The sequence below is a fragment of the Coregonus clupeaformis genome, chromosome 33, assembly GCF_020615455.1.
Source record: "Coregonus clupeaformis isolate EN_2021a chromosome 33, ASM2061545v1, whole genome shotgun sequence".
Lineage (NCBI taxonomy): Eukaryota > Metazoa > Chordata > Actinopteri > Salmoniformes > Salmonidae > Coregonus > Coregonus clupeaformis.
Genome location: NC_059224.1, coordinates 30,833,142 through 30,957,560, shown reverse-complemented (window position 1 = coordinate 30,957,560; position 124,419 = coordinate 30,833,142). Strand labels below are relative to the sequence as shown.

The following is a 124,419-nucleotide window of genomic DNA, read 5'->3' as shown; positions in this document are numbered from 1 at the left end:
CTGACGGCAACAAAGACTGTTTGTTTATCGCTTATGTACGTTTTGACATGACAAACTCCCCGTGTGAGGATCTACTTTTTTTGTAAATATGTCAGAGACAGAGCCACAGCTGAAGAGCTATTCAAAATGCTGGACTGCTTCCTGACTGAGAATGGGCTAAAGTGGGAGAACTGCATTGGTGTTTGCAGTGATGGTGCACAGACCATGGCAGGGATGAGAAAAGGACTTTGGGCACTCATCAAGAAGGCCTCACCTAATGCTGAGTGGACACACTGTGTTATACACAGAGAAGCACTGGCATCAAGGCACCTTTCCTCTGAATTAAGTGAGGTTATGACTGACATTGTAGGTGTAGTCAATTTTATAAAGACCAGACCACTAAAAACAAGAGTCTTCTCTGCTATCTGTGAGGAGATGGGAGCTGAACATCAAGCTGTGCTGTTTCACAGTGAAGCAAGGTGGCTGTCACGAGGAAAAGTCTTGTCCCGAGTTTTTGAGCTCAGAGAGCAGATAAGAATGTTTTCGGAGCAGGAGCACAAGTATGATCTCGCAGAAAAATGTAGTGATGAGAACTTCCTGGCAAAACTGGCCTACCTCAGTGACATATTTGGAAAGCTAAATGAACTAAATCTACAGCTTCAAGGGAAAGATAAACACCTCCCTCAGGTCACAGACAAGATCAGCTCTTTCACTCGAAAGCTTGCAATGTGGGGCAGGCGACTTGATGAAGGAAATACTGATTGATTTGAGAACCTGCATGAATTTGTTGACACTACTGACTATGATGCTACCTCAGTGATTCCATATATTAAAGAGCATATTTCATCACTGATGGGATTCTTTAAAAGTACTTCCCTGAAAACAGTTCCCAATATGACTGGGAGAGAGATCCTTTCAATGCACCAGCTCCAATTGGTTTCAGCTCTGCAGAGGAGGACCAGTTTATTGATATGACGTCTGACTCCACATTGAGACTGAGGTTCACATCACAGACTGAGTGAATTCTGGCTGAGTGTAGAGAGGCAGTATCCACTCTTAGGGCAGAGGGCCATGGGCATTCTTCTTCCTTTTGAAACATCTTATCTTTGTGAGACTGGCTTCTCTGCTGTTGCTGCACTGAAGACCAAGTACAGGTCCCAGCTAAACATTGAGCAGGAGCTGAGAGTTGCAGTATCATGCTTCAAACCCCGTTTCGAAAAGCTGTGCACTGCAAAACGTGCTCATTGTAGCCATTAATCCTGACTTCCTCATTAAGTATTTTCTGTTACAGGCTAAAAAACAATGTTAATAAAGTTATTCTTTGTTGTAAGTTGATCTATATTTCTTTCTTTATTCTTTTTTTGTTTTCTTTAATGTTAATAAGGATACAATGTTATGCAGAGGTGTACTTATAACAATTTTATAGACAAATGATACTATTTACAGTCCCGGTGGAAAGTTGGGGGGCGCGAAATGTTTACTTCTTCCTAGGGGGGGGCGTAACAGAAAATAATTGAGAAGCACTGAGCTAAACTGAGCGAGCTCAACTGTGAATGGTCCTGGTGCACCAAAAAAAAAGTGTCAAGGGATGCCAGCTTGGATTTGGCATCACTCCTATCAAATCGTATTGAGAGCATAAATCATTGACTGAAAAACTTGAATTGTTGCATCTTGTGTTGTTTTCCTCTGGTGGCTAATATAGTTGTCACTGTATTAAACTAAGCAGAGGTGATTTGAAGATGTTGAAGTTGAAAGCATCCTGTCGGGCTGTATCACCGCCTGGTATGGCAACTGAACTGCCCGCAACCGCAGGGCTCTCCAGAGGGTGGTGCGGTCTGCCGAACGCATTACCGGGGCAAACTACCTGCCCTCCAAGACACCTACAGCACCCGATGTCACAGGAAGGCAAAACGATCATCAAGGACATCAACCACCCGAGCCACTGCCTGTTCACCCCGCTATCATCCAGAAGGCGAGGTCAGTACAGGTGCATCAAAGCTGGGACCGAGAGAATGAAAAACAGCTTCTATCTCAAGGCCATCAGACTGTTAAATAGCCACCACTAGCACATTAGAGGCTGCTGCTGCCTATTGAAATCACTGGCCACTTTAAGAAATGGAACACTAGTCATTTTAATAATGTTTACAGATCTTGCACTACTCATCTCATATGTATATACTGTATTCTATAATATTCTACTGTATCTTAGTCCATGCCGCTCTGTCATTGCTTGTCCATATTTGTATTCTTAAATTCCATTCCTTACTAGATTTGTGTGTATTGGGTATTTGTTGTGAAATTGTTAGATATTACTTGTTAGATATTACTGCACTGTCGGAGCTAGAAGCACAAGCATTTCACTACACCCTCAATAACATCTGCTAAACATGTGTATGTGACAAATAAAATGTGATTTGATTTGATTTGAAATGGTGCTGGAATAGTGGAGGCAGCTGCTATTTTCTTTTGGACTTGCGGTAACTATCTGTGGTTCTAAATCACTAGTTGTTTAGTGGTCCGAAAATGTCGGAAACATTAACTTGCTTGACCATGCTTTAGGTCATGTAACTGTCTTATTGTACATGCAATATGCTTTGTGGATTTCACTGGACAGAGGTTGCCCAGTGATTTTACCCAAGCACCGCTACTGGTTACAGCACGTGTTACCTTGTGCTAATAGCTATCAAGCATGCTCCTAACACCTGTATCTGAAGAAGGCCGCTAGAAACGTGTTGTAGGGTGAATTCAGAAAGAGTGGGACGTCATATAAGCTGGGATAGCTTCATCCTGACACATTTATTTATTGGTCTGAAAGGAGAAAATCAAAACTATTGTTGTTAAACCACATTATCAAAATCAAATAACTTAATTGGCGTGACAATGCCATGGAACCGCAAATCATTTTCTTCTTCTTTGAGATTGGGTTGGCAGATCGCATCCAACTTTTAAGGTGCACCCACCGCCACCTACTGTACTGGAGTGTGAGGCCAGTCATGGCCTACCTCACTAAATTATCTTTATTAGTCCTGTTCCTCTAAGAAAGTGAAATAGAGCCCTAGACACCACTTCCCTCCCCCTCACTACACCACCCAAGCCCCGTCCAGCCTCTAACCCTTTCACACAATCTCTCCCTATCTACGTAATACAGTACACAAAATATCAATACATGCTCCACCGTTTCCTCCACTAAACACTCATCACACAGAACTGTTTCATGTCTGCCTATCATCCACAAAGTGACATTCAAACCTGTGTACCCAAACCGTAGTCTACTCCACACAACTTCCTCTCTCCTACATCCTACGCACTCTTAGCCACCACATCAGCCTTCTCATTACCCTCCACACCCGTATGGGTGGGAACCCAACAAATGCTTACCACCACTCCCATCCTCCCAAGCCATTTGCCACACATAAGCCCTGCCATTATTCACTTTGAACTGGACTGTGTGTTTACAGGCAGTAGCAACAGCGTGACTTTAGATCATTAGAACGCATCGCCAAAAGCCACAAAATAGACCTGAATGGATTTCTGCAAATATGTAAATACCACAGGAGTCCTCTTACATTTGGGAACTTCACCGTCTTATTGCTCAAACAACCATGAAAAGGTAGTCTCTCTCCCTCAGTTGCCTATGCACATCAACAACAAGATCAACTACTAATGCTAGCCAGAGCGAGGAGTTGAGCTAAAATCTAACGAGGGAACACTAGATAAACCCTCAAACTTTTACAACTAATTGGCCGTCAAAATTGCACTGATAAACGATGGGGAATAGTAGCCTGGTCGTCCTGCAGCTTGCCTGCCAATGCATGCTTGTCCCAACCCACGTTTTGACAACTGAATGGGAACTTGCCTGCCTGCCAAATACATTTGACAACTAAGAGATATGCTAACTGTGTATAACAGTCGTTTAATTTCAGCATAGCTAGCTAACCTGCTGCATCTCTAGCTGTAGCCACTGAAAAACGATATGTCAGTGACTCACCCACTCCTCCAATAACATGACATTCTCACAGCAGCTAGCTAATGTTAAGTTGCGTCAATTCAAATCTGGTATAGGAACAAAAAGAGGTCAATACACGTCTTCTAAGATAGACTAGTATTTTAATTAATGCAAACACTTGAATGGTAAATATGATGTTCGTATATATGGGCCCACTGAAAAACCACGCAGGGCAGTCAGAGAACTGAGCCATTGTGTCAGTGTTGGTGTGGGTGCGTGGAGAGGAGTCAGACGCAGGACGCATAAGCTAAGTCGAACAGGACTTTTTACTAGATGCACAACCAGTACAAAATAAAGTGCCTCTAACGAGGAGGCAAAAATGACAACGCAACACAGTGCGTAATACTAACAATGCCTGAGTACTGCACAGGATACCACCAACAGACAGGAACTAAAATAACACACAAATAACGAACACAACCACAGGAAACTTATAAGGCACATAATCAAGACCAAACGGACACAGGTGTAACAGACAGACCAAACCAAACGAACATCGAAACATTCAACGGTGGCAGCTAGTACTCCGGGGACGACGAACGCCGAAGTCAAAAATACAACAGAAAATATATATACAGTGTGTGCAAATGTAGAAAGTTATGGAGGTAAGGCAATAAATAGGCCATAGTGCAAAATAATTACAATTTAGTATTAACACTGGAATGATAGATGTGCAAGAGATGATGTGCAAATAGAGATACTGGGGTGCAAATGAGCAAAATAAATAACAATATGGGGATGAGGTAGTTGGGAGGGCTAATTTCAGATGGGCTGTGTACAGGTGCAGTGATCGGTAAGGTGCTCTGACAACTGATGCTTAAAGTTAGTGAGGGAGATAAGAGTCTCCAGCTTCAGAGATTTTTGCAGTTCGTTCCAGTCATTGGCAGCAGAGAACTGGAAGGAATGGCGGCCAAAGGAGGTGTTGGCTTTGGGGATGACCAGTGAGATATACCTGCTGGAGCGCATACTACGGGTGGGTGTTGCTATGGTGACCAATGAGCTAAGATAAGGCAGGGATTTACCTAGCAGTGATTTATAGATGACCTGGAGCCAGTGGGTTTGGCGACGAATATGGAGTGAGGACCAGCCAACAAGAGCGTACAGGTCACAGTGGTGGGTAGTACAGTGAGGGGGAAAAAGTATTTGATCCCCTGCTGATTTTGTACGTTTGCCCACTGACAAAGACATGATCAGTCTATAATTTTAATGGTAGGTTTATTTGAACAGTGAGGGACAGAATAACAACAAAAAAATCCAGAAAAACGCAAGTCAAAAATGTTATAAATTGATTTGCATTTTAATGAGGGAAATAAGTATTTGACCCCTCTGCAAAACATGACTTAGTACTTGGTGGCAAAACCCTTGTTGGGAATCAGAGATCAGACGTTTCTTGTAGTTGGCCACCAGGTTTGCACACATCTCAGGAGGGATTTTGTCCCACTCCCGTCCATCGTCCCTTTGATGCGGTGAAGTTGTCCTGTCCCCTTAGCAGAAAAACACCCCCAAAGCATAATGTTTCCACCTCCATGTTTGACGGTGGGGATGGTGTTCTTGGGGTCATAGGCAGCATTCCTCCTCCTCCAAACACGGCGAGTTGAGTTGATGCCAAAGATCTCGATTTTGGTCTCATCTGACCACAACACTTTCACCCAGTTCTCCTCTGAATCATTCAGATGTTCATTGGCAAACTTCAGACGGGCCTGTATATGTGCTTTCCTACAGGGGGGATCTTGCGGGCGCTGCAGGATTTCAGTCCTTCACGCGTAGTGTGTTACCAATTGTTTTATTGTGACTATGGTCCCAGCTGCCTTGAGATCATTGACAAGATCCTCTCGTGTAGTTCTGGGCTGATTCCTCACCGTTCTCATGATCATTGCAACTCCACGAGGTAAGATCTTGCATGGAGCCCCAGGCCGAGGGAGATTGACAGTTATTTTGTGTTTCTTCCATTTGCGAATAATCGCACCAACTGTCGTCACCTTCTCACCAAGTTGGTTGGCGATGGTCTTATAGCCCATTCCATCCTTGTGTAGGTCTACAATCTTGTCCCTGACATCCTTGGAGAGCTCTTTGGTCTTGGCCATAGTGGAGAGTTTGGAATCTGATTGATTGATTGCTTCTGTGGACAGGTGTCTTTTATACAGGTAACAAACTGAGATTAGGAGCACTCCCTTTAAGAGTGTGCTCCTAATCTCAGCTCGTTACCTGTATAAAAGACACCTGGGAGCCAGAAATCTTTCTGATTGAGAGGGGGTCAAATACTTATTTCCTCATTAAAATGCAAATCAATTTATAACATTTTGACATGCGTTTTTTCTGGATTTTTTTGTTGTTATTCTGTCTCTCACTGTTCAAATAAACCTACCATTAAAATTATAGACTGATAATTTATTTGTCAGTGGGCAAACGTACAAAATCAGCAGGGGATCAAATACTTTTTTCCCTCACTGTACAGTGGGGGAAAAAGTATTTAGTCAGCCACCAATTGTGCAAGTTCTCCCACTTAAAAAGATGAGAGAGGCCTGTAATTTTCATCATAGGTACACGTCAACTATGACAGACAAATTGAGAAAAAAAATCCTGAAAATCACATTGTAGGATTTTTCATGAATTTATTTGCAAATTATGGTGGAAAATAAGTATTTGGTCACCTACAAACAAGCACGATTTCTGGCTCTCACAGACCTGTAACTTCTTCTTTAAGAGGCTCCTCTGTCCTCCACTCGTTACCTGTATTAATGGCACCTGTTTGAACTTGTTATCAGTATAAAAGACACCTGTCCACAACCTCAAACAGTCACACTCCAAACTCCACTATGGCCAAGACCAAAGAGCTGTCAAAGGACACCAGAAACAAAATTGTAGACCTGCTGGGAAGACTGAATCTGCAATAGGTAAGCAGCTTGGTTTGAAGAAATCAACTGTGGGAGCAATTATTAGGAAATGGAAGACATACAAGACCACTGATAATCTCCCTCGATCTGGGGCTCCACGCAAGATCTCACCCCGTGGGGTCAAAATGATCACAAGAACGGTGAGCAAAAATCCCAGAACCACACGGGGGGACCTAGTGAATGACCTGCAGAGAGCTGGGACCAAAGTAACAAAGCCTACCATCAGTAACACACTACGCCGCCAGGGATTCAAATCCTGCAGTGCCAGACGTGTCCCCCTGCTTAAGCCAGTACATGTCCAGGCCCGTCTGAAGTTTGCTAGAGTGCATTTGGATGATCCAGAAGAGGATTGGGAGAATGTCATATGGTCAGATGAAACCAAAATATAACTTTTTGGTAAAAACTCAATTAGTCGTTTTTGGAGGACAAAGAATGCTGAGTTGCAACCAAAGAACACCATACCTACTGTGAAGCATGGGGGTGGAAACATCATGCTTTGGGGCTGTTTTTCTGCAAAGGGACCAGGACGACTGATCTGTGTAAAGGAAAGAATGAATGGGGCCATGTATCGTGAGATTTTGAGTGAAAACCTCCTTCCATCAGCAAGGGCATTGAAGATGAAACGTGGCTGGGTCTTTCAGCATGACAATGATCCCAAACACACCGCCCGGGCAACGAAGGAGTGGCTTCGTAAGAAGCATTTCAAGGTCCTGGAGTGGCCTAGCCAGTCTCCAGATCTCAACCCCATAGAACATCTTTGGAGGGAGTTGAAAGTCCGTGTTGCCCAGCGACAGCCCCAAAACATCACTGCTCTAGAGGAGATCTGCATGGAGGAATGGGCCAAAATACCAGCAACAGTGTGTGAAAACCTTGTGAAGACTTACAGAAAACGTTTGACCTGTGTCATTGCCAACAAAGGGTATATAACAAAGTATTGAGAAACTTTTGTTATTGACCAAATACTTATTTTTTTTAAAAATAAATTCATTAAAAATCCTACAATGTGATTTTCTGGAGAAAAAAAAATCTAATTTTGGCTGTCATAGTTGACGTGTACCTATGATGAAAATTACAGGCCTCTCTCATCTTTTTAAGTGGGAGAACTTGCACAATTGGTGGCTGACTAAATACTTTTTTCCCCCACTGTATATGGGGCTTTGGTGACAAAATGGATGGCACTGTGATAGACTACATCCAATTTGCTGAGTAGAGTGTTGGAGGCTATTTTGTAAATGACATCGCCGAAGTCAAGGATCGGTAGGATAGTCAGTTTAACGAGAGCGTGTTTGGCAGCATGAGTGAAGGAGGCTTTGTTTTGTGAAATAGGAAGCCGATTCTAGATTTAACTTTGGATTGGAGATGCTTAAAGTGAGTCTGGAAGGATAGTTTACAGTCTGACCAGACACCTAGGTATTTGTAGTTGTCCACATACTCTAGGTCAGACCCGCCGAGAGTAGTGATTCTAGTCGGGTGGGCGGGTGCCAGCAGCGTTCGATTGAAGAGCATGCATTTAGTTTTACTAGTGTTTAAGAGCAGTTGGAGGCTACGGAAGGAGTGTTGTATGGCATTGAAGCTCGTTTGGAGGTTTGTTAACACAGTGTCCAATTAAGGGCCAGATTTATACAAAATGGTGTCGTCTCCGTAGAGGTGGATCTGAGAGGCACCAGCAGCAAGAGCGACATCATTGATATACACAGAGAAAAGAGTCGGCCCGAGAATTGAACCCTGTGTCACCCCCATAGAGACTGCCATAGGTCCAGACAACAGGCCCTCCGATTTGACACATTGAACTCTATCTGAGAAGTAGTTGGTGAACCAGGCGAGGCAGTCATTTGAGAAACCAAGGCTATTTAGTCTGCCAATAAGAATGCAGTGGTTGACAGAGTCGAAAGCCTTGGCCAGGTCGATGAAGACGGCTGCACAGTACTGTCTATTATCGATCGCGGTTATAATATCGTTTAGGACCTTGAGCATGGCTGAGGAGCACCCATGACCAGCTCGGAAACCGGATTGCATAGCAGAGAAGGTACGGTGGGATTCGAAATGGTCGGTGATCTGTTTGTTAACTTGGCTTTCAAAAACTTTCGAAAGGCAGGGCAGGATGGATAAAAGGTCTGTAACAGTTTGGATCTAGAGTGTCAACCACTTTGAAGAGGGGGATGACCGCGGCAGCTTTCCAATCTCTGGGGATCTCAGACGTTACGAAATAGAGGTTGAACTGGCTAGTAATACGGGTTGCGACAATTTCGGCTGCTAATTTTAGAAAGAAAGGGTCCAGATTGTCTAGCCCAGATGATTTGTAGGGGTCCAGATTTTGCAGCTCTTTCAGAACATCAGCTGTCTGAATTTGTGTGAAGGAGAAGCGGGGGGAGTTGCAGCGGAGGGTGCAGAGCTGGTGGCCGGGGTAGTGGTAGCTAGGTGGAAAGCATGGCCAGCCGTAGAAAATGCTTGTTGAAATTCTCGATTATTGTAGATTTATCGGTGGTGATAGTGTTTCCTAGCCTCAGTGCAGTGGGCAGCTGGGAGGAGGTGCTCTTATTCTCCATGGACTTTACAATGTCCCAAAACTTTTTGGAGTTAGTGCTACAGGATGCAAATTTCTGTTTGAAAAAGCTAGCCTTTGCTTTCCTAACTGCTTGTGTATATTGGTTCCTAACTTCCCTGAAAAGTTGCATATCGCGGGGGCTATTCGATGCTAATGCAGTACGCCACAGGATGTTTTTGTGCTGGTCAAGGGCAGTCAAGTCTGAGGAGAACCAGGGGCTATATCTGTTCTTAGTTCTGAATTTTTTGAATGGGGCATGCTTAATTAAGATTGGATGAAAAGCACTTTGAAAGAACAACCAGGCATCCTCTACTGACGGAATGAGATCGATATCCATCCAGGATACCTGGGCCAGGTCAATTAGGAAAGTCTGCTCGCTAAAGTGTTTTAGGGAGCGTTTGACAGCGGACCCGTTACGGACGCAGGCAATAAGGCAGTGATCGCTGAGATCCTGGTTGAAGACAGCGGAGGTGTATTTAGATGGTAAGTTAGTCAGGATGATATCTATGAGGGTGCCCATGTTTACGGATTTAGGGTTGTACCTGGTAGGTTCCTTGATAATTTGTGTGAGATTGAGGGCATCTAGTTTGGATTGTAGGATGGCCGGGGTGTTAAGCATATCCTAGTTTAGGTCACCAAGCAGTACGGAACTCTGAGGATAGATGGGGGCAATCAATTCACATATGGTGTCCAGGGCACAGCTGGGGGCTGAGGGGGGTCTGTAGCAAGCGGCAACAGTGAGAGACTTATTTCTGGAAAGGTGGATTTTTAGAAGTAGGTGCTCAAACTGTTTGGGCACAGACCTGGATAGTATGATAGAGCTCTGCAGGCTATCTCTACAGTAGATTGCAACTCCACCCCCTTTGGCAGTTCTATCTAGATGGAAAATGTTGTAGTTGGGGATGGACATTTCTGAATTTTTGGTGGCCTTCCTAAACCAGGATTCAGACACTGCTAGAACATCAGGATTGGCGGAGTGTGCTAACGCAGTGAATAACTCAAACTTAGGAAGGAGGCTTCTGATGTTAACATTCAAAAAGCCAAGGCTTTTACGGTTACAGAAGTCAACAAATGATAGCGCCTGGGGAGTAGGAGTGATACTGGGGGCTGCAGGGCCTGGGATAACCTCTACATCACCAGAGGAACAGAGGAGGACTAGAATAAGGATACGGCTAAAGGCTTTAAGAACTGGTCTTCTAGTGCGTTGGGTACAAAGAATAAAAGGGGCAGATTTCCGGGCATTGTAGAATAGATTCAGGGCATTATGTACAGACAAGGATATGGAAGGATATGAGTACAGTGGAGGTAAACCTAAGCGTTGGGTAACAATGAAAGAGCTAGCATCACTGGAGGCACCGATTGAGCTGGTCTCCGTGTGTATGGGGGTGGAACAAAGGAGCTATTTGAGGCAGTTTGAGAGGGACTTGGGGCTCTACAGTGAAATTGTATAATAAGAACTAACTGGAACAGCAATAGGCAAGGCATATTGACATGGGAGAGAGGCATAAAGCAATCACAGGTGTTATTTGAGAGAGCTAAGACAACAACTGGTAATGGCGATGAAAGTTTGGGCTGAGGCTAAACAGATCAAACAGGACAGGGTACCATGTAAAGGAACAGTCCAGCAGGCATCAGCTGTGCAGCTGAGTGATCATAAGGTCCAGTGAACAGCAATGTGAGTCCGAGAGCAGGTCGAATTGGTGCTACAGCACAGGCGATCAGGAAGAACGGCTGTTGAATTGCGTGTGCTAGCGGGCCGGGGCTAGCAGATGGATCTTCGTGGTCGTCGCAACGGGAAGCCTGTTGAAACCACAGACGATTACGTCGGCAGACCAGTCGTGATGGATCAGCGGGGCTCCGTGTCGACACTAGGAGTACCGTCCGGTTGACAGAGAGGTAGATAGCCGGGAGATGGGCCTGACTCGAGGCTAGCTCAAGGCTGATTAGCCAACCACAACATCCATTCGGTTGCAGCTAGCTAGTTGCGATGATCCGGTGTTAAAGGTCCAGTGATTCCGGCAGAGAATCCGATATGTTCTGGGTCGATAACGCACTGTGCAGACTGGCCGATAATAGTCCAGGCTAGAGCTGGCTGGTAGGTAGTGCAGGCCACGGACAATGGTGAAAAAACCGCTAACGGTGGCTAATAGCAAGTAGCTAGTTAGCTGGCTACTCCCGTCCGGTAGACAGAGAGGTAGATAGCCGGGATATGGGCCTGGCTCGAGGCTAGCTCAAGGCTAACTGGTGCTTGCTTCGGGGGCAGTGGTGATTAGCCAACAGCAACATCCATTCGGTTGCGGCTAGCTGGTTGCGATCCGGTGTTAAGGTCCAGTGATTCAGTTATTCCGTCAGAAAATCTGATGTTCTGGGTGAAAACCGCTAACGGTGGCTAATAGCAAGTAGCTAGTTAGCTGGCTAGCTAGTTTCAACTGGAGATTCTAGATAAAAGGTAAGTAAATAATAGAATCCGTTCCACATTGAGTGAGGTGGGTTGCAGGAAAGTATATTTAGTACAAGGATGAAAATAGGGAAATATATACAACAAAAGACAAAAAGAAGAAAAACAGGCTATTTACATGGACACACAACAGAGTACACAACCGCACTGCTACGCCATCTTGGATAAGATGGCCAATCAGGCCTTTATGGTAGAGTAGCCAGACGGGAGCCACTCCTCAGTAAAAGGCACAAGACAGCCCACTTGGAGTTTGTCAAATGGCACCTAAAGGACTCTCAGACCATGAGAAACAAGATTCTCTGGTCTGATGAAACCAAGATTGAACTCTTTGGCCTGAATGCCAAGCATCACGTCTGGAGGAAACCTGGCACCATCCCTACGGTGAAGCATGGTGGTGGCAGCATCATGTTGTGGGGATGTTTTTCAGCGGCAGGGACTGGGAAACTAGTCAGGATCAAGGGAAAGATGAACGGAGCAAAGTACATAGAGATCCTTGATGAAAACCTGCTCCAGAGCGCTCAGGACCTCAGACTGGGGCAAAGGTTCACCTTCCAACAGGACAACAACCCGAAGCGCACAGCCAAGACAACACAGGAGTGGCTTCGGGACAAGTCTCTGAAGGTCCTTGAGAGGCCCAGCCAGAGCCCGCACTTGAACCCGATCGAACATCTCTGGAGAGACCTGAAAATAGCTGTGCAGCGACGCTCCCCATCCAACCTGACAGAGCTTCAGAGGATCTGCAAAGAATGGGAGAAACTCCCCAAATACAGGTGTGCCAAGCTTGTAGCGTCAAACCCAGGAAGACTAAGTACTGAGTAAAGGGTCTGAATACGTACTGTATGTAAATGCAATATTTCAGTTCTTTATTTTTAATACATTTGCTAACATTTCTAAAAACATATTTTCGTTTTGTCATTATGGGGTACTGTGTGTAGATTGACGAGGAGATGTTATTTTAGAATAAGGCTGTAACGTAACAAAGTGGAAAAAGTAAAGGGGTCTGAATACTTTCCGAATGCACTGTATCCAACATATTAGCCCAACACATTTATAGATTTCTGAAATCCTCAGATGTTTCCTAATCACACAACATTGAATTGTCATTGGAATAAAATTAGGACTATAAGAATCAGGGGCACAACTTTGTTTTTTTAATCCAGTCTGATAAACACACCAAACAGCCTACCCAACCGCTCGGAGGCGTCTGCATGGTCCTAAATCACACTGTTTCCTCATCTTGTATCACATTCCAATTATAAAACTGTGGGGGGACAAAATGCAATTTCAGAATGTGCCACCCCAGAATGTGCCACCCCCAGAATGATGATTTCAGAAATGTATCATGTGTTGGGCTAATATGTCGAAAGAGGTTTCAGCAGATGGAAATGCAAAAAGTTTCCCACCCTAACTGAAAAATACTGTCGGCTGCAACTGTGATAAAGCCTGTTAAAACAGTGTACTGTAAGTGTATATTTTCCGTTTGTGAAATTATTTTGCCGTGATATGAAATTAAAGGGCTTTATGTTTCTAGAACGGTATAGCAACTAAGAATCAATTCACGTTTAGATGGAGTAGTGTTTGGCTGTTTTTGCTGCCAGAGCCAGTCTACCTCTGAAAATAACATGTAAGGTCCTTATAGGTCCATATAAGGCTCTACTACACTCCTTAAAGCTAGAATCCAAAATTAAAACAACTGTTTTCTTTACCTGTAGGCTGTACAGTTTAGCTAGACTTCAAATTTACTATGCCAAAATGGATAATTAGTCTAGTTAACAGTAGGCTATAAATCACTTCTAGGCAATTTAAATCTTTGGTAGCTTTTCGCATACATGTTGTCACTATGCCCTGGTGTCGTGCATGTGTGGACCCTATCAGAAAAGCCCCCCTCTTCGAATACTGATGCACATTTATTTGATATACTACGGTACACCCTGACCGGAAGCCTCGGGCACAAACATTTTGTGCACACTGCACATTCTGCGCACCTCCACCCTATATCGCTATTGCGGTTGATAAGGAATGTCAAACAATGAATAAACAATTCGTAGACTTGATTTACTAAATGTGTACGATAGTGCCTGGTTATTGGAGACATTCTGTGAAGCATCCCCTTGTAACAGCAACCCTCGTGTTGCCGTAGAAACAAATATATTGGAGGCTGCAGACTCGACATTGACAGATGCAGTGTGCATGCTTGTGTAGCCAACAGTGCAACATCCTTGGTTTCTATTGTTTCTAGCACCCTCGTTAAAATGAGCGAATATTTTTCCCTTTCAGATTGTGATGTCATTGGTTTTGATTTGGACCACACTCTCTGTCGCTACCATTTGAAGGAGACCTCTAGGGTGAGTTTATTTGTAGCTCAGGAGCTACAAAACGTTGCGGGCTGTTGTGATTTCTGACAATATGATACTGTTACAGCCGGCTGGCTAGCTACTAAGTATATTTTAACGCTTGCATGCAACATAATCCATCCTTTCCAGCTGGCAGTGCAAAGTCAGTCGTTCATGGCTCGCTGCATTTTATCAATAGCTAATACTCACAATGTATGATGGAACGAATGGAATAGAATACAACAAACGACATTGTTGTAATGCAACATCTAGCTACCTACCTAACAACACTGTATAGTATGCCGCTATACTGCATGCATAAATTAGATTTATAAGCAATATGCTTGCAACAACAAATTAGCCAGCATGCTCTGGTGAGTCACAGCTGAGTCTGTGTGACATCTGACTGTCAGCCGCAGAAACCCAATGGCATCCTCTCTGTCAGGAACACATAAATTACATTGAAGCCGTGACTTTATAAATAGGTTTACAATGCATGCCAGCTCCATCACAGTAGTTGTCAATACAGCACAGTATGTATTTATGTATTGTACAGACATAAAGGTTCAGTGTCACTGAATGTTCACCCCAGCTGTGGATAGAATATATTTTTGTGCTTCTTTGCAGTTGATCTATGAGAGCTTTACCAGGTATCTGGTAGAGCATAAAGACTATGACAAGGACCTTCTTATATTGACCCCTGCTTCCTGGGATTTCTGGTGAGTCATAAGCAGCAGCAGCAGCAGAATGACTGAAGAAAATAAATACTTTTTCTATAAGCTGTAATCATTAATGACTGTGGTGTGCCATTGTAAATTCAGTCTACCTGCATGCATCACTCCACTACTGTGAATGACTACCCCATTTTTCAGGTTAGATAAAGGGCACTTTTTGAAAACGAAAGGCATTGGATGAATGCATGGTGCTCTGGTGAATATCGCTTACAGATTCGTATTGTTATTGCTTAGCATAGGACATTGATCAACACGCTTGTTCTTTGCCAATGACCACTATGAAATGTGTATTCTGTATGTCCAGTTTCAAAGGCTTAGTGGTAGACCTTGAGGATGGAAACTTGGTTAAATTGGCTGAAGATGGAACTGTTTTACGGTAGGGTTACAGTAAATGATACAGTTAAATGCATGCTCAGATATTGGGTTCCTTTTATATTTATATAGGAAAATGCCTGTTTTGAAGTGTATCAATGTACAATATTTGGGCATGCCTTTTTGTTACTTATTTTTCCACCCAAAATGAATAAAAACCCTGATTTTAAACCTGTTTGTTTTGATCAGAGCAACCCATGGGACCAATAACCTCAGCACAGAAGAGCTCATTAAACATTACGGTTCTAAAAGGGAATGGAAGCACTTTGATAGCCTTAATACCTCATTTACGAAATCTAGTAAGTCTGTCATCTTGAATCTCTGTGTCCCATCCAAACGTTGCGAAAGCTGTTTTTTTTTCTTTCTTTCTTTTTGTAAGGCAGTTTATTTTTCATGATAATACAATCTTCTGAAAAAAATCTAATTTTATTTCCAAAGTAAAGAGTGATGATTGATTGGATTGTTTCTTACAATACATATATTCTGTTTTATTCTCCTCAGCAAAGTACTATTTTTATGACAACTATTTTGATCTACCTGGGGCTCTTCTCTGTGGAAGGGTTGTGGATATGTTGCGTAAGGTAAAATATACATATTTTTAAGTGAATTATGATTATGAATAGATAATATGTTTACATGCTTTTTACAAAAAATGTATCTGCTTTCAAGAACATTATTTTGTTTTTGTCAACAGCGTGGGAATGAGGTGAATTCAGACTTTTGGAAAGACATTGTTGCTGCCATTGACCACAATTACAACACATCTGCGTTTAAAGGTATGCTTATTACTTATTTTACAATCAATCACTTTCGGTTGTTGAAACAGTGCACCATATCGGAATCGCTCATTTAATTGGCCATATCAGTGGGCTGAAATAGTCAAAATCAAAACAATATTTTCAGTTTTGTACTGTAGACGGACACTCAACAACAAAAAAAGACAAAAGCATCAGTTTCAGAAATAACTTTATTCTTTACTTTGATCAGTAAGTTGAACATAGCATAATGCATCCTCAGGCATATAGTTGTTGTTGACATAATACTTTTTTTATGACTGTTTTTCATCCTGTGTGTTGCAATATCACACTGCTGGTTTGTTAAAGGTGTTGCGAACTGACTTAAAACATTGCTTAAAAAACAAGCATGATTTCCTTTGCATGTATATTACAAGACATGTATTAAAGACTTTGAAAACAAAAAAAATCTGCTGTAAATGTTACAGGCAGTCAAAGAGCACCATTTTGCGTATTATTCAAACTGTTTTGTATTCCTTGATCATTGTTTGCTGAATACTTGTGCATATACTGGGAAAGGGAATAGTGATAACAAACAATTGAATTCCAAAATTATATTCTTCCTCTCGTTTAATTTAAATGCCTCCATGAACTGAATGCCCTTCTTAATAGAATACTTGAGAGAATTGCTGCTCTTGCCTTTTCAGCCTTTTCAAAGACAAATTAACTTGTAGAATATTACATCAATCTTTTATTCTACAATGACAACTCAATCTCAATGGAAGTTGTGAATTGAACTATTTCTTTAAGTAGTTTCTTTAAGGTTTCAAGATTTTATTAGTGATTGTATCACGTTGAGGCAATCAGGAACCCAGAGAAAGAGCAGTGAACATTGTCGGCAGCAAAGACACCATTGGTCTCCTCATCAGGGACCTGAATGTAGACTTGGTCATGGGCATTCAGCATAAGGACAGTGCTGCCAGACAACTGATCCAAGAAGCCCTTGTTGTACTCATCGTATGAGAACATGATTGGCTCACCATTTTTGTACAGTGCCACCAATGCATTAGCACCATTAACATGCATATGGTAGGAGAAGTAATATAGACCTGGTACCTGGCAGGAGAAGATGCCAGTCTGGGGGTCATAGTGCTGCTCCCCATTGTAAATTATCTGGTTGAATGGAACGGGTGAACCCGCAGATGGGTAAGCCATAGTCAAAACAGCGCTGAAGGCAGACATAGGGGCCTTCATCATCTCATGATGAGGCATCATAATCTCATGGGACTTGATGGGCATGCTCTTCTCGTGATGGTAAACCATCTCACCAGGGGGACCAGGTGGGCCAGGAGGTCCCATAGCACCTGGGTTACCATCATGACCTCTGGAACCAGGAGCTCCAGGTGGACCCATAGGACCAGAAATTCCCTTGGCCGTCTGGCCAGCTGGGCCAGGTGCGCCGGGAAGACCTGCGTGACCCTTAAGACCTGGTTGACCTGTTGGACCTGAAGGCCCCACTGGTCCTCTTGGCCCTGAGACGCCGTTTTCGCCTGGTTTCCCTGGACCTCCAGGTGTGCCTGGGTGTCCCTTTGCTCCTGCAAGCCCATTTGAACCTGGCTGACCAGGAGCGCCAGTATGGCCCTGAGCTCCCTTGTTACCCTGATGTCCTGTAGCGCCTGTTGCTCCAGGAGGGCCTGCTGCCCCGGGGATACCTGACTTCCCTGCGTAACCCTGATGTCCCTGATCCCCCTTGGTTCCCTTTGCCCCTGGAGCTCCCACCATGCCAACCTCTCCTTTAGGTCCCTGTCCACCTGGTTCTCCCTGGAATCCTCTAGCACCCTGTGGCCCAGCTGGACCCATAAGGCCAGTAGCACCTGTTGCCCCAGTGTAACCTGTTGGCCCTGGCTCTCCTTTCTGACCAGTGGTTCCTGATGTACCTGGTGATCCTCTGTCACCTGGCATGCCATTAGCTCCTGGTTTACCAACTCCTGGTATGCCAGGTGCACCTGGTTGTCCAGCATGTCCCTGGGGACCTTTAGATCCCATATTTCCAGGCATACCTGGACTGCCATTCTCACCTGGCTTTCCTGGTGCTCCTACCCCAGGGTTTCCATTGTGGCCCTTTGGCCCTGGCTGACCCATAGCTCCTGGAGCTCCATCCCTACCTGGAGTACCTGACTTCCCAGGCTCCCCAGGGTATCCAGGGGCACCAGACTTACCAACTCCGGGTTGCCCTGGCATACCAGATGGTCCCATTGGGCCCACTTGACCGTTTGCACCTGGTGCCCCAGGAATACCAACTCCCCTCTCTCCCTTTTGTCCTGGCAGACCAGGGATACCTGGATGTCCTTTAAGTCCGGGCTCACCCCTTGGCCCCATGCCTCCGGGCAGACCGTGTGGGCCAGGTTTGCCAGCAGAAGAGTGTCCAGCAGGTCCTGGGCTTCCAGGGGAACCAGGTGATCCTCTTGGACCCATGGCTCCAGGTGCGCCAGTATGGCCCTTCTCACCGGGCATTCCATTACTACCTGGTTTCCCAGGACCACCTGGATTGCCAGGCTTGCCAGCTGTGGAGTAGCCAGCGGGTCCGGGGGGCCCGGGTGGGCCCTGTTGTCCAGGATGTCCCATGCCGCTCTTGCCGGGAGGCCCAGGGGGGCCCATTGGTCCTGGCTCACCAGGGGATCCTGGAATACCTGGCTCCCCTGCAACAGCTGTGGAAATGGATAAGTGTAATTACCTAAGATGCAGGTAACAACTACAGTAAACTGTAATTGGTTTAGATTTAGGATATCATTTTTTCATCTCATTAAGTTTGTCAGAGTTTTGTTTTTCCAGAGTAGGTTATTAGATTTCAGTCAAGGTGAATTTAGCCAGTCCATTATCTGCTATCAAAGTATTCATGTAGTCCTGTTTTATTCTTAGTGCATCTGAAACATTTGTCTATTTCATTTTAAATTTAATGGAAAGATATATTTATGTATTCTCAGTGATGCCCCAAATGGATCTTAGATGTTTTGAAAAGCTGATGACTCTGATATCTGTGCCCTATTTGTATGGGTATTTATGAACAACTCTGCCATGCACCAGTTGTTACACCAATTGATCCAGTCATGTTTGTTGTGTCCTATTGAGTCCTGTTGCAAACATATAGCGTCGGGGGGTTTCCCTGACCTGACTAAACTACCATCTCTCAGATGTCCATCCTGTGCAAAATAGGATTCATAAAGCAAAGCATGAAATTAGATTATCCTGATTTTCAGTTGGAATATTTAGTCATTTTGCCTCTGCCTGTCTTTGCTCCATATTTTTATTGACATTGTTTTGTCACATCCATTTATTTCTCTCTTAGACCACTTGCATGTCAATTGGTTCCTTGATCCTTGAATAACCTCTGCTTTGGTATTCCACTCAAACACCACAATGTGATTTAAACAACAGAGGTGATGTAGGCTCTGTGATCATGGAGGGAGGTTGTGGGAACTGACTGCTTTTCCCAGGGTCATTTTGACAGCACCAGTGGGGTCATTGTACAGTGCTCAGCATGTTGAGACTACATTAGACTACTGTAGCCATTTATTTTAGTTTAATTTGGCCACACTATGTTGAACCCTTTTATTTTCACAAGTTGTCTGTAGTGCATGTTTATGGTTAGTGGTCCTCCAGTTGTTGATGTATGTGCGTCACCTTGAACCCTTTATTCCTCTTAATGTGGCCTTTGTGAGGCAGTAGAGAGTAGGTCATATGACGGAAAAATACACGTCATATTGGGATATGATAGTTGTTGAAATGTGTGGCACCTGGCCTAGGTCCTGAAATGCTGAAGGGATATTTTTATCCCTGTGTCTTTGAGAGGTTAGCCCACAATACTTGACACCTTTACCTATACCAATAACTTTCCTGAAGCCATATTGTTTGTTGCATATTATGTCAAAATTGCATATTATGCCTAACATTTTGAATAACCATTAGTATAATAGTTCAGATATCAGAATTCAGTCCATAGTGGTCAGTATTTGCCTTATACTGTAGCTTGCCTGCATCTCTGAGAAGTTATGACACCCCCACCCCCCCACCCCCCCCTTTTGACTGACGTTAATAAAGGGAACTGAGTTTCCTGTTAGATATAAAACTTCAAGGCACTAGCAGTTATTAACAGTTTTTATTAATTAATTGTATTATTAAAAGTGATTTTATAATTTACTGGCAAGGCCGTTGCTCCTCAAGTAATGTGTGGTGTGGTATTGCCATGGTGTAAGGTACTGATACAGAAGTCAATAGGAAACATTTTTCTACAGTGACTGAAGTGGATTTGATGCATGATTTGAAGAAAAGCACTTTTCCTGCTTTGGAATAGCACTTTGATAACAAAATGGCCAGACAGGGCTGTAATTTGAAAGCCACTGAGGAGTAGGTTTGAAACCCCAGGAAAGCAGAATGTGCCAAAACTGGACAGTTCAGCAGCCAAGTCAAACCTCAGAAACTGGAAGGTGATAATACTGTGGCATAGCCAGCTGTTCAACCTTGACTTGTCTAGTTAGGCCTAGATCCTATGTCTATTGCCAGCCTCAAACCATACATAGTTCTATATGTAGGCTATGCCATGGCTCTCACATTATACATCCTGAGGGTGTATATCAGACTTACTATTTTATTTATTTAAGTTTATTTGCATTTTTGTCTACTCTACTTTGGGGTGTTTGTTTTGAGAAGTGTCTGGGACAATTTAAGCACTACAAAGTGGTTTGATTGGGTGTGCCCAATGCAACGTGGTAACATCTGTTTTGGAGATTTTTCCAAAATCTAAGCTTTCATTGTTGACTTGTGGAAAAGTTTTGTATTTATGTCAGAGGACACCGGCCATAAAAAAATGCATCGAAACATCTTAAACAAAGCTACTGAGTGCCGTAGTCTGGTTGAGCGACAACACTCATCTCTGGACCATATTCTTGACAGAATGGTCCCATCTCTGCCATTTTGTCAAGCCCCACTGTCTTACCCTCTATACTTTCCCCGCTGTCTTCTGAGCTTTCTCCTAAAGATAGGATAGTAGGATATTTAGTAGGATATTTAGTAGGATATTTCAATTTTTCAAGAGTGACATGGAATCTTGAAAGCAGTGTTATGTGGAAGCTAGCAACATTTAACTGGTGCATTGGTGCTCTTTTTATGAGGTGTACATAAGTGATAATTGCCCCTGGCTCTCACTTCTACAGAACCTCTGTGGTCTGACTGTCAGCATTGTTGCAGGAGAATGGTTATTATCTTAACTACTGTAATCATATTTTTATTATCCACTTTCTGTTGATGAATGACTGTGTCCTGTCTTGGGAGCTGTGGAAGGATGCATGGGCCCACGGTTTCCTATTGCTTAACAACTATGGTCAGGTGAAAACCCTCAACAAATTTGACTGAGACATTGCCTCAGGTTGCATCAATAAGTCAGTTTAAGTTACTTGTTCCCCTGTAAAGGATAATGTGCTATCAATCCTGTTTCATAAGATAAGTATGTCGAGATTTAATACTCTACATTTGTGAGTGTTCTAGTAGCAATTAACTTCCGCAGTAATGACAGTTTAAATGTAAATTGATGCTGTATATTCTGCAATTTTACATTGATTAATTAGCTGAAGTAACTTTTTATTTTGATATGTTTATTTGTTCATATCCCAAAAACGTATTTTTACCATGCTGTGCTTAGTTCCATTTGTTAAAGCTATATGGAGTTCAAAACAGCCATGTTTCTTCCAGTTTGACATTTGGGGTCTGCTTGCACCCAGTATTTTCCTTTTGGCACTGACAGCTATTAGATGGCCAAGAAAAACTCCCGACCCTAATGACAAACCCCCAGTACAGTCTAGAATTGGAATGAATGAAACCTTCCATAAACCTTCCAAGAGAATGTACCATAAAGCTGATACAGAATTATCTTCAGAACATTAACATGCTGATAGACATGAATATATTGAGACTTACTTTGGACATGGCTCTTAGCAGGATAATGCTGCTGCTTGGCTACTTTCTGTACATGGTAGTGTCTCTCTGGTGTTGCCACGGCCAAGGCCACCAGGAGGAGGAGAACGCTTGTCACTCTGAGGTCCATCTTGTGAAGCTAAACCTGCATGAAAGAAATGTAGAACAAAATGTTGAAATGTGAATGGTCTTCAACATACAGAGACACTACATTGGCGTCTACTGTATTTCTCTTACAGTAGATTTGCTATTGCCACTACAGCAGGACCTGCAACAACAAACTAACATTTCTGTGTCAGAATGACAAGAAACAAGCACAGTAAGGAACATTACGGACCCCAAATCTTTAGACAGACTTCCAGAGCTACCTCAGATTCAGACTCCCATGTATGGGTCATCCCTTTCATCGCCAAGTGAACCATCTCATCACAATGATAGTTAAGACACATGCTATGAGGACAACTTGAGGCCAGATGACACCAGTACCTACTGCCCCAACCTGTTCCTCAACCATGCCCCAAACTGCCTCCCCCAAGACCCCAACTGCCTCCCCAATGGCCCCCTGCGCACTATATACCTCACAGCACCAGGCACAGAGGGCCACACTCACATACACCCAGAGAGCAGACTAGAGAGTGTGGGCAGGGTACACCTACCAGCAGGCTTAGGCTCCAAAAGATCAGTGGGGGTCGGGAGGCTGCTGTCCCGGCACGGTGCTGTATAGTCCTTAGTCTGGCTGCTGCTACCCAGGCCACTGGGCTCGGGGTATTTATACCAAATCTGTCTCCAGCATCACCCAGAATCTACCTAGTATAAAAGCACCGCCCTGTTGTGATGTCAGCTTTAATGAGGGGTGCCATATCCTCAGAGAGAGAAGGCATGTCACTTCAGGATAATAATCCTCTCATAGCATTTAAAATAACCCACAGCTCCTCCCTCACCCATCCATCCTCAATGGAGCGGGACAGAAAGAGATTTAATTCAGTTAAAGATAAATTGTTATATTTTTGTCTCTGAACTCTTTGACATTTGTGGGTATATGTGGTTGTATGTTCAAGTCGTAATAATGCACAGAGCTATATGGGTATTTACTTTGATTATTTGATGTCTTTGACATCTTAATTGCTGTGTTTTTAGATTAATTAGAAAAACAACATAAGTGTTCCCTTCTTCTACCCAGTTATACATATTTTCGACTGCTCAAATACAGGTGCTGGGGAACATTCATTGTCTCCAAAATATTTTTTTTGACAGAGTGAGCATTTTACTCTGGAAAATTAAAGACTGTCTGTACTTGTGCTTTTTCCTCCTGTCACCCCATGCGGTCCCTCTCTGTAAAAGTAAATAACACGGTGGATGGCCCAGACCATTGAGTCCTTATGGAGGGAACTTCCAGGCAACAGTGAAGTTTCAGCCTTGTACACTTGTCAGTACGCAAACAAATATGTTGCTCTCTTAACAGGATTTTTATGTCAGATTGTGTATGAATTGTGGTAGCAAAATCAATACAGTATATCAGCTTAATGGACTCTGGTAAACATTAGTTACATGTATTCACCGGAGAGCTAAATTGTTTCAACTGTATGTGGTGTAGAGTGCACACAGCGGTACTGTGCCTCCACTGAGCCACAATGCAAGATGGGTACACCAGAGGGCAGAGTTTAGTTTCTGTCCTCAGACCTCTGGTGGTCTGGTTTTCTCAAAGGTCCACCATTGTCTCCTCCTTCAAATTATTTAATGAAAGTCTACCCTGCACATTTGTCACATTTTGCTGCCTTAAAATGTAATCTTAAAATGTATCTACACAACCTGCTCCACATTTTCAAAGTGAAAGAAAAAGTATAGAACATTTTTCACATTAAAAAAATTAAAAGTAAATGCAGATGTCTTGTATTTTCAAGTAATGTGGTGGCAGCATCATGTTATGGGCATGCTTATCACGGGCAGGGAATGGAGAGTTTGCCAGAATCAAAATAAATATGAAAGGACCAACACCCAGGTAAAAAGTTATAGGAGACCCTCTCTCAGTCTTCTGAAAACCTAACCCTGGGATAGAGTTTTATTTTTCAGTGGGACAATTACACAAATGTTAATGCCAAAGACACACCAGAATGGCTTTCCAAGAGGTGTTGAGTGTTCCTGAGTGGTATAGTCTCAGTCCTGATTTAAATCTGTTAGAAATTCAGAGACAAGTTTTTGATATTGCTGTCCATCAATGATTCTTAACCAAATTTACTGAGCTTGAGCAATTTTGACAAAAACAATGGATATGTTGCCGCAATAGTTGTGCAGAGTTATTCAAAATAATTCACAGCTGTAATCACTGCCAAAGGTGCTTCCACCAAGTATTAACTCTGGGGTGTGAAGACATACGCAATCAATAAGTTTTTTATTTTATTTTTATTTAGAAAATGCTTTATACTATTTCTTTCTCTTTGAAAATGTGGAGCAGGTTATGTAGATCTGTAGGAAAAAAATCTAATGTAATCCCTTTTTAGATTTAATTTTAAGGTGACAATGTGAGAACAGCGCAAAGGGCTTGTTGACTTTTACTAGGCACTGTATCTACTCTTATCTATTTTTATGTGGAGTACCTAGCAACTGTGCTTTGTGACGTCACCACGGGCTAGTAGGAAATGCCTACTCCCAAAATAATTACATTGTTATTACATACAATGTCAAGATAGCCTTAGATTTTGTATACAGAAGCTGTGCCTCAAATTGCTCCTTTTGTATATTTTGTTTCTGTCGATCTCCTTATCTGCAGTATTGATCTATGTTCTTCTTTGAGTGGTTTTGCACCTGTTAATCCTTGCCAGCTCAAGACTGAAATGGGCTCGAGGATGTGTTTTAGGTTTCTAAAAATCTAAATAGTGTGTGCTTTTTTTCGACATATCATTTCCAACTTTAATTTTTACAGGCCGCAGAAGAAAGCCAATCGAGCCACCGGGCATCCTTGGTAAACCCCTTTAGTTAAATGACAGAGTTGAAAGAGGTGGAGTCAACACTTAAAAATGTTGCAGGCTCCAGTCCCTCCATCACACTTTCCCCATGAAAGCAGTGTGGACCGCACAGTGGCAACGTGTTTATTTTGTATTTTGGGTCCACGATTTTTTGGTGTGTCAGGATTCATTCCTCCCTATCTAAAAGCATACTGTGTAATTTAATGCAAATGATTGCCTAGACTAGAGGCACCTGAATAGAAGTGTACTGGAAATACCTTGTGGAGAATGAAAGGAGAAGGACTAGGTCTTACAGATAGTTTTTGTGCATGAGGATAGAAGATAAACACCTTCAGGATCACTCTATTGTACTAGTCATCAGTTTTGCATTGTGACACTGGGGCCTGTTGCGAAATGCATAAGCATTGGCCTTTTTACAATAATCATTGGTCACATCATATACATCGCCTCGTAGAACACTGTTACTGATTACTGCCGAGGTGTGGTGGTCTCTCAGGTGCTTATAGCTGCCGAAGCATCACCCAGGTGGGTGCTACACTTTCGGTGGTGGATGTTCCAGCCTACCTACCTACAGAGGAGGAGTAGCCGTGAACTTCAGAGAAAGAGGTGCCTGATGAAAAGTTCCAGGCCTGGCTGCCTGTTTAACTGATGTTTCTCCCTCCCTGGCTTTACCATCGACGCCACCTCCACTCAAGCCAGTTACTCCTTTACTGAACTGCATCATCATCTGGCTGTGGAAGACCATCTCCCATGAACTGCCAGCTCCCTGAATCGTTTTTATAATTCTATTTTTTAGAAGCGACTTTGACATTCTGTATGAAAAGCGCTATATCAAATAAATCTATTATTATTATGATAGCACACCTGAACCACTTAATGATGTGGTGGCATTCCGAGTCAATGAAAGCCTCTGGATCTCCATTTGTTGCGTAGTGCTGAGGTTGAAACTGTAGAAGAATATGCAGCTTCTCTCTCCAGACGTGACTAATTCCCTTTCATTAGTTTTAATTACTATGATAATGACTGGAATTCTCACACAACATAGAAAATGGGGCCAACCGTTTACCCCATTATCTTAGTATGTGATACAGGCATACTGTAGATCAAATCTGCACTCTGCTATTATTTCTTTCACATTAGTAAGCACTAGGCAGATGTCTTAAATCTAGGCTAATTGATAGCTGAATCTTTTTCTATTCGTTTGAAATGGTCTTTTGCATTCATGTTTTATGTCTGGTGTGCAAAATACCTACTGCTTTTTGTAGTCTATTTATTCTCATGGGTAATGTTGGTAGACTGGTGGCTGGGACTACAAATAAAGTTAAGGCATTTAAAATCCTATGATGGGCAGTTCAGACAAAACCCAATGATTTAAAGCATTGTGTGTTAGATTTATGAAATGTATGATTTTGCTAAATTGCCATACAAATGTTGTCATCATAATTGCCATCATAATTGTCATAAAATCATCATTAATTTTCCCTGGGCTTGTCTTTGCTGCCCAGGTTCTTTGAATCATTGATGTTGGGGTTGCTTCAGTTTCAGAGTGCTGGGGAAGGCACAGTCTGGGTGAGACAGATACATTTAGTCTCTGTTAAGAATCTCTCTCCTCTGTTTGTTCCCAGTGATTTGAGGATGCCACGCTGCCTGAGAGAAAGAAGGAAATAATTGCAGGTTGATGATATGACTAAGCTAGCTAGAGGAGTGGAAAGTGGGAGTCTAAAGATGGCATGTTTTAGCTGGGAAGTGGCTGGGATACAGATTTAACATTTTAATAAACCCAATATGCCACTAAGAGGCGGTTGCAGCTTTATGAATGGAAGGATGATGTTGGCCCTCCAGGCTGAGTGTGGGTGCAATTATAGAGACCCGAAAGACAAACGTCTCGAAATCACGGTCAGAAGCAGAACCGACCAACCTGAGGAGGCTGAGGTTGTTTCAAAATAGGAACCCGAAACCCAAAATGCATCCCTCCTGACTTTTTTGTAGTCATTTTAAGACGTAAGTATTTAAATAGAGAAATTACTGAAAAGCTGGTGATCTGAGAAAGAGGGGGAAATGTAGGCCAAAAGTGTTCAATGTTTTATTTTTCTTGCTGAAGCCTGAGAATGTTTCAAATCAGATTTGGTTCCAATTTTAGGCTCTCATTGAGGACCAGGTAATGGGTGGGGATTGTTAGAAGTCAATTATATTCATAGAGGCAGGACACAACACAGAAGCAGAGCCTTAATGACTAGTGCCTTTAAGTTTAACTATGCCTTCCAGAGCCCTTTAAGTGGAACAAACAGCTCACATGGATGCTTGAGCCAATCCCATGGCTTTTGGCTGGTGTTGAAACACCATCACTGTTGCTCAATCTTCTTCAAAATATGTTTTAACTCTGATCAAGACAAAGTAAGATGGAACATGTTGTCCAAAGCGCAACATTTTTGAGTCTGACTGAATTTTGTAATTTGCAGAATATTTTCTACTATGGATCTAAAAGTATGCTGACCATGAAGTCTGCCTCTTGGATTGAAATCGGCAGACTATATATCTTTGTTTGACTCTGAACTAAGCTAAACTTTGTATTGTATGAAGTGCATTTATCTTAGGTTGATGTCTATTGCCAGCTTATCAGATTTAGCTGTTTTTGTAGGATTATTATAGTTATTTTATAGTGAGATGTGACATGCCATTAAAAAGAGTAACTGGGGAAAGCTGGTATCCTATTTGGTTGGCTTGAGTTCCTGAAGAGGCCAAGGCTGCCATGTGTGCACTGACTGCGCGTCTAATTTACATTATGTTAAACCTTTGATTAATGGTCACAATAAAGCTGGAGGAATCTGCTTATATGGTTATATGCCTATATGGTTATATTCACCAAAAGCATATACTCTTACAGTCCTTTGAAAGACTGGGATGTTTCCCATGTTTTTTTTTCCCATTATCCCTCACTCTCTGCTTCCCATGCACTTCTGGGTTGTTAATCAGATAGCTCCTGTCTAGTTCGGCATGTCCACCCAGCCCCAGAGTCCAGCCGCTGAGCCTGGGGGCTTACAGGGCTATGCCCTAGGCTGGGCTGGCCTGTCTTGACTGTCTGGAGGTGGCTACCATCATGAACAGCCATGGTCCTTTTTTTGTCTTTGCTTCACTGGAAGGAGCTCCTGTGTTTACCAAATTACGAAGCTCTCCAAAATAATCATGGTCGGATGAAAACACAGAATAAGCCATGCAAGCACTATGGAAAATCCAAGCCATTGCATGTTGGTAAACAACCCATAGCTATATTTTAGGGCTATCTTAGTATGCTGTGTTTTCACTTTGGTCTTTAGACAAGGATATGGTTGAAAACCTGCACTGCAGAGTGCCAAACCACCACTGGCATTCAAGTGTGAAAAACCCACACTGATGCAGTAGGTTCACTTTTTAAGTTACCTACCACCCTTACATGGATATAATGCCAATCTTCATACCTACAGTATGTTTTACACAGTGCCATTACACTTGAATCCCAATGTCTGCACACATAATTTGTTAATGGTGCTTCTGAAGCTGTGGCCGATCATCCTTGGTGGCCTGTAGCACTAAAACTTCTGGATATCCCCTTTCTGGGTCAGGTCTGTTTTTGTTTTTCTTGGTTAGATCTTTATTTTAGGTGTGTGGGTTTGGAAGAATCCCTGAACACCACTCTCAGTACGTTGGGAAGAATGTTTGGTTTTAAGTTTAAGAGGTAGGCTAGCTACTTATTTTTTTCAACAGAAATCCTGAATAACACTTTTCTCTTGAATACCATGGAAAAGCTCACTTTCCTTTTTTATTGGAATTTAAATGAAATTTCTCTTATTAGACTGGCTAAAAAAGTACTAGATTGTCTGGAAAACAGTTTTTCTCTTATATTTTTAGTACTCGTGTTAGAACAATTTAAATGTCTGGATCTTTGTAGTTCAACATCATATTTGTTCCCACATTTTATACAATTGTTGTTGGCCATGTACACTGAGTGTACAAAACATTAAGAACACTTTCCTAATATTGACTTGTGCAACCCCCCCCCACATTGAGCATGAAAAACCCAGCAGCGTTGCAGTTCTTGACACACTCAAACCTACTATAATACACCGTTCAAAGGCACTTACATCTTTTGCCTTGCCCATTCACCCTCTGAATGGCACACACATTGTCCATGTCTCAATTGTCTCAAGGCTTAAAAATAATTATTTAACCTGTCTCCTACCCTTCATCTACACTGATTTGAAGTAGATTTAACAAGTGACATCAATAAGGGATCATAGCTTTCACCTGTATTCACCTGATCAGTCTATGTCATGGAAAGAGCAAGTGTTCATAATGTTTTGTACACTGTGTATAATTCAACAAATTAAACTGTAGTGTATATATACATACAGTGGGGTCCAAAATTATTGACACCCTTGATAAAGATGAGCAAAAATTACTGTATGCGTGTAACTATCATCAGCTTAGCTCTTTCGAAATCCATACATTAAAGCCTGTTGAAACATGTTGTTGTTTAGGTGTGTTTGAGAAGAGAAAGAGTGGGAGGAGAATTACACGTACTTTCTGGCATGGAGCAGGAAGTACAGAACATTTAAAGATAGTGTTGGGTTCTCCTCTCTTCCCAAAATGGGTGCTTCATGTGTCCAATAGGCTTTGTGTGGAATCAAGCTTTTTCCCATTTTCTCCATGTCTTTGGCCTCCTGCAGTCGCACTGAACTCAAAAGCACTTTCAAAGCACTTTCCTACCAGGAAAGAAATTATAACATATAACCTGTTTGAAAGGTATTTTGTCTCTGTGATCATTTTGTTTCAAATGCAGACCTGCCAACCTGCACGCATTTTGCATACCATGCACACAATTTGAGGTCAAAGTACGCTGGTACGAAAAACTACCTGAAAATATGCAAAAACAGGCTTCTAGTTGGCACATTGTGGTTTTTGACTGAACCGTCTGAAGTTGAAGCTGAGCCAATCAGACGACTTGGAGAGGAGAAAAAATCTCTAGCTCTCCACTCTGGCCCACCCCCCGTAGTTCAAGCATCTCTCCACTTTGTCGGTTGCTCACACGGTTGACACGTGTGAGGAAATTTGCCAAATATATTTTCCAAAACTGTATGTGTTAGTCAAGCACATTACAACTACTATTTTGTAGTTAGCTCCTTAGCTAAGGCGTCATTATGATGAAGGTAGTTAGCTACAGCGTTTAGTCAACTAAGCGAGAACACTTTCTAGTTAGCTACTAAAGAGTAGCCAATTACCAAGTACCCATAAATCTATAGCCTACCATTCCTATTGAGGCAGTCTTCTGCTAACATCATTATTAGGCTAAAAAAGGTGCATTTGCTGTGATTTGAGCAGTGTGGGTGTCGCACGCGAGCCTTCGTGGGGTCCGCGGGGCGGGTCTGCAAATGGCATCATGCACCAGACACTACTAGTGATGTGGCAGTCTGACAAAAGGAATGACGTGGAGTCCCAGATTGTTTAGATAAGCTACAGTAAGTGGCAGTGTTTAAAAACTTTCACTCCGCTGAGGTGAATGTCATGAAGTCAACTTCCCACACTTCAAAAGGCTCAAGTTGTTACTCCACAAATCATAAACCAATAGTTGGTGAGGCGAAGGGAGCATGTGAGATATGAGTCAGGTTTAACTGCGTCGGGCTCTATAACTGTACTATAATGACCACTGGTGAGGGCTCGTTAAGCATGTCCCCCACTTAATCACTATGAAGACATCAAAGTCAGGTTCGCTCAGTAGCAGTATTTTTGACTTAGCAAAGTGATGAATAGAACCCTCAATTTTCTTGATGTTTCCAGCAATTAAGTCAGAATTGATTAAATATAGCCTGCCATCATCAGCAAAAATGGTTGTACTAAGACTGCTTATTTTGAAGTATTTTGGTGCCAAGGAAAAAGTGACTTTTTGCTTTAGGGTCATGATTTGCTGATTTGGTAAATAACAGAGCTTACATTTGCTTTTCAAGATACTGGTGATGACAATGAGGAATGGGCACTAAATGAGAGAATGAAAATGGTCATCAAACAACTGTACTTGTCATCCAATAAAAGTGTATTAGCCTAGTCCACATGTTGTTAAAAGTGGATTAAAGCTGCAAAGATGTTTGTTACTGGCAAAAACAACTATACTTGTATTTTACTGCACATTGGGGACAACAGCACATGCAGCCTACTCCACCACTTTGCCTGAGTTTTACTGAGTGACTGGGAGGAGCACACATGAGAATATACATGTTTAATTGTGCCAGTACACTGGGGTATGGCAACACTGAAATGTGCTTGGTTGCCCTGGCAATCCTGCAGATCTAAATAAGAACTAGTTTGTCAGCTAATGCTTGTCAAAGGTAGTATTTAAAGGCAGAAAATATCAAACTGCTCTCATCAAATTAACCATGTCCTTGACCACTCATTGCCCTCAGTGTGTTCCATATATAGATTTGCCAAACTTGTTTTTCTACCCTTAGTTTGACCATTCTTTATTGTTCATATTTCTTGGGTCAGTTTCCCAGGCACAGATTAAGCCTACGGCAGGACTAAAAAGCATTCTCAATGGAGATTATCCATATTGTTTTAGTCCTTGTCTAGGCTTAATCTGTGTCTGTGAAACCGCCCCTATACTCTGTTCCTTTACAAAAAATGTATAGCACCCTTCAAATGTAATAAACATCAGAGCAGAACTGCACCAAAGTATTTCTGAGCTGTGACCCATCTAAAGCGTTTTAGATTTTTTAAAAATATACTTATTCAACCAAACTAATGTTATAGGTCACAAGAAAAGTCTTTAGCCATGGCCCATAGGTGCAATCTGTCAAGATTCAAACTGCTCTGGCCAACGGGGTAGAACAAATAAAGTTTATGGCATAGACTTGGCATATACAAAAGCTGAAGAACTTATGCACATCCAGGTACTTTTTTTTTGCAGATGCTGGAGTTATAGGTGAATTCCTGAAAAATAAAAAAGGAAAACACTGCACACTGCTGTTCATGTTCCAAGGTGAGTTTATTGTTACAACATTTTTACCCTTAGGTCTTCATGGATGCCTGGTGAAGACCTAAGGGTCAAACGTTGTAACAATAAAATCACCTGGGAGCATGAACAGCAGTGTGCAGTGTTTTCCTTTTTTATTTTTCATAGACTTGGCATATGCCTTCAAATTCAATCGAATTAAAGTTTTCCTCACTACAGTACACCGCAGCCGTGATGAGTGAGCCACGTCGTTTACCAACCTTTATCTCCTGAAATTGTATTTATTTTCTGAGTAACCACATGGTCTAACATAAGGGCCCCAACTGAGTGAAAGGACACTTGCTACCGAAGGGTATATTTTTCTCACCTCAGCTTATCTAAAGCTGTCTGTGTGGCTCCAAGTCATCACTGTCTACTTGGGGTCCTCAAGTGGATTTTTGAAATGCTTGGTGGTCATCCATATTTCATCCCTCTGTATCCATTGGGACTCTGGACTAAAAGTGGTAATGGATCTGGTTGGGACTGCTCTTGTTCAGGACAGTCACCAGACTTTGGTGTACTGACAAACTTTACTTTGGTGTAATTGTGAAATTTGAATGAGCAAAATTATTTATTTTTCTTCTGTGACCTTTGGTTTTAATATTTTAAGCACGCATGGGCAATGGTTTAATCTTGCAACCTACTTGTCATGAATTGGGCATGTACATGCAGCACATGTTGACATAGCAACTGTATCCATGTTTTTACAGCTTTGTAAAGCTACATGTTAAACTTGGTACCATGAAGTCATCCATGTCGTCACACACGTTATGTCCCAAATGATACGACAGTGGAAAACTAGGCAGAAAGGTAATTTGGCTGTCTGTGTTTACATTTACAGTGCACCCATAACCACTGTGAAATGAGTGGGCTATTGCTAATTTGCAGAAATATGAAAGGAGTGAATCATTGAGGCATTGTACCATAGTAGAAGATCCCAGGCTCTCTGGTCTTTTATTTCTAGCAGTCATTGTGGCCTGACTGCTACAGTACTCTCTGAGTGCTCAGTGTTGTATCCACTATCCTTAACTCTTGGTTTATTTCAGTGGTATGGCCATAGTTATCACAATTTTCTGATTTTATGTTTTTAAGGTTACAGGGGTAAGGTTGTCTTTGAAATGGGGCAGAAGCTTTTTTCAGGGTTGTGTCCATATACAGGAAGGGCACAATTTACCTCAGCTTGTCTCTGAGGAGTGTGTATCTCTAGGAGATACAGCCTCTTTTACCAATTAACATAAAAACTCCATATTGTTAACTTTCAGGTTTTGGTTTTTGAATATTTTAATCTATTGTATGGTTTAATTAATATTTTTGTTTGATAATGGCTAGTAGGGTAGGGTGCAAGTATGGTGACCAGTGTCGCGTAATAAATGTACGTCTGTTTTCATACGACTTCTGGTAAGGCATCATTCTTCAAAGGGTGGGAATGTACACTGTTATGTCTGACACTCCAAATTATGTCCTAGTTTTGTTTGTTCTTTGATCTGTGTTAGATTAGTTAGATAAGACAAACTTCTGTTTTGCATGCAACAATAACAGCAGAAGTACAGGTGTAGGATCTTAATTTGACCTATGTTGTCACAGCAAAAGAATCCTGCAGCAACAGGATTTGAACGTTTAGTCCATAATGTTGCTTGATCAGTGGTTAGGCTTAGTATTTTATTAGGATCCCCATTAGCTGTTGCCAAGGCAGCAGCTACTCTTCCTGGGGTCCTATTAGCTGGCCAAAAGTAAGCTACATGAAAGTGCAATACTGTTAATGTAACTGTGTGTTAGTGTTGATTTTCAGTGAATTTATGTAAATCACGAAGCTCATCTGCATTTGCAGGAAATTTCTCAGCAACAAAAGATTGATGAAATTAAGATCCTACATCTGTACAAAACCAAAGACCAGAAAGTAATTGTAGACTTAGGCAGCCATACTTCTAACATCTTGGCAGATTTGTTTCCTGAGGGTGGGAGGGTTGCACGTTTATTTGATCAGAAACATTAGTTCACCATGTTTATATTCATCAAGAGTCAATGTTTCACTGACATGCAACCATTATGTGGCCTCTTTAGGGGTGTTAAATGTCAGTGTTGTCATTCAGCACTATTTTAATAATAATAATATGCCATTTAGCAGACGCTTTTATCCAAAGCGACTTACAGTCATGTGAAAAGTATTCAGACCCCTTCACTTTTTCTACATTTTGTTACGTTACAGCCTTATTCTAAAATGGATTAAAATATTTTACAAATCCTCATCAATCTACACACAATACCCCATAATGACAAAGCAAAAACGGAAATGTCACATTTACATAAGTATTCAGACCCTTTACTTGAAGGCAGCGAAGCACCTTTGACAGTGATTACAGCCTTGAGTCTTCTTGGGTACGATGATACAAGCTTGGCACACCTGTATTTGGGGAGTTTCCTGCATTCTTCTCTGCAGATCCTCTCAAGCTCTGTCAGGTTGGATGGGGAGCATCGCTGCACAGCTATTTTCAGGTCTCTCCAGAGATGTCCAGGCTCTGGCTGGGCTACTCAAGGACATTCAGAGACTTGTCCCGAAGCTACTCCTGCGTTGTCTTGGCTGTGTGCTTAGGGTCATTGTCCTGTGGAAAGGTGAACCTTCGCCCCAGTCTGAGGTCCTGAGCGCTCTGATGCTGCCACCACCATGCTTCACCGTAGGGATTGTACCAGGTTTCTTCCAAACGTGACACTTGGCATTCAGGCCAAAGAGTTCAGTCTTGGTTTCATCAGACCAGAGAATCTTGTTTCTCATGGTCTGAGAGGCCTTTAGGTGCCTTTGGCAAACTCCAAGTGGGCTGTCATGTGCTTTTTACTGAGGAGTGGCTTCCGTCTGGCCACTCTACCATAAAGGCCTGATTGGTGGAGTGCTGCAGAGATGGTTGGCCTTCTGGAAGGTTCTCCCATCTCCACAGAGGAACTCTGGAGCTCTGTCAGAGTGACCATCGGGTTCTTGGTCACCTCCCTGACCAAGGCCCTTCTCCCCCGATTGCTCAGTTTGGCCGGGCGGCCAGCTCTAGGAAGAGCCTTGGTGGTTCTAAACTTCTTCCATTTAAGAATGATGGAGGCAACTGTGTTCTTGGGAACCTTCAATGCTGCAGAATTTTTTGGTACCCTTCCCCAGATCTGTGCCTCGACACAATCGTGTCTCAGAGCTCAACGGACAATTCCTTCGACCTCATGGCTTGGTTTTTGCTTTGACATGCACTGTCAACTGTGGGACCTTATATAGACAGATGTGTGCCTTTCCAAATCATGTCCAATCAATTGAATTTACCACAGGTGGACTCCAATCAAGTTGTATAAACATCTCAAGGATGATCAATGGAAACAGGATGCACCTGAGCTCAATTCCGAGTCTCATAGCAAAGGGTCTGAATACTTATGTAAATAAGATATTTCTGTTTTTTATTTTTAATAAATTTGCTAAAATGTCTAAAAACGTATTTTCATTTTGTCAGAATGGGGTATTGTGTGTAGATTGATGAGGGAAATGTTTATTTAATCAATTTTAGAATGAGGCTGTAACATAACACATTTTGGAAAAAGGGAAGGGGTCTGAATGCTTTCCGAATGCACTGTATATTTGGTTGTTTTCGCTGCATAATATTTAGAAGTTGTCCCTTTTCAGGTTTAGAAAAAGTGACTTCTAAATGCTAACTCCCATTCGTATAAGCTGGTAGCATAGCTAGCATACAGAAATTGGTGGTGGTAGTCAGTCTTTTTTAACTGTAATGCAGTTGATTAGTGATAATGATCAAGCATTATACTCCAATATTTACCTCAACATAGTGTGAAATTCACATATAAAGAATAGCCTAAATGTATGCTAATTTTGCTGGTGGGGCAATAAGGGATCTTTCCCCCATGGCCTTTTCCGCCACGCGTTTCCATGGCAATTTCATTGTTTTGGTCAAGGTCGATTGACCTCTTTACCACATTTATGGAATGTATTTTCTGTCATGTCAGTTGAATCAACAAATCACAGCACATATTTTAGCATATATTTTACTTCCTGCTTTGCACCTATAGGTATACTCGCAATGGCCGCCAATCCACCCATTATGCCAAAATTGACTTGAATGGAGACACCCGTTCTATTCATTCTATTTCTATGGCAGCACATACAGTCAGGAACAGAGGAGAGGAGAAAATGTGCAGTTTTTTTTTGCTACGGTGACCACGATCATTTGGCTAGCCAATTACCGTCATCCAAAATTCAATGAACGTCAGAGCCCTACACATGAATCCCACTTACGGTGTCTCTACCACTACCTATAAATAACTAGCTGTCTCTTTTGGGGCTAGAGACATGCCCAGTGGCAGATCTGAAAGCATTGTTTATGGAGATTGTACCTTTAGACAGGGGGGATCGTTAATCTCTATAAGTGGCATAAGCCTCTGTCATTAAAACACAACCTGGCTGGACTTGCTGCTTGCTGGGACTTTTCACTTTCTGTTTCAGTCCTTTTTCCTCCTTTTTACCCCCTCCATGACTCAGCAGTTTTGTGATCAGTGGCTTCCACCTGGGAGGAGCACTTAAAGGAAAATCCTACCCAAAAACTATCTTTTGGTATTTGTTTCATTAGTCCATTGTTGATATAGTCCCAAAATGTTTTGCATGTCAGCAATCAAGGTTTAAAGATATATCTTTCAAAATACAGAAATATAGCAAAGATGGTGCATTTTGCGTCATATGATGCTGTGTTTTTGCATCATATGATGCAAAATGCATCATACCGGCTGTATTTTATGAAAAATGTATGCACTCACTAACTGTAAGTCGCTCTGGATAAGAGCGTCTGCTAAATGACTAAAATGTAAATGTATTTCTGTATTTTAAAAGTTATATATCTTGAAAAATTGATTGCTAACATGCAAAACATTTTAGGACTATATCCGAGGCCTAAAATTAACACCCGCCAATGGCCCAATGTGGGAAGATTTAGGTCTAATGGCCCAATGTGGGAAGATTTAGGTCTAATTTACTTGAAAGGAAAGTCTACTGAAGTGAAACTTTGTCCTTGTGTTTCTTGCCGATGTACTTTTTTTTTCACAAGGTAGGTTGTTTTTCAATGTTTGAGTTTCAACTGTTAGGGAAGAGAAGACAACGTGGCTACTAGTCAGACACAATCTCACAGGCACGAACATGACTCAAGTCACAAAGGGGCAGGTGAATATTTTAGTTAAAAGACACGGGTCACAAAAAATGAAATTAAACAATATATCACATTACTTCTTACTAGTAATACATTTTTTGGGTTTTAGAAACATTACCAGCCGTTTTTTGTGTTTTGTTGGGGTAATTGTATTGTTTTGTTGGGGTAATATTTGATACTGAGTGGCTGGTCGATTTTTAGATCTACCTGCCACATTGGCGGGTGGACCAAAGGGTTAATTATAAACTATATCAACAATGGACAAACAATTTTTATAAAAGTTTTTGTGTGGAATTTCCTTTAAAATACCACTTGTCAACTGAAAGATTATGCCCACAACTTACCCATGATGTTGCACAACGATTTAAGTCAATAAGTCATCGTTTTAGTCAAAGTATGATACAGTGCGTTCGGAAAGTATTCAGACCCCTTCCCTTTTTCCACATTTTATTATTCTAAAATTGATTAAATTATTTTTTTCCCTCATCATTCTACACACGATACCTCAAAATGACAAAGCGAAAACAGGTTTTTCTAAGTTTTTGCAACTGTAAAAATAAGAAACAAACACCTTATTTACAACTATTCAGACCCTTTGCTATGTGACTCGAAATTGAGCTCAGGTGCATCCTGTTTCCATCATCCTTGAGATGTTTCTACAACTTGATTGGAGTCCACCTGTGGTATATTCAATTGATTGGACATGATTTGGAAAGGCACACACCTGTCTATATATGGTCCCACAGTTGACAGTGCTTGTCAGAGCAAAAACCAAGCCATGAGGTCGAAGGAATTGTCCGTAGAGCTCCGAGACAGCATTGTGTCGAGGCACAGATCTGGGGAAGGGTACCAAAAAATGTCTGCAGCATTGAAGGTCTTCAAGAACACAGTGGCTTCCATCTTTCTTAAATGGAAGACGTTTGGAACCACCAAGACTCTTCCTAGAGCTGGCTGCCCAGCCAAACTGAGCAATCAGGGGAGAAGGGCCTTGGTCAGGGAAGTGACCAAGAACCCGATGGTCACTCTGACAGAGCTCCAGAGTTCCTCTGTGGAGATTGGACAACCTTCCAGAAGGACAACCATCTCTGCAGCACTCTACCAATCAGGCCTTTATGGTAGAGTGGCCAGACGGAAGCCACTCCTCAGTAAAAGGCAAATGACAGCCCGCTTGGAGTTTGCCAAAAGGTACCTAAAGGACTCGGACCATGAGAAACAAGATTATCTGGTCTGATGAAACCAATATTGAACTCTTTGGCCTGAATGCCAGCATCACATCTGGAGGAAACCTGGCACCATGTTTTTCAGCGGCAGGGACTGGGAGACTAGTTAGGATCGAGGGAAAGAAGAACGGAGCAAAATACAGAGAGATCCTTGATGAAAACCTGCTCCAGAGCGCTCAGGACCTCAGACTTGGGCGAAGTTTCACCTTCCAATAGGACAACGACCCTACGCACACAGCCAAGACAATGCAGGAGTGGCTTCGGGACAAGTCTCTGAATGTCCTTGAGTGGCCCAGCCAGACCCCTGACTTGAACCCGATCGAACATCTCTGGAGAGACCTGAAAATAGCTGTGCAGCGACGCTCCCCATCCAACCTGACAGAGCTTGAGAGGATCTGCAGAGAAGAATGGGAGAAACTCCCCAAACACAGGTGTGCCAAGCTTGTAGTGTCATACCCAAGAAGACTCGAGGCTGTAATCGCTGTCAAAGGTGCTTCAACAAAGTAATGAGTAATGGGTCTGAATACTTATGTAAATGTGATATTTCTGTTTTTTATTTGTAATACATTTGCAAAATTTTAAAAACCTGTTTTTGCTTTGTCATTATGGGGTATTGTGTGTAGATTGATGAGGGGGGAAAAACAATGTAATCAATTTTAGAATAAGGCTGTAACGTAACGAGGGGTCTGAATACTTTCTGAATGCGCTGTATATTTGGGCTTGATGTGGGAAATCTGAAGTGGGACATTTGTGTAAATCCATGTCAATGCCATGTGTTTCCTCATGAGATGACATGCAAATACTTTTCAGACTACTTTTCATTTCAGAGCTGGGTTTTATTTGAATGATGACACCCACCAGCGTGGCATTGTTTGTTAATTAGAAACCGCTGCAAAGTTCTTCCTCTTTGCAACTTAGCTGTGCCAAACAGCTGGGCGTCCACTTGGCCGACCTGAGCCATGGAGCAAATTTAAAATAGAGGGTGCAAACTTATGTTGGATAATAAGAACATTTTCATTTATCTTTTAGCTAGTAAAATACAGTGGGGAAAAAAAGTATTTAGTCAACCAACAATTGTGCAAGTTCTCCCACTTAAAAAGATGAGAGAGGCCTATAATTTTCATCATAGGTACACGTCAACTATGACAGATAAATTGAGGAAAAAAATTCCAGAAAATCACATTGTAGGATTTTTAATGAATTTATTTGCAAATTATGGTGGTAAATAAGTATTTGGTCACCTACAAACAAGCAAGATGTCTGGCTCTCACAGACCTGTAACTTCTTCTTTAAGAGGCTCCTCTGTCCTCCACTCGTTACCTGTATTAATGGCACCTGTTTGAACTTATCAGTATAAAAGACACCTGTCCACAACCTCAAACAGTCACACTCCAAACTCCACTATGGCCAAGACCAAAGAGCTGTCAAAGGACACCAGAAACAAAATTGTAGACCTGCACCAGGCTGGGAAGACTGAATCTGCAATAGGTAAGCAGCTTGGTTTGAAGAAATCAACTGTGGGAGCAATTATTAGGAAATGGAAGACATACAAGACCACTGATAATCTCCCTCGATCTGGGGCTCCACGCAAGATCTCACCCTGTGGGGTCAAAATGATCACAAGTTCGGTGAGCAAAAATCCCAGAACCACACGGGGGGACCTAGTGAATGACCTGCAAAGAGCTGGGACCAAAGTAACAAAGCCTACCATCAGTAACACACTACGCCGCCAGGGACTCAAATCCTGCAGTGCCAGATGTGTCCCCCTGCTTAAGCCAGTACATGTCCAGGCCCATCTGAAGTTTGCTAGAGTGCATTTGGATGATCCAGAAGAGGATTGGGAGAATGTCATATGGTCAGATGAAACCAAAATATAACTTTTTGGTAAAAACTCAACTAGTCGTTTTTGGAGGACAAAGAATGCTGAGTTGCAACCAAAGAACACCATACCTACTGTGAAGCATGGGGGTGGAAACATCATGCTTTGGGGCTGTTTTTCTGCAAAGGGACCAGAATGACTGATCCGTGTAAAGGAAAGAATGAATGGGGCCATGTATCGTGAGATTTTGAGTGAAAACCTCCTTCCATCAGCAAGGGCATTGAAGATGAAATGTTGCTGGGTCTTTCAGCATGACATGGATCCCAAACACACCGCCCGGGCAACGAAGGAGTGGCTTCGTAAGAAGCATTTCAAGGTCCTGGTGTGGCCTAGCCAGTCTCCAGATCTCAACCCCATAGAAAAGCTTTGGAGGGAGTTGAAAGTCTGTGTTTCCCAGCGACAGCCCCAAAACATCACTGCTCTAGAGGAGATCTGCATGGAGGAATGGGCCAAAATACCAGCAACAGTGTGTGAAAACCTTGTGAAGACTTACAGAAAACATTTGACCTGTGTCATTGCCAACAAAGGGTATATAACAAAGTATTGAGAAACTTTTGTTATTGACCAAATACTTATTTTCCACCATAATTTGCAAATAAATTCATAAAAAATCCTACAATGTGATTTTCTGGATTATTTATTCTCATTTTGTCTGTCATAGGTGACGTGTACCTATGATGAAAATTACAGGCCTCTCTCATCTTTTTAAGTGGGAGAACTTGCACAATTGGTGGCTGACTAAATACTTTTTTTCCCCACTGTATGAATTTTTTTAAAATGGTATAATAGCGTGATATGATTGCATTTTGCAACCCCGCTCCCTCTGTTGCCCCAAGATGAATGGTTTTGACCACTAACATTTTGCTCTACTACACGCTTCACTGCTTGGAATGGTGCAGCTAGAAACCACAAGTGTCTGTGTTATAGTGAAAGGCACCCGTGAAAGAAAGTTCAAGGAACTTGTTTATCTATTTTGTTGTGCTTTTGTTACATTTGTATTGGTGTTTCAGGTCCAACGTGCTCAGGGTGTTGCTACATGTAATTTGTGGCGTGCATCATGAGCAAAGTCAATGTAGCCTATCATTTTACTTCCCCTGTGAGAACCATGAGCACGGGCTGACTTGGCTTTGCTGTACCGTAGCCGAAGCCTGCTAGCAGCCTACCTACCAAAGGTTGCGTGTCTATTACAATGTAGAAAAATGCATGTCTCTAAACCTTGCAATAGTTATCCATATTTCCGGAGCTTCATCTTTTATGGACATTTTTGGAAAATGCCAAAACACGATAACAAAAGATGGCAAAGTCAAAGATACTGGTTTCCATCTGTGGCAAAGTTTTCCCTAAATGCTTATGACAAATTCAGCTCCAGAACCAGCCATAGCCTAGCCAGCTGGCTAATCTTTTGAATATGGTGTGGTAAAAAAATAAATAAAATGCAACAGCAGCTAACATTAGCTACTGTAGCTAGATAAGGTTAGCAAGGTTAGCATGCCAGCTAGATACACTTTCAGCTGTCAGTGCCCTATTTGTTGATGTTTCTCCACTCCATGTGGAAATCACCTCGACATTCCATCCCACCCCCAATTTGTGAATATGTATAAGTAGCCTGAGTCATTCTTCGGAGGTGGAACCTAAACAAGCATTTCCGCTCTAGAACAGGAATTACGTTGAAATAGGGGCGGCATTGCCCTCTTGTGAGGTCCTTTAGCGTAACAGACACGTGCATCTCATTGGCATTCGACTGTGGTGCCTGAAATGGACATCTTGTAATCGGAGTCTTCCCACTAGATAATATTAGAGGGCTAGTGTTAGGCATGGGTATTAGGGTTATCTTTTGCAATACTAGGCCATGCCATGATACTTGCAGCAAATAATGCAGGTTTTTCACCCTGATGTGTATGGGGAGTTTAAGATGAGATGAGGCTTCACTTCACTGAAGATCAGATCCTGAAATACAGCTCCACCCAACTCTTATTTTTCTAAGATGTCCATGCTAAATATAGTCTAGGTTTTATATAATGACAGATTGCAATGTCCACACATTTGCCTTTGGGGGAGAGTGACTATGCAACTGGCATCAGTTTCCCCAAGCTAACTGCACATTGGTGTCCCAAAACCACTGTCCATTCATCTGAATTGCCATCCATTTTTCTTTGTGTATGACTTTTCTGTCTCTTTTTTTTTTTTAATACACTGAACAAAAGATATTTTACAGAGTTACAGTTCATATACAGTGAGGGAAAAAAGTATTTGATCCCCTGCTGATTTTGTACGTTTGCCCACTTACAAAGACATGATCAGTCTATAATTTTAATGGTAGGTTTATTTGAACAGTGAGAGACAGAATAAATTAAAAAATCCAGAAAAACGCATGTCAAAAATGTTATAAATTGATTTGCATTTTAATGAGGGAAATAAGTATTTGACCCCTCTGCAAAACATGACTTAGTACTTGGTGGCAATACCGTTGTTGGCAATCACAGAGGTCAGACGTTTCTTGTAGTTGGCCACCAGGTTTGCACACATCTCAGGAGGGATTTTGTCCCACTCCTCTTTGCAGATCTTCTCCAAGTCATTAAGGTTTCGAGCCTGACGTTTGACAACTCGAATAAATTGGATGACCTAAGATTACGGTTATCCTACCAACGGGACATTAAAAACTGTAATATCTTATGTTTCACCGAGTCGTGGCTGAACGACGACATGGATAACATACAGCTAGCGGGCTATACGCTACATCGGCAGGATAGAACGGCTGACTCCGGTAAGACAAGGGGTGGCGGTCTGTGTATATTTGTAAACAACAGCTGGTGCACAAAATCAAATACTAAGGAAGTCTCGAGGTTTTGCTCGCCTGAGGTAGAGTATCTTATGATAAGCTTTAGACCACACTATTTACCAAGAGAGTTTTCATCTATATTTTTCATAGCTGTCTATTTACCACCACAAACCAATGCTGGCATTAAGATTGCACTGAATGAGCTGTATAAGGCCATAAGTCAACAGGAAAACGCTCATCCAGAGGCAGCGCTCCTAGTGGCCGGGGACTTTAATGCAGGGAAACTGTTAAATGTGCAACCAGAGGAAAAAAAACTCTAGACCACCTTTACTCCACACACAGAGACGCATACAAAGCTCTCCCTCGCCCTCCATTTGGCAAATCTGACCATAACTCTATCCTCCTGATTCCTGTTTATAAGCAAAAACTAAAGCAGGAAGCACCAGTGACTCGATTAATAAAAAAGTGGTCAGATGACGCAGATGCTAAGCTACAGGACTGTTTTGCTAGCACAGACTGGAACATGTTCCGGGATTCTTCAGATAGCATTGAGGAGTACACCACATCAGTCACTGGCTTCATCAATAAGTGCATCGATGATGTCGTCCCCACAGTGACCATACGTACATACCCCAACCAGAAGCCATGGATTACAGGAAACATCCGCACTGAGCTAAAGGGTAGAGCTGCTGTTTTCAAGGAGCTTATAAGAAATCCCGCTATGCCCTCCGACGAACCATCAAATAGGCAAAGAGACAATAAAGGACTAAGATTGAATCGTACTACACTGGCTCTGATGCTCGTCGGATGTGGCAGGGCTTGAAAACTATTACAGACTACAAAGGGAAGCACAGCCGCGAGCTTCCCAGTGACACAAGCCTACCAGACGAGCTAAACCACTTCTCACTTCGAGGCAAGCAACACTGAAGCATGCATGAGAGCACCAGCTGTTCCGGATGACTATGTGATCACGCTTTCCATAGCTGATGTGAGTAAGACTTTTAAGCAGGTCAACATTCACAAGGCCGCAGGGCCAGATGGATTACCAGGACGTGTACTCCGAGCATGTGCTGACCAACTGGCAAGTGTCTTCACTGACATTTTCAACATGTCCCTGACTGAGTCTGCAATACCAACATGTTTCAAGCAGACCACCGTAGTCCCTGTGCCCAAGGATACTAAGATAACCTGCCTAAATGACTACCGACCCGTAGCACTGACGTCTGTAGCCATGAAGTGCTTTGAAAGGCTGGTCATGGCTCACATCAACACCATTATCCCAGAAACCCTAGACCCACTCCAATTTGCATACCGCCCCAACAGATCCACAGATAATGCAATCTCTATTGCTCTCCACACTGCCCTTTCCCACCTGGACAAGAGGAACACCTACGTGAGAATGCTATTCATTGACTACAGCTCAGCATTCAACACCAAAGTGCCCTCAAAGCTCATCACTAAGCTAAGGATCCTGGGACTAAACACCTCCCTCTGCAACTGGATCCTGGACTTCCTGACGGGCCGCCCCCAGGTGGTAAGGGTAGGTAACAACACATCTGCCACACTGATCCTCAACACGGGGGCCCCTCAGGAGTGCGTGCTCAGTCTCCTCCTGTACTCCCTGTTCACCCATGACTGCATGGCCAGGCACGACTCCAACACCATCATTAAAGGTTTGCCGACGACACAACAGTGGTAGGCCTGATCACCGACAACGATGAGACAGCCTAAAGGGAGGAGGTCAGAGACCTGGCCGTGTGGTGCCAGGATAACAACCTCTCCCTCAATGTGACCAAGACAAAGGAGATGATTGTGGACTACAGGATAAAAAAGAGGACTGAGCACGCCCCCATTCTCATCGACGGGGCTGTAGTGGAACAGGTTGAGAGCTTCAAGTTCCTTGGTGTCCACATCACCAACAAACTATCATGGTCCACTTTGTCGTGAAGAGGGCACGACAAAGTCTATTCCCCCTCAGGAGACTGAAAAGATTCGGCATGGGTCCTCAGATCCTCAAAAAATTATACAGCTGCACCATCGAGAGCATCCTGACTGGTTGCATCACCGCCTGGTATGGAAACTGCTTGGCCTCTGACCGCAAGGCACTACAGAGGGTAGTGCGTACGGCCCAGTACATCACTGGGGCCAAGCTTCCTGCCATCCAGGACCTCTATACCAGGCGGTGTCAGAGGAAGGCCCTCAAAATTGTCAAAGACTCCAGCCACCCTAGTCATAGACTGTTCTCTCTGCTACCGCACGGCAAGCGGTACCGGAGTGCCAAGTCTAGGTCCAAAGACTTCTCAACAGCTTCTACCCCCAAGCCATAAGACTCCTGAACAGCTAATCATGGCTACCCGGACTATTTGCACTGCCCCCCCACCCCATCTTTTTACGCTGCTGCTACTCTGTTAATTATTTATGCATAGTCACTTTAACTCTACCCACATGTACATATTACTTCAACTACCTCAACTAGCCGGTGCCCCCGCACATTGACTCTGCACCGGTACCCCCCTGTATATATAGCCTCCCTGCTGTTATTTTATTTTACTTCTGCTCTTTTTTTCTCAACACTTTTTTGTTGTTGTTTTATTTTACTTTTTTATTAAAAATAAATGCACTGTTGGTTAAGGGCTGTAAGTAAGCATTTCACTGTAATGTCTGCTCCTGTTGTATTCGGCGCATGTGGCCAATAAAATTTGATTTGATTTGAGTTATGAGGCCAGTTGGACGTACTGCCAAATTCTCTAAAATGACGTTGGAGGTGGCTTATGGTAGAGAAATGAATATTCAATTATCTGGCAACAGCTCTGGTGGACATTCCTGAAGTCTGCATGCCAATTGCACGCTCCCTCAAAACTTTAGACATCTGTGGCATTGTGTTGTGTGACAAAATTGCACATTTGAGTGGCCTTTTATTGTCCCCAGTGCAAGGTGCACCTGTGTAATGATCATGCTGTTTAATCATCTTCTTGATATGCCACACCTGTCAGGTGGATGGATTATCTTGGCAAAGGATAAATGCTCACTAACAGGGATGTTTATTTTAGCTCATGAAACATGGGACCAACACTTTACATGTTGCGTTTTATATATATTTTTCAGTATATACATTGGGGAGAACAAGTATTTGATACACTGCCGATTTTGCAGGTTTTCCTACTTACAAAGCATGTAGAGGTCTGTTATTTTTATCATAGGTACACTTCAACTGTGAGAGACGGAATCTAAAACAAAAATCCAGAAAATCACATTGTATGATTTTTAAGTAATTAATTTGCATTTTATTGTATGACATAAGTATTTGATCACCTACCAACCAGTAAGAATTCCGTCTCTCACAGACCTGTTAGTTTTTCTTGAAGAAGCCCTCCTGTTCTCCACTCATTACCTGTGTTAATTGCACCTGTTTGAACTCGTTACCTGTATAAAAGACACCTGTCCACACACTCAATCAAACAGACTCCAACCTCTCCACAATGGCCAAGACCAGAGAGCTGTGTAAGGACATCAGGGATAAAATTGTAGACCTGCACAAGGCTGGGATGGGCTACAGGACAATAGGCAAGCAGCTTGGTGAGAAGGCAACAACTGTTGGCGCAATTATTAGAAAATGGAAGAAGTTCAAGATGACGGTCAATCACCCTCGGTCTGGGGCTCCATGCAAGATCTCACCTCGTGGGGCATCAATGATCATGAGGAAGGTGAGGGATCAGCCCAGAACTACACGGCAGGACCTGGTCAATGACCTGAAGAGAGCTGGGACCTCAGTCTCAAAGAAAACCATTAGTAACACACTACGCCGTCATGGATTAAAATCCTGCAGTGCACACAAGGTCCCCCTGCTCAAGCCAGCGCATGTCCAGGCCCGTCTGAAGTTTGCCAATGACCATCTGGATGATCCAGAGGAGGAATGGGGGAAGGTCATGTGGTCTGATGAGACAAAAATATAGCTTTTTGGTCTAAACTCCACTCGCCGTGTTTGGACGAAGAAGAAGGATGAGTACAACCCCAAGAACACCATCCCAACCGTGAAGCATGGAGGTGGAAACATCATTCTTTGGGGATGCTTTTCTGCAAAGGGGACAGGACGACTGCACCGTATTGAGGGGAGGATGGATGGGGCCATGTATCGCGAGATCTTGGCCAACAACCTCCTTCCCTCAGTAAGAGCATTGAAGATGGGTCGTGGCTGGGTCTTCCAGCATGACAACGACCCGAAACACACAGCCAGGGCAACTAAGGAGTGGCTCCGTAAGAAGCATCTCAAGGTCCTGGAGTGGCCTAGCCAGTCTCCAGACCTGAACCCAATAGAACATCTTTGGAGGGAGCTGAAAGTCCGTATTGCCCAGCGACAGCCCCGAAACCTGAAGGATCTGGAGTGGGCCAAAAGGTCTGTATGGAGGAGTGGGCCAAAATCCCTGCTGCAGTGTGTGCAAACCTGGTCAAGACCCACAGGAAACGTATGATCTCTGTAATTGCAAACAAAGGTTTCTGTACCAAATATTAAGTTCTGCTTTTCTGATGTATCAAATACTTATGTCATGCAATAAAATGCAAATTAATTAGTTAAAAATCATACAATGTGATTTTCTGGATTTTTGTTTTAGATTCCATCTCTCACATTTGAAGTGTACCTATGATAAAAATTAGAGACCTCTACATGCTTTGTAAGTAGGAAAACCTGCAAAATCGGCAGTGTATCAAATACTTGTTCTCCCCCACTGTATCAATATATCATCACGAGAGACTTGGTGAGCTGGGGTCCTTTTGAAAGGCGCTTTTCATCCCTAGCGACACAGTTCACTGGGGATTTTATCTCTGTGGCAGGACTGGCCTTCATAATATCTGTGGTATCAGGTGCCAGGGTGGCTTAATCACATGCAAATCACCGCCTAGTATCATCTTTTTAAACTCAGACACTAAAGGATACTGGCAACTGATGACAGACGGCACCCAATCCTGAAGACACGGATATATGTTGAACCGTCTTACAAAATGTTTGTGTCCATTCGCTACAGTAGACTCAGTAGGAAAAACTCATCAAATAAGAGTCTGACTTAGGCTTTCTTGAACCATGCCATTATTGTTACCATGGGTCACAAATTAAGATTCTCCTTGTCTTTTCGCTGGCCTCAAAGAGATAGAGAAATGCGTCATAGGGGACACGATGCAGCAATTTGTGGTCAGTCTTCTAAAAATGGCCAATGCTCTGCCGCTGGTGGCAGTTGCAGCAAAAAATATCCCCATTTTAGCCTAGATTATAGCTTTCCTCTAAATTATTTATACATGGTCATATAGTTGTCATCTATTAACTTCAATTAGGACTACATAAATGCACAGAGTGTATCTTCGTTTTGATAACCTATATCTTCCCTGTTGATTCAGTAGATGATAAGGAAAATGCTTGTGTGAATCGAGCTCTTTCCCCTTCACTTGTGGTGCAGCTGTTTGTGAGTTGCTGAGCATTGCCCTAATTTGCACTGTAACTGTTGATTTGTTCATTCTGTCGTCAGTCTTTGATGTGTGTGAGAGAGAGAGAGCTGGTCTGTTGGACGTGGTACTGGCCTCGCAGATGCTGGGCAGTGCTCCAGTCAGCCCCCCCTCTTATTGTTACTGTGCCCAGCCCCAGGCTTCAGAAGGATGGGAGGGAGCGTTCCCCACATATTCATTTTTAAAGCCACGTAAACACACACACAGATAGATAGATCAAAGGGTTCTCTTCTCTATGCGCCACCATACCACTATGCCCCTAAAGTACTTATTGGGCTGACTGTTTGAAGAGACCTGATGCATCAAGCAAGACAAATGAATAAGGATATGAATTCTCCTTCACAATTCCAACCAGAGATGAAGGGGGGAAGGCTATTCAAGTTGTGAGTGTTTAGAAGGCATCAGTGGATCCATATCTGAGCTGTAAACGTGTGATGCATTGAATACAGTAGGAACAGTGCATAGCCTACATAGCCTGAGTGTTTGACCTCTGTCCCAAATGGCAACCTATGCCCTATATATTGCACTACTTTTGACTAGAGACATATGGGCCCTGGTCAAAAGTAGTGCCTTACATAGGAAATAGGGTCTTATTTGGGACGTAACCTGGGTGTCTAACTGTAGCAGGGTGACATTCCAGAGGGAGAGTAGGGTCCTGCGTCCTGCAGGGTCCCCCCAGCAGATGTTGTCAGGTAGGCCAGGCAGCCACTTTACGCTGGCCAGGCCGGCCTGTTCTGTTTACTTGGAGATGAAATGGAGTGTGAGAAAAACACTGGAGGAAACGACAGGGCTGGAGATCACAGCCAGATGTTTGTGAAATGATCCGAACACCCTTTTTTCATAATTTCATAAAACTACTGGAATTTAACAGGGAGGAAATAACATTAATCCGTTTGGCCCAGTGTTGATATCATTTGTGTAATCTTTCATAGGACACATTTTAATGCGACACTGAGGAGTTGGTTGTGAGAGTGATTTGTGCTGTTCTGTGTCTGTTTGTTTTGTCATCCAATGCTGCCCTCTGCTGTTAGAATGTTAGATTTAGCTTTACAAAACTTTTAACATTATAAATAAAGCTTCCACTAAAAATCAAATCAAATTGTATTTGTCACATGCGCCGAATACAACAGGTGTAGACCTTACAGTGAAATGCCTACTTACAAGCCCTTAACCAACAATGCAGTTTTAAGAAAAATAAGTGTTAAGTAAAAAACAAATAATTAAAGAGCAGCAGTAAAATAACAGTAGCGAGGCTATATACAGGGGGTACCGGTACAGAGTCCATGTGCGGGGGCACAGGTTAGTCGAGGTAATTGATGTAATATGTACATGTAGGTAGAGGTAAAGTGACTATGCATAGATAATAAACAGAGAGTAGCAACAGCATTAAAAAGAGGGGGTGGGTGGGGGAAGGGGGACAATGGAAATAGTCCGGGTAGACATTTGATTAGCTGTTCAGGAATCTTATGGCTTGGGGGTAGAAGCTGTTAAGAAGCCTTTTGGACCTAGACTTGGCGCTCCGGTACCGCTTGCCGTGCGGTAGCAGAGAGAACAGTCTATGACTAGGGTGGCTGAAGTCTTTTACAATTTTTAGGGCCTTCCTCTGACACCGCCTGGTATAGAGATCCTGGATGGCAGGAAGCTTGGCCCCAGTGATGTACTGGGCCGTACCCACTGTAGTGCCTTAAGGTCGGAGGCCGAGCACTTGCCATACCAGGCAGTGATGTAGAACTTTTTGAGGATCTGAGGACCCATGCCAAATGTTTTCAGACTCCTGAGGGGGAATAGGCTTTGTCGTGCCCTCTTCACGACTGTCTTGGTGTGTTTGGACCATGATAGTTTGTTGGTGATGTGGACACTCAACCTGCTCCACTACAGCGCCGTCGATGAGAATGGGGGCGTACTCGGTCCTCCTTTTCTTGTAGTCCACAATAATCCCCTTTGTCTTGATCACGTTGAGGGAGAGGTTGTTATCCTGGCACCACACGGCCAGGTCTCGGACCTCCTCCCTAAAGGCTGTCTCATCGTTGTCGGTGATCAGGCCTACCACTGTTGTGTCGTCGGAAAACTTGATGATGGTGTTGGAGTCGTGCCTGGCCATGCAGTCATGGGTGAACAGGGAGTACAGGAGGGGACTGAGCATGCACCCCTGAGGGGCCCCCGTGTTGAGGATCAGCGCGGCAGAGGTGTTGTTACCTACCCTTACCACCTGGGGGTGGTCCGTCAGGAAGTCCAGGATCCAGTTGCAGAGGGAGGTGTTTAGTCCAAGGGTCCTTAATTTAGTGATGAGCTTTGAGGGCACTATGGTGTTGAACGCTGAGCTGTAGTCAATGAATAGCATTCTCACGTAGGTGTTCCTCTTGTCCAGATGGGAAAGGGCGGTGTGGAGTGCAATAGAGATGGAGTGCAATAGTGGAGTGCAATGTGGATCTGTTGGGGCGGTATGCAAATAGTGGGTCTAGGGTTTCTGGGATAATGGTATTGACGTAAGTGCATCAACACCATGTTGGTATTACAGACTCAGGCAGGGACATGTTGAAAATGTCAGTGAAGACACTTGCCAGTTGGTCAGCACATGCTCAGAGTACACGTCCTGGTAATTCGTCTGGCCCTGCGGCCTTGTGAATGTTGACCTGCTTAAAAGTCTTACTCACATCGGCTATGGAGAGCGTGATCACATAGTCATCCGGAACAGCTGGTGCTCTTATGCATGCTTCAGTGTTGCTTGCTTCGAAGCGAGCATAGAAGTGATTTAGCTCGTCTGGTAGCCTAGTGTCACTGGGCAGTTCGCGGCTGTGCTTCCCTTTGTAGTCTGTAATAGTTTTCAAGCCCTGCCACATCCGACGAGCGTCAGAGCCGGTGTAGTACGATTCAATCTTAGTCCTGTATTGACTCTTTGCTTCTTTGATGGTTCGTCGGAGGGCATAGCGGGATTTCTTATAAGCTTCCGGGTTAGAGTCCCGCTCCTTGAAAGTGGGAGCTCTACCCTTTAGCTCAGTGCGGATGTTGCCTGTAATCCATGGCTTCTGGTTGGGGTATGTATGTACGGTCACTGTGGGGACGACGTCATCGATGCACTTATTGATGAAGCTAGTGACTGATGTGGTGTACTCCTCAATGCTATCTGAAGAATCCCGGAACATATTCCAGTCTGTGTTAGCGAAACAGTCCTGTAGCTTAGCATCTGCGTCATCTGACCGCTTTTTTATTGACCGAGTCACTGGTGCTTCTTGCTTTAGTTTTTGCTTATAAGCAGGAATCAGGAGGATAGAGTTATGGTCAGATTTTCCAAATGGAGGGCGAGGGAGAGCTTTGTATGCGTATCTGTGTGTTGAGTAAAGGTGGTCTACAGTTTTTGTTCCCTCTGGTTGCACATTTAACATGCTGGTAGAAATGAGGTAGAACGGATTTAAGTTTCCATGCATTAAAGTCCCCGGCCACTAGGAGCGCTGCCCTGTTTGCTTATGGCCTTATATAGTTCATTGAGTGCAATCTTAATGCCAGCATCGGTTTGTGGTGGTATATAGACAGCTATGAAAAATATAGAAGAAAACTCTCTTGGTAAATAGTGTGGTCTACTGCTTATCATGACATACTCTACCTCAGGCGAGCAAACCCTTGAGACTTCCTTCGTATTAGATTTTGTGCACCAGCTGTTGTTTACAAATATACACAGACCGCCACCCCTTGTCTTACCGGAGTCAGACGTTCTATCCTGCCGATGTAGCGTATAGCCCGCTAGCTGTATGTTATCCATGTCGTCGTTCAGCCATGACTCGGTGAAACATAAGATATTACAGTTTTTAATGTCCCGTTGGTAGGATAACCTTAGTCTTAGGTCATCCAATTTGTTTTCAAATGATTGAACGTTGGCTAATAGGATTGATGGAAGAGGCAGTTTACATTTTCATACTGGCCCCCCGTGGGATTCGAACCCACAGCCCTGGCGTTGCAAGCGCCATGCTCTACCAACTGAGCTACACGAGGCCCCCTTTGTCATGCGAATTACGGGGATTTGGGCCTTGTCGGGAGTCTGTAGAATATCCTTCGTGTCCGACTCGTTGAAGAAAAATCTTCGTCCAATACGAGGTGAGTAATCGCTGTCCTGATATCCAGAAGCTATTTTTGGTCATAAGAGACGGTGGCAGAAACATTATGTATAGAATAAATTACAAATAACGCGAAAAAACACACATAATAGTACAATTGGTTAGAGGACTGTAAAATGGCAGCCATCTTCTCCGGCGCCATCTCATTTTGCAAGGCACTGTAGGGTTTCTGGGATAATGGTGTTGATGTGAGCCATGACCAGCCTTTCAAAGCACTTCATGGCTACAGACGTGAGTGCTACGGGTCTGTAGTCATTTAGGCAGGTTACCTTAGTGTTCTTGGGCACAGGGTGGTCTGCTTGAAACATGTTGGTATTATACAAATCTGTTGTATATTTGTTTTCCTTTTTATTTGATTTTTGATACTTTGGCTTTACTAAAGATATGCTTTTCTGTGCAATGCATGCTTTGTCATATCTGAAACATTCAGAGTGTCTGATCTCGGGTATCAATCTCCACCTATATCGGAGGACTTGTACATTAGTAGGGTTAGTCTTGTTCTTGGTTAATGCAATGTTGCTTTTGTACCACATGATGGCAGCATGCTCAAATCTTTCACAGCCTGGAAGTCCTGTTTGTTTTGTGGAAAGGAGGGTCATTTTCAGTGCAGAGTGGAGCTTGACTAAATGTTTATTTTCTTTACGGCATGTGGGAGCTGTAACAGGGAAACCAACACTGGTGACCGATAGCACTGTGATACAGTATTGGTGATCCCACTAGGATTTAATACATGTAGGCCTGCCCTTTAGCGTTTCACCCGTATATGCATGTTGCATATGGAAACACAACTCCAACATAGTACGTGGATGTGAGACTGTTTTTTTTTGGGCATTTCACCTCCTACACATTGACATTGCATATGGCTAGGTACAGATCTAGGATCAGCTTCCCCTCCCCCTCATCCTAACCTTAACCATAGCGGGGAAAATGCAAAACTGACCCAAGATCAGCGTTCAGGGGCAACTTCACCCTACTCCCACGCTATGCGTGATGCTCCTCTCATCTCCTCTCCTCTCTGTGCCAGGATAAACTCCTGGCCTGCCCTAGCCTGATGAATACACGCCACTCATCTGCACCCAGGATGTTTCCCTAAGCCTTCTTTTCTCCTGCTCGTGAAAAAAAGCAGCGCCACTTCTCACATATTGGGCGCGTTCTTCCGCTCCACGGCAAATTCAACTCTATGTCCTGTTTTAATAAGCTTGCGAATGTGTCAATGTTCATTTTCAATTTGGCCTTTGTCTCCTGTGAATACGACAAGTCTATCAAATGCATTCCTGTTAGGGTACTTCTATGCAATATGTTCCATGGTTTCCTCTTCTCAGGAAAAAGTAGTAGAAAAGCATGTGTTGCCGTGCTGTATCAAATTACTTTTTCATATTATAACGTATTCATTGCTTTTGTTGCAAGTGGGATGTTTTGACTGAGATCAGAGCAGTGTACCATATTTAGCTCTGGCCTAATATCTTGGAAGCAGCAGGGGGTCTTTGAAGAGCAAGTTGCCCGTACCGCTGTCTCTCAGTGGGGGTGGGACGTGACCCACACATTCCCCTAACCTCCTGCTGCTTCCTGTGACATGGCTCAGGGAGTGGGCGTCCCAGACAGTCCTAGTACCTTTTACTAATCAGTTTCCCCTGTCCCCTGTCCATTCTGTGTTTCATTCTACATGAGCTAGTCCTTTCCTTCATTCCAATCAGACCAGTCAGTGTCAGTGTCTCAGGACAGTGTCTCATTATCCTGGGAAGACTTATTCTAAAGTGGACTGAATTGTTTTTTTCCCTCATCAATCTACACACAATACCCCATAATGACAAAGCATTATGCAAATGTATTAAAAATAAAAAAACTGAAATATAACATTTACATAAGTATTCAGACCCTTTAGTCAGTACTTTGTTGAAGCACCTTTGACAGCGATTACTGCCTTGAGTCTTCTTGGTATGAAGCTACAAGCTTGGCACACCTGTATTTGGGGAGTTTCCTGCATTCTTCTCTGCAGATCCTCTCCAGCTCTGTCAGGTTGAATGGGGAGCGTCGCTACACAGCTATTTTCAGGTCTTTCCAGAGATGTTCGAACAGGTTCAAGTCCGGGGTGGCTGGGCCACTCAAGGACATTCAGAGACTTGTCCCGAAGCCACTTCTGCATTGTCTTGGCTGTGTGCTTAGGGTCGTTGTCATGTTGGAAGGTGATCCTTCACCCCAGTCTGAGGTCCTGAGCGCTCTGGAGCAGGTTTTCATCAAGGGTCTTTCTGTACTTTGCTCTGTTCATCTTTCCCTCGAACCTGACTAGTCTCCCAGTCCCTGCCGCTGAAAAACATCCCCACAGCATGATGCTGCCACCACCATGCCTCACCGTTGGAATGGTGCCAGGTTTCCTCCAGATATGATGCTTGGCATTCAGGCCAAAGAGTTCAATCTTGGTTTCATCAGACCAGAGAATCTTGTTTCTCATGGTCTGAGAGTCCTTTTAGGTACCTTTTGGCAAACTCCAAGCAGGCTGTCATGTGCCTTTTACCTAGGAGTGGCTTCCGTCTGGCCACTACGATAATGGCCTGATTGGTGGCGTGCTGCAGAGATGGTTGTCCTTCTGGAAGGTTCTCCCATCTCCACAGAGGAACTCTGGAGCTCTGTCAGAGTGACCATCGGGTTCTTGATCACCTCCCTGACCAAGGCCCTTCTCCCCCAATTGCTCAGTTTGGCTGGGCAGCCATCTCCAGTCTTGGTGGTACCAAACTTCTTCCATTTAAGAATGATGGAGGCCACTGTGTTCTTGGGGAACTTCAATGCTGCATAAATTGTTTGGTACCCTTCCCCAGATCTGTGCCTCGACACAATCCTGTCTCGGAGCTCTAAGGACAATTCCTTCGACCTCATGGCTTGGTTTTTGCTCTGACATGCACTGTCAGCTGTGGGACCTTATATAGACAGGTATGTGCCTTTCCAAATCATGTCCAATCAATTGAATTTACCACAGTTGGACTCCAATCAAGTTGAAGAAACATCTCAAGAATTATGAATGGAAACAGGATGCACCTGAGCTCAATTTCGAGTCTCATAGCAAAGGGTCTGAATACTTATGGAAATAAGGTATTGTTACGTTCCCCAGTTTCTATGTTGTGATTTGTGTATTTTCGTGTAGGTATTTCAGGAAATGGGTTCCTGAAATTCCCCAACAAGCAGCTGATTGATTTGAAAAACATTGATGATTGGAGAGCTGACACCGCGCCCTCGTCAGGACGCAGCTGTCTCCAATTTACCAACTCCTCCTGAAGCTATATAAACCCCAGTTGCTCAGAAAAGGAGGAAAAAGGGGAACCAGAATTGCTGAGAGTTACAGCATGTTGGTTGTATGCTAAGAGTTTGGTATGTACTGTGTTGTTGTTGCTCTGAGAACCAATTGTAATGTTTTGTGTTAGTTTGTGGCTCAGAGTTTCTTTAATGTCCTGAGTTAGTTTTTTTCTCAGGTTTTGTTGTGAACCAGTTTGTGCTATTTTTGTTTCATTTGTTCCCAAGGGGGGAAGGGGAAGGCACCTAGGGAGTGCTTAGGCAAGAGGCCCGCGGGCATACATTACCTGTAGAAGTTGACTGTCTATGCACACTAGGAAAGACCTGGGCGGACCATGGCTTGTATTTTGGTTAGTGCACCAGGTGGTGCTAGTTAAGTAAGTAGTGGGTAGGCAGGTAAGGTAGGAGAGGGGGCTTTGATATTTACTTTCTTTGCTTTGGTTCCGTCCAGCCCCTTTTCCCCAAACTTACCATGCGAAGGAATAAATACCCTGTTAACGGTATTCTCTGCCTTTTGTCATCCTTACTCACACCTACAGTCCCATACCTCTTTCACACCACGGAGAGTTGAGTTGTAGCAGGGTGTTGCGTTCCCTCTTCCGAGAGGCGTGCGTAACAGGTATTATTGTTTTTCATTTTTTGCAAAAAATTCAAAAAATCTGTTTTCACTTTTTCATTATGGGGTATTGTGTGTAGATTGATGAGGGGGGGAAAATATTTTATCAATTGTAGAATAAGGCTGTAACGTAACAAAATGTGGAAAAAGTCAAAATAAAAATAATGAAAAACCCTTGACCAGTAGTGTATCTCAATCATTATTTGAATATGTTGGTAACCCGTTGTATAAACGTGATAATGCCCTCGAAGCCGGTGTTTGGAGGATATATTGGCACGGTTTGCCGGCCCAAGACCCATGCCATATATCCTCCAAACACCGGCTTCTCTGGCATTATCGCTTAAATAATGCCCGCTCTAGAATGCCCTTCAATCCAATCAGAAAGGAGTATTAAACAATGCCATGGTATAAGTGAAGTGAAGTCATTGCATGTGCATCTGCAGTATGGTTAGGTAAGGGTTTTTTGTTTGCCTGTCCCTCAGAGGATGCAGGATGGTACTTCCCCAGTGTAAAGAGGGACCCTGGCCGTTACCTGCAGCCCTGCTCAGAGTCCGTCAAGACCTGGCTGAGGAGCATGAAGAGTGCTGGGAAGGTCCTCCTGCTGATCACCAGCTCCCACAGCGACTATTGCAGGCTCATCTGTGACCACATCCTGGGGTGAGTTAGTAGAGGGAATCGGTCTGGAGACCAGACCAGAGACCACACACTGCACTGACTGTACCCAGCCAGGTCCTAGGGCCGAGGCCAAGACGCAGCCTGCCTGCCTTTACCACCACATACCAACACTGTTTCCCAAATGGCACACTAGTCCCAATATAGTGCACTACTTTTTGATCAGGGCTTATAGGGCTTTGGTCAAAAGTAGTGTACTATTTTGGGACAGGGTGCCATTTGGTATACACCCCATAAAACACACCTCACTGGGGCCAGGCACTAGCCAAACTGGTTGAGCCTCAGTATGCAAGATGGGAGAGGAAACCAGTCGGGGCTAAAGTCCAGACTTATTTAATGGTTTTATGATGAGCCCCGACTGGTTTCAGCCCTACTGGCTCTTCTCCCCAAACCCACATTACGTACAGCACCCACATGCCACTATCCCTCATTCCTTCAGTCACCCCCGGTTTTACATGGCTGTCTTGGGTTACAATCACCATCTCACACCCTGGCCAGCTAGCCTGCTGACCAGCACACCTTCTTACCACTGTGCACTGTCAGTTCTCATTCCCACCCAGCCCAGCAGAAATACAACAGCATATTAAACTAGTGAGCCTTCCTATAACTGAGCCTGACCATATGCAGTGGTGATGTTTGTCCTAGCTGGCTCTCCATAGACTCATTATTACTAGCCAGCTGTGGGCTGACCTAGACCAGAGGACTAGACTGTCAGTATCACTGGTGCCTCTCTCTCTCTGCAGTGTACACTATGTGGTCTAGGGTTATTATTCTAGCTTAAACCCTCTTACACACTCGGTCAGGAGGCAAGAGGACGACTCGCGGAAAGCAGACTGGTGCTGTGGCTGAATAGAATGCCTTAGTGAAGTGTCTCTGCCCATTATCTAAACAGACAGCTAACAGACACACTCCCACGTCACCAGTATTACTTCACAGTGGAGAACTTGATCATGAGTATTAATCCATCCGAGGCCATAGCCTAGCTAAAGTAACATTTGATGCCCATCTGGTAAGTAACCAACCACACTAATGATCTATTCTTCTACTCCTCTCTGCTAGTATAGCTGACTGTTATGGAGAGTTAGACTCAGGGGAGAGAGGGATGGTGGGGCTGAAAGTCAACCGTTTGTTCTGGATGTCTGCTAGGTCTCCAGGGACCTATATGGCCCAGACTTTCCCCACAGCCATTTCCTGTCAAACAGCCTGGCCTGGCTTGGCCCAGTCTCTGTTGTTCCTCTCCCCCCGGCTCTCCTCCACTGTTTCACTGGCCGCCCCCTTCCCTCTCTGCGACCTTTAACCCTGCAACATGTGTCACCTCCCAAGGAGCCGCCACGTCAGGTGGGAGCCCAAAAGTGTGTGTGCAATATAGTGTATTCAGAGCAGCAGTTTACAAGGCCCGAGGATGCCTGATTTATGTCGTGATAACTGAGGCGAGGAAATCGCGCAGGCTGCGTCTTGTCCGTGTGGTAGCACAGGGATAAGCTTTGCTTTGTTCTGCTGTACGGGCTGGCCTGCATGTAATCCTCCTGTGTGTTGTTGTCTACAGTAGCTGTTGTGGTAGGACAATTTCTGGCTTCACAGTCAACAGACTCAGACTTGTGACTCTTGCTCCTCCAACCCTGGGCAAGCTCTCTTTTTCCAGTATGGAGTCTATGGACTACATTTGAAGTCGGAGGTTTACATACACTTAGGTTGGAGTCATTCAAACTCGTTTTTCAACCACTCCACAAATTTCTTGTTAACAAACTATAGTTTTGTCAAGTCGGTTAGGACATCTACTTTGTGCATGACACAAGTAATTCTTCCAACAATTGTTTACAGACAGATTATTCACTGTATCACATTTCCAGTGGGTCAGAAGTTTACATACATTAAGTTGACTGTGCCTTTAAACAGCTTTGAACATTCCAAAAAATGATGTCATGGCTTTAGAAGCTTCTGATAGGCTAATTGACAACATTTGAGTCAACTGGAGGATGTATTTCAAGGCCTACCTTCAAACTCAGTGCCTCTTGGCTTGACATCATGGGAAAATCAAAAGAAAACAGCCTAGACCTCAGAAAGAAATGGTAGACCTCCACAAGTCTGTTTCATTATTGGGAGCAATTTCCAAACGCCTGAAGGTACCACGTTCATCTGTACAAACAATAGTAGGCAAGTATAAACACAATGGGACCACGCAGCCGTCATACCGCTCAGGAAGGAGATGCATTCTGTCTCCTAGAGATGAATGTACTTTGGTGCGAAAAGTGCAAATCAATCTCATAACAACAGCAAAGGACCTTGTGAATATGCTGGAGGAAACAGGTACAAAAGTATCCATATCCACAGTAAAACGAGTCCTATATCGACATAACCTGAAAGGTGGCTCAGCAAAGAAGAAGCCACTGCTCCAAAACCGCCATAAAAAAGCAAGACTACGGTTTGCAACTGCACATAGAGACAAAGATCTTACTTTTTGGAGAAATGTCCTCTGGTCTGATGAAACAAAAATAGAACTGTTTGGCCATAATGACCATCGTTATGTTTGGAGGAAAAAGGGGGCTGCTTGCAAGCCGAAGAACACCATCCCAACCGTGAAGCACGGGGGTGGCAGAATCATGCTGTGGGGGTGCTTTGCTGCAGGAGGGACTGGTGCACTTAACAAAATAGATGGCATCATGAGGAAGGAAAATGATGTGGATATATTGAAGCAACATCTCAAGACATCAGTCAGGAAGTTAAAGCTTGGTCGCAAATGGGTCTTCCAAATGGACAATGACCCCAAGCATACTTCCAAAGTTGTGGCAAAATGGCTTAAGGACAACAAAGTCAAGGTATTGGAGTGGCCATCACAAAGCCCTGACCTCAATCCTATAGAACATTTGTGGGCAGAACTGAAAAAGCGTGTGCGAGCAAGGAGGCCTACGAACCTGACTCAGTTACACCAGCTCTGTCAGGAGGAATGGGCCAAAATTCACCCAACTTATTGTGGGAAGCTTGTGGAAGGCTACCCGAAACGTTTGACCCAAGTTACCAAATACTAATTGAGTGTATGTAAACTTCTGACCCACTGGGAATGTGATGAAAGAAATAAAAGCTGAAATAAATCATTCTCTCTACTATTTTTCTGACATTTCACATTCTTAAAATAAAGTGGTGATCCTAACTGACCTAAGACAGCAAATTATTACTAGGATTAAATGTCAGGAATTGTGACATTTTAATGTATTTGGCTAATATGTAAACTTCCGACTTCAACTGTATATGCATTTTAACACCTCTCTAATGCATAGGCACTCCCCAGTGAAGAATGCCCTCTCACCTGATCTGACTTCTGTTTCTGTCAGGAAGAACAACTCGTTTCGCCTGCTCTCTTAAAAGCCCACGCTTCTCTCAGGAGAGCCAGAGCCCAGAGGCTTAGCTGTCTGGCTCCTGTAGCCCTGCAGGCTGTGGGCCAGGGACAGAGAGCTGTCAGAAGTCTCACAACAAGACCAGGGCTGCCAGTCAGGCCCCTACCAACCCGGACCCATGGTCTGAACCTTGGCAAGACGGAGCTGCTCTTCCTCCCGGGGAAGGACTGCCCGTTCCATGATCTCGCCATCACGGTTGACAACTCCGTTGTGTCCTCCTCCCAGAGTGCGAAGAGCCTTGGCGTGACCCTGGACAACACCCTGTCGTTCTCCGCTAACATCAAGGCGGTGACCCGATCCTGCAGGTTCATGCTCTACAACATTCGGAGAGTACGACCCTGCCTTACACAGGAAGCGGCACAGGTCCTAATCCAGGCACTTGTCATCTCCCGTCTGGATTACTGCAACTCGCTGTTGGCTGGGCTCCCTGCCTGTGCCATTAAACCCCTACAACTCATCCAGAATGCCGCAGCCCGTCTGGTGTTCAACCTTCCCAAGTTCTCTCACGTCACCCCGCTCCTTCGCACACTCCACTGGCTTCCAGTTGAAGCTCGCATCTGTTACAAGACCATGGTGCTTGCCTATGGAGCTGTGAGGGGAACGGCACCTCCGTACCTTCAGGCTCTGATCAGTCCCTACACCCAAACGAGGGCATTGCGTTCATCCACCTCTGGCCTGCTGGCTCCCCTTCCTCTGCGGAAGCATAGTTCCTGCTCAGCCCAGTCAAAACTGTTCGCTGCTCTGGCACCCCAATGGTGGAACAAGCTCCCTCACGACGCCAGGACAGCGGAGTCACTCACCACCTTCCGGAGACATTTGAAACCCCACCTCTTTAAGGAATACCTGGGATAGGATAAAGTAATCCTTCTACCTCCCCCCCCACCCCCCTAAAAAAAATATATATATATATATATACAGTGAGGGAAAAAAGTATTTGATCCCCTGCTGATTTTGCACGTTTGCCCACTGACAAAGACATGATCAGTCTATAATTTTAATGGTAGGTTTATTTGAACAGTGAGAGACAGAATAACAACAAAAAAATCCAGAAAAACGCATGTCAGAAATGTTATGAATTGATTTGCATTTTAATGAGGGAAATACGTTTTTGACCCCTCTGCAAAACATGACTTAGTACTTGGTGGCAAAACCCTTGTTGGCAATCACAGAGGTCAGACGTTTCTTGTAGTTGGCCACCAGGTTTGCACACATCTCAGGAGGGATTTTGTCCCACTCCTCTTTGCAGATCTTCTCCAAGTCATTAAGGTTTTGAGGCTGACGTTTGGCAACTCGAACCTTCAGCTCCCTCCACAGATTTTCTATGGGATTAAGGTCTGGAGACTGGCTAGGCCACTCCAGGATCTTAATGTGCTTCTTCTTGAGCCACTCCTTTGTTGCCTTGGCTGTGTGTTTTGGGTCATTGTCATGCTGGAATACCCATCCACGACCCATTTCCAATGCCCTGACAGAGGGAAGGAGGTTTTCACCCAAGATTTGACGGTAAATGGCCCCGTCCATCGTCCCTTTGATGCGGTGAAGTTGTCCTGTCCCCTTAGCAGAAAATCACCCCCAAAGCATAATTTTTCCACCTCCATGTTTGACGGTGAGGATGGTGTTCTTGGGGTCATAGGCAGCATTCCTCCTCCTCCAAACACGGCGAGTTGAGTTGATGCCAAAGACCTCGATTTTGGTCTCATCTGACCACAACACTTTCACCCAGTTATCCTCTGAGTCATTCAGATGTTCATTGGCAAACTTCAGACAGGCATGTATATGCGCTTTCTTGAGCAGGGGGACCTTGCGGGCGCTGCAGGATTTCAGTCCTTCACGGCGTAGTGTGTTACCAATTGTTTTCTTGGTGACTATGGTCCCAGCTGCCTTGAGATCATTGACAAGATCCTCCCGTGTAGTTCTGGGCTGATTCCTCACCGTTCTCATAATCATTGCAACTCCACGAGGTGAGATCTTGCATGGAGCCCCAGGCAGAGGGAGATTGACAGTTATTTTGTGTTTCTTCCATTTGCAAATAATCGCACCAACTGTTGTCACCTTCTCACCAAGCTGCTTGGCGATGGTCTTGTAGCCCATTCCAGCCTTGTGTAGGTCTACAATCTTGTCCTTGACATCCTTGGAGAGCTCTTTGGTCTTGGCCATGGTGGAGAGTTTGGAATCTGATTGATTGATTGCTTCTGTGGACAGGTGTCTTTTATACAGGTAACAAGCTGAGATTAGGAGCACACGCTCCTAATCTCAGCTCGTTACCTGTATAAAAGACACCTGGGAGCCAGAAATCTTTCTGATTGAGAGGGGGTCAAATACTTATTTCCCTCATTAAAATGCAAATCAATTTATAACATTTTTGACATGCGTTTTTCTGGATTTTTTTGTTGTTATTCTGTCTCTCACTGTTCAAATAAACCTACCATTAAAATTATAGACTGATCATTTCTTTGTCAGTGGGCAAACGTACAAAATCAGCAGGGGATCAAATACTTTTTTCCCTCACTGTATTTATAAAAAATAATTGTAAAGTGGTTATCCCACTGGCTATAGGGTGAATGCACCAATTTGTAAGTCGCTCTGGATAAGAGCGTCTGCTAAATGACGTAAATGTAAATGTAATGTAAATGTCTTCTCCAGGAGTATCTAGGTGACTCCTTGGCATGGCCAGCCGTTGGATACAGCAAGATGAAACCATAAGTCTACAACTTCATTTATATGTTTGCTCTGACTGATATTTTTAGACTTACCTGCTATGCTTTTTGCTCGCTAGAAAGGGATGTAGCTATAATGTTATGCTATGCCCGGAATATGTTTGACTAGCTCCTAAGGCTGTATAACTTGGATGTGTATCTCTGAGACTGATGAGGTCCTGCATGTCTAAGGCCTAGCTTTAGAATGTTGAGTTTTATATCAAATAGGCAGTGCTCTGAATGATCCTGGGCCTTGCCTCAGCTCAAGGTTGCTATCTGCCCATGTACGGCTGCAGTGAGAGGTCTCTCTCAAAGTGTAACCCCAGTCAGCCCTAGCCAGGCCAGGGAACAGCAAACACCAGTCCACCCACCCACATGGCTCTGCTCTGGAGAGGAGGTCCAGGTAAAGGAGACAGGATGCAACCCTGGTCTGAATGTTTGCTAGCTAGTTCTTGGAGCTGGACGCTGATGCTAACCTAGTGTTAATAATCGCCATGAGTGTATGTGTTTGTCTTTTTTGGTCTGTTGTGAGTTTATTTCTCTCTGGAAAATGTTTATATTGTTCCCTAACATTTCCCTCCATACCCTTTTCATAAATGCACTGTTTCTGGTTTGTTTATGTTTTTCATCAACTCCCTAATGTTTAGTTCAAGCAATGTTTTTTTCTTTTCTTGTGCTAAACAAATCCAGTTGGTTGGCATCCAAACTTTGACCTCACACTAAGCCTGTATTTGTTTGTAATAATCAGATGGATTGTTTCTCATTGGCTATTGCAGGAAGGACTGGGAGGAGCTGTTTGACATCATCATCACCAACGCCTTGAAGCCTGGGTTCTTCTCCCTGGTGCCCCAACAGAGGCCCTTCAGGACCCTGGGTGAGTTTCTGCCTGCCTCCCTATCTGTATGTCTGCCTGTCCACACAGGATCCCACTTCCCAGTCAACCATCAGTACCCTATGTACAGTACACTCCACACCAACACTAAGCACTGTGGAACAGCCCTCTGCCTTCATCAAAAAGAGCATTGTAGGGCTGTAGGTTTTACACCCCAGTGGGATCTCATGATGGTGATTACTGAAACGTATTGTGGGGGGCATGTCTCAGGCTGGACACATTGGCAGTCAGGATTGATAGTCTCCATTGAGTGATGTTAACACACCATAATCCCATTAACCAACAGTCAGGAGATAAAGCTGCTTTTGAGTGTTCAGCGATAAAATACTAGTTATTCCGACTAGCATGGAGTTGAGTCTTCAGACGTTTAAAGATAATTAGGAGAATGAAACTAGGGTATTTGGTGCAGTTTCCTTTTTTTAGGATGATGTACTGAGAAAATCAGAATACTTGTGGAGTTGGCTTCCAGAAAAAAAAATCCATGCATCTAATAATCTCTCAAAACCCAAGCTTCAAATCTCTACTGAAACCAGTAGGATAAACTAGCATCAAGACAGGTGGTGACCATCACACTGCATATCCTTGCAGACCTAGTGGGGTTTTAAACTACAGATGTAGGATCTTAATTTGAGCCAGTTTGCTACAGCAGGAAAATAATCCTGCAGCGACAGAAAATGTTAATTATTTTGTGAATTATAATTAATGGACATTTTTGTAGGGGAAAATCAAGTCTAAAATGTCAATATGGAAATTACAAACGTCAGAAGCCTTTTTAAACCTCAAAATACACTACAAGTTTTAAATGTACTGCATTGCAGAAAAGTGATCCTGCAACAGGGTGATCAAATTAAGATCCGACATCTGTATGTTCATATTAGCTGTCAGTATTTCTAATATGATCTGTGATCCACACATGGTCCGAGTTTTCCTGCTCAGGCAGCTGGTATTTAATCCCGGTCGGTTCCTGAAGGTGTGCACCGGCTCTGGAATGCTCCCCCATCTGGACTGTGTTCCTGCCAGGAATAACACTGGAGGGATGCGTTATGTGTGAAACACAATGACCTACCCGCTCAAATATTCACTCCTCCTCCAGCCCTCGCCACGTTGGCAGATATAGCCTCAGTCAGTAGCTGCTTCTATTCCATACTGGAGGAATATTGGATTGTAGAGATATTGTTCTCCGGGATATAGCATCACTGTCGTGCACGACTTATGTGCCTATATTGTAATGTTCTAAGTGTTGCTATAGCGATGCTGTTAAGTTGATCAGATAAAGCTGAGTTGACAAGGTCAGTCTAAGTTCAGGAGGATAAGGCTAGTTTACTATCAGAAGGGCGTTATCTTGTCAGCATATACAGTGGGGTCCAAAATTATTGACACCCTTGATAAAGATGAGAAAAAAGGACTGTATAAAATAAATAATTCAAATACTGAGCTTGATTGTATGCTCCAAAAAACGAGGAAACTATATTATTTTATACTAATGCAATTTCCCAGAGAAATATATATTTTGTTTAACAAGTAATATTTTTTTATCTCAAAAAGGTAGGGGTCAAAATGATTGACCTTTTAATACAGTACCTCACCTTGCGAAGATAACGGCACTGAGACTTTTTCTAAAATGTTTTATGAGATGGAGAACACATTGGAAGGGATCTTGAATCATTCCTCCATACATAATCCTTCCAGATCCTTGATATTTTTTGTCTGCGCTTATGGACTGCGCTCTTCAATTCAAACCACAGGTTTTCAATGGGTTTCAAATTCGGAGACTGAGATGGCCATTGCAAAATGTTGATTTTGTGGCCAATTAACAATTTATTTGAGGATTTTGATGTGTGCTTGGGGTTATTGTCTTACTGAAAGATCCACTTGCGGCAAAGTCTTAGTGCCGTTATCCTCGCAAGGTGAGGTATTGAAAGGTATTGAAAACAGGAGTGTAAAACAAATATATATACTTTTGAGAAAAAACTATTATTTATTGTTAAACAAAATCTCTTTCTCTGAGCAATTGAATTAGTATAAAATAATAACATTTCCCAAACAACAATATAGCTCAGTATTTGAATTATTTATTTTATACAGTAATCTTTGCTCAACTTTATCAAGGGTGTCAATAATTTTGGACCCCACTGTATGTATATATACACTACAGTTTAATTTGTTGAATTATACACAGTGTACAAAACATTAGAAACACCTGCTCTTTCCATGACATAGACTGACCAGGTGAATCCAGGTGAAAGCTATGATCCCTTATTGATGTTACTTGTTAAATCCACTTCAATCAGTGTAGATGAAGGGGAGGAGACAGGTTAAAGAAGGATTTTTAAGCCTTGAGAAAATTGAGACATGGATTGTGTATGTGTGCCATTCAGAGGGTGAATGGGCAAAGCAGGGGTATGGTAGTAGGTGCCAGGTGCACCGGTTTGAGTGTGTCAAGAACTGCAACGCTACTGAGTTTTTCACGCTCAACAGTTTCCTGTGTGTATCAACGATGGTCCACCACCCAAAGGACATACAGCCAACTTGACACAACTGTGGGAAGCATTGGAGTCAACAAAGCTAGCATCCCTGTGGAATGCTTTCGACACCTTGTAGAGTCCATGCCCCGACAAATTGAGGCTATTCTGAGGGCAAAAGGGGGTGCAACTCAATATTAGGAAGGTGTTCCTAATGTGTTGTACACAGTATATGTGTGCAGTTTTATGTCCTGCAATATTCAACAAGTTATTGATTATTTTAAAGCTCACTAATTCTGGACCTACCTAAAAAAAATGTAATCTCAATTTAGATATTTTTCCAACATGAGCGTCATTTGATGGAGTGGCTCAAATACTGTATGTGTGTAATTGAATGGGTTCCTACACAGGACAGGAGTAGCTACATGATATAATTCATAAGAGCCCAGTTTCTGCCAGGTACTGTATTAGACTGAGAGTTTTTATAAATTAATCCTTTACATTGGCTGCTAGCATCAGACTCCTCCCAGCCTCTTATTAAGCATGGGGTGCGTCCCACATGGGACCCTATTCTTTATATAGTGCACTACTTTTGAACAGAACCCTATGGACCCTGGTCAAAAGTAGTGCACTATGTAGGGAGTAGGGTGCCATTTGAGACGTAGCCATGGCCTTCAGCAGCCATTTGTCCAGAGGATGCCAGATCTCTCTAAATATTTGCCTGGTTATGGTAAAAACGCCACAGGATTTCACATCCTAATAGGTGACCGGTATTCTTTGTGCGTGTGTGTGTTTGTTTCTGTGCTCAGTTTTTCTGGGGTTCCAGAGACCACATACTTCTCATTCCACTTTCTCTTAAGGTCCCTACATCCTCACAGCTGTTACTCTGTGTGTGTGTGTGTACGCGTGACGGAGTCGCCAAACTAAAGTCTGTGCTTTGTCTCTCTCTTCTGCCACAATATTTACAGCATATTTAACCTTAGCATGAACCTGGTGCAGCCCACTCTGTCAAGGACTGTCATTTTATAAAAATAGAATAGAGGTTCTCTTGCTGCTGGTCTTAAGCGCCCATGAGTTGTCCTAAAGACTGTTTTCTTCTCCTGTCCAGAAGTGCAATCACCCACTTTATAAGTGCAGGGTTCCTAAAAGCTGGGCAGCGAAGTGTATACTGTACTATTTACTCAATGGAGATTCCAGCAGGCCTTAACCCTAGCTGTTTAACTAAACATTAGATTTGTTTTCAAGAAACTTTCTGGGGCCTCCTTCCCTGCAGTTTCTAGAGTGTGTGTAATGCTCTGGGAGTTGTGTGGTGCGGTTTAGGTTCCAGCCTCTCTGTATCTTGTTTTGGCTGTCTTCCAATGCCCCCTTGCTCAAACTGAAGCAGACGGTGGTTATTGCTAAGCAGCAGCGCAACAGCCAAGCCAAAAAACCCTCTAATCAACCAGGAATTACTTAGTGAAAAGTATTTGGCTGTTGTTGAGCATCAAGACATAAACCATGTACCTGAAGTCTGGAAAGATCCCTGAGTGTTATTTATTAACTGTAAATACTTCCATGAGGTGATTGACACACTTTCTTGTACTGTATGATGTGTGACTTCTGTGAGTGAGTGCCTGAAAAAGCGTTCTTTTTTGGGGTGGGGGTGGGGGGGGAGTAGTCCTTTGGAATTGTTCCTCTTCACTGAGAAGCTGACACATTGGCTGGTGGCTGAGGGTGTTTCCTAAATGGCACCCTATTCCGTATATAGTGCACTACTTTGAACAGAGCCCTAGTCAAAAGTAGTGCACTGTACAGGGAATAGGGTGCCATTTGGGACGTACTCTGAGACAAGGCTACACTGGGCCAGACTGGGCCACTGCACCCACAGAGGTATGAGAGGAGGAAGCAGGCTAGCCTTCTTGGTTATGTCCCAAATGGCACTCTGTTCTGTATATAGTGCACTACCTTTGACCAGGGCTACTTTTGACCAGGGCCACCTTATTCACTTCATTAGTGTGCTAATAAGGTGGCATTTGGGAAGCAGCCCATGACTCTGTTTTCACTCCGAGAACAGTTTTTCCCTTGCTGTGCTGATGTAATGGCTGCTATACTCTGTGTACCAGCAGCAGCAAAGCTAAGAGCAGAGCTTAGAAGGAAATCTATATCCAGACTTCAACCACATGCTGAGACCTAAATATGAACTGTTTAACATACTCATGGAAGTAGCTCCAAATAGGCTAATTTCCCCTGTGAAAAATCACCCTTTTCAATTAGGTATTTTTATCCCTCACAAGAGAACTGTATATTGAACTGTGGAAATATCCACTTTGTTAGAATCCAATTTGCCCTGTCATATTTGTTTGTTGGCCCAGCCAATGTTGAGTAATGTGACGGTGAGGTTTTTAGGTGTGGTTGTGTGTTGAGCGGTGTGGTCATGTATGTTCATGTCTTTGAGCCGTGTGGTCGAGCCGTGTGGTGACACTGTGGTAAGGTTGCTATCTTTGTCTTGCAGTGAATGATGTGGAGGAAAGTGAAGGGCTGCCGTCCCTGGACAAGGCTGGCTGGTACTCTCAAGGGAACTGGCCCCACCTCCACGAGCTGCTCAAAACCATGACTGGGAAACCTGAGCCTAAGGTAAGGTTGTTTGTTTGATGGGTTAGTTGATTATTTTCTTGTCCTTCCAGAGGAAGTTATGCTCAGCTGTTGAAGTAACTAGTAAACTTTATACATGTGTCCAAATAACCATCACTTCCATACTATCCTGGGATCTGTATCTCAATGTTTATCCACAGAACAGTGTAGGTTTGCATTGAGCTTCCGTTCCTGGCAAACGCACAGAGATCAGACGTCCTATAAATCAGCTCAGGGAGATTTGCACCGGAGTGACGGAGAGGGAAACATGGCCGTCTACACCTACAGACCTTGGCATGAGTGTCGACAGGGCTGTAGTGCCAGCTAGAGAGCTGTCTGACCTGCTGTGAGGTGCTGTGATAAACAGGCGGTTACTGTAGAGAAGAGCACACAACCTATACGATCTCTGGCAGGCGGCTAGCTCGTCTGACTCTGAGACTCTGTTTGTGCTCTGTCTCAGCTCTTGAGGAAAGGCCCCGGCAAGAGCTGTGTCAAGCCCCCTCGAGTCCACCCAGGGACGCCCATCATCATCCACGTCCTCAGCCTCTCCTCGCTCTCCCGACTCCAACCATCCACCCGGCCAGGGGCGCTCAATGCCCCCTCTGTTATCGAGCCACGTGGAGAAAGCGCTCGCGGAATGCAGTGTCAACCTGCACCTATGGCAGCTTTAAGGCAGCCACTCTGATGTGACCTGAGGCAGTCGATGTTTTGGGTTCTCTTCACTTTTACCTGATAGGACTTAATGTAGGCCCGCTAGGCCGGCTGAATGGGAGGCATTCAGAGCAGATTACAGTCCCATGTAGCAGTGAGCACAGGCCTTGCTGCTACATGTAGCATCACAGCTTATACACTGAGCTGCCCAGCTCATACAGACTCAGTGAGTCAATGATTGAAATGGCACTAGTATTTTATTAAATTAAAAGAGCAGTATAAGCATGCAACAATCATTTGGTGTGATCATAAGGCGTTCGTTATACATTGGCAATTTCGCATATTCACATTGATTGAAAGATTACATTCTTTTTGTAATCCAAGTTAACCAGAAAGCCTATATCAGGATATTGCAGTTCTGTTGTATCCTTACAATTTCATTAGTTGCATATTAGCAGCGTTTCTGCTGTCATGATTGGATCGGGGGCTAAGTAACATGGATTATAGTCCTCATCTCCCTGGCCCTCTCATGTCAGATACGTGATCTCCCCCTCCCTCCTCTCTCTGGCTGCGTCCCAAATGGCACCCTGTTCACTATATAGTGCACTACTTTTGACCCTGGTCTGTCTGTCCCAGCCAGGCCGCACACAGTGGAGCACAATGGGCTCATTAAGCTGGGCTTTCTGGGCTGCTGTGGCTCTCCAGACCTGTTTATCCAGGGGTGGCTTTACCTCTAATCGCTGCTCTGAGTGATGCATTGATAACAGTAGGGGGCACAGTGCCGGGGTGAAATGAACTTTCTTCTGGGCTGGGGGACTCTTGACTGGGGCTAGGGGAAGGGAAGGATCCACAGGTTGTAGCTAGTTACAACTTATGGAGAAAGTTGTAGTTAAAACATGAATTCTGTTGCATTATCCGTCCCAGCCTTATGAAACTGTTTAGCATCTAGCGAGCCCCATGAAAGCCTCTCTATAATGTTTTGCCACTGTGTTGGAATTCCTGGCCCTGTAAATATTTATCATACTGATCCGATGCCTCTGGCTGCAGTGGGGAGCTGAAAAATGATCGGTGCACTCCGCAGCAGTGCTCTCTCTCCATCTCTGTGGCCAGTTTCTGGGAATGCCTGGAAACCTGATGCCTGAGCCCGCCCCAGCCCCAGAGCTCCACAGGCCCAGCTCACAGCTCCATAGCCTGGGCCCCGGCTGGCCGACTGTCTGTCCTGTTTATTTATGCGTGGAACTGCAAGGCCTGGTCACAGACGCCGTAAAGGGCATGAGAAGAGGAGGGGGTTTCCGGAGCGAGGCCAGCGGCCCACATGAATTCATTAAAGACCGTCCACTCCTCCCTCACCCCCTCCTCTTTATGGATGTCTGCCTCATCTATACCCCCCTCCCAAACACACACACCCCACTCTGCATTCCACACAGAGAGCTATGTGAAGGACTCTTTAAGTGTGTGTCTTTAGTACCAAGATTTTCTCATTATCCTTATAGAACACTGACCTCAGTGGCCTGGTGTAATAACCTTTATTCTCTCCTTAAAGGGATCGCTTGAGAAGTCAAAGTTTTGTGATGTGCTGAAACTCAAGGAGCTATTTCCTCTAAAGAGCTGTTTCCATTATGGCAACATTCTTGTTTGTTTCTTCTAGTTGTTCTCTAATCCCTCTGACACTCTTCTTAACCCTTCGTTTCTACTGGATTTGCAAGGAATTCAACTATTTACATGTATTGCAATGGGTTTTGAAAGTGAGGAAATGGGTTGCCTGTTAGTTTTCGTATGCTGTTCAGCTAAGCCTGTCTTAACGTGTTTTTCTTGAGTACGAAACAGACATGATGGTCAAAGAAGACGTGATGAGTTTCGCAGCCTCATCGTGTCTGGTCTAGTTTGCCCTAAGGGGCAGTAAGACACGTCAGCTTTATTATTCGACTACCGCTGAACGCTCCCTTGAAACAAATCCAGCCAAATTGCTATTTTATTACAGCACTTTACTAATCAGATAAAGAGGTAGTTACTTTAAGATAGAAAAGTCAACGTAATTTACTGAGCAGCTGCTCAGATAATGGCCTCATTCATTGTCTATCCTGTCTCCTACCGTATACAGGTGGTGTACTTTGGGGATAGCATGCGGTCGGACATGTTCCCTGCTAGCACGTTTGGGAAGTGGGAGACGGTGATGATCGTGGAGGAAATGGAGGGAGAGGGCATCCTGAAGTGTGATGCAGCGAAGACCAACGAGGCCCAAGCGGAGCCTCAGGAGAAGAAGGGAAAGTTTGAGGTTAGTTCACACAAGCAGCTGTTTCCGTTTAAAGCGCTCTCCCACCTTTGCCTTGCTCCCTGAAAGACAGATCCTCCCAACCCTAAGCCCCTTTGCTCAGTGACACAGTATACCCACTGTAGCGCGTGTCATGTATGTGTGTGTGTCTGAGTGTGTTTGTGTGTGCATGTGCATGTTCATGTTCATTTTGTAAGCATTATCAAAAGACTTAGTGTTGTAAGTATTCCGTGGCAGTTTCCTCTTATTACAGTTCCACATCTAATGGAAAAACCTGTAAAAACGGTCATGTTGAAACAAGTTTATGTGAGTCTGTATTTCGCTGAGGCAGCCTGGTGTCAGTACAGTAAAGTCGGCAAAGAAAATGTTTACGGCAGTTGACGTACTGCTAGGAAGGAAACTATAAACACATTCTTACAACTAGGATGTAATATCACCCAGTGCTGCTCTCTCCCTCACTGACCAGGCCATAGTCTATCAGTGCTTCCTGAGAGGGAAATAGGTGAGTCAGCATATATGTTGCCAGGAACGATGAGAGGAACCACCTGGTTTGGATAGGACACCACTAAGGGTGTGTTCGTAAATTCACTCTAGAGTGCAAGAGTGCGCTCAGAATGTGCTCTGGTGTCCTATCCAAACCTTAGTGGTGTCCAGACACAAATGAGAGAACACCTCCCTCTGACCATTTTACTCACCCTAGCAGAGCTGGTTCGGCTGTTTACATGTTATCTAGAGCGTTGTTAACTGTAACTGTGCTGCTGGCAACAATTTAATATAAACTCAGCAAAAAAAGCAACGTCCCTTTTTCAGGACCCTGTCTTTCAAACATAATTTGTAAAAATCCAAATAACTTCACAGATCTTCATTGTATATGGTTTAAACACTGTTTCCCATGCTTGTTCAATGAACCATAAACAATTAATGAACATGCACCTGTGGAACGGTCGTTAAGACACTAACAGCTTACAGAGGATAGGCAATTAAGGTCACAGTTATGAAAACTTAGGACACTAAAGAGGCCTTCTACTGACTCTGAAAAACACTTAAAGAAAGATGCCCAGGGTCCCTGTTCATCTGCGTGAACGTGCCTTAGGCATGCTGCAATGAGGCATGAGGACTGCAGATGTGGCCAGGGCAATAAATTGCAATGTCTGTACTGTGAGACGCCTAAGACAGCGCTACAGGGAGACAGGACGGACAGCTGATCGTCCTCGCAGTGGCAGACCACGTGTAACAACACCTGTCTCCCTGTACAGGTACATCCGAACATCACACCTGCGGGACAGGTACAGGATGGCAATAACAACTGCCCGAGTTACACCAGGAACGCACAATCCCTCCATCAGTGCTCAGACTGTCCGCAATAGGCTGAGAGAGGCTGGACCAAGGGCTTGTAGGCCTGTTGTAAGGCAGGTCCTCACCAGACATCACCGGCAACAATGTCACCTATGGGCACAAACCCACCGTCGCTGGACCAGACAGGACTGGCAAAAAGTGCTCTTCACTGACGAGTCACGGTTTTGTCTCACCAGGAGTGATGGCCGGATTCGCGTTTATCGTCGAAGGAATGAGCGTTACACCGAGGCCTGTACTCTGGAACGGGATCGATTTGGAGGTGGAGGGTCCGTCATGGTCTGGGGCGGTGTGTCACAGCATCATCAGACTGAGCTTGTTGTCATTGCACGCAATCTCAACACTGTGCGTTACAGGGAAGACATCCTCCTCCCTCATGTGGTACCCTTCCTGCAGGCTCATCCTGACATGATCCTCCAGCATGACAATGCCACCAGCCATACTGCTCATTCTGTGCGTGATTTCCTGCAAGACAGGAATGTCAGTGTTCTGCCATGGCCAGCGAAGAGCCCGGATCTCAATCCCATTGAGCACGTCTGGGACCTGTTGGATCGGAGGGTGAGGGCCATTCCCCCCAGAAATGTCCGGGAACTTGCAGGTGCCTTGGTGGAAGAGTGGGGTAACATCTCACAGCAAGAACTGGCAAATCTGGTGCAGTCCATGAGGAGGAGATGCACTGCCGTACTTAATGCAGCTGGTGGCCACACCAGATACAGACTGTTACTTTTGATTTTGACCCCCCCTTTGTTCAGGGACACATTATTCAATTTCTGTTAGTCACATGTCTGTGGAACTTGTTCAGTTTATGTCTCAGTTGTTGAATCTTGTAATGTTCATACAAATATTTACACATGTTAAGTTTGCTGAAAATAAACGCAGTTGACAGTGAGAGGACGTTTCTTTTTTTGCTGAGTTTATATAAAAAAATGTAGCCAATGTTTACTGACACCGGTCATATTCAACGAGTGATGCGCGTTTGTAAATTCATCAGTTATTCTGCGCTCTGGCTCACTCAGACGAGAATGCTCTGAAGTCAGAGTAGATAGCCAGAGTGTATTTACGAATGCACTCTAAGACAGATGAATCCTTCATCTAAAGGGAAATGACTGATGCCACGTTTGGAGCACAGGGCCTTGTAGATGGACAAATCGTCTCCGCCTAGACTCACAACCTCTCCTCTCCTTCTCTTCCTCTTTTCTCTTCTCCCTCTCTCTCGGTCTCCCCCTCCACCCCCTCTCTCTCTGTCTCTCTCGCTTTCTCTCTCCCTCCCAGTCCCTCACCACCCCCTCTGTCCCTCTCTCTCTCTCTTTTCACTTCCCCCTTCCTTACTAAAACTTCTTTCCCCTTTTGCCTCGTTTATTAGATATGAATTATCTCCTGACTCCTGGAAGCTTCAGTAGGTCTCTCCACTGTGGTGAATCAGCTCTGAGCTGTTGCTCTGCTGCAGCCAAAGTGTATGTAACACATTAGACAGTCTTAGAAAGCTGCCTGGATCAACATGTTTCTCATCAGTTTCCCCCAGATGCCTTTTGGTTACATTTTGGCTCTCAATATCTGGTGGAAATTTCCATATGAATAGGCAATGTAATGTTGTGCATCAATTTGCCAGTTATTAATGATGTATTATGAGGTTCTGTGTAGTGTAGAAAAGATCCGAACTAGGGAAGAATGATAAGTAGTTAGCACTGTAGTTTGAGACAGAATATTTCCATGGCTCAGAGTTCGGATCGGAACTTTTATCTCCGCTTTTTAACATGAAAGAACTTGGATTCATTTAATCTTATTAATGACTTTTAACATAAACCGTTTTTCTCAGCAAGCAACTCCGCCTCTAAGTCTGGTTGGAAGTTAAAAAGCTTCACCATTCAGAATAACATCTTCATCACACTTTCCACCAAGAGAGGGAAAAAGTGCAACAATTTTCATTTGAAGCAATGACCTTTCTCCCAGATGAACTGAATCACATTTCAAGGAATTATCTGTACGAGTTGACTAATTTAGTATACGTTTCTTCTGCTACCTCTGTTTTGATTTGTTATCCATCCATGCTTGTTAACCACATCATGTTATTAACATCTCAGATAGACACATGGTACTGATAAGTATGAGTGAGAAGGGTGGGGGTTTTCCATTGGCAAAGTGACTAACTCCACACTGCTTCTTATTTTATATTTTATGTTTTACCTTTATTTAACTAAGCAAGTCAGTTAAGAACAAATTCTTATTTACAATGACGGCCAACACTGGGCCAATTATGTTGAAATTCCTGTTAAGAAGTGGATCCATTATTACCAACAAGTTTCCTTCCTAGTAGGATGTCTTACATTTAAAAGTTTAGTCATTTAGCAGACGCTCTTATGCAGAGCAACTTACAGGAGCAATTAGGGTTAAGTGCCTTGCTCAAGGGCACATAGACAGTTTTTCACCAAGTCGGTCGGGGATTCGAACCAACAACCTTTCTGTTACTGGCCCAACGCTCCTAACCGCTAGGATATCTGCCGCCCCATACCTCTTTCTGGTCAGAGAATCACTCCCTCTTTAACCTATGTGATGTGCTTTCAGGACCAGGGCATGAAGTCGCCCTCTGCTCCATCAAAACAGTGGGGATCCTATTTTGTGGACGCGCACAAGAGTGGTGAAGGGGACGAGGAGAGCCAGAAACTCACCTGGTGCTGCCATAGCATCCACAAATACAGCACCATGGCCATCCCCAGTGTGGAGTCTATTGCAGGTACAGGGAGGAGAGGGCTACTGGGGCTCACTGACTCTGTGTTGCGTAATGACCTACCTAACTGCTGTAGCGCCTCTTGTCTTGAGAGAGGCGTGCTCTGCTAGTTTAAAGAGGAATTTGACCCCAGATATCCTCTACTACCCGTTCCTTATTCTTGCTAAGAAGTGCTGGTCACACTTTATTTGGATAGCCAGATAGTCTACTCTGCAGATGGTCATACTATCTGTTGATAAGCAACTGCTTACTAAGGTTATGGTTATTGTTAGGGTTAGGTTTAGAGTAAGGGTTAGGGTTAGGGTAAGGGGTTATGTTTAGGGTTAGGATAAGGCTAAAGGTTAGGGTTAGTAGATAGATAGATAGTTTAAATGTTACTGAGCATCTACAGATGGACTATCCAAATAAAGTGTTACCGAAGTGCTTTCTAAAACAGTTTCTATTCCTTTTTTTGAAGGTTTGGTTTGGCAGACCTTTGCATAATTTCCAGAAATCAGAGAAAAAAATGGTTGAGTCATGGACCACTCCTCGCTATTATTGACGATGTGTGCAGAATGGAAACTTTGAGGGTTACTGTCCTAGCTAAGCAGGCAAAACTGGTTGATATGACATAATTTTCACTAGTTTATCTCTCGTCCTCCATAGATCTCCCTCTGGACTACAAGTTCCCCAGGTTCTCTCCCAACAAACCCTGCACAACCGGCTACTACCCCAGACCCCCAGATTCTCTGCTGAAAAAGTTCCAGAGTCAGTCGTCTTAAAGAGTCCTCCTCCCAGGGTCGCCCCTCACCCTCCTCAGCCTAAAGGGGAGGAATGTGCCTCCATCTCGCCTGTAGTTCCACACCTGAACCACATCATCTATCCCTAGAGCACAGGAAATCACGCTCACATTGATAGAAACCATGTGAATGTAAAAGCACAGTATTTCTCTGTAAGTAACCTGGCTACATTTGAACGTTGTTCTGTACGTGGATTATTGTACATATGTGTGAAAAATGTGACTTGCCAATTGTATGTGTGTGGGTGTGTCAGCATACATTGCTGATTTAAAGCATATTATTCATATTGTTTTATGTGAAGACCACTATTTTGTAATGTAGCTAGATAGGTAATTGATGTTCCAGTTAAACCCCCCCATCATTCAATATAAGTTGATAACTCTTCAGAGTACTAAAACACTTTTCACACCCTGTAAATACTGTCCTACATTTTAGTTTTTTGGTGTGTTTCCTTACCTAAAACACCTGATCTGAGCTGAAGTGCAACGTTGCAGTCACAGCAGTGTTGTCTGTTCTCTCCAGAGAGAAATTCCTAATAATTCATTATGTCCAGTATCCTTGGTATTATGTGTGGATAATACATAATAAACAGCCATTTTGGTTTTCTGTTTCACTGTATGCATTTCAGTGACTGTAACTTAAAATGTCCTTGAAGGTAAAGCATTTCCCCTGTATTGATTTTGTGGAAAGTGTTTAAGAGCATTGTTCTTGAAGAAATTCCGTCCTTAGTGTTACCTTTTTTGTTGAGAGACTAGAGAATAATAAAACCAAACTCATTGAAAACGGTAATATTGGATGCTTAAAGACTAAGCTCTGTGTACTCTGTTATTTTGGTGCAACAGTAAACTATAGTGCTGTTGAAGTGACTACTGTGTAAAAATGTGTAATGCTTCATATGCAGTACCAATTTGAAGATATGCTTTAACTGGCTTCTGAATGGTTACATGTGTTGGTTTACTGCATATAGACTAGTTGTACTATATTGATAAGAAACAAGTCTTAATATGCTTGTAAGAGTATTTTTACAGTAAGTACTGTAGTAGTTGATAAGAGAGGACAGCAGACCTTAATTGGTCAGCCAAAGTGGATTTTTATTTCTGTTATAAATGTGTGTTGGTGTTAAATGCATTGCAGCTTCAGTGATTGTATTCCATTTACTTTTTTTTCATCTGATTTTGAAACTTTTATATGGCCATTTGCCTTATGTTCAATTCATTAGTGGTCTTGTGTTCTAGAGAAGATGCAGGGATAGTGTTCAATGTACTGTCTGTGAAATAAATAAAAAAGTTATAAAATTTTGAAACACTGCTTTTTCTGATGATTTGTGTGTTTTCTTGATAGTTAAAATAAAACATCTGAAAATGTGTCAGTCAGAGATCATTACAAAATATTACAAAATGGGATTAGACTGTTTCAAATGTATTTTAGACTGTTTGGCTACCTTCAAATCTACAAATATGTTCTCTACCTGGTTGTTTGCGTTTACAATCAGTAATTTCTGTCTCCCTCCCACTTTAGTCACTTTTCTCGACTGCCCCTCCTCATTCGCCAGAATTGATGACGTTCTTCTTTCCAAAACCTTGCGCAAAGAGGGGATACTTTGTTTCACCACTTGAAATATTCAACGTATCGATGCATGTCGCGGGGATTACATTTATAACACAGAAATGACTTGTAGTGGGAGTGTCAAATCTAGACTACAATTTTACAACAACTGGTTTTGACAGGTAGGCTAATCTTGATCAGTGTACATTCTTTCCTTACAACAAGCCTTCCCCGATCGAAAAACACTTCCGATCCATTGTGCTAGCTGAGCATATTTATATTTATATGTTAATACCGTGTGAAACGTTTTTCCAATGTGGGAATAATAATTCATTAATTTAATTTAAGAAAATGACTATTTATGTAAGTAGATGTACATATTTACACGAAACAATTAACTAAATATTTGTGTTAGTGTGACATTTGGAAACAGATGACATAAAAGTAACATACAAGGACAGTACCCAATTGATGACATTAGATACGATATGTAAAAGTGTAGGATATTGTCAGAGTTGTGTATACGTATTAAAATATGACATAATTATATTTCCTATGACCTGACGAAAACTAATAAAATAAAAAATAATACTAGCCTACTAATAGGAAATTAAACGTGACACTTTGGCAAAGTTGTCTTTTTATATGAGTATCAAGTTTTTTAGGACGCTGGCGAACTGAATGTAGACTATCCAAGGTAAGGAGATGTGTGAGCAGCCAGGTAGGAAAGATAATCTGTGGAGCTACCTAATGAGGTACTTACTGTATGTTGGTGGTTTTCACTGTAAACCTTGGAGTTTAGGGTTTGTTGTATTAGGCCTACTTTCTAGTGATGGAATAGTATAGAATATTTTTCATAAAACATTATTGTCACATTATTCTACAGTAATTTATTTGTGTAAAATAACGTTTTTCAACATGTGGTCATTTGAAATAGTCTTATCAAGTTTCAAGGGCACAGGTCTTTTACAGCTAAAAGTCTATTTGGGAATGAATTGCCCATTTTGTGCCATGAGTTTGTAATTTTAGTGTAAATTGAAAGAAAACAAAGCAGTCAAAGGTTAATCCAGCCCAGGAGAGGGACAGCTGCCCCCTCTCAGCTGGTTTCCTTTATTCCCCTAAACCAATCAGTGCTCAATCTCCATGTCCCTAAACACATAGTGGGTATAGGTTTCACTTCCACATCCAGGGTTTATGGGCTTTATGGCAGTAATGGTAGACTATCTGATGTGTCTTTAAAGGAGCAATCTGCAGTTGTTACATCCATTTTTAGACTTTTAAATTAATGAAATATACCCATTGATTCTTGAAGGATAGAATTTATAGATGCCTCATGAGCTTAGTACAACTGTCATACACCATCAGAACGCAAAATATAAGGTTGTTTTACTCCTTTGTTTGTAAACAATGTAAAGGTAAACAAATATTGTATAGCCTCAAAATATGGTTAAAACTATGATTTATATATCATGGATGGTCAGTCCTTGTATCCATAGCTCTGTTCATGAGTTTGAGAGTGGTTATATTTCTCCAGCCCCATCCCTCAGCTGTTTACCAAATCAGTGGTGGGGTCACCCCTTTGTTATTGTTCAAACTACAGATTTCCCCTTTAAACTGGAATGTGCCAGTTTATGAGGTCAGGTGTCATGTCTAGCTAGTTGGTCAAGTGAAGCAAAATAATGGACATTTATCTCCCTTGTCCCCATTGGTGTCATTTTTAATAGGTAATACTAAATTGTGTATTAAAATACACAAAAGAAAACTCATGCTAATAGAACTGACCAGAGTCTAGACTCTCTAGACTACCTTCAAATCACCACCAAATGATTTTGGCTTAGGCAAGTGCCAAGAGTAATGCAATGAAATGGACGTCCATGTTTCTGAGAAGAGATGACTTGCACTACCATAGTGTCAAATTTGCCATGTGATGTTAGTCATTGGGTAAGCCAAACCAATACGACTGATGAATAGAACACCACAGAGGCCATTATGACCTTTAGAGTGTTGAGGACAATGTGTCTGACTATGTGGGTGTACATGGCTAGACTCACCTGAGACACTGCCAAAAAATTAAAGTATTAACTACCCCTCTGGATTGATAGTGATGAACACACCTCTCACCAATAGCTGGATACAGTATCAATCTGAGGTATGATAGCACACTTTACACATTACTGCTACCTCTTCTCAAGATACACATGGGGGTGGTTGATGGGGAGGAGGGGGGGGATTCTATTTTGATTATTCATAAAGATAAGTTGCATTTTTACAACATAGATCTGAGCTTTCCTTTCAGTTGTCACAGTCTACAGTCTACTTGTAGCGTTTTAAAACTTGTCAGAACAGTAGGGGAAAGCCAGAATGATCAGGAATACAGCTGTATCCAATTATTCAAGGAATGTAGCCCTTGTATGAAAAAGCTGGGGAGAGTTGAGAGAGAGAATATGGCTGGCTGGCTTTCTTAAAGTATTTTCTTCTCCCTTTCCTTTCCTTCTCAGCTGAGCTCCGTTGGAAATGCCACGGCGCCCTCTCTGATGTGAGGATGAGGACCTACACTCGAGGGGCCCCCACAGTGTTCTTCATAAGTCTACTGTGGCCTCTGGTGGCCCCGGTGGTGGGGGTGGCGGAGGAGACGGTAGACCCCAGCGGAGGGATACCCTTCATGGGAGGGAACTACGATGGACACCCCATGCTGTACTTCGGCCAGGGCGAGGTGGAGGAGCTGCAGTCGGCGGCGGCTGGGACTCATCGGGAGATGGCTGCGAGGATCCGCGAGGCGGGGGAGGCCATGCTGGAGCATCCTGAGGAGTACCTGCCCCCCTGGAGCCCAGCCGAGTTCAGCGCCCGCTGGAACGAGGTGTATGGAAACAACCTGGGAGTGCTGTCTATGTTCTGTCTGCTCTACCCACACAGGGCTGGGGCCCTCGACCTGGCCAAGGATTACATGGAGAGGATGGCAGCTCAGCCTAGTTGGTATATTTTCTATCTTTGTTTTCCCCTTATTTTTGTGTGAATTTTCTTATCCCAGGTATTGCAATCAATTGTCTGTGAACAGCATCCCTAACCTATAGGGACAAGAAATAAGAGATACAATCAGATATCCCCCTGTGGAAATAGTTACTGTGTAGTTACTCAAATTCAACCCATGAGTGAATTGCTCGCTTCTTATTTGCAGAAAATCGCTATTGTTTTATGTTAGCCTACCCTTAACGGTAAGAAAATGTCCCACATGTATTTCTCATTACGGTGAACAATACTGGTCTATTTGGAGAAGGTACAGAAGCAGCCTGCTATCTGTATTTCTCTTCCCCATCAACATGTGACCACTGGGGATAAATGCCAAAACCTCCTCCTCTTCAGAAGACCTTTGACTGATTCAATCCCCATCCATAGTATCACTGTTCAGTTTTCACTGTGGCCGGCCAGACCTGAGGAAGAGATGCCCTGTGGTCCAGGAAATATGTTTAGCAGCTGTATGAATTTAGTGCTTAACATGCCCCCGTTTTGAAGGAAATGAAATGTTCAGATGTTGAGCTGAATGGCCTAGTGCAGTGGGATGGGAGGACTAGGGCTCAGGCCACTACAGCTCAGGCCTGGTGGTGAGAGGCTAAGACACTCATTTGACCTGGGTTCTCAGAGGGGTTACATGGGAAATCTCATCTGCATCTCACGTTGTTCATCCCCAACCTAAGGGATGGGCTAGTGACTCTCCCAGTCTATAGACTCAGAGGGGACTAGCTTAGGTAGTCTGGATGATGTTATATTTGCATTCAAAGTATGTAATATTAATTGTACAGTACTAGGCTGTACTGTACTATCTTGCAGACGTGTTCACCGACTTTTGCATAAGAATAATAAGCTAAGAAGAGGCCAGCTATGAGACTGCATGTTGTTGCTGTGTATTTAGCCAACCCTTCCAGTACTGTACTTCAGAAGACCCCTGACCGCCTGTGTTGGGTTGTGAAACTTCAGTGGTTTAAGATTTGCACTTACAGTACAGTTAGGAAGTGTATTATAGCAAGGTTTCTCTGCACGTCCTAAGCCAAGGAATTCAGTGTTAAGGAGGGGTCTCTGATATATGGGGCAAGGAGTTTCACTGTCGCAGCCAATTTAGTCATGGCGCCTGCGTTCTGAGGACGTCTGGTCTCTGCTATCAGCCTCATGGTCATAGGGCTTCCCTTTTCAAGTTTCACCTTCTTTCTTTCATTACTTTTCAGAAATAAGCATTACCTCAGCTCCATTGTTTTTAATCCTCTACTTAGCCGTCAGCTGCCGTGTCTAGCCAACCTAGTTCAGAGAAAAGGGTTTTCTTTAGGGTCAGTGTCAAGCGTTAATCATTAGTTCAAATTTGTGAAACTTCTCACAAATTGTATGTCTGCGCCACAAGTTGAAATGAAAATCCACCGAGCACGTTTTCACATTTTAACAACACACAATGTGAGTTTTCTCCTCAGCCGCACGTTTACTATGGTTTCTGAATCTCTCAGGGATCCTTAAAAGTGGCTCCAGGAATCAGTCAACTGTGGTATCCATGACCTTCAATTACGTCTCCAACAACTTGTTGAGGAGAACCATATTCCATATTCCAACTCCAGCTTGTGGCGCACTGGTTCCCTGGTTCATTTTTAAGACAGTTCATGTGTAAACACACAGAAGAGACGTCTTGTGTGCTTTGGCGTAATGTAATATACAGTACAGTAGTGACATAGAATCACTCTTCACTCATTCAAACTACTTATACAGTGCATTAAACTTGGTTGGTGAACCAAAGGCTGTAATAAAACATTATTTAAACTCCTTTTTTAATGAATAAAGTTGAAATCAAGGGCCCCTTTTTATTCAATTTAATTTAAACCCATGTAGAAGGAAAATGTATTTCCAATGAATTTCCACAGGTCGTTGACAGATGGAAATAATGTATTAGCTAAATCAAATGGAAGAAATGCTGCCAGAGGGTAGCGGCATATCTTTGGTATTTGTGAATATTAGAGTCACATTTGAAAGAAAAGCAGGCAGCTGCTTTGATATTTGGCACATAGTAAAGTTTATGGGTCCATGTGATGAGTGGAACGGATTTCAACCTATGTCTTTTAGATGTTCTGAGAGGAAAGATTGTCAAGATGGAGCTGAAAATGTAATTACATGGCATGCACTTTAATAGTAACTGCTCAAAATACAGGTTGCTTTTTGGATTCACATTTTATTGCCACATCTGAAGTCAATTTTACTATAATTACACAGAAAGAGCTTTTAAAGAACACCTCTTAGCAGGTGTTATATGACATTAATGCATGGGCATGGACTATTTTGCCAATTTAACAATTAGTAGCTCTTAGAAATAGAAGTCAGTCAGCATTCTGAGGTGCCAGCTACTTTAGAAATAGCACATAGTGCACTTTAAACAGCACTTTAAAAGGCAGGATATGTTGGAGTTGGACTTTAAAGCATGTGTGAAAACTCTGTTTTGCATGTTTTTTTGTAAAGAGAACAAAAAGCTATTTAGTAGCTGATTACAAGCTTGGAGAAATTATGCAAATAGCCTGAGAAGGATTAGTTTAACTCTACACTTTTGATGACATTTCACTTTCCAAAATATGTACTACCCTTTCTGTTTTTTGCAGCCTTGCTTGGGCTAGTGTGAAACGGGAATTTCAATCAATTCAAGACTATTTGTAAAGATACTACATCGTGGTCCTCTGTAGCTCAATTGTTAGAGCATGGCGCTTGTAACGCCAGGGTAGTGGGTTCGATCCCCGGGACCACCCATACGTAAAAATGTATGCACGCATGACTGTAAGTCACTTTGGATAAAAGCGTCTGCTAAATGGCATATTATTATTATTATTTATTATTATTATTATTTTATTATTATTATTACTGTTTTATTGTGTATTAACCCTGTGAGACCCAAGCATAGATCCAAATGAGGAAAACAATGTATTACCCTTCAGACATACTTTTAACAGGCCTCTGATTATAAAAATAATCACTTTCTTTTATTTCAAGTTTGTAGAACAATTATATGGAAACGTTGCAAAAATACACCATTGAGCTTCAATGGTAGGAACATTTTGTTCTAAGAAAATTGCGAAATTCTATAAGAATCACATACAAATTTATCAAAAGCATTGATGGGATGGAAAATATTGTCTTATGGTATATAAACTATATTTACAAAAGTATGTGGATTCCCCTTCAAATTAGTGGATTTGGCTATTTCAGCCACACCCATTGCTGACAGGTGTATAAAATTGAGCACACAGCCATGCAATCTCCATAGACATATATTGGCAGTAGAATGGCCTTACTGAAGAGCTCAGTGATTTTCAACATGGCACCATCATAGGATGCCACCTTTCCAACAAGTCAGTTTGTCAAATGTATGCCCTGCTAGAGCTGCCCCGGTCAACTGTAAGTGCTGTTATTGTGAAGTGGAAACGTCTAGGAGCAACAACGTCTCAGCCGCGAACTAGTAGGCCACACAAGCTCACAGAATGGGACCGTTGAGTGCTGAAGTGCGTACCGCGTAGAAATCGTCTGTCCTCAGTTGCAGAATTCACTACCGAGTTCCAAACTGCCTCTGAAAGCAACATCTGCTGCAGCACAAGAACTGTTCATCGGGAGCATCACGAAATGGGTTTCCATGGCCGAGCAGCCGCACACAAGCCTAAGATCACCATGCGCAATGTGAAGCATCGGCTGGAATGGTGTAAAGCTTGCCGCCATTGGACTCTGGAGCAGTGGAAACGCATTCTCTGGAGTGATGAATCACGCTTCACCATCTGGCAGTCCGACGGACAAATCTGGGTTTGGCAGATGCCAGGAGAACGCTACCTTCCTGAATGCATTGTGCCAACTGTAAAGTTTGGTGGAGGAGGAATAATGGTCTGGGCTGTTTTTCATGGTTCAGGCTAGGCCCCTTAGTTCCAGTGAAGGGACATTTTAACGCAGCAGCATACAATTACATTATAGACGATGCTGTGCTTCCAACTTTGTGGCAACAGTTTGGGGAAGGCCCTTTCCTATTTCAGCATGACAATGCCCCCATGCACAAAGCGAGGTCCATATAGAAATGGTTTGTCGAGATCGGTGTGGAAGAACTTGACTGGCCTGCATAGAGCACTGACCTCAACCCCATCGAACACCTTTGGGATGAATTGGAACGCCGACTGCGAGCCAGGCCTAATCGCCCACCATCAGTGCTGACCTAACTAATGCTCGTGGCTGAATGGAAGCAAGTCCCCGCAGCAATGTTCCAACATCTAGTAGAAAGCCTTCCCAGAAAAGGAGACCAACTCCATATTAATGCCCATGATTTTGGAATGAGATGTTCGACGAGCAGGTGTCCACATACTTTTGGTTATGTAGTGTACATCTGAAATTGTCATATTTTGCCTGAAGTAGCTAAATTGATCAATTTGATCTATACAAAGTTTAGTATTTTGCTATCATAAACATATATATTTGAAAGGATCGTCTATTTTGTGGGTTTTCTATGTATGCAGACCATCTAACTTACTTTTAGTAATATGTAGTTGTCCTTTCTGGATTAATTTGGAGATAACCTTATACCTTACTTCTCTACGTTAAAATTGATGGTCGTAAATGGCAGTATTGTGACCTCATAAACCACACATAAAACTATATATATACTGAACTAAAATATAAACGCAACATGCAACAATTTCAACAATGTTACTGAGTTACAGTTCATATAAGGAAATCATTCAATTGAAATTAATAAATTAGGCCCTAATCTATGGATTTCACCTGACTGGGCAGGGGTGCAGCCATGGGTGGGCCTGGGAGTGCATAGGCCCACCCAATTGGGAGCCAGGCCCACCCACTGGGGAGCCAGGCCCAACCAATCAGAATTTCCCCACAATTATTACAGAAGTACTCCTCAGTTTCATCAGCTGTCCGGGTGGCTGGTCTCAGACAATCTCACAGGTGAAGAAGCCGGATGTGGAGGTCCTGGGCTGGCGTGGTTACGCGTGGTCTGCGGTTGTGAGGCTGGTTGGACGTACTGCCAAATTCTCTAAAATGACGTTGGAGGCGGCTTATGGTAGAGAAATTAACATTCAATTCTCTGGCAACATATCTGGTGGACATTCCTGCAGTCAGCATGCCAATTGCACGCACCCTCAAAACTTGATATATCTGTGGCATTGTGTTGTGTGACAAAAGTCCCCAGCCCAAGTTGCACCTGTGTAATGATCATGCTGTTTAATCAGCTTCTTGATATACCACACCTGTCAGGTGGATGGACTATCTTGGCAAAGAAGAAATGTTCACTAACAGGGATGTAAACAAATTTGTGCACAACATTTGAGAGAAATAAGCGTTTTATGCGTATGGAAAAATTCTGGAAATTTTTATTTCAGCTCATGAAACATTGAGCCAACACTTTACATGTTGCGTTTATATTTTATTCACTATATATAAATTGGTTGTCCTTACTGTCACGGTTTCGACCGAGGCTGCCTCTCTCCCTTGTTCGGGCAGGCTTCGGCGTTCGTTGTCTCCGGAATACTAGCTGCCACCGTTGTATGTTTCATGTTCGTTTGCTTTTGTCTGTTTGTAGTGACACCTGTTCTCGTTTAGCCTAATTAGTGTCCTATAAGTTTCTCGTTGTGTTTGTCTAGTGTTGTGTGTTATTGATTTTGGTCTGTCGTGTGTTGGGCTTATTTTCGCCCTTTCGCTCGGTTGAGCTTTCCTCCACTGCGTTGGAGTGTTACGCACCTGTTAGTGCGCTTTTTGTTTATTCGCCTTCGTGCGTAATTTTTGCCTTCGGGCAAGTGTTGTCATATTTTCCTGTTTGGAGATCGACTAAAGTCTGTTGGACTATCCTTCGGTGTTCTGCGTTTGATTCCACCACTACACCCACCTACAGCACGCGTGACAGAATAACACACCTTTAATGGAATCAGCAGGAGCCGCAGCAGCCCAGACGACGCTGGAGGACCAGGTCCGGGAACAACGGGACCAGATCCTGCAGATGGGGAACGCACTGCAGGAGGTGATCACCACCATCCGAGGCTGGGGAACGCCTCCACCGCCACCCTCCCTGCCAGCACCATCGGCCAGTCCGCCCATTCCCGCACCGGAACCCCGAGGAGTCCGACTCTCGCTCCCGAGGGCCTACGATGGGACCGCGGCCGGGTGTCAGGGATTCCTTCTCCAGGTGGAGCTGTACCTGGCCACCGTGCACCCGGCGCCCTCGGGACATGAGAGCGTGTCCGCCCTGATCTCCTGCCTTTCCGGGGAAGGCATTGGAATGGGCCAACGCGGAGTGGAGGAGGATCGACGCGGACACCATCACGTACGACGAAGTTCTCCCGCCGCTTCAGGGCGGTGTTTGACCATCCCCCGGAGGGGAAAGCGGCGGGGGAGCGTCTGGTCTTCCTCCGGCAGGGGAGGAGGAGTGCCCAGGAGTTCGCCCTCGAATTCCGTACTCTAGCGGCAGATGCAGGGTGGAATGATCGGGCTCTCGTCGATCACTACAGATGTAGTCTACGAGAGGACGTCCGTCGGGAGCTGGCCTGTAGGGACACCAGCCTCTCGTTCGACCAGTTGGTCGACATGTCCATCAGGCTGGATAACCTGCTAGCTACCCGCGGACGTCCCGAGGGGGGTCCGTCCATTTCACCCTCCAGCGCCTCCGAGCCGTGCCCCATGGAGCTCGGGGCGCTGGCGCTAGAGAGAGGAGGGGTCGGCTTACTAGGGGGTCCATCCCCTGCACCAACTGTGGTCGGGGAGGACACACCGCGGCTAGGTGCTGGGGATGGCCTCCTAGGGGAGAGGACGACAGGTCCCGCACTGGGGATTCCTTCCAGGTGAGTAGGCGCCCCACTCACCCAGAGCTCTCTGTTGCACATTTCTGTATACCTGTGAGTTTTCCACAGGTAGCACCTCATTCCCAGCATAAGGCGCTGGTAGATTCAGGCGCGGCTGGGAATTTTGTTGATAAGAAGTTTTGTTTAGCCTTAGGGATTCCCCTTCTTCCTGTTGATGTCCCTTTCCCCGTTCATGCCCTAGATAGCCGTCCGTTGGGTGCGGGCTTGATCAGGGAGGTCACTGCGCCACTTAGGATGTGTGCGCAGGGGGGTCATCAGGAGATGATTCAGCTATTTCTGATTGACTCGCCTGCGTATCCGGTGGTGCTGGGCATGCCCTGGTTGAGTACCCATAACCCATTTATTTCGTGGCAGGAGAGGGCTCTGATGGAGTGGTCTGCCCAGTGTGTGGGTCGATGTTTGGGCGTTTCCGTAGGGGCTACCTCAGTGGAGAGTCCAAACCAGGTGCCCGCATTGCACGTTCCCCCTGAGTATGGGGATTTGGCCATCGCGTTTAGTAAGTCGAGGGCGACGCGGTTGCCACCCCATAGGCAGGGAGATTGTGCGATAGACCTCCAGGCAGGAGCTGCGCTCCCACGGAGCCATGTGTATCCTCTGTCTCAGGAGGAGAAGAAAGCTATGGAGACTTACATAGACGAATCTCTGAGACAAGGATACATACGGCCTTCGACTTCCCCTGCGTCCTCGAGTTTCTTTTTTGTGAAGAAGAAGGATGGGGGTTTACGCCCGTGCATCGATTACCGTGGTCTCAATCAGATCACGGTGAAGTACAGTTATCCACTCCCGCTGATTGCGACCATGACTGAGTCCTTGCATGGGGCGCGTTTCTTCACTAAATTAGATCTCAGGAGCGCGTACAACTTGGTGCGCATCAGGGAGGGCGATGAATGGAAGACAGCCTTTAGTACCACCTCGGGCCATTACGAGTATCTTGTCATGCCATACGGGTTGATGAACGCTCCGTCAGTTTTCCAATCATTCGTGGATGAGATCTTCAGGGACATGCAGGGGCAGGGGGTCGTTGTGTACATAGATGACATTCTCGTGTACTCGCCTACCCGTGTCGAGCATGTGGCCCTGGTGCGCAGAGTGTTGCGGAGGCTGGTGGAGCACGACCTGTATGTTAAGGCAGAGAAGTGTCTGTTTTTCCAGGAGTCGGTCTCCTTTTTGGGGTATCAGTTGTCTGCGTCAGGGGTGAAGATGGAGGTAGACCGGGTGTCAGCCGTGCGTAATTGGCAAACACCAACCACTGTGAAGGAGGTGCAGCAGTTTTTGGGGTTTGCGAATTACTACCGGAGGTTTATCCGGGGTTTTGGACAGGTGGCAGCTCCCATCACGTCTCTCTTGAAGGGGGGTCCAGTGCGTCTGCAGTGGTCTGCCGAGGCGGACAGGGCGTTTGGGAGGTTGAAGGACCTGTTTACCTCGGCTCCAGTGCTGGCACATCCGGATCCCTCTTTACCATTTCAGGTAGAGGTGGACGCGTCTGAGGCCGGTATAGGAGCCGTGCTTTCACAACGGTCAGGCGCGCCACCTAAACTCCGCCCCTGTGCCTTTTATTCCAAGAAGCTCAGTCCGGCGGAGCGAAACTATGACGTAGGGGACAGGGAGCTGTTAGCCGTGGCTTGAGGGGGCTCAACACCCTTTCCTCATTTTGACGGACCACCGTAACCTGGAGTACATCCGGGCAGCGAGGAGGCTAAACCCTCGGCAGGCTAGATGGAATATGTTTTTGACCCGGTTTACATTTAAGATCACGTACATCCCTGGGTCACAGAACGGTAAGGCAGATGCGCTGTCTCGGCGGTATGACATGGAGGAGAGGTCCGTGGAGCCCACTCCCATACTGCCGGAGTCGTGTCTGGTGGCACCGGTAGTGTGGGAGGTCGATGCTGAGCTCGAGCGGGCGTTACGCACCGACCCTAGTCCACCACAATGCCCGGAGGGTCGGAGGTACGTTCCGCTCGAGGTTCGGGATCGATTGATCTATTGGGCTCACACGTCACCCTCCTCTGGACACCCGGGTATCGGCCGGACAGTGCACTGTCTTAGTGCCAAGTACTGGTGGCCCACGTTGGCAAGGGATGTGAGGGTTTATGTTTCCTCCTGCTCGGTGTGCGCCCAGTGTAAGGCGCCTAGACATCTGCCTAGGGGTAAGTTACTACCCCTGCCCGTTCCACAACGACCATGGTCCCACCTCTCGGTGGATTTCCTTACTGACCTTCCTCCTTCACAGGGGAATACCACTATACTGGTCGTTGTGGACCGGTTTTCTAAGGCCTGTCGTTTGCTCCCCATGCCGGGCCTTCCTACCGCCCTGCAAACTGCCGAAGCCCTATTCACCCATGTGTTCCGGCACTACGGGGTACCCGAGGATATTGTGTCTGATCGAGGTCCCCAATTTACCTCCAGAGTCTGGAGAGCCTTTATGGAGCGGTTGGGGGTCTCGGTGAGCCTCACCTCGGGTTACCACCCGGAGAGTAATAGGCAGGTGGAACGTGTGAACCAGGATGTGGGTAGGTTTCTTAGAACATACTGCCAGGACCGGCCGGAGGAGTGGGCAAGGTACGTTCCCTGGGCCGAAATGGCCCAGAATTCCCTACGCCATTCCTCCACTAACCTAACCCCTTTCCAATGTGTGTTGGGTTACCAGCCGGTTCTGGCACCTTGGCAGCAGAGCCAGATCGAGGCTCCTGCGGTGGATGAGTGGGCGCGGCGCTCGGAGGAGACATGGAACGCTGCACACGTCCACCTGCAGCGGGCCCTCCGACGTCATAAGGCGAGTGCCGATCTCCACCGCAGTGAGGGACCGGTGTACGCACCTGGTGATCGAGTCTGGCTCTCTACCAGAAACCTGCCCCTCCGCCTGCCCTGTCGGAAACTGGGTCGGCGGTTTGTAGGGCCATTTAAAGTCCTGGGAAGGTTGAACGAGTTGTGTTACAAATTACAACTACCTGTTGAATATAAAAGTATTAACCCCTCGTTCCATGTGTCCCTTCTCAGGCCGGTGGTAGCTGGCCCACTCCAAGAAAGTGAGATCAGGGAGACTCCTCCGCCCCCATTGGACATCGAGGGGGCACCGCGTACTCCGTGAGGTCCATCTTGGATTCGAGACGTCGGATGGGGGTCTCCAATATCTAGTGGAGTGGGAGGGGTACGGTCCGGAGGAGCGGTGCTGGGTGCCGAGGAGAGACATTTTGGACCCGTCTCTCCTGGACGGAATTCCATCGTGGGCACCCGACGCACCCTGCTCCGCGTCCTCCGGGTCGGCCCGAGGCCGAGTCGGCGCACGTCTGGAGCCGCGCGTCAAGGGGGGGGTACTGTCACGGTTTCGGCCGAGGCTGCCTCTCTCCCTTGTTCGGGCAGGCTTCGGTGTTCGTTGTCTCCGGAATACTAGCTGCCACCGTTGTATGTTTCATGTTCGTTTGCTTTTGTCTGTTTGTAGTGACACCTGTTCTCATTTAGCCTAATTAGTGTCCTATAAGTTTCTCGTTGTGTTTGTCTAGTGTTGTGTGTTATTGATTTTGGTCTGTCGTGTGTTGGGCTTATTTTCGCCCTTTCGCTCGGTTGAGCTTTCCTCCACTGCGTTGGAGTGTTACGCACCTGTTAGTGCGCTTTTTGTTTATTCGCCTTCGTGCGTAATTTTTGCCTTCGGGCAAGTGTTGTCATATTTTCCTGTTTGGAGATCGACTAAAGTCTGTTGGACTATCCTTCGGTGTTCTGCGTTTGATTCCACCACTACACCCACCTACAGCACGTGTGACACTTACTTGCATTACTTTGAAGCTAAACAATTTCTCTTACTTGTCTATCAACAGATGAATGTGGCTCTATGTCTCAGTTTGGCAACCCTTTAAGAACAATTATACGTTTTTGAAACACTTACAAATGACCTCCAGCTCTGGCTCAGAATGTTAGTTTCTAAAATGTTTTATACATAACCACTACATCTTAGAGAAGACAGGAAAAAATATTTCAAATCATGTACTTACATGGATGGCCTACAATATATGCTTGTGTAGGGGACCAGTGTGGTGTCAGACGAGAGGACAGGTTTCTAATATTTCAGAGACTATTGATGCCACTATAATCATACTAACACACAACAAATATTACTATGAGATACATTTGGGTTTAAGGAGATCAGGGCCTTTTCTAGTATTTTGGGGGCCAACATTTCTACACATTTTGCCAAAGGGCGTAGAGAAAATGTTGTTGTTTTAAAGTCAATTTTCTGCAATTCTACAAATGTTTCTATGGAGATGAGAGAACATTAATTTTTGCAGTTTGAAAGTTGATTTCATGCGATAATACACATTTTCCTATGATTTCCTATGATATCTGAGAGCAACTAACTAAATCAATGGGGGCCCTGTGGAGGTCAGGGCCCCTGGGCACATGCCTTGCGTGCCTGGTCAGTAATCCGACCATGATTACTGAAAGGTTTAGATAGCTGGCTAGACTAACGTACCTAGCAATCTATAAAATGTTAGCTGACATGGGCTTATTGAGTGACTGTCAGTGACTGACATAACAAGAGGAAAACTGCTGATGCACAACCAAATTTTGAAATTGCACCTTGTGTATTCTACTACTACTCCATATAACAGTAAGTTGAGACCCTGCCTGACCCCCCCCACCCCCCATCAAAAAATATATATCATTTTTTTGGGGGGGGGGGCCCTAGCAGCTGCAGGGCCCTAAGCGGCCGCTAATGTCACGTATGCCTAGAAATAGCACTGAACGAGATATTTGACATTCTTTTTTTAGTTTAGGACCTGTACAGGATGCAATTTAGGCAGTGTTGCATTTTTGCAACCGTGTGTCTCATAGGGTTAAGTCTTGAACACGTATTTCTTACAGATGACTATACTTATCTATCCGTTTCTCTGTGTCTTGCAGGTTGGTAAAGGATGCTCCCTGGGATGAGGTTCCTCTAGCCCACTCTCTGGTAGGCTTTGCCACAGCGTATGACTTCCTGTATGAGTACCTGAGCAAGGTGCAGCAGGAGCGCTTCCTGCAGGTGATCGGCAACGCTACGCGCTACATGTATGAGAAGTCCTACATCCGCGGCTGGGGCTTCCAGTACCTGCACAACCACCAGCCCACCAACTGTGTGGCTCTCCTCACCGGCAGCCTGGTCTACATGACCCAGGGTGAGTACCTCTGATCCATGCACTGTGTGTGTGTGTGTGTGTGTATGTATGTGTGTGTGCGTGTCTGTGCAGATAAACACAGAGAAACACAATGATTACTGCATTATCAGCTTTCAGAGGGTTCCTATATTACTTACTCTGTAGACTAGATATATATAGGAACAGTAGATTGGTAGTTTTCTATTCAGCCTATTCATGTTCCTCTTTGGAATACTGTGGCCTCTTCTTGGCAACTTAATTCCTCCTCAGTCACATCCCTCCTGTGTTACTTTAAATCACATTCGCCTTAAATGGATGGCAGCAATCCAGCTCCATATGACTTGAGTGAGATTGGTTCCTCCAGGGGAGGCTTGCCAGGCAGTCCCCTCTGCCCCTGAGGAGAGAAGCATTCTGGGCTGGAATTTCAGTTCAGTCAGCCCTGGGTATTCTCCATAGCTGCACTTAATCCAGCGGAGACTCCATACGATTCTATAACATTCTGGATGGACCTTTTCCCATTGTTTTTCTTAGTAGATTCAGTGTGAAAGGAAGGAATGTATGACAAAAAAAGGGCCTAGTTATTTCCTGCACATTTCAAAAATGTTCCTTCTATTGTTTTAGTTTACATTTCCTGGTTGTATTTTATTGGATGTTTAAGTCAGAGGCAGAGAGGCCAAAGGAAGGTGAAGTTGTTCTTGTTGCTCCCAGCAGTGCAATACAGCTTGTTTCTGGTACAAAAATAATGAGAGTCGACGTAAACTAAATTACAGCAGGCTTATGGAGATAACTGTGGTCACCGTGGTTTTTCTTTGAGGCTGGTTTATGATAGTGAGCAGGGGGGTGAAATGAGAGAGGAGTGGGGGGAGGCAGGGGGCAGGAGGTGCAGACTCTGGAGAATTATAGCACCCCCTCTTTGTTTTGTATCAGATTGCTTGTTTCAAGTTGAGGAAAAACAGTGTGGTCCAGCAGCATTGGTTGTTAACTCTTCTGTTACCTTGGAAAAAAACGTCATTTGGTCATAACGGGGTCTTTGTGCTGACTGTATAAATGTTTAAAGCTGACTTTGCACTTGGACGTTTTAGTTTGGAAATTGTTAAAAGGTAGTTAATTAGAAGGTAGCTAAACTAACATACAGTATTTGCTTTGAGTACGACAGATTGAGGAAACGTGCAAACTGTTAGCTTTCTCATTCTTGGACCAGTTCATTTAAGGGCCTAACTCCGGCAAAATTATTTTACTGTGTGCTGTGCAGATGATCATATTCACTTCCTGCATTCCTTTGTCACGGATTTATCATTCATATCCTGTGCAAAAGTATGACATTACATGCAAATATTATTCTATTAAGAACTCAGTGAATAAATGGAACTTTGCCTGTAAGGTACTGCCAGAAGAAATCAAGAGCAAACATTGGCCTCATGTCACATTTCTTTCAGAGCTATTGTATTGCACAGGTCTATATTACTGAGATTTATGGAAGAATACAGCACCTCTCTTTATGTGTATTATTTTATAGGGGGAGACAAAAAGCCATTTGAAGCATTTATTCATAAGAAAGGGATAGGCTCCATCTGTTGAAAATAAAGGAAGGCATATCTTTCCAAAGCATAAAACCTCTTAAGACCTAAATTATATGGGAAAGTTAAGCTCAGCATGTTGGTACTGTATGTATACTATATTCTTCTTATCATTTCAAATCTTGATTGTGAGTCAGAAGGGATATTGTATGTGCTCTGTCCAAAAGGAGAGCCACAGGGAGAGAGTGGGTCAGATGACTAGATCACAGGACAGTAGCTTATAGGGGATCAGTGCATTCCTGATGCAGGTGTCTGTATGTTGGTGCTTGGCAGCTGCCTAGCTCCGCTCCTAATTGGACAGCCATATGTGGCATAGTTTACCCTGAGTTCATCTGTAGTTAAGCATCAGGAGTTAACCCTAAGACCTCAATCACCCACCTCTCTGCTACGGCCACCCAGGTGCTTGAGTTTTGTTATCTAGTGTAGAATGCTGGGACTCTGGGAGCCATTCAAAGTCATAGCCACAGTCACACTAGATTGTGTTGGTTCCTTAAACTAAAGCTGTTATACATGAACACTTAATTCATTTGTGGAAAAGTGTCTATTTTACACAAAATGGGTTGAGTCAACGTAGTTCCCTTGTTATTTCAATGTAATTGACCTTATATTCAACCACAAACAGGGTTTATAGGTTTGGTTTAAGATAATTGACAACTTAATCAAATGTCAAGCAAAATGGAATGTTTATTTAATGTCTTTGCCCGTTGGGTACAATGTGGAAAATTATATTACCATTCCTCTCAAGTGGATGCAGGTTTAAGCAATTGTCTAGACTTTTTTATTCTCCCAACTAGTATTACCTAGGCCTATATGATTGTCATGATCCTACGTAACATTTGAAGTTATTCCATTCTTGGGAAATCATTCTTTGTTCATTCCTGGAAATTAACTAAGAGGAACCAGAAATGTCTCTCTCAATCTAATCATAATTAGTGAAGAACCTCAAAGGAGTAGAAGGCAAGTCAAATGGCACCATCCCTTGACCTCACACATTCCTGCAGACCTCAGTGTCATGGTGCTGGGGAGTTAACAGACCAGACCTTCCCCAGGCAGCGGCTCTCAATGTGTGGATGACTAATGTGTACTGATGGGGGGCTCCAGAGCTCCAGAGCCAGTAACATCACTAACAGTATGGCTGAAGAAAAGCCCCTGATTTGATTGAATTATATGTACTTTTTCCATTTGATTCTAATTATATCAACTTTTTTTTGTTTATTAATTCCTATATACATGATGCCTATATCTAATAATGAAAAATGCAGAACAGTCCAAACACTGTGTGGACATGGAGTGTGGAGCTGGGGTGTGAGCGTGAGCGTAGTGAGATGCTGTTTGTGTAAATGTGGTCTTTGTGTGCCAGCAGTTCCTGTTTGATGGTAAATACCTGCTCTGTGTAGGCCACTGGTCTCCCAGCCCAAACCAAACACTGTGGTGGACGCCAGGTCTGGGGCTGGGCTGTGGGCTCTGGGTGGATGGGTGGATTCAGTCCACTGGGTAGCTGCCAGACACCCGTGATGGACTGGGATTCCTCAATGAAATGTGGTTGGAGTGTTTATATGGTCACTTCTTCTCAAGAGAGAGAGAGAGAGAGAGAGAGAGAGAGAGAGACTATACATTAGTCTGGTATGGTAGTTTCATACTTTCCATGCATAACGGGAGGTTCCAGTGTGAAGTTCCTGGAAAGAAAAAGGAAGAAATATGGGAATGTGACTGACTGAGTAGCTTACTGTAACTACATTTATGACCTTCCTCACTTGAGACCGCACTTTACACCTAGCTTAATTGGGGTATGTCTCAAGAAAACAAACACTTTAGCTGGGTGACAGCAGTACAGTACAAATGTTTGGGAACCACTGCTCTAGAGTAATTGACGGACATGACTTTCCTCTGAAACCCAATAAGCTGACCCTGGTTTCTCCTCTGTTCTGTTCCAGGTTACCTGCAGGAGGCCTACCTGTGGACCAAGCAGGTCCTGGCCATCATGGAGAAGTCAATGGTGCTGCTGCAGGACGTGACGGACGGCTCGCTGTATGAGGGCGTGGCCTACGGGACATACACCACCCGCTCCCTTTTCCAGTACATGTTCCTGGTGCAGAGACACTTCTCCATCAGCCACTTCGGCCACCCCTGGCTCCACAAACACTTTGCCTTCATGTACAGGACCATCCTGCCAGGTAATACAGCTGTTATAGATGTTGTGTGTGTGCCATTCAATTCAATATAACTTAATTTCTCCTCTTAATGGTGTGTTACCTAAATGTTTCCCTTTGAAGAAGTTGCTTGGTTCGATCGACTGTGCATTTAGTCTAGATGTCACGTGATAGATTCAAAGGTGATATAGATACTGTATAGGTAGCAAGACAGGCTATTTTGAAAGGAAATACAGTGGAAGTTATCAATGTGTAAATAAGTGTTCATAAATGCCATAGCGAACCTCTGAGGCACTTCTTGGCAACATTAATTACCCAAGTTATAAGTAGATTAGGCATGAAAACCCCCTGGGTGCATTACCCCCATGTTAGAGAGTATGACTACTTGTTTGTCCTGATATGGATTATGCATGCGTTACCTTCCTGGGGGCCTGTCGGAGCTGTGCTGATCCAGCCCCCCATCTCCCCTCTTCCCTCTTCCCTTGTCTCCTCTGCTCTCCTGTCCTGGCTGATGGTCAGGGGGAGGGCAGTGCTGGAGGAGGGGCCCTCAGGTCTGGACATTTTAGAGCCCCCTGCCAACACTCTCTGTATTGTGACTGGGGCTGGGTGCCACTGCTGCATTCAGAGAGCAGCTCTTAATTGCAGCAGCCAGGAGAAAGCTGGACTCACTACCCACAATGCCAGCTTTCTCTCTCCCAGATAATCCTGCCTAACTGCCTTCTGACTGACTGCACTGCACTTACTGACCCTGCACAGTCAGGTCCATAATTATTGGCACCCTTGATAAAGATGAGTAAAAAAGACTGTATAAAGTAAATAATACAAATACTGAGCTATGTTGTATGCCAAAGAGCTCTATTTTCATGTCATCTGACCATAGCACCGGTTCCAATCCAAGTGCCAATGCCGTTTATCAAACTCCAGGCGTTGCTATGGTCAGATTACATGAAAATAGAGCTCTTTGGCCACGCACACCAGTGGTGGGTTTGGCATCGGAAAACGGAAGCATATGCAGAAAAGTACCTCATACCAACAGTAAAAATATCTTTGATGTTATGGGGCTATTTTGCTTCCACTGGAACTGTGGCCCTTGTTAAGGTCAACGGCATTATGAACTTTACCAAGTACCAGGAAATCTTTGCCAAAAACATGGTTGCCTCTGCCAGGAGGCTAACACTTGGCCTCAAGTGGATCTTCCAGCAAGTAAATAGCCCCAAGCACACGTCAAAATCCACAAAGAAATGGTTAATTGACCACAAAATCAACATTTTGCAATGGCCATCTCGGTCTCCTCACTTGAACCCCATTGAAAACCTGTTGTTTGAATTGAAAGGGAAAAGGAAAGGGGGATACCTAGTCAGTTGTACAACTGAATGCATTCAACTGAAATGTGTGTGAAGAGGGCAGTCCATAAGCGTAGATGAAGGATATCAAGGATCTGGAAAGATTCTGTATGGAGGAATGGTCTGAGATCCCTCCCAATGTGTTCTCCAATCTCATAAAAAAATTGTTTTCTTCCAATCTCATAAAAAAAAGCTCAGTGTCGTTATCTTCGCAAGGGTAGGGTGTTGGAGTATTGAAAACAGGGGTGCCAATAATTTAGATCCCTATCCTTTTTAGAATTTGTTTTATTACTTGTTAAACAAAATCTCTTTCTCTGAGCAATTGTATTAGTATAAAATATACTTTCCCCATTTTATTGGCATACAATATAGCTCAGTATTTGTATTATTTATTTTATACAGTCTTTTTTGCTCATCTTTCTCAAGGGATCCAATAAATCCGGACCCCACTGTATGTCTGTGTGTTCAAATGATGGGGGTTGTTGTTGTTCCGATAGGTTAGACTGTAAACAGGAGCCATGTTTTAAATGTATCTTGTGTTGGACTTACAAAGCTAGACCTTGAAAAAATGAAATCACCTCAGTGTTCCTGCATACAGACCCCACATCATTTGCATTGGGCATTTGTTTGTCCAAGGTCTAGTTTTGCATCACAGCAGGAATGTTGTAAACAGACAGTTTTTACGAAGTGGAAACACATATTGTCATTCCGCTTGTGCACTGATTTTGGTTATTGCTGTTATTGTTTTTGGCTTACATGTGATTTACTGTGGTTAAATATTTACTACCGGTTGCTAGGTTTTAAGATCCCTTTTGGCACCAAACTGCCATTATTTTCCTTAGATCATGAGAGTGAGACAAATTAATGTGAACCGTGTGTGTTGGGGAAATGGCTTCAGCAATAAAGCTAGGGAGCTGCGATCTCAACAGGGCCTGTAGATTGGCTCATTTCTTTATGTTAAGGACATGGCATGCATGCATGTAAAAGCTTTTGTTACCTATTCTGTAAAAAAAGGAAAGAAATTAATAATTACTTTGTAGCCTATGTATTACTATGCATTCCATCAAATAGAAAGCTATGTTGTTTGTACATCTGAACTGAGGAGACTAAATTACTTGGCGTTACCTTAGATTGTAAACTATCATGGTCAAAACATATAGATTCAATGGTTGTAAAGATGGGGAGAGGACTGTCCGTAATAAAGAGATGGCACCACACTCCAAAAAGCAAGTTCTGCAGGCTCTAGTTTTGTCTAATCTTGATTATTGTCCAGACATGTGGTCCAGTGCTGCAAGGAAATACCTAGTTAAGCTGCAGCTGACCCAAAACAGAGCGGCACATCTTGCTCTTCATTGTAATCAGAGGGCTGATATAAAAACTTTGCATGCCAGTCTCTCTTGGCTAAGAGTTGAGGAGAGACTGACTGCATCACTTCTTCTTTTTATAAGAAACATTCATGTGTTGAAAATCCCAAATTGTTTGCATAGTCAACTTACACACAGCTCTGACACACACTTACCCCACCAGACATGCCACCAGGGGTCTTTTCACAGTCCCCAAATCCAGAACAAATTCAAGAAAGCGTACAGTATTATATAGAGCCATTATTGCATGGAACTCCGTTCCATCTCATATTGCTCAAATAAACAGCAAACCTGATTTCAATAAACAGATAAAGCAACACCTCATGGCACAACGCCTCTCCCCTATTTGACCTAGATAGTTTGTGTGTATGTATTGATATGTAGGCTACGTGAGCCTTTAAAAAAATGTTATGTAGTTCTGTCCTTGAACTGTTCTTGTCTATTAATGTTCTATATTATGTCATGTTTCATGTTTTGTGTGGACCCCAGGAAGAGTAGCTGCTGCTTTTGCAACAGCTAATGGGGATCTTAATAAAAGACCAAATACCAAATACCAAACTGGACCTTGGACAGTATGTAGCTGTCACTTCATATTTGTCAGAGTTTTATGATAATAACATTCAATATTCCTCTAACAAACCAGTATGAAAGGCCACTATTGAATTTGCCTTCTCCTATATTTTAACTGTAAAATAATCCATATGGATCTTTTGCCCTTGCCTGTTCCATCTCACCAGGGTTCCAGAGGACTGTAGCCATAGCAGATTCCAACTACAACTGGTTCTACGGGCCCGAGAGCCAGCTGGTGTTCCTGGATCGCTATGTGATGAGGAACGGCAGTGGGAACTGGCTGGCTGAGCTGATCCATCAGAACCGGGTGTTGGAGGGGCCGGGACAGGCCGGGAAGGGACAAAGATGGTGCACACTGCACACAGAGTTCCTCTGGTGAGAATCTCTCTCTCTCTCTGTCTTTTTGTCTCTCGCTCTTTCTCTCTCTATTGATTTAAGTGTACTGTTATACACTGAGTGTACAAACATTAGGAACACATGCTCTTTCCATGATATAAACTGACCAGGTGAATCCAGGTGAAAGCTATGATCCCTTATTGATGTCACTTGTTAAATCCACTTCAAGTCAGTGCAGATGAAGGGGAAGAAACATGTCAAACAAGGATTTTTAAGCCTTGAGACAATTGAGATATGGATTGTGTATGTGTGCCATTCAGAGGGTGAATGGGCAAGACAAAATATTTAAATACCTTTGAACTGGGTATGGTAGTAGGTGCCAGGTGCACTGGTTTGAGTGTGTCAAGAACTGCAACGCTGCTGGGTTTTTCAGCCTCAACAGTTTCCTGTGTGTATCAAGAATGGTCCACCACCCAAAGGACATCCAGCCAACTTGACACAACTGTGGGAAGCATTGGAGTCAACATGGGCCAGCATCCCTGTGGGACGCTTTCGATACCTTTTATAGTCCATGCCCCAACGAATTGAGGCTGAGGTCAAAAGGGGGTGCAACTCAATATTAGGAAGGTGTTCCTAATGTTTTGTACATATATGCTGTATTGTATGGATTTACATGTTATTATCATACTGATTTACTCAATTATTTGTCACGGTTCAGACAGACGACCAGAGGACCACAATTGCGTCACACCAGAAAGTTTATTAAACTTAAGGGCAAAGGGAAGTAGGGAGTGAATGAAGGCTCCAGGGGTAACAGGGGTCCCGTCCAATACGCTGGGTCTGTGCCCCCCCCAGTGGCAGCGATGCGTCCAATGAAGCCGGTGGTGGGTGGTCCAGAAGTCCTGGGGGGGGGGAGACACAGACACAACAGGGCGGAATGAAACCAGGCAGCAGTACAGTTCAAGGGAAATCCAAAATACGTAGTAGGAAGGCAGAAGGCTGGTCAGAGTTACCGGGATTGAAGAGTAGTCAGGAGTCGTAATGGCAGAAGCAGGTCTGGATCTCCTGAGGCAGATGAGTATCCAAAAAACAGGCAGGTCCGGGGTCACAAAACCAGGGTGAGCCAGAAGCGCGAGCAAACAGGTTCCGGGTGTGAGCTTTGCAGACGATCTGACCAAGGAGAGCTGAAAGACAGGACTATAAATACTGGGAGAGGTTAGTGGGTAATGCAGCGCAGCTGGCAGAGTAATTAGAGCCGAGCAGAGCAGGGACAGGTGGAGCTAGTTAGGCTGAGTAGAGAGAGAGAGGTGAGCAGAGTGGAAACAAATTAAGGTGGTAACCCGGTGGAGTGAGAGGGCTCATGACAGAACCCCCCCCCCAAGGGACGGCCCCAGAAGTCCCAAGAGCAACACCACGCCGGGCGGGAGGAGGGGAGCCGGAGGAGGGCTAGAACTCCTCCGAACGGTCCGAGTGAACGTCCTCATCCTCGGAGGAAGCCGGAGGGCCGTGGTCGGGAGATGGGACAGGTCCCGAGACAGGATCAGGCACAGGACAGGAAGCCGAGCGGGCAGGACGGTTAGGGACCCCTCTGGGGCGGCCCCTACGGATTGCAGGTTGATCAGGATGCCGTTGGTGGAAAGCGGTGATGAGAGTCCTATCCACAATCCGACTAGCTGGCACCCAGGTCCTTTCCTCAGGTCCATAGCCCTCCCAGTCAATGAGGTACTGGAGACCCCTACCCCTCCGTCTGGACCGAAGCAGGCGGCGGACGGTGTAAACCAGACCACCATCGACGAGCCGTGGAGGAGGAGGACAAGGCGCAGCAGGGACCAGCGGACTCTCATGGATGGCCTTAATCTTAGACACATGGAAAGTGGGGTGCACCCTCAGGGAATTAGGCAGTTGGAGCTGGACAGCAGTTGGGCTAATCACTCTTATGATAGGGAATGGGCCAATGAACCGAGGTGCCAGCTTCTGCGACTCCACCCTGAGTGGCAGGTTCTTCGATGACAACCACACCCTTTGACCAACATGGTAGGTGGGAGCAGGAATTCTCCGACGGTTGGCCCCGGTAGTGTAGCTGGCAACGGATCTGAGGAGTGTGGCTCTAGCTTTGTTAAACACCTCTCTGAGACCATGGTAGCATTCTGGGACATTGGAGAGGTCAGGAGCGGAGTTAGTAGGTACTGGCCGAGGGGGTAGTGCGGCAGCAAGCAGGCAGGTTCGGTGGCAGTCCTCTCCCCACTCCCTGATCACCCCGGTCACCCAGTCGAGCTGAGGGTTGTGCCGGGCGGAGCCATGGGTAACCCAGGATGAGGGGTTGGCCTGGAGAGGGGGAGCAGGTGAAACTGGATAGTTTCTTGATGGTTTCCGGACAGACCCATCGAGACCGGGGCCGTGACATGAGTGACCGATCCGAGTAAGTGTCCGTCCAGTGCCCGGGCAGGAATAGGAGGTGTCAAACGGAGGTTCTCCAGTCCCAGTTGGCGTGCCAGCTTGATGTCCATTATGTTGGCTTCGGCGCCAGAATCCACCAGAGCAGCCAGGGTGTGAGTTGAGTCAGAGAGGCGGAGGTGAACTTGCAGCAGGGGTTTGCGGTCGGAGGACTGGATGGTCATTGAACTCAACCGGACTCCCCCTATGCCCGGTGAGCTTCGGCCCTTTAAAGGGCAGGTTACCACACGATGTCCATCACCTCCACAATAGAGGCAGAGGTTTGAGGTGAAGCGTCGCTGGCGCTCTGCAGGAGTGAGAGAGGCTCGCCCAATCTCCATAGGCTCAGACTGATCAAGCTGACCTGGGTGAGTGGCAGTAGATGACAGGAGCCCAGTCGGATCTCTCCGAATGCCGGTAGTAGGTGGACCTTGGCGCCCCCCTCTCACGACGACGGGTCTGTATCCCTCTGTCGATCCTGACAGTCAGTGCGATGGCTTCATCAAGAGTGGAAGGCAGTTCATGGGAGACCAACTCGTCCTTGATATAGTCAGCCAAACTATGGAAGAACGCGTCCACCAACGATGGTGTGTTCCAAGAACTTCGTCTAGCCAGGGTTCGGAAGTCGATGGAATGGTCTGCGACTGTACGTCTGCCTTGTCGAATACTGAACAGTTCACGAGACGCCTCTGCGGTTGGTGAATCCAGGTCAAACACCTTCAGCATCTCCTCAGCAAACAGGTCGAAGGTTGCACATGCGGGGGTTTGACGTTCGAACTCTGCTGTTCCCCAGAGTCGAGCTCGGCCCGTCAGGTGAGTGATGGCATACCCAACTCTAGCCCCCTCCGTGGCGAAGGTCCTTGGCTGCAAGGAGAACTGAAGTCGGCAGCTAGTCAGGAATGGCCGGACCTGGGTTGAATCGCCGTTGAACCGCTCGGGGTTTCCAATCTTGGGTTCCGAGCAGCGGCTGCAATGACCGGGGCAGGTAACTCGGGGGCAGGGCTGGTGGGCAGACTGGCTGGGGTCAGGTTGGTGAGGAGTTGAATGATCATGGCGAGTTGTTGTTGCTGCTGCTGGGACTGCTGCTGGTGCTGCTGGAACTGCTGATGCTGTTGGTGGCCGACCTGAAGCAGAGAGGAGATGACGCCGCTCATGCGGCCTAGCTCTCTCTCAGTGTGTTCCAGGCGTAGCATGGCGGTGGGTTGCTCAGGCTCTTCGGTTTCCATGTCGGGGGAAGTGTGCGCTGAGTCCATGATGGTCAGATCGTACTGTCACGGTTCAGACAGACGACCAGAGGACCACAATTGCGTCACACCAGAAAGTTTATTAAACTTAAGGGCAAAGGGAAGTAGGGAGTGAATGAAGGCTCCAGGGGTAACAGGGGTCCCGTCCAATACGCTGGGTCTGTGCCCCCCCCAGTGGCAGCGATGCGTCCAATGAAGCCGGTGGTGGGTGGTCCAGAAGTCCTGGGGGGGGGGAGACACAGACACAACAGGGCGGAATGAAACCAGGCAGCAGTACAGTTCAAGGGAAATCCAAAATACGTAGTAGGAAGGCAGAAGGCTGGTCAGAGTTACCGGGATTGAAGAGTAGTCAGGAGTCGTAATGGCAGAAGCAGGTCTGGATCTCCTGAGGCAGATGAGTATCCAAAAAACAGGCAGGTCCGGGGTCACAAAACCAGGGTGAGCCAGAAGCGCGAGCAAACAGGTTCCGGGTGTGAGCTTTGCAGACGATCTGACCAAGGAGAGCTGAAAGACAGGACTATAAATACTGGGAGAGGTTAGTGGGTAATGCAGCGCAGCTGGCAGAGTAATTAGAGCCGAGCAGAGCAGGGACAGGTGGAGCTAGTTAGGCTGAGTAGAGAGAGAGAGGTGAGCAGAGTGGAAACAAATTAAGGTGGTAACCCGGTGGAGTGAGAGGGCTCATGACATTATTACTCAATTCATTTGTTGTTGTTTTATTTCCATTCTGCAGGTATGATCCCAGCCTGACTCCCAGGGCTCCTGCAGATTTTGGTACATCCCAACTCCACTACTTTGAGGACTGGGGGGTCGTCACGTATGGAAGTGCTCTACCCGCAGACACCAACCACACCTTCCTCTCCTTTAAGTCGGGGAAGCTGGGTGGACGGGCCATATTTGACATCGTTCACAGGAACAAGTACAAAGACTGGATCAAAGGGTGGCGGAACTTTAACGCTGGCCACGAGCACCCTGACCAGAACAGCTTTACGTTCGCCCCTAACGGTGTTCCTTTTATCACAGAGGCTCTGTACGGGCCCAAGTACACCTTCCTCAACAACGCAGTGCTGTTCTCCCCGGCTACCTCAGGAAGCTGCTTCAAGCCATGGGACGGCCAGGTCACAGAGGCCTGCGACTCCAAGTGGCTGAAGTACAAGGTGGGGCTGCCGGCAGACGCCCAGGGCAGGGTGGAGGCGGCTCTGGAGAGGCAGGGCATGGTGTTCATCCGTGGGGAGGGCCAGTCGGCCTACAACCCTGACCTGAAGATCAGGAGCTTCCAGAGGAACATGCTGCTCCTGCACCCCCAGCTGCTGGTCCTAGTGGATCATATCCATCTGGAGACAGACAGCCCAACCAGGGCCATGAGCGCCTTCTTCCACAACACAGACCTGCCCTTTAAGGACGCCAAAATAGACGGTGTGCACGGAGCCTTTGTCAGACATGGGGAAGACCCATATAAAATGTTTTGGATGGATGACACAGGCTTAAGTGAGAAAGGGGTCTTGGGGTACTGGAACTATCCCCGTGGGTACCCCTATAACGGCTCTAACTATGTGAATGTGACAATGCCACTGAGGTTTCCCCATACCAGGGTGGCCTACATCTTCTTTGGGCCAGGGGTGGACGTGCAGAGCTTTAGTCTGCGTGGCGATGCTAATAGGGTGAACATTTACTTGGCCACCAACGAGCACACCTACACCATCTACCTGCTGACTGGGGAGGTGACCACCAAGCCTCTGTTCGCCATGGTGCTGGTGGACCAGAAGAAAATAGTATTTGAGAAAGCAGCAGGAGTGAAGAACAGCACACCGGAGGAGGTAGAGGAGTATGTCAATGTAGTAGAGGACAACCTCCAGCACGCAAAGCCTGTTTTCCAGCAGCTGGAGAGACACATCCTGGGCCGGGTGCTCAACACGGCCAGCTTCCGCAAGACGGCCGAGCGTCTCCTCCAGTTCTCTGACAAGAAGAAGACGGAGGAGGCCATTGAGAAAATGTTTGCTCTGAATAAGAAACAGGGCAAGGGCAAGGGGGCCAATAAAGCCTTGGGGAACCTTGGGGACAAGCTCTCAGAGAGCCTGCCGGACATCTTTGGACAGATCGAGGTAAGGGAGAAGAAGGAGAGATCAAAGAGCACAAAGAGGATTATTGAGGAGAGCCCCGAGGAAGATGGAGACTCCAGGGCCTTTATGGATTATGGAGACTCCAAAAAAGGCAGGAAAGGCGGCTTTGTGAAGGGTCGCCAGTTCAAGGAGGTCCACATGTTGGCAACAGCCAACAGTGACAGTCTGTCGAACTCATCCTCTTATATTAGAGTATTCCTCATATTAAACATAGCCACCTTCTTCTTGCTACTGGCTGTGTTATTGACACGCTTCCAGAGAGGCAGAAGTCTGCACACCAAGAGGTGTTTCTATGGCATTCTCCTCATCGACAGCTTCATCTTACTCTGCCTCTACTCCTCCTGCTCTCATGCACAGTGTTGACATCATCACTGTGCGACGAGGGGAATGTCCATGTGCAGACCTATTGAACTGTTATAGTTTGCCATGGGTGAATAAAATGCACCATACACCTCAGTCTGAGCCAAGTCTACCTGATGGGTGTCCAGGAAATAATTAATTCCAAATAGGAATTGATAGATTTAATAACGAGATTAAGCCAGACCTCCTCTGAGATCCTAAGCTTCTGTGGAGCTTTAGAATGGAGTCTGTGTCAACTTTTTCATGTACAGTATTTAGAGTAGACCTCTTGCTTCATATCAAAGATCGCCAAGGCTAGCCACTAAAATGCAGATATCTCTGCCTCTCTCTATGGACGTTTTGACATGCAGTCTAAGTCAAAACGAATATAGAAAGAATGTACATATGTTCAAACAAGATATATTTTTGTGGTATTATTTCTACTCTTTGTAATGAAAAAGGAACAATATGCATAGATGTGCAATGGGATTTTCATTGTGTATTTGCTTTTGCCTGATGAATGTGGGGACTTTGCAGATTAAAAGCTGTAGAAATATGTTACCTCAGTCAGTGGTCCTCTCTGTGTCCATAACTGCAGTATAATACCATTGCATTTAACCAAATTGGCTTAGCTGCATAACCAATCAAATTGTCACCCCCACCACACCAATTTAAGTATTGTGATATTGTTCTTAAGCTGTCAGGGTCCATGTAAGTCCATTTAGAGTAATACACTTTGGAAAGTTCATTTTACTCCCCAACAGTAACATATTTGCTTTCATGCTCTCACCTGTATGAATACTTGCAGCATGTTGGTGAAGCTATTCACTTATGCGAGCATAGAGTCATGTTATTGTCCATCACAAAACCCACCTAATATAATTACACACCTGCTCCTCCTCTCGATAAACCATTTGTCATTACTGCTCATGTTTATTGTTGTTACTGACTCTGTTCTAATGGGTTTACAGGCGGGCACAACAGGGATGAGGACCTTTGTGTTACTTCATTGGGATATGTACCTTGGTTAGGAGGAAACCGCTACTCTGCTAGTCATGGGTTCGTGAGGGATGGGAGAACTCAATGCTAGGAGAGGGGTCGATTTTTGGTGGGCATTGGTGGAGTAGATTTGGGGGAAATACTGTATTAAATAGCCTTGTACCGGTACAGACATATCTGTCGTCAAATGAGTGTATGATAAAGTTATCCTCAGATCAGGAAGTTGGTTGTATCAATATTTACTCACTCCTGCTCAGTCACACAGATAATAAGGAGAGACATGCAAACAAGTCTTCACTTCCTCTGGTGTGTTTTGCACATGTGAGGGTGGGCACTATCTCTCTCTCTGTGAATTCCCAGGTGTGTCTGCTGAAAATGTGCAAGCCAACATTACAGTCTAAATTCTAGACACATGACTCCTCTGCCTGCAAGTGGAAGGAGCTACAACACATGCCAGTGTCATCACAAGTTGCACTCAATTTGATTAGGTGAGTGGGGTGCTCAATCCACTATAACACTATAGCCTAATCCTGCTGTATCTTGCCAATGAATTTACCTAAACTATGACTCATGGAAGCCCTAGTCTCTTGTGACAGCACAGTGATTTTGTTCTGGGTGCCGAGATTATGAAAGCCCTTGTGACAATCAAGTAGCATCTCTTAGTCAGGGCTGGCTAGCAACAATCAGAATTCATTGTTTTGTCATCTCATTAAAAAAACGTATTTTCACTGCCCTTTATCGTTGTCATGTCATTCAATAGAGAGTTTTATGCAAGATCAAATGTGATTGAAAGGGTACCAGTATAATGTCTCAAATGTTGTGGTGATGCATAATAAACTTGAATTGATTACTTAGAAAATGAATTGAGTTATAGGACGATGAGTTCATCATTCATCTCAATGGCAGTGGCTGTATTTAGGACGGATCCCACTGTCAGAAACATGACCCAGGTAGTGAGATAGCCAGGCAATATCAAATTTACGTAATCCATGACCTTTGACACATTTCCATCATTGCTCAAATGCCACTTAACCTATCAATTCCTATGAACATGAGTAGCGGCACACGAGTCAATGAAATACAGTGCCTTCAGAAAGTATTCACACCCCATGCCTTTTTCAACATTTTGTTGTGTTACAGCCTGAATTTAAATTGATTAAATTTAGATTTTTTGGTTACTGGCCTACACACAATACCCCGTAATGTCAAGATGGAATTATGTTTTTTAAAATGTTTACAAATTCATTAAAAATGAAAAGCTGAGATTTATTGAGTCAATAACTATTCAACCCCTTTGTTATGGCAAGCCTAAGTAAATTCAGGAGTAAAAATGTGCTTAACAAGTCACATAGTAAGTGACATGGACTCACTCTGTGTACAATAATAGTGTTTAACATGATTTTTGAATGACTATCTCATCTCTGTACCCCACACATACAATTATCTATCTATAAGGTCCCTCATTCGAGCAGTGAATTTCAAACACAGATTCAACCACAAAGACCAGGGAGGTTTTCCAATGCCTCGCAAAGAAGGGCAAGTGGGAGAACTTGCACAATTGGTGGCTGACTAAATACTTTTTTCCCCACTGTAGATTTTTTTCTTCCACTTTGACATTACAGAGAATTTTGTATAGATCATTGACAAAAACATGACAATTAAATCAATTTTAATCCCACTTTGTAACACAACAAAATGTGGAAAAAGTCAAGAGGTGTGAATACTTTCTGAAGGCACTGTATAGGCAAAAGAATGTCTGTCTCTCCAAAACTGTAGGCTACAGTATTTTGATATTTGTCCTTGGCAGTAGATCATTGCCAGATGTGTTGTAAGTCACTCTGGTAGATCATCTGTAGGGTTCACTTATGTAAAGGTGATTTGGCTGGTCAAGCTACTCAAGAGAGAAAAAACACCTTCCAGGCTCCTATATAATCCTCAACCAAGTCAGACTCACTCAAACTCAACCTATAGATAAACTAACAAATACAGATTTTATATTTATTGCATTTATAAATGTAAAACCTGCATTATAATGTTTTTCTATTTCAAAAAAGACTGAAAACCTGTAAGACTAGTGTTACTTTACTACGATAACCAGTTCATCTTTGGTCATACCGTTAGATTTGAAGTGTCACTCACACTCACTCATAGAACAAACTGTACACTACATTCCCACGGGGGCCAGTATGAAAAATGTATGCACTCACTAACTGTAAGTCGCTCTGGATAAGAGCGTCTGCTAAATTACTAAAATGTAAAATGTACACCGAATAGGCTTCAAACAGGTTTTATATCCTTTCTGCCTGCCTACACTGTACTGTACTCGTACTGAATAGGCTCCAAGGCTCTGCTGCCACCTGCTGGTAATTGTGTGCCCAGCGACATTATGGACGTGGAACCAGATGCTAGACGTCCTCTGCGCCTGACGGGGTCGCTGTATAATTTCCAGCTACAATGATAGAACCGTCTCGCTCTCCGTTGAAAATGTTGGAAACCGCTTCCCGGAAACGTTCGAGCGTGGAATGTGCATTCAGTGTTCCTTGAGGTGACTGTCAAACATGGGGGCACGCGTTGCACGGTTGTTTAGGAATTTTAACTTAGAAAACCGAGTACATCGTGAGATTGGGAAGGCAAAACCTGAAGCGGCACCTCGACATCTGACCCACATTGATCCTGTTCAGAGTACAGAGGGTGAGTAACGTTACATAGGGCTTTTTGTTATTGCATTGAAGAACTTGTGTAAGTCTGAGGGTCAACTCAGCCGGTAGCTACGCCAGCCAGGATGTTAGTAAGTATACCAAAGCTTGCTTTCCTGGCTAGTGTTTCTTAACGTTACAGCTTAGTAGCTATTTGAAACCAAGGTTTAAGTGTACGTATTGTGGTTTTCCAATTCTGTAGCAAGCACAAGCTAAGATACTTAACTAGCTAGCAGCAAAGATGGCAAATGACCCATTCAACACTAGGGTTCACCCTCTGCTTATAACGTTATGCTCTGCTGCCAGTACATACCAGTCTGTATCACAGTCACACTTCTTTAATATGTTGTTCTTTGTCCCCTGAGGCCTAAACGATTTTGTTTCCTTCAGTTGCTGAGATCAATGATGCCATCCACAAGAGAAACGACCCCCTCCTGGGGTTGCTGAAGTCGGTTTATGTGGAATCAAAGGATCCTACAGAGGTGAGAGCCTAAAATAATGACTATTCAATTGAAATTTAGTGAGGGATTTGATAGCTAGACATATAGATATGTGCTTGATTAGCACCCTACTCTGTTTCAATACAAACAGGCTCCAAAGGAGGTGACTGAGGAGAATGTGGAGGAGCGCAGACCACTGAAGTTCAGCCTACCTGGGGACCCCTATGGGATTGTGGAGATCACCGATGTCCCCAAAGGCAAACTGTCTATTGTTGAGGCCCTAAAAGCTCTTAACAATCACAAGAAGGCTCCCCAAACATGGACATTGGAGAATGTCGCCCAGGAGTACTCTCTTGACTTGAAAGACACTAAAGCACTTCTAGAGCATTTCATCCCCTTCGAGGTTAAGATCATACCCCCCAAGACAAAGGACGATGCAAAGCAGATCAAAGATACCTAGGACGAAGATGCAGTATTCCTGGCCTTTAAAGACAACGGCTATCAGCCAAGTGAATTATTTATTTATGTAAATGTACTTGAAGGTTGTCTGCTCTGCTTCAAGGTTCAGTCTTGGAATGGAGAAAGTGTGGAATTATTAGTTTTTCGTCCAAATGAAACTGCAATATTTTGAGTGTTAAATACTGTAACGAAACGAGGGAGAAGCATGAGGTTCCGAGGCATGATTTAAACCCAGTACACTAGTGTTCAGAGCCAGACACGTTACCGCTACTCCAAGTTACCGCTACTCCAAGTTACCGCTACTCCAAGTTACCGCTACTCCAAGAAAGCTAGCTTCATTGTGGGAGTGGTAATCAGTGTTATAACTGGCAAGGTCGTAACAATACTCCATATGATTGTGTAAATCTCAATACACCTTTAATAATGACTAAATCAACCAATTATATAATTGTATGAATGATGTGATATTGGCCTGCAAATCCATTCATACTACTTTGCTAATTACGTTTTCATCAAGGCCATCCCTGTATCACAAAACTGACAGTAAATTGACTGTCACTTGCTAATTTGGCATATTTCTACAAATCTCAATGTACTCTCCTCTACAATTGTTTATTTATATAAACCAATGTTATGTGTTTTTGTAATTCCTGTTAAGATTGGAAAACTAGTACTGTATCATGATTATATACACTACATGGCCAAAAGTATGTGGACACCTACTCGTCGAACATCTCATTCTAAAATCATGAGCATTAATATGGAGTTGGTCCCCCCTTTGCTGCTATAACAGCCTCCACTCTTCTGGGAAGGCTTTCTACTAGATGTTGGAACATTGCTGCGGGGTCTTGCTTCCATTCAGCCACAAGCATTAGTGAGGTCGGCACTGATGTTGGGCGATTAGGCCTGGCTCGCAGTCGGCGTTCCAATTAATCCCAAAGGTGTTTGATGGGGTTAAGGTCAGGGCTTTGTGCAGGCCAGTCAAGTTCTTCCACTCCGATCTCGACAAACCATTTCTGTATGGACCTCACTTTGTACACGGGGGCATTGTAATAGGAAAGGGCCTTCCCCACACTGTTGCCACAAAGTTGGAAGCACAGAATCGTCTACAATGTAATTGTATGCTGTAGCGTTAAGATTTCCCTTCTGGAACTAAGGTGCCTAGCCCGAACCATGAAAAACAGCCCAGACAATTATTCCTCCTCCACCAAACTTTACAGTTGGCACTATGCATTCGGGCAGGTAGCGTTCTCCTGGCATCCGCCAAACCCAGATCCGTCCGTCGGACTGCCAGATGGTGAAGCGTGATTCATCACTCCAGAGAACATGTTTCCACTGCTCCAGCATCCAATGGCGGTGAGCTTTACACCACTCCAGCTGAAGCTTGGCATTGCGCATGGTGATCGTAGGCTTGTGTGCGGCTGCTCGGCCATGGAAACCCATTTCATGAAGCTCCCAACGAACAGTTATTGTGCTAACGTTGCAATCGAGGACAGACGATTTTTACGCACTTCAGCACTCTGTGGTCCCGTTCTGTGAGCTTGTGTGGCCTACCACTTTGCGGCTGAGCCGTTGTTGCTCCTAGATGTTTCCACTTCACAATAACAGCACTTACAGTCTACCGGGGTAGAAATTTGACGGTGCCACGTTGAACGTCACTGAGCTCTTCAGTAAGGCCATTCTACTGCCAATGTTTGTCTATGGAGATTGCATGGCTGTGTGCTTGATTTTATACACCTGTTAGCAACGGGTGTGGCTGAACTAGCCGAATCCAATAATTTGAAGGCGTGTCCACATACTTTTGTATATATTGTGTACCTCGCCTCTAGTGTCATTTAGTATCATCAAAGGGAAATGTAAATTATGAAATATTGATCAATAACATAATGACTGCTTTCAATTGAGGACTGCAGTATAGTAGTGGTCATCATTGGTCACTAGACCTATGCTATAATTTGAAAACTTCCATACACCTTTTGGATCAGATCACTCTTTGTGAGAATATCCTTCCTAATAAAATGTGTCATATACTGAGTGTACAAAACATTAGGAACATATATACTGACCAGGTGAAAGCAATGATCCCTTACTGATGTCACTTGTTAAATCCACTTCAATCAGTGTAGATGAATGGGAGGAGACAAGTTAAAGAAGTATTTTTAAGCCTTGAGACATGGATTGTGTGTGTATGCCATTCAGAAGAGAACTGCAACTCTGCTGGGTTTTTCATGCTCAACAGTTTCTCGTGTGTATCAAGAATGGTCCACCACCCAAAGGACATCCAGCCAACTTGACACAACTGTGGGAAGCATTGGAGTCAAAATGGGACAGCATCCCTGTGGAACGGTTTCTAAACCTTGTAGAATCCATGTCCCTACGAATTGAGGCTGTTCTTAGGGCAAAAGGGGGTGCAACTCAATATTAGGAAGGTGTTCCTAATGTTGTGTACACTCAGTGTACTTTGCAGGGCCATTTATTTAATGAAAGCGTAGAATCATGATGTTGATGTGGATTATTGTGACGTTTCATTCAACAAATCAAACGCATTATTTTAGCAAAATAGTGGACCTTGTTAAAAGCAAGAATCATTAATTAAAACGATAACAAAGCGGCCTCCTGTGTTTGGTAGAAAGCTGAGGGATGATCCTGGAGAAATCTAACCACTTTCAAATTCATACATTTAAGTCATTTAGCAGACGCTCTTTATACAGAGTGACTTACAAGAGCAATTAGGGTTAAGTGCCTTGCTCAAGGGCACATTGACTGATTTTTCACCTAGTCAGCTCGGGGATTCAAACCAGCAACCTTTCAGTTACTAGCCCAACGCTCTTAATCGCTAGGCTACCTGCTGCCCATTAACTATTGCTTGCTCTAGTGGTTACCCTCAACAGCTCAGGGAACCTGACCACCTGGAACAGACTAATACTAACATCAACACTTGCTACAGTGGTCCCTAACAGTAAGCAGCATCAACGGTAATGGGCAGGCTCTGGAGCAAAAATCATTATGTTTCGTTGTTGTTTTACATGAATTCATATTGAAAATTGATACCTGGTTGGGGAGTAGAGGGTAAAGCGTTTCCTTTTCTTCTGCCCTGTTTCTCAGCTTTAATTGGTAGGGCTGCTGTGATAAAACAATTATGGATTGTGATTCTAAAGTTTTAGTTTATTTGTGTGTACCTTATTTGTTGTTTATCTTTTACATGACTTCATTTTGTAGCTGACATTAATATATTTAAATAAACATTTTGTATTTTATCTACAATTTGTCATGATTGGCCATATGTCATTTTAAGAATTTCATAGACTGTGTAGTAAGGTTGTAACATTCATTGACAGTTATTGTTAGAAATATTAGTACCTTTAGAAAATTAACAGATTCTGTAATAGAGAGAAGGTAGAAGAACTATATATATATACACTACCGGTCAAAAGTTTTAGAACACCTACTCGTTCAAGGGTTTTTCTTTATTTTTACTATTTTCTACATTGTAGAATAATAGTGAAGACCTCAATACTATGAAATAACACATATGGAATCATGTAGTAACCAAAAAAGTGTTAAAACAAAATATATTTTATATTTGAGATTTTTCAAAGTAGCCACCCTTTGCCTTGATGACAGCTTTGCACACTCTTGGCATTCTCTCAACCAGCTTCATGAGGTAGTCACTTGGAATGCATTTAAATTAATAGGTGTGCCTTGTTAAAAGTTAATTTGTGTAATTTCTTTCTTTCTTAATGCGTTTGAGCCAATCAGTTGTTTTGTGACAAGGTAGGGTTGGTATACAGAAGATAGCCCTATTTGGTAAAAGACGAAGTCCATATTATGTCAAGAACAGCTCAAATAAGCAAAGAGAAATGACAGTCCATCATTACTTTAAGACATGAAGGTCAGTCAATACGGAACATTTCAACAACTTTGAAAGTTTCTTCAAGTGCAGTCGCAAAAACCATCAAGCGCTATGATGGAACTGGCTCTCATGAGGACCGCCACAGGAATGGAAGACCCAGAGTTACCTCTGCTTTAGAGGATAAGTTCATTAGAGTTACAAGCCTCAGAAATTGCAGTCCAAATAAATGCTTCACAGAGTTCAAGTAATAATAATAATAATATGCCATTTAGCAGACACTTTTATCCAAAGCAACTTACAGTCATGTGTGCATACATTTTTACGTATGGGTGGTCCCGGGGATCGAACCTACTACCCTGGCGTTACAAGCGCCATGCTCTACCAATTGAGCTACAGACACATCTCAACATCAACTTTTCAGAGGAGACTGTGTGAATAAGGCCTTCATGGTCGAATTGCTGCAAAGAAACCACTACTAAAGGACACCAATAATAAGAAGAGACTTGCTTGGGCCAAGAAACACGAGCAATGGACATTAGAAACGGTGGAAACGTGTCCTTTGGTCTGGAGTCCAAATGTGAGATTTTTGGTTCCAACCGCCGTGTCTTTGTGAGACGTGGTGTGGGTGAACGGATGATCTCTGCATGTGTATTTCCCACCGTAAAGCACGGAGGAGGATGTGTTATGGTGTGGGGGTGCTTTGCTGGTGATACTGTCTGTGATTTATTTCGAATTCAAGGCACACTTAACCAGCATGGCTAACACAGCTTTCTGCAGTGATACGCCATCCCATCTGGTTTGGGCTTAGTGGGACTATCATTTGTTTTTCAACAGGACAATGACCCAACACACTTCCAGGCTGTGTAATGTCTAATTTACCAAGAAGGAGAGTGATGGAGTGCTGCATCAGATGACCTGGCCTCCACAATCCCCCGACCTCAACCAAATTGAGATGGTTTGGGATGAGTCAGACCGCAGAGTGAAGGAAAAGCAGCCAACGAGTGCTCAGCATATGTGGGAACTCCTTCAAGACTGTTGGAAAAGCATTCCAGGTGAAGCTGGTTGATAGAATGCTAAGAGTGTGCAAAGCTGTCATCAAGGCAAAGGGTGGCTATTTGAAGAATCTCGAATATAAAATATATTTTGATTTGTTTAACACCTGTTTTGGTTACTACATGATTCCATATGTGTTATTTCATAGTTTTGATGTCTTCACTATTATTCTACAATGTAGATAATAGTAAAAATAAAGAAAAAGTAGGTGTTCTAAAACTTTTGACCGGTAGTGTACATAAATAACAATAACCCAGCAAAAGAGTAAAAAGCAACACACTGCTGGGTCAAAATAACCACATTTTTGGGTAAATCAAACATCCCAACTTTGGTTATTCTCGCAACCCAACTGGCTGCGTCAAAGTATCCCAGTGTGTGTTCTGTCCAATATTTACCCAGTGCTGAGTTACAAAATAACCGAAATTGGGTTGTTTTTAACCCAGTATGTTTTTGAGTGTACAGTGCATTCGGAAAGTATTCAGACCCCTTTACCTTTTCCACATTTTGTTACATTACAGCCTTATTCTAAAATCAATCTACTCACAATACCCCATAATGACAGTACACAGAGCTATTAGTTCTGGGGGGAAAATCTATACAGTTACATATCGCAATATTTTTTGGGGAAGAGATATCAATATATCGATATTTGGCTCCAAGTATCGATCTATACAGGTAGCATTAGCTAGCACCTGTCGGCTGTAGCTGCGCCAAAACTCAATTTCCCAGCCCAGAGCTATGGATGCAAGGACTGACCATCCATGATATCAAAATTATAGTTTTAACCATTTTATACAGTGTTTACATTTACATTGTTTACAAACATTGAAGTAAAACAAGCTTATATTTTGGGTTCTGATGGGGTATGACAGTTGAACTAAGCTCAAATCAAATTGTATTTGTCACATACACGTGTTTAGCAGATGTTAATGCGGGTGTAGCGAAATGCTTGTGCTTCTAGCTCCGACAGTGCAGTAATATCTAACAATTTCTCAACATATACCCAATACACACAAAACTAGTGAGGAATGGGATTTAAGAATATATACATATATGGACAAGCAATGACAGAGCAGCCTGGACTAAGATACAGTAGAATATTATAGAATAGAATGCAGTATATACATATGGGATGAGTAGTACAAGATATGTAAACATTATTAAAGTGACTAGTGTTCCATTTCTTAAAGTGGCCAGTGATTTTCATGAGGCATTTATAAGTTATTTTCTTCAAGAATCAATGGCTATATATCATTAATTTATAAGTCCAAAAATGGCTGTAGCAACTAAGGATTCCAGCTTTTATGTATTTTATGGCAAGAAGGAAAGAAGGGTATGCAGGCTATCTTTTACATGCACAAAATGTGTAATATTAGTCTTTCCAAAGCTTTCTTATGAGCGTGCAGTTGTCATTATTAGTGGAACATCTAATGACCAAACCCTACGCTGAATGGAACCTTGTAATATTTTATTTCTCTCTGTTTGATGATGATGATGATGATGATTGTATACAATGTAACAATACAACTGTAGCTCAGTTGGTAGAGCATGGCGCTTGCAACGCCAGGGTTGTGGGTTCGTTTCCCACGGGGGGCCAGTATGAAAATTTACGCACTCACTAACTGTAAATTGCTCTGTATAAGAGCGTCTGCTAAATGACAAAAAAATAAAAAATGCACGTGCCCTGTAGGCCTAGTCTTTCAACCAAAACGTTACGCCTCTTTATGGCGATTTGTCCATTTCAATTGGAGCTCTAGATAATGGGTGTGTCCTATCAGAGGACCTTACCCGATCTGTCCATACTATTGGATGATGGGACTGTCAGTTAACCAGTATACCGACAGTTATCGTAGTTCGTAACAGATATTGAATATTATACCTTGGACCCCGAATAGTGGAAGACAAAATTATAATTCTCAGAATAACAGAAAGATGAGGGTAGGAAAGAAAATGAAATTACTGACAATCAAATTGTTTAATGCCTCCTTGAGTCATGATTTTGTCTTGTAAACCAATCCAGAGGTTTTTTCTTTTGTCGGAAAACCCATTCCCTCAAAACAAAGACGGAATGATACGCGGAACTACATTTTACTTACCGCATTTGTTGAATTGTGTAGGTGGCATTGGCCATTTTTCACCCTGTAAATAATGTTATTTGATTAGATTTATTAATTCGCGTGCAATGAGAGATTAATACCGTATATCTAGTTGTGACTTCGAGGAATTACAAAAATCATCTGGACAGCGAATTGGATCAACTGAAAGACTGAAAAGAGCAGCGAGGAATTGTCTGTCTACTAAAACCCTACGATCTCAACCTGACTTTGTAAGGAAAAAGGTAATTTCAATTGAGGATTCTGCTGTATAGAGAAATAAATAAAAAACAACAAACAATAATACACCCTGAAAAGTGGTTTCAATTAATCCAATGTAAACACATTTTCAAACAATTCTGCTTGTTTGATTAAACTAATCTTAGGTTCATTTGATCTTACATTTAATTCCACAGTATCATAATAAGGTTATCAAAAATATAAAAATAAATAGGCCTACACTCAAAACAATGCTGGGTTAAAAACAACCCAATTTGGGTTATTTGTTAACCCAGTGCTTGTTAAATATTGGACAGAACACGCGCTGAGTTATTTTGATCCCACCAGTTTGATTATTTTTGAATTAATTTGTAAGTAAAGAGACTTGGGGCTTGTAGGGACAGCCCAGGGCTTAATTTAACTATCAATTTGATTTCACTTTCATGCTGGGTCTTTTTTTATGTAATCCATAGGTTATTTTCAGGAGGCCCGGTTTATTAGGGGCGTGGCTTCCAGATAGTTATTCTTGGCCACATGTGAGAGTAAATGTCATTCATGTTGATCATGTTAAGTTTGTACACTGCACATTTAAACTTTCCTTGATTATTTTTTCACATTAGATATTCAAATATAAAATGTATAACATTATTATATACATATTCTAACAGTGGTAACTATCCCAACATTGGGATATACACTCAGTGGCCAGTTTATTAAGTACACTAACCCATTCACGAAAATGGTTCGCCCTTACAGACAGTGAGTCACGTGGTGACCTAAGTGACTTTGAGCGTGGTATGATTGTCGGTGCCAAGTGTTGCGGTTCCAGTATTTCAGAAACTGCCGGCCTCCTGGGCTTTTCACGCACGACAGTGTCTAGGGTTTACCGAGAATGGTGCGACAAACATAAAACATCCATTCAGCGGCAGTCCTGTGGGCGAAAACAGCTCTTTGATGAGAGGTCGAAGGAGAATGGCAAGAATCGTGCAAGCTAACAGGCGGGCCACAAACAGGCAAATAACGGTCCTTGTCCGGGATGGGCTATTGCAGCAGACAACCACACCGTGTTCCACTCCTATCAGCTAGAAATAAGAAGAATCGGCTCCAGTGGGCACGCGATCACGAACACTGGACAATTGAGGAATGGAAAAACATTGCCTGTTCCGACGAATCCCGGTTCCTGTTACGTCATGCTGATGGCAGAGTCAGCGTAAGCAGCATCAATGCTAATGGGCAGGTTCTGGAGCAGAAAACATTATGTTTCGTTGTTGTTGTTGTTGTTTTACATGTATTCATATTGAAAATTGATACCTGGTAGGGGTTGGGGGAGTAGAGGGTAAAGTGTTTACTTTTCTTCAGCCCCGTTCCTCAGCTTTAATTGGTAGGGCTGCTGTGCTTCAAAAATGATGGATTGGGATTCTAAAGTTTTAGTTTATTTGTGTGTACCTTATTTGTTTTTTTATCTTTTGCATGACTTCATTTTGTAGCTGACATTAATATCTTTAAATAAACATTTAGTATTTTATCTACAATTTGTCATGATTGGCCATATGTCATTTTAAGAATTTCATAGGCTGTGTAGTAACGTTGTAACATTCATTGATTGTTATTGGTAGAAATATTGGTACTTTTAGAAGTTTAACAGATTATGTAATAGAGAAAAGGTAGAAAAAATATAACCCAGCAATAAAGTAAGAAATAACCCATTGCTGGGTCAAAAATACATAAATAACAATAACCCAGCAAAAGAGTAAAAAGCAATCCACTGCTGGGTCAAAATAACCACATTTTTGGGTAAATCAAACATCCCAACATGGGTTATTCCTGCAATGTTTTTAACCCAGTATTTTTTTTGAGTGTACAGTGCATTCGGAAAGTATTCAGCCCCCTTTACTTTTTCCACATTTTGTTACGTTACAGCCTTATTCTAAAATGGATTAAATTAAAACATTTCCTCATCAATCTACACACAGTACCCCATAATGACAAAGCGAAAACAGGTTTTTAGATCTTTTAGCAAATGTATTAAAAATAAGAACAGATACCTTATTACCATAAGTATTCAGACCATTTGCTATGAGACTCGAAATTGAGCTCAGGTGCATCCTGTTTCCATTGATCATCCTTGAGATGTTTCTTGAACTTTATGGAGTCTACCTGTGGTAAATTCAATAGATTGGACAGGATTTGGAAAGGCATACACCTGTCTATATAAGGTCCCACAGTTAACGGTGCATGTCAGAGCAAAAACCAAGCCATGAGGTCGAAGGTATAGAGCACCGAGACAGGATTGTATCGAGGCACAGATCTGGGGAAGGGTACCAAAACATTTCTGCAGCATTGAAGGTCCCCAAGAATACAGTGGCCTCTATCATTCTTAAATAGAAGAATATTGGAACCACCAAGACTCTTCCTAGAGCTGGCCGCCTGGCCAAACTGAGCAATCAGGGGAGAAGGGCCTTGGTCAGGGAGGTGACCACTCTGAAAGAGCTCCAGAGTTCCTCTGTGGAGATGGGAGAACCTTCCAAAAGGACAACCATCTCTGCAGCACGCCACCAATCAGGCCTTTATGGTAGAGTGGCCAGACGGAATCCACTCCTCAGTAAAAGGCACATGACAGCCCGCTTGGAGTTTGCCAAAAGGCACCTAAAGGACTCTCAGACCATGAGAAACAAGATTCTCTGGTCTGATGAAACCAAGATTGAACTCTTTGGCCTGAATGCCAAGCATCACGTCTGGAGGAAACCAGGCACCGCTCATCACCTGGCCAATACCATCCCTACGGTGAAGCATGGTGGTGGCAGCATCATGCTGTGGGGATGTTTTTCAGCGGTAGGGACTGGGAGACTATTCAAGATCGAGGGAAAGATGAACGGAGCCAAGTACAGAGAGATCCTCAGGACCTCAGACTGGGGGCGAAGGTTCACCTTCCAATAGGACAGCGACCCTAAGCACACAGCCAAGACAACGCAGGAGTGGCTTCGGGACATGTCTCTGAATGTCCTTGAGTGGCCCAGCCAGAGTCCGGACTTGAACCCGATCGAACATCTCTGGAGAGACGTGAAAATAGCTGTGCAGCGACGCTCCCCATCCAACCTGACAGAGCTTGAGAGGATCTGCAGAGAAGAATATGAGAAACTCCCTAAAGACAGGTGTGCCAAGCTTGTAGAGTCATATCCAAGAAGACTCGGCTGTAATCGCTGCCAAAGGTGCATCAACAAAGTACTAAGTAAAGGGTCTGAAAACGTATGTACATTTTATATTTCTGGGTTTTAAAAAATATATAAATTCGCAAAAATGTCTAAACCTGTTTTTGCTTTGTCATTATGGGGTATTGAGTGTAGAATGATCCATTTTAGAATAAGGCTGTAACGTAACAAAATGTGGAAAAAATACACACAAAAATGCTGGGTCAATAATGACCCAATTTATAGTACATACCCGGGTCACTATAGTACATACCCAGCACTGGGTTATTTTGACCCAGCACTGTAGGGTTACGTGAAGGGCTGTCCCCGATTTTATTTATTTATTGGTCGACCAAAAGTCGTTTGGTCGAAATGTTTAAACGTGTATTTTTCCATATATAGACACACCCTATGTGTTTTAATAAATTTGACATGTTTAAACGTGTATTTTTCCATATATAGACACACCCTATGTGTTTTAATAAATTTGACAATACGCATTGAGCTTGTCAGATTCTTTAAGCTTACAGTTTGATGAAATAAGACAAATGCCTCAAGAGGACGCCAAGATCTTGATTACCAGAAGAAAAAAACCTGACCCAACTGTTCTCCTTCTGCTGGCTTTTGCAGATTCTGCCATTACTCTCCTGAAGTTGCCGGTAATAGGCTATATGAGGAGTCTGCAACATTTCTCATGTTGAATGGCAATTTTTCTTACCATTTCTACCGATGTGCATGCCAGTTATGGTTTTCATATTTTAAAAAATGTATAATAACGTCTTCATATCTCAAAATCATTGTCATGTGATTAATCAAAATTCTACCCAAATCTAAATGAAAATGATACAAACTAAAAAGTAACTTCTATTGCCATTGCCAACTATGTAAAAATAGCCTACATAAAACCAATAAATAAAAACACTGCAGCCTGCAGGTACAAAATAACCTGATAAAAATAAATGTCCTATAAATCACATTGGCTACACATGGCCTGTCTGCAACGAACTTGAAACATTATATCAACTATTAACTTGGGTCCGGCCCGAAGCATGCGCTAGCGAACTTGCAACATTGTATAAAATATTCTGGGCCCTCAGAGTTTCCCCAGTGAGCTCGTGAGACACAGCTGTAGGCTATTTGCACAAGGGATAAGAAGCAGTGCTTGACTTGGGCAGGAGCTCAACGGAGCTGAGTACCGGCACCTCAAATGTTCTACTGCTTGAGCTCCCGTTCTTCTTATAGAATATTAGCTCAAAAGTATTGTGGAGCTCCTGCACCTAAATATAAACAGTACCAGCACCCAAAATGAGTACCGGAACCTATTTCAGTCCAAGTCAAGCACTGATAAGTAATCAGGTAGGCCTATTTTATTATGTTTCCACTGGATCAGAGCATGACATTTTCCCTTTCACACTGTGTGGTTATTGAAAGGGAGAGATCTGGAAAGATTTTTCAAATACATTGAGGAACTATTGTAATTCTCAATGGATGTAAAAACAGACTTTGTTTGCTTGCTGTTTGAGGTGAAGAAAACATTACTTTGAGAAGCTCCACAGGTCATTAGTGGTGGTGCGTTAAACCAATCAGAAATACTATCAGATCCCCAAATGGGCACATTTATGTCTACATTTGTGCGCAGGCCAGGTAGGCTATAGGCCTACTTCTATGCATGCCTGTCCTTACTCAATATTGACAGGAGCGCTCCAAACAAAAGACAATGACTAAATTGACAAAACACGTAAATAGAATGAAATAAACCAAAACTTGTTTCTCACAAGTGTACAGTGGCGACCCGTCATTCAGGGCAGGTGGGTTGCCAGTTTTGCATCTTATTTTGTCATTAATAAGTGTCACATATAAGTTTGCAAACAATGTAAAAAACAAAAACAAATCATTGAGTTAATAAAGCCTCCATACAAACATGGTCTCGTTTTTGCCTTCTTGAGTAAGGCAGCTCCAAAATGAAGGTGTTTCAGCCTAGCTCAGTGCTTTCTGTGGTGGTGGGGCAGCCAGCGGAAATACAGAGCGTAGGGGTTGGTAATGTTCTCTAGTTGCACCGTTCAGTGTTCTGTCACTCATGGGAACACTGCTTCACTGCCAGATCTAAGGGTAGAGCACGAAAATTCAAGCCCCTTGGGTGCTGCCATAGAGTTACATTAGAAGTGCCCATCCAATAAGGCTCAAGGTCATTAGCCACAGATAAAATGACGTCAAATCACGTTATATCTACAGTAGCTTTGATTGGACTGATCATGTCAACATTGTACCCCGAGAGTCAGAACAAAGGGTTTGGGGTCTCTTGTACTTTTGGTCGCATGGTGGAGATATTCAGCCATATTGGTTCCAGCCTGGGAAT

General features: G+C 43.9%; 5 protein-coding genes across 7 annotated transcripts in view; 4 read left to right on the top strand and 1 right to left on the bottom strand.

Moving 5' to 3' along the window:
* Positions 1 to 13,839: 13,839 nt before the first annotated feature.
* LOC121549015 (5'-nucleotidase domain-containing protein 1-like) lies at positions 13,840 to 78,354 on the top strand. The gene is made up of 12 exons (XM_041860784.2): positions 13,840 to 14,227; positions 14,843 to 14,934; positions 15,254 to 15,325; positions 15,511 to 15,620; positions 15,823 to 15,902; positions 16,016 to 16,097; positions 57,038 to 57,212; positions 64,089 to 64,186; positions 69,158 to 69,279; positions 72,029 to 72,202; positions 76,115 to 76,283; positions 76,923 to 78,354. Exons 1-12 carry the CDS (start codon positions 14,135 to 14,137, stop codon positions 77,036 to 77,038), a joined length of 1,383 nt encoding a protein of 460 aa, XP_041716718.2. The 5' UTR covers positions 13,840 to 14,134; the 3' UTR covers positions 77,039 to 78,354.
* On the bottom strand, positions 16,271 to 22,781 carry LOC121549014 (collagen alpha-1(X) chain). The gene is made up of 3 exons (XM_041860783.1): positions 22,679 to 22,781; positions 22,026 to 22,167; positions 16,271 to 18,763 (listed from the first exon to the last, which is right to left on the bottom strand). Exons 2-3 carry the CDS (start codon positions 22,150 to 22,152, stop codon positions 16,905 to 16,907), a joined length of 1,986 nt encoding a protein of 661 aa, XP_041716717.1. The 5' UTR covers positions 22,153 to 22,167; positions 22,679 to 22,781; the 3' UTR covers positions 16,271 to 16,904.
* Positions 78,355 to 78,660: 306 nt separating the features above from the next.
* Positions 78,661 to 107,624, top strand: LOC121549016 (dermatan-sulfate epimerase-like). Of its 3 annotated transcripts, none has more exons than XM_041860785.2 (6): positions 78,661 to 78,783; positions 81,100 to 81,574; positions 93,358 to 93,611; positions 97,102 to 97,341; positions 100,762 to 100,969; positions 105,338 to 107,624. In XM_041860785.2, exons 2-6 carry the CDS (start codon positions 81,144 to 81,146, stop codon positions 107,085 to 107,087), a joined length of 2,883 nt encoding a protein of 960 aa, XP_041716719.1. In that variant the 5' UTR covers positions 78,661 to 78,783; positions 81,100 to 81,143; the 3' UTR covers positions 107,088 to 107,624. The 3 variants fall into 3 exon arrangements, with proteins under 3 accessions (XP_041716719.1, XP_045066184.1, XP_045066185.1); XM_045210249.1 differs by lacking the exon at positions 78,661 to 78,783 and adding an exon at positions 80,679 to 80,750; XM_045210250.1 differs by lacking the exon at positions 78,661 to 78,783 and having other exon boundaries at positions 81,489 to 81,570.
* Positions 107,625 to 110,573: 2,949 nt separating this feature from the next.
* Positions 110,574 to 112,417, top strand: ndufaf4 (NADH:ubiquinone oxidoreductase complex assembly factor 4). Its single transcript, XM_041861163.2, has 3 exons — positions 110,574 to 110,753; positions 111,149 to 111,240; positions 111,350 to 112,417. Exons 1-3 carry the CDS (start codon positions 110,621 to 110,623, stop codon positions 111,656 to 111,658), a joined length of 534 nt encoding a protein of 177 aa, XP_041717097.1. The 5' UTR covers positions 110,574 to 110,620; the 3' UTR covers positions 111,659 to 112,417.
* A 5,974-nt stretch (positions 112,418 to 118,391) lies between these two features.
* The window catches only part of LOC121549017 (probable G-protein coupled receptor 63), an 18,709-nt gene continuing 12,681 nt past the window's right edge, over positions 118,392 to 124,419 (top strand). The window contains exon 1 of the mRNA XM_041860786.2: positions 118,392 to 118,901. The gene's annotated coding sequence lies outside the window, so the exon portion shown is untranslated. The remainder of the gene's footprint in view (positions 118,902 to 124,419) is intronic.

Excerpts from the sequence above, each read along its gene's own strand:
- LOC121549015 (XM_041860784.2), top strand. The coding sequence starts at position 14,135 with ATGAGCGAATATTTTTCCCTTTCAGATTGTGATGTCATTGGTTTTGAT. Across the intron at positions 15,326-15,510 it reads GAAGATGGAACTGTTTTACG|AGCAACCCATGGGACCAATA; the intron begins GTAGGGTTACAG and ends TGTTTTGATCAG. Across the intron at positions 16,098-57,037 it reads CAACACATCTGCGTTTAAAG|AGGATGCAGGATGGTACTTC; the intron begins GTATGCTTATTA and ends CCTGTCCCTCAG.
- LOC121549014 (XM_041860783.1), bottom strand. The coding sequence starts at position 22,152 with ATGGACCTCAGAGTGACAAGCGTTCTCCTCCTCCTGGTGGCCTTGGCC. Across the intron at positions 18,764-22,025 it reads TGCTAAGAGCCATGTCCAAA|CTGTTGCAGGGGAGCCAGGT; the intron begins GTAAGTCTCAAT and ends CCATTTCCACAG.
- LOC121549016 (XM_041860785.2), top strand. The coding sequence starts at position 81,144 with ATGAGGACCTACACTCGAGGGGCCCCCACAGTGTTCTTCATAAGTCTA. Across the intron at positions 81,575-93,357 it reads ATGGCAGCTCAGCCTAGTTG|GTTGGTAAAGGATGCTCCCT; the intron begins GTATATTTTCTA and ends TGTGTCTTGCAG. Across the intron at positions 93,612-97,101 it reads CCTGGTCTACATGACCCAGG|GTTACCTGCAGGAGGCCTAC; the intron begins GTGAGTACCTCT and ends GTTCTGTTCCAG.
- ndufaf4 (XM_041861163.2), top strand. The coding sequence starts at position 110,621 with ATGGGGGCACGCGTTGCACGGTTGTTTAGGAATTTTAACTTAGAAAAC. Across the intron at positions 110,754-111,148 it reads TCCTGTTCAGAGTACAGAGG|TTGCTGAGATCAATGATGCC; the intron begins GTGAGTAACGTT and ends TGTTTCCTTCAG. Across the intron at positions 111,241-111,349 it reads AATCAAAGGATCCTACAGAG|GCTCCAAAGGAGGTGACTGA; the intron begins GTGAGAGCCTAA and ends CAATACAAACAG.